The sequence below is a fragment of the Typopeltis vanoorti genome, chromosome 5, assembly GCF_054136105.1.
Source record: "Typopeltis vanoorti isolate ZY-2024b chromosome 5, IOZ_Tvanoo_1.0, whole genome shotgun sequence".
In the NCBI taxonomy this organism is placed as follows: domain Eukaryota; kingdom Metazoa; phylum Arthropoda; class Arachnida; order Uropygi; family Thelyphonidae; genus Typopeltis; species Typopeltis vanoorti.
In genome coordinates, this window is record NC_143553.1 from 117,311,277 (window position 1) to 117,455,455 (window position 144,179).

Below are 144,179 nucleotides of genomic sequence, written 5' to 3' on the forward strand. Positions count from 1 at the left end.
ATCCGTTTGTCTGTTTAGGAAAGGCAAATGAAAGTTTAAATTTATATAAACCAAATCTCTGTGCATCACTAAGTAACTCGTTCATTGGCAGAGCTGATACCCTATCCATTTATCAAATAACAAGCAGGGTGGTTACTATAAATATATATGGTATCTGTTTATTTCTAAATATGTTAGTTTTTCACTGGGTTTACGTCCTTAAAAGATAATGTGCCATTGCAGTTCCAAACCTACGCCATTTTTCAAATCAATCTATGCACCGCTGATGGATTTCTTCTTCTTCTTTTTTTTTTTTTTTACTGTTATCAAATTCAAATACGTTATTTCAATACGCTTTTCGACAAGACAGTTCTGTTGCGAAAGGTCAAGTACGGCGTGTTTTTTTTTTTTTTTTTTGAATTTTTTTTTTTCATTCGATGTCTTTCAACAAAATTAAAAGTCAATAGACCTTACCGACGCTTACAGAAGTTTTCTTCTAAATGAAAGAAATTTTTAATAAACACGTTCTCCCTTCTTGTACAATAGAAAACGAAATATCAGAATCATGAACGTGTATGAGAGTCTCGTTAACGCGGAATTACTTTAACTAGGAATGGGCTGCACTTGCACTGTTTTTTAGAACGATTGTAGGTAAACGTTTTTTTTTTACAAGAAAGCAACGTTTCTTTTCAGGTTTTTCATTTTATATTTTCACCGAAAAACTATTTCTCGTTTCGGAGAATTACAATCTCTATTTGATAACGGGGAAAAACGTTGCACCCTCTTTTATTGGACTCTAGATATTTGTATGGATTTTATTCTGTTGTAGCCACTGACAACAGTCCCACCCACTGGCATGCAGTGCGTGCTACACAGGTACTTCCTACAGGTGCGAAGGGGGTGTTCAAAGGTATGATTACGTACAACTATCAACTGGTTGAAAGTGCCAGCTTGGTCACTTAAAAGCAATCCCGTTTTTTTTTATCTCTTCCACCTACACAGACAGGAATTGATTGATCTGGGTGCCAAAATGATGCGACCGTTGGTGTTTGTTTCTAGCTCACAAGATACTCCTCCGTCACCGTGACTTCAACCCCCCCTTTCGCTTGTGGGCGTGGTTCCCGCCACCTACAGTTGTGTTATGTAGCAACAAAGAAGCCATCCCTAAAAGTCATGCAAACTACCAATTACCACGCAGAAGTCATTATCTATTAAACCTTTACTTGTGCTTCGTCGAGTTTTTCTCCCTCCCCCTGAAAACTCTGCAGTCAAGGAAAGGTTGTCCCCGACCACCCACCGATGACGTGATAAAAAAGCAGGTGTGTGTGTGTGCGTGTGTGTACTCCTAACTATTGCCAGTGACAGTGACTACATCCTTCTCTCCCCCTACAACGACAATACTGGACTCGTCCAACGCACAGAGTTGGGGCGAGAACTGCGCACAGTACCGCTAGGGCTGCTTCTCTCGTCGCCGTGCTAGTTGCTACTAGAGTAAGTTCGTCTGCTTGAAAATCAGACGGTTGGACCAGTCAGGAGCTGTGAGGCAGGTCCTCTTCACTGCCTGTGGTGTGGATAGCACGGTTAGTGAGCTCGTGGATGTGCTTTGTGGATAGCGGACACATGTAATTGTTCGCCGGGAAAAAAGAGATGACTGAGTGACTTCGGAGAATCGCACCTGTGTTGGAGTAACTCAGTGTAGAGATATGATGGATAGGTCGACCGCAATGCAGACTGCTGTGTTGGTAGTATTATTGTTCCTGCTCATGCTGCTGGAGATACAGGGTAAGTGGAAACTTTTCTGCACCAGGCCTTGGGGGCACTGACACACACGCACACACACACTTCCCTTTACCGACGCTGCGAAATTCGGGCAAAATGTTCGCTCGACTCTCCGATCAATTCACGACCGAGTAACTACGTCGCTTGCTGGTCTACTCTTGGCTTGACTTTTTAAGAAATCGCTCTAGATTAAACCTTACAGAGTGCAACTGTTTGTATTGGAATTTATCGTATTTCTCGCTCTCTCCCTTTTTTTTTATATTTGTCTATCTTTCTATGTTTCTTTACGTTCAATCATATCCCGATTTTATTTACGCACGAGTATTTCTCTTTGGTCGTTTTGCTAAAATAAGGGCCGCAAGAAGTGGCCAATGCTATCCGTATCTTTTTCGTTTGAGGCCTTACTGTATATTTTGCTTCTAAGAGAATCCCAAGAACCTATAAAACTCATATAGTATACGAGGGCATCTGTTTTCGTATAAATTCAGTTAACTTCACATGCATCATCCTTTCTTTATACAGATTTTTGTTCAGAGATTTTTTTAAACTTCATACGATCACTAAAAAATGATATGAATAATTCCATTACAAATGAGTATTACATTTTAAAGCCAATTAGTCAGGAAAAATTTACCCGCAGTGGGAGGAACTGCATTCCTAATTTCTAAGTAATATTTCTATGAGAAACTAAAGATCATTTCAGGATTTTCCTTAACAAAAATCTCTTACATAAAACATAGTTGCTCTTATTCAGTTATTTTGAGTGCTTTTTTTTAATCTTTTATGAGTATTTAATATTAAAATTAATACACCATTTTTAATTTCAAATAATGTAGTTCATAAGGTATCATAAAAAAGAAACGAAAATAGGATTGATTCGTTCAATCCAATACCCTTGGAGGGTAATGGATGGTGCTGTAACTAATGAAGTTCTAACTGAGGCTCCGCTATTGCTGTTACCCTCCTGCCATGATCAGAGCTTTAATAGCTCAATAGTACCTGAGGCTCCGCTATTGCTGTTACCCTCCTGCCATGATCAGAGCTTTAATAGCTCAATAGTACCTTATCCCTACACTTCGCTCTACAGATAACGGGGAAGATGAAAAGCATTCTTGCCTCTCCCCTTTAAGCCAGTCCTTATAAGGAAACGAAAATGGTGTTTCTTGAAATCATAGAAGACTGGTGGTTACTGAATCTCTATCATTTATATTCGTTTCCTTTACTCTTTATTTAAAGATATATTCGTTTCCTTTACTCTTTTACTTTCTTTAAAGATAGCCGACAGTTATTTGAATTTCAAACTACTTCATTCCTACATTTTAATATATAATTGCACTTCACAAAAATTGTACGTGACATGAAGTGCATTGTATTCTATTTCTTTCCACAAGGAGAAGAAAAAAAATACGAAATAAAAAGTTAACAGAAAAAAACACATTTTATATCGTACGAATATTCTACGAAAAGTTATTGTAATTTGGTATTAATTCCCTGCGTTCATCTATATATTATCATTTTTTTTTACCTTTAGTAGCATTCGTTTCTGTTTTGCTGTTCTAAATGCAGTAATGTGCTGGAAACAATTTCCAGGTTAGCTGATGTTGACTTTTCTGTTTGTTGTATACAGTAGGAATTTATTTCTGTTCATAGATGGCGCTGAGTGTCTGTACACTCTAAGCTAGCTAGCTAGCTGTATCTAGTAGATATGAAAGAGTAATAAAAATCATTCGTACATCTATTTCAAGAGTTTTTTTAAACAATATTTCACTGTTCTTCCGTATTTTATTGTTTTCTAGTGACAAATTTGTCATGAGTTAAGTACAGCAAGAGAAAGCTAACAATGTTAACATTTTAAATAATGTTTGCTCCTCTTTATGTATATTCCTTACACATATAGTACATGGTGCTCTTTGCACATTAAGCAAGTAATCTAGCTAATTAAATAATTGATCGCTTTATTACATTACAATATACAATGCATTATACCCTCATATGCTCACTAATAGACCCTGGCATATTAATATAAGAGCACTTTAACAAAAATCTCTAATCCAATTGGCGTTATTAAAAATACAGTTTTCTAAATAAAGTTTTAAATCATTCTAGACCGAAAAAAGATACGTTCTTGTTATAAATTAACCTAATCGGATTTTAAAAATGTATTGACCAAGAATGACGTTGCGTAGGAATAGTATAGAAACCTATTCAAATATATCGCTTAATGTTGACAATAAGGAACCTCGTTATATAATATGTAGAATTTATCATAAATGAATAGCCCAAGTAAAATTAGTTTATGATGGTTTTAATGTGGCGCCATCTACTGGTGTTTTAAATTAATTCTATATGTCTGTTTTACATGAGTATTATATAAAGATTTAAACATTAGGAAGCAACAATTGCAAATCAGTTTATCACTCAATTATAACACACGAACAAATCCTTATACTGTACTTATATTCGGAAATACAAATTTTAGATACGTTAAAAATACAGTTTCTTTAAACATTAAAGTTGAATGCCCAGTTCTTTAAAATTGATCTGACCTCAAAATCTAAAACAAAAACTTAGTAATTTAAATTTATTTCAGGATACTCTTGAGAATAAAAAAAATATTTTATTAATAAAGTTAATGGACTATATTAATAACGTGTCTAATCCAGCTGTGGGTATTCTTAAGAGAAACAAAACTGAGTCTGAAGTAGCGCAAACGCCATAGCAACTTGCATCACACTTCCTCGTTTAAAATTAATTCTGCTCTAGCGTACTCTTTGTATTTTAAAATTGAATACAAACAATTCTTCTCTTCAGTAAGTATATGAAATTTAGCAGTTATATCTTATTATTAATGTCATTCTTTAGCATCTATAGTGAATACAATATTCCTACAAAAAAATCCCACGTTTCCCCTTCCCCTTTGAATGTACCGTCACTGCATAGCTTCAGAGCTAAACGGGACATCTCGTCCGCATGTAAAGTTCCACCACAGAAGATCGGGTCTTTAAATTCGATCAGTGTATATACTTAATAGGAGATGGGGCGAGTTATCCAGCTAAAGCATGCATAAGATGCTAAAAAGATGTTATCGTGTATTCAGGAGTGGCATTTGTGCTAATTTATTATCGATAAAATCTCCAAGAATACAATAATTTCTGTTACGCATCTGGAATCTGTGTAGTTTGCGTTCCATGATCATTAGCAAGAACCATTACTGAGTCTCAACGGCTCTAATCTCCTTCATATTTTACTCTTTAAAACCGTATTATTCGCGCTATTAAAGAAGATAAAAACTCCACCAGTTTTGGAAAACGTTGGAATAAAGATTATAAAATATAATTTCTTCTTGTTATTGTTCTTTTTTTTTTCTTCACTTATTTATATGTGTTCTAAAACTGCTTGAGATTTTATATTGTTAACTTGGGTAACATAAGTTTAAAAATTCTAAACACTCGAAAACAATTTCATTTTAAAATTTTGTTTCTTAGTAATGTCAAATTAACAATAAAAATAACCAAGTTATATTCCTTAAGTGACGTAACAATTCTGCCTATATTCACGTCATCACAAATCTCGTGTTATGGAGATAACAATGTAATCTAGTAAGTTTACAAACGTGTTATGTTGATCACCATAACTGGATATTTCGTTTTGTTTGGGGTAATTCTAAGAGTCATTTCTTCTCCTTATTAAACATCTCGTGCAAAATTATCATCGCCAAACAAACTGCAATAGAAGATTCAAGTTAGTCACAGAGACGTCTTAAATCTTTATTGCTACTAATCAACAGCATGCTTCTCCGTTGTTAGGCAGACAAATAAGAACAGAACATTTTTCAGACATTCTACTCATTTATAGCTTGCTAGTTACAAGACTGGGTATTTAAATTCCACTCACTTGTTGCTAAGTGATAGATAATATGAAGCTTCATGAAGTTAATATATTTCATTATATGAAGCCCTTTCAATAAAACTACCTATAAGGACATGTTCTTACATGTTATTTATTTTACTAACATGTTTGATGATGGTCGAAGATATAAAGATATACGAGGATAGGTCAGAAAATATCTGCAAGTTATCTGTTAAAATTAGTTAATGCTAAGATTGTGTATTACACTGACGGTGCACAAGTTTTGGTAATTGTCTAAGGTAAAAACGTTTCGCTTGGGCTCTAAACAAAGCAAGCATTGTCATCACGTCTTGAATAATCGCAGATTTTAAATCAGAGCTTCCGTAGATCAGTCAGTATAGAAGAAGCCCTTGGGTCGGAAAGACCTGGGTTCGATTCCCGTTAGTGACGTATGGAACCTTTAGCTGGTCTATTTCGACTAAAGGTGAGTTAGCGGTCTCATACGGAGAGGGTTTTTTCACCCGGAACCTCCGGATTTTCGTCCCCCAGAGCAGGCAAACTGGCCCGTAAACACACGCGTCTACAGACATGACTCACCGAGAGGCATGGGGTAACCATCTTATCCTCGATACGGTAAGGTTAAATGTAGAAAATCCTCGACACGACACCGCAAGGTAAAAAGGAGGGAAGGAATAATATGCGTTGGATTTTAAAGCATTTTTGACGCATCTAAACAGTAAATGACCCGCTAGAACAACGATCTGGATTACATTGAGTTTGTTGTAAAATCTTCATCCGTAATGTTGAATAATACCCATCCTCACAGTGGATTTGATTCGCATTGAATAGATGGGTATTGTTATATAGAACAGCACTTTGTGATCATAGTCTTCGGCATTCACTCTGAATTGCTGGCTTCAGCTATTAAACAGAATGTCATAGTAGTCTGCTTATATCTCAAATGCAGTGTTCAAAGATCAGTTGTCATGAATCCTAGATCTCGATTTATTTGAGAAGGATATCATCTGTTTACTTTTCAAATACTTTCGCTTACACTGAGGACAAAATGGCTTTTCTATTTCCTACCTATGATGTGTAGATCACATCATGAGAATGACCATGAATCTGCCACTAATTTGCCACTTTCTGGATAGTCACATTTCTGTTGTCGAAAGTAACTGTGAGGTTTTACAGTCTTATCAATTATTGATATGGATGGAAGTCGTAGTGGTCTTATTTCGTCGATGACATTCGTTGGGCTAATTTTGACATCTGAATTCCAATCATACTTTATTTTTTGTTTTTTTAAAAGCCTTTCATGAATTTCTCTATCCACCCTCTGCTTCCCTAGACGTTCTTTTTTAGTGTGTAACTGTGTTCAATCGGCTAATTCAGGAAGACACTGAGAAATCCAGATGAAATACACACTTAAACTGAAAGTGCTCGTGTTTATAGGTTTGTACGATTTAAGAAGCGAGAACTAAAAAATAAATATAAATAAATCATCGCAGATACTGATTACGCCTTAAGCGTAAGATGCAACAATCAGTCAGACTTACATTTTTAAAAAAACGTTCGTTATAAAAAAATTGGTATTTGAGATTTTTCTTGATTCCAAGATTTTTGCATGAGCTCTCTCTCTCTCTCTCTCTCTCTCTCTCTCTCTCTCTCTCTCTCTCTCTCTCTCTCTCTCTCTCTCACTCACTCACTCACTCTCTCTCTTATTCAGGGAGTGCATTGAAACACGAAATCACTTTAGACCACTGTGCTTATTTTGGCAGAAAATTGTTCTTTTAAAAATATTGTCTAGACAGAAAGTCTGAGATGGGTTGATAAGTTATAGACCCTAATTTGAAATAGCCCACTTCGAAAGTAAGAATGCACATTTAAGAATCGCTGAGATAAAAACGTGTCTGAAGAAAACACTTTTTCATCCAGAAATCTACTTGATCAGCTATAACGTCTGCATTGTCCAGCTTGAGTTTAGCCACTTATGAGGTACACAACCTCCATATTCGTCATTTAAAAATTATGAAATCTGTTTCGTTTTTTTTTTTTTTTTGGAGAATTTAAATAAATTGTTCATATTTTTCGGCTATAAGTAGATTTTATTTTAAAATATTAATAAAGTAAAAATGCAGATACTTGGAAACCATAATACACTATTTGAAATTTTTCAAAAATATTCTTTCAACTTAATTAATTCTAAAATATATTTAGAATGTCTTATAACCCTTATATCTAGGTATATGTCTTATATGTAGGTATTCGCGTGTTTCATGCAGAAGTTCGACCGTGAGATGCTGTGATTAATACCCTTGGAGGGTAATGGATGGCAATGCTGTAGCCAATGAAGTTCTAACTGAGGCTCGGCTATTGCTGTTACCCTCCTGCCATGATCAGAGCTTTAATAGCTCAATAACACCTTATCCCTACACTCTCCACTATAGATAACGGGGAAGATAAAATGCATTCTTGCTTCGCCCCTTTAAGACAGTCCTTATAATGACTATAATGCATGTTTTAGGCCCCAGATCCACCGGGACATAAATATCCTGTACATCTCTCCACTACTACGCTTCCTAGCAGAAAAATTCTTTATCAAGACATCTACGCATCCAAACCAACTAATACAGCAAGCCGGAAACTATGACGGTAATGACCACTGGAAACATAAAAGACCGAAAGCCATCCTAACACTCAACGACGAATAACCACTTCTGCCCACTCAGGGTGAGCTAAAATAGCTCACAAATCTCTCCCATCACTGCTGCCGAAACAGACAACAAGGAATATGAAAAGCGTCAAGCTTCACCTTCTGTGCCAAATATGTCCTGCGTGTTTTAGGGGTGGATTGATGCAGTGATTAATATCCTTGGAGGGTAATGGATGGCAATGCTGTAGCCAATGAAGTTCTAACTGAGGCTCGGCTATTGCTGTTACCCTCCTGCCTTGATCAGAGCTTTAATAGCTCAATAACACCTTATCCCTACACTGTGCTCTACAGATAACGGCGAATATGAAAAGTATTCTTGCTTTGCCCCTTTAAGCCTGTAAATGGGAGTCGAGTAGCAGCAACTCTCTTTCTTATAATTTTGGAGGAATAATAGTGGCCAGTTCAGCAGAGGGCTATCCGAGAAAAAAACTGGGCATGTATGGAAGAGGGATTGAAGTATATCTGTTATTATTATTATTATTATCATATATTATTATTAATATTATATACTAAAGCAAAGTAAATGACGGAAATGATCTTTGTTTAGAAAGACGTGGTTTAGAATCCCGTCCAGAAAGTGAAGAAGGTTTATTTGGGTTTCTAATTGTAGGTGAATTAACCGGTAATAGAGACAGAAAGGTTCCTCTTCTTAAGTCGGCTTTTTATCAACAATTCAAAGCTACGGAATACGCAATTAATAGGCCCCAGATCGAAACAGTGACTACAGTTTAATTTATATTTATATATAAAAATCCCCAGTAACTAGTTTATAAGCAGAATCGTCTCACATGGTGCGATGAAATTCATCTGACGCTGTAAGTCTATCATACATTTGTACCTTTGAGCAGTCCACTGGGGAAGCCCTGTTCTAGAGATCAAACCTAAAACCTTTTCAAGTCAATTCAGGCCTTCTATAAGCATGGTGGTGGTCTCACACTGAGCGATAAAATTCATCTCCCATATAAAAACGCACAAATATTCATACTAAAGATAGGATTCGGACCCGCTTCCTATTTGCTTAGAGAGAGCGGATGTGCTATCCACTTAGGCATCTAAACCTAGAAATAAAGTTAGAAGCGTAAGTTAAGATGCATTTACAATTAGAATAACAATAATTTATTCATAATATATAAACAATTGATTTCATATATTTGGCATTAGAATCCTACAATGTAATACTTTTTTCATTCATCGAAGAGAAAAACGATAATATTTTATCCCTAACCGACTGGAAATAGGCTGGTAACTAGCGAGTGAGTCAAACAATGAATTCCCATGACTTTCTGGACATACTACACAAAATGATGGTCCTAATCCTAACTAGTATTTATCTGTAGGTATTAGCGTGTTTTACTCGACTATGCTGGATTGTGGAGCTTAAACCTCTATAGTTTCTTCAGAAAGAAACGAAAACATCGTACTTCTCTGTACCAAACTTTGACTAAATGTGAAATCAGCAGAAATAAGACAAGCAAAAGCCCCTGTTGTCATTCAGCGATTACAACTGACCCTCTGATGGTCTTTTTCTTTTGAAGACAGTGTAATGAAAATTATCAGTTGGAAATGCAAGCGACCATTTAATTTATATTCATAATGTGTAGAGCTATACGTCAGTAGTACTTTTTATTGACAATGCAGTTACGATGATTGGTAGAATAATTAGCAACAAAAAGAATAAAATTATAAAATGTTGTTTTCTGTTCAGATTTATGTTCATTTTGCTATAGTTATATGATTGAAGAGAGAGGGGGAGATAATAATTCAAATTACGGGAAATAAAATACAGGAAACACCATTCGAAATAATTAGAATGGTGTTTCCTGTAGATTAGAGAATTTCTGGTATCGAGATTACCATATGTGGCTCTACTTAATAACATGGTTTCCATGGAGATAATGACCTTGATTCTTGTACAACTTAGTTTTCGAAACGATTTCCATTTGACTATTTATCGAGTCTCTTTTTATTACCATCTGTTTAAAGACATGAAATTCATTTTTTAAAAAATTAATAACAACATGTTGAGTACAAATATAAGTGCTACATTCATAAAGTATCACTATATATCTCAGTGGTTTCGACGATGTCTTTTATTTGGAAAGACTACGTTCCAATCTCGCCAAGAACCTTTATCGGAGCTTTTCCGTGAAAATGAGGTAGCAGGGATTTCCCTCCCGGAAACAAGGGGCTTTCCATCCCGTAAAACAAGCAAACGGGTCAGAAGAACACACGCAATTGATAGACTTGTAAATTATGCAGATAGGAAGGCAGTCCTATCAGAGAAGTAATTAAGTTTCAAAGAAGACAAGTTACTTAGCAGTGACAGGCCATTGTGACTAACCTACAAGGGAAAATGAAAAAAAGGAGACATTGTTAATCATGCATGACGTATCGTATCGTGGAAGTTAAATAAAGACAGATTCAGTTTTTTAGATCGTTGGGATTCATTTTCCGTACTCACGGATATTTAGTTTCAAATTTTTTGCCCCTATGGGTTTTTTTCTTTTCATAAATATTAGCCACTGCGATTATCTTGGACATGCAAGAAGATCCCCTGAGGTCGGCTTAATCTAAATGAAATCAATTCTATCAATCATGATTGCTCTTATAACAAGTCATGTTGAAAACTTCTCATGCATGTTCTCTCTCTCTCTCTTGCTGTAATATAAAATAACAATTTATTGCCATACGAAATGGAACAAAATCAGTTAGCGTTGTGATTTAAAGTCCGAATGTGGCAAACTGTATCTGAAAGCCTTTTATCCACTTCGATCAATTCGGATTTACAATATTTACGTTACATTCATAAAACATACACATTATTCTTTCTCCGATTATATGAAGTATCACTCTTTTTTTGTGTTTTTTTCAGTATCGTTTGGAAGTACATGCAAATGTATACTTTGCTTGGTGTTATTTTAGTTGCATCCGCTCTTATTTTAAAATGCTTTCTTGTAATTCAAAAAAAAAAAAAAAAAAAAAACATTTGCTTAAAAACTAATGGAGAGAAAGTTTACTATTATTTTCTTAGCATCGTCTGTGTTTGCCTGTCTCTTCCATAAGTGCTCTTTAGAAATGTCAAAAAACACGCGAATCTTGAAAGAAATCCATCTTGATATTATAATCGCTATGGCCCACCTTCTTTAATTAAGAAGACATTTACTTCTTCTTCAATGTGAAGACTTTCCTTTTTGTCATGCACCTGACAATGTCATTACCAGCTTGCTGGTCCGATCACAGCCTCTTGCTTCCATTAGCAAAGTCGTTTTTGTAAGCCGATACACAAGGGACAACCATGCTCTTCTCGACTGATCAAATATCAACGCTCTCTCCTCAATACACAGTTTTTTTTTTACCTTCCACAATACAACGAGGTAAAGGAGTTCGCTCCAAATAAATGGACATTAATTAATGCATCTATTTTTTGCTTCCCTTTTGTTACCCAAAGACATCTCCGTACGGTTCTGATCGGTTAATTGAGTTCTTTTATTTTCTGCTAAGATTTACCAATACTTTACAGATTCGAGGAGATTTTTTTTTTAATTTAAGAGTTTCACATCAAATTAATGTTTATTATACCATACTTGGCATTTTCCGTGTTAACAAATAATTTGCTCTGTGGTGAAAGTTATTACAAGATATTTAGAAAAATCTTCGCTCTTTAGAGGACACTAGGGGGCGCTGTTGATGAGGTCGTTATTTAACAAGTGATACCCCGTTAGAAAAATAAAATGGTTTCTGTTCTTTGCGTGTTTACTCTTTAATAGCACCAACGATTTTAAAAATAGGGTGGCTAGCATCAGTTTTCTTAAACCAATTCCTTGAAAAATATCTTCTCATCTTGTATTAATTAATGCACTTAAGATTTTGTTGTTCGTTTGGCGTAGCTCAGTAAGATAATTGGATCCACACAAAGAAGCCTACGATGCATGCATAATTACAGAGGCATTTTAATGATAACATATCTGTAAAACTTGCTTCGTTTTCCGTTAGGTACAGGTACAACACTTTTTTTAATTATTCTTCTCGCCTGGTATCGATAAATGAAAGTTTACTTGCTATGATTTAATTGACGTTTCGATGCCATTGTCATAACTTTCATCATAGTCTTAAAGCAGGGTGCCATGTTGCCCGTTTTTGTTTTGTTTTTAGTAGAGAATTTAAGATTTTATGGATTATATTGGATTATATAATTTATATTTATAATGTTTTACATAAAGTTTACTTGATTTGTCCCTGCAACATAAGTTGGTGTGCAAAATAATTTAACCTACTTCTCGTTCTCAGAATATCATAAGTAATAAATGCTAAATGCGATAGATTATCATAAAGCCTTGTCGTAATATTTCTTCTTGGTCCCTAGGGGTTTTTCTCATTAGGTTCCAAACCAGAAAAATTCTGGTTGGTAGATTGCTTTTTATCACGATACGGTTTTGACACTTCTACCTTGCAAAGGAGATTATACGCTTAAGTTTCTGTCTCACGCATACGAAGAAATGGATGCTACTCAAGATATAAACATAACCTGAGAGATTATACCTTTTTTGTTTCTTTCTTAAGACATCACACGACATCCCTATTGAGCTTACTACCGTTTGTTTTATTCACGTTTCAATTATTTTAAATATCTTCAAAATCCACGTTTGAAATGCAGTATGTTTTGTTAATACGTGTATTTGACTGTAATCTTCACTGCAGCATCGTATTTTACTGGTTTAGAATTTGTCCTTTAGAATAAATCCCATATTTGGCGACATACACTTGAAATCTTCAAGAAACAAGTGCAAAGTGATATAACGTAATTTCGCTAATTTTTCTTGAATAAGAAATAACTATCGACTTGCATGATTGAATAAAGGTTTGAGATTACTGATCTGAAGATATTTTCTTGTGATATTCTGATACAAATATTCCTTTTCATTTCACTGTAAGGAAAGAAATAGATGGAGACAATTTGTAGAATAGTTTTTCCTTGTTTACCAGAAAAAAAAAAATTCATCTTTCTACATACGTCTACATATTTCTTCCCTTCATCTCAAAAACATTCCTATCTTTCTTTCTTGTTTTGTTTTTCTTTTGCACATTCAAATACGTAATAACTTTCTTGCATTCTTAGTTTAAGTTCATTTTTAGACATTTTTCGCCTCTGTCTGAATGCTTTCCTTGACGTTATACCTCTCCCTTTCATACGGACAATCCTTCTTTCCCCAAGTGTCATCTCCAAATGATACCTTAGAGGATTTTTGCTTTCGAGCATTCAGTGCAGCATATGCTTCTCGTTTAAAAAGACTTTGGAATCAAACTTTTTACTTTTTATTCCCTTATTTGTAAATTAGGTTCATCAGTCTTGGAGAACAATCGTCACACAAAAAACTCCACATTTTCTTTCTGCAAACAAAGAACATCTTCCTGGGAGCACTTGCAACTGGTTCTGGAAACTACCCTAAACTACACTTTCTGGTAGTTTCCAAGCGAATTGAACAACCTTCGTCGCTTGCAATCTAATCACCAATTAGATATAACGAGGAATAGTAGGGATTAAACCTAAACTATATCACCATTGCCATGTAAGAGATTTATCAATTATTTTTTGTTGTCAGTTTGTTTCCACGTTTAAACTATGACTTCTCTCTCCTTCTGGTCCTTTGCGTGCACCTTGAATATTATTTTCCCTGCAGATGAGTAATGGAAAATTTTAACTGTTACTGAGTTATTGGTAGTAGAGCCGATTAGGAATATCCAGTGCGGAGTAACTGTTACCGACCCTATGAACACCTGTCGCCGATAGACAATTATAACGACCGATTTTGTCCATAAAAGAGAGGGAGGGGGAGCTTAGAATATAATGAACCTTTCTAATTATTAATTACATTCGTTATATTATAATTTAGACCTAGATTACTCCCATTCTGTGTTACAGTACAATCTGATAACGGAAAAACACGCTCATAAGTAATGTGTGATGCTATATGAATAATCTCTGTATTTAGTTGGAGACAGTCAAGATCCGATAAAAAAATATCAGTTATAGCTTTCGTTATCCTCTGATATATCACAAAAAACACACTCCCTCGAAGTGAAATGTACGCCAAATTATTGGCTTTTTCCCGTTTACTTGAAAGATAATTTGTTTACTGATATCGAACATCTGAAGGTGTTTGACTTCGTTTTCGCAAGCGATTTCTCTATATTATTAACGAGTTTTGTTACTATCGTTATTCAAGTGTTAGTATGCTGTGTCTGGATTTTATTTCAACACTTTTAAGCATTAACTTTGATTTAAGCTATTACTTAGTGTTAGATCAGAGTAATAAACATTTTGAGATGTTGTTCAAACGACTCTTGGGCGATCGCTCAGCTTGTGTGATTCAACCTTACCACTGTATTGGATTAATGGATTTTCGATGAGCAAATGTGTTTGGCTAAACTCTGACAGCTAATTCACTCCGAAAAGATTACCATTTAATAAATCGTAAAATAAACTGACACTAATATTTTCGGATAACATTTTCCGACTTTGAAAATTGTCTGCATAAAAGCAATCATCCAGTACAAGAAATAAATCTTTTGCTAAGCGGTTAAATGCAGATTTTGATTAAAGTAATATTTCATGAGGAGACACTATAAAGGTATTTTTCATTATGCTAATAATATTACTGATTTAAGATAACATAAAAAAGTAAAATAAATAATTTTAATATATAAAATAAAAGTTTCTTAAAATATAAATTAGTTTTAATTAAAATTAGAAATAATTATTAATACACCATAAAAATAAAACGATGTAATTAATATATTCTTTTCACACCAGTTTAAATTTCAAGTTTGGAATCAAACACGACAGTGAGATGCGGTGATTAATACCCTTGGAGGGTAATGGATGGCAATGCTGTAGCCAATGAAGTTCTAACTGAGGCTCAGAATTGCTGTTACCCTCCTGCCATAATCAGAGCTCAATAACACCTTATCCATAGACAGTCTTCTACAGATAAAGGGGAAGATGAAAAGCATTCTTGCTTCGCCCCTTTAAGCCAGTCCTTATAAGGACTATAAGGAAATTTCAATTTTTCCCAGATACCAGCGCTGACCCACATAACCTATTGAATTATATGATATTATTAAAAAACTTAAGAACAATAAAGCTCCTGGACCAGACAGCATCTCAAACAGGGTGATCAAGCTGCTGCCTCTAAAAGCTGCAGTGCACCTGACCAGTATAATAAATGCAATCTTAAGATTTCACTATTTTCCTTCCACCTGGAAACTGGCTGATGTAATTCCTATACATAAGCCAGGCAAAGACCCACACCTACCGCAAAATTATCGTCCAATCAGTCTTATCTCCAATCTGGGTAAGGTTGCCGAGAAGGTCATCCTCTCACGACTCCAAATCTCAGTAAATGACCTAAACATCCTCCCTAAAGAACAGTTTGGTTTTCGGCAACACCATAGTACTACCCAGCAAATCCACAGAATTGTGGAATATATCACCACCAGCTATAACTGGCGCCAGTGCACAGGAGCTGTTTACCTAGACCTATCCAAAGCATTTGACAAAATCTGGCATTTTGGACTTCTACACAAACTTATCTCAGCCGGTAGTACCCCCACTAAAAATGGTTCATCTAATCCATTCATAATAGATCAATGCAAGTAAAAATCAACGGTTCTACATCGTCCCATCGCCATATCTTTGCTGGAGTGCCGCAGCGATCCCTCCTGGCTCCCCTGCTGCTTTCTGTATACACGTCGGACATCCCGCACAATCCGATGTCTTCCATTTTGGCCTTGTATGCGGACGATACAGCAATACTAACCAGATCTCCCCGACCCCATTTCATTACCAGAAAGCTTCAAGAAAACCTTCTAAAGCTTCGTCCTATAATCACCTATGCCTCTCTAGCCTGCCACACCTCTAATACTAACATTATCAAAATACGAGTACAGAACAAGAGTGCTTGAGAATTATTCTGAATGCCCCGTGGTATGTTAGAAATAATCAACTTCATAGAGATACAAATATTCCGTATATTTTCTCTTTTCTACAATCCTTAGCATCCAAGTTTTCCCTAAAGACGTCCATACACCCCCAACGATTTGGTTCATCAAGCTGCAGCATACGATCCAACGGACATATTCAAATATAGAAGACCAAAAGCTATATTATAGCCTCTTATAGCGATGCATAATCTCCATGTTCTTTCAGAGCGAGCAAACTGCTCATACATTTTACCCTCACTGTAATCACAACAGATAGCGTGGAGTATGAAAAGCATCTTGCTTCACCCCTAAAGACATAAATGTCAATTGTCAAATTTCAATTTTAGCGGTTAACACTTTAATTTAACGGTTAACGCTTGACAAGTTTTTTTGTCAACAATAACAAAAAAAATAATAAAGTATCAAATAAGCAAAATAATATTCACAACCTTAAAGATATGCACCCCAGAAATAAATCTAAAAATTAAAGGCGATCTAATCTTCAAAAGGGAACACCTTCACCTATTAAATAGTAGTCTATGATACAATAATGCAACCACAAGCACGTGTTGACCATAATAGTAAAGTAACACACACACATAAATCTTAACTAATAATCATGAAAATTTTCATTGATTACGCTATATCATTGATTACGCTATATCTACAAACTGATCTTATCGTTAATAATTTTACTACAGTTTTCTTCACTTTATTATTTCTCTTCTACTAAATTTCATATTTGTTAGTTATTATTATTCTATCCAATCATGTCCTTACTATTCCTTTCTCTTTCCTCTTCAATGTATCTACTTTTGTATTCTTCGTTATCACTGTGGTTCATCTTAACTAATTAGATTTAACTCCTTAATTGTCTCTTCTAACCATCCCCCCAGTATTTTGTGTGTATTGGTTTCTGGTTCCTATTTAACCTTGCACTTTGACAATATCCTCTCCAATAATCTATCTGAAAGCGCCTTAGTGTTTTATCTTGCAATTATCTTTAACATGTACGCTTGTCATATTGACAAATCAGGATAGTAGAAATAGTTTTCTTTCATTATATCAATTCTAATATTATTAATGCAAGACTTAAAAGGTTGAAGATCCCCACACTATAATCCATAAAATCAGTGCCATGTTGACTTAGCCCTAAAAAAAAATAAAAATAAAATACATTCTTCGGGATGTCTTCTTTCAGAAATTTCTAGTATCAAATTACAAATTGCTATGATTTGTAGCGGATCAAATCTATTATTAAGTTAATAACAGCAATCTGTTTCATAATGTCAATTATTAACAGAGCAAGCTTTGATGGCACAAAAAAAGCACCGGAAACTATTCTCTTATCCAATAGGATTCGATGATATCAGATTTCAGATCACTGGTGTTTGTCGTTCAAGACAATTTTCAAAGGACTGGTTTAGTGAAGGAAAACAACGAAAGTCATCAATAATCTGTGCATGTTTGAATGTTGCATTTTATGACAGTAAAAGGTGTGTGATCAATCACAAACAGTCCGAATTTCACACCTACTTCTTGTATGGCAATCACTGCATGTACTATTCCATTTCTATGTAGAGGGAGATGGGAAAGATGCTAAAGTAACAATAAGCATAATATATAATTTAATAACTTCTGAAAAATTAGAAGTTTACTTCCTTTAGGAAAGAAAATAGTTAGGGTTCTACCGTACTGTGACAATCCTATGGTAAAGTATACATTATTATAAAAATATTTTATTCAGATATTTCTGTTATTTTTTGTCCAGTAAATTATTTATGACCATTTCTATGGAAGAGGACCCATAACTTTCTCTGAAACTATAGGCACAGCAATTCAATCAAATAATTATATTTTAGTCACCAGTGAGGGGTCGGTTGTTTTCTCCATTTAATATAAAATATCTATATAGCTAGGGTTATTACAGTAGTGATTCCAAGCTAAATATTGTAGCATTGCTGATTGCTTACCTCACTGAAATAATGATTTAGACCCAGATTATATATTCCACTTGTTGAATGTAATTATTCATTGGTTTTTTTTTTATTTGAACGGATTGTCAAACCAAACTTTGAAGCGTCAAATCCAATGAATTAAAAGGAACTAGAACCTCCTCAGGAAATATACCACACTGCAACAGCAACAATCCAACTTCACACGAGTAGCAATAAAATATCAACTGAAAAAGGTGTCCGACAGGGAGACTCTCTATCACCCAAAATCTTTACAGCAGTCTTTCAAGAAATATTTAATAATATAAACTGGACAAACCTTGGTATAAAAATTAATAACAGAATCTTAACACACCTAAGATATGCAGATGATATCATAATTTTTGCAAACACTCCAGAAGACCTTAATAGAATGATAGAAGACTTATGCCATGAAAGCAGAAAAGTCGGGCTAAAAATAAACAGAGAAAAAACTAAAATCATGTTTAATAATTTTGTAACACCAAAAAATGTAATAATAGAAAACAATTTCTTGGAAAGAGTCTCTTGGTATACATACTTAGATTATCTCATTGATCTAAACTGTGGACTCCAAAAGGAAATAAATAGGAGAGTTTAACTTGCATGGAGTGCATCAGAAAATTGAAAAGAATTTTCAAAACAATGATGTCCCACTCTGTTTAAAAAGGAAGACATTTAACCAGTGTATACTTCCAGTCATTACATATAGTTGTGAAATTTGGCCTCGAACAAAAGCACTGGCAAATAAACAACCAACAGCAACTCGAAGAAAAATGAAGAGGTTGATGCTAGGCATCACTTTAAAAGATAAGAAGCCAGACTCGCATCACTGAATCATTCTTCACCATAAGCGACTAAAATGGAAATGGGCCGGACATTTATCCAGGAGAGAAGATGAGCGATGGACCACCATACTAACGAACTGAATTCCAAAAGAAGGGAAACGAAGCCGAGGACGTCCTTAAAAATAGGTGGAGTGATGAACTGACAAAATGTGTTGTTAAAAATTGGTCAACCATTACCAAGAGCAGAGAAAGGTGGGAAGAACTGGAGAAGGCCTTCGTCCAGCAGTGGACAGAAAATGGCTGAAAATAAGAAGAACACGTTGCAAATAACAATAACGATTTTAAAAAACACGTATTTTTTCTTTTATTTTCTTCTGTTTTTCATTGTACGAATCAAGAGGTGACGTTATCCAACAGATGTCTACAAATTCAGAATATCTCTGACGTAAGATCCTTTCATTAAACTTTCACAGAAGATGAGATTGTCAGGACGGAGTTGAAAGCAGAATTCCGCAGACACCTGTACAGGTCAGTTTTGATAGGTCATTCCACGTCCAGTTAACCTACATCGTCTATATACATTATGCCATCAAAATTATCCGAACACCTGCTCATCCAACCTCATGCTAAAATGAAAGGCACTAATATTGAGTTCCATCCATTCTTTGCTGCTAAACAGCCTTCAATCTCCTGGGAAGGCTTTCCACTAGATTTTGGTACATTGCTGCAGAAATTCATTCCCGTTGTTCCGAAGAGCATCAATGAGGTCAGTCAGTGATGTGCGATTGAGCCTGGACGGTAATCAGTGTTCTACTTCATCTCACAGGTATTCCTCGTAGTTGAGATCAAGACTCTGTGCATGCTACTCAAGTTGTTCAACACCCTGTTCATGAAATCTTTCCTATACATACGTCGTTTTGTGGACAGGGACATTTTTGTTGATACAGGAAAGGAGCTTCACAAAACGATTGCCGTAAAGCTGGAAGCACAGAATTGTTTATATTATTATAGGCCGAACGCTAACATATCTAAGGAACTCAGTGCCCAACCCAAACCATGAAACGCACCCTCAGACTATGATGCCCCCTCTGCCCAACTTTGCATTTGGCGCAAAACATTCTCATAAGTAGCGTTCTTCTGGCATCCGCCAAACCCAGACAAGTCTGTCGAACTACCAGGTGGTGAAGCGTTATTCATTAATCTAGAGAACGCGTTTCCACTGCTCCAGAGTCCAATGGCAGCGAGCATTATACCATTTCATCCAATAATTAGCGTTGCCTTTGCTGATATTAGGCTCGTGAGCGACTATGGAAACCTAAGTTATTCAGCTCCCCACGAACAGTTGTGGTGCGGCGTTACTTATTAATGCAGAATTATAGCGAGTATTTCATTTCAACCGAGAACAGGCGAAATTTTTCGTGCCACGAGTTTCAGAACTCGCAATCTCGCTCTGATTTTATGTTGCCTACACCTACCAGGTCGCATTTGTACTCTTGTTGATCCCAGGTGTTTCTATTTCAAAATAACATAATTTACAGTTGATAAGGAACTTCAGAAGAACAGTTACCCAATTACTGGAATTGAGGTTGCCGCAAAGGTGGCATCCTATGACACAGGACTATGACGAAAGTCACCGAACACTACAGTATGGCCCATTTTAGTATTTATGTTGTTCTTAATAGTTTTCTATGAATATTGCAACACTATGTGCTTCCTTTTATGCCTAGATGAGTCATGGTCGTGATGTATATAGCCATGTTCTTTACTACGAAGGGATTTGTACGGATATTTTTGATCAGATACGGATATTTTTGATCAGATATATATATATATATATATATATATATATATATATATATATATATATATATATATATATATATATATATATATATATATATATATTCCAGGAGTAAAAAATTAATTAATTTCTTTTATTCATCGGCATTATTGGTGTTTTTTTCTCTTCTTCTAAGAACAGAGTAAATTATTTCCCCGACTGTTTTTCTTGAAATTAACTGATGTCCGCTAGAGAAATCCCAAAGGGAGAAAATCTGTTGCTATTTTTCATTGACTGTGACTCTTCGAAGGTTAAATCAAAGGTACGTGGGACATGGTATTTTGGAATCGATAAAATTCTAAGAACATGAGAATGATTGATGATAGGCTGAAAGCGGTTAGATGTGAGAAGGTATCAACGGATTATGTTCTTAGAAGGTAATCCTTTTTTGGGGGTAAAAAAAAACAAGCTCGAAGCAACGCCCACTAGGAGTTTCGCGACATTTTTAAGTGAAATAATAATAAAAAAAAATACTCGAAAAATCTCATAAAAGTAAGAAAAATGGAATAGATATTCCATTTGGACAGTTTGAATCTAAGTTGTTGGATCGGAATGGCAATGCTAGCTTTAAAAATAAAAAATATATATAATAAAATGAATTAATTAAATGAGTCGTGCTAGAAGAAACTAGTAATTAAATTAAATCTATATTAAATTAGAAATATAAAAAATATAGCATATCGGAAACTTCGTACATTATATTATTTTATTTTATAATCTGTGACGTATTTATTCTAATAAAAAAATCAGAGTAATATAATGGAAACATTTAATGTCAAATATTAATTTCATTATTAAGAAAATAAATTACCTTAAAGATAAAGATATGTTTATAAATTTGAAATTCGAAACTTATTAATTATATCCTAAATTTCTTAGTTTATCCTGAAATAATTGAAAACATAAGCTTATTATAAATTTATTGTATTATTATGATATATAATATCTAAATCTATATAAATATACTCTTAGAAATTAAGAACTGTTTTCAAAATTTTAAAATATTATATAATTTGTTTTAATTATAATTTAAGTTAAAATGTTATTTCTAAAATAAATTTATTAAATCTTGTATAAAACTGTTTAAATAGTGTAAAAATGTAATACATGCATGTATGTATGACGTCATATTCATCATGAATCATCCAACACAGTGTTGTTAACAGCAATACGAAATAAATGATTGGTATTTGATATGTTATCACAAAGCGAAAAAAATAAATTCGATCCATTCAAGCCATAGATGTGCGTGGCCCTTTAGCGATTGTATTGTTTTTCATTTTCTGCTCGAAACATGTTAATTTTTGATCCGGCGTTCTCTTAATGTCACCCAAATCCAAGCTCATCTCAGTAGCTTTAGTTATTCAACACAAACTTTACTAAGGAAGATAAGGGTATCGATTTGTACACACATACAGGTCACTGTATGGAGATCGCTCTCGTGGGAAAGTAATCGATTTGGTTTCAGCGGAAGGGCAGATAAGAGCACCACTAAACACGAAGAAGTCATCATTACATACCAGAGATTCAGTTGGGATTTGAGATCTTCAAAACTAGCAAAACTGCTGAACTTCGCACACTCTACAACTGTACGAGACGTAAAAGTTTTATGGAATAAGTTCTAATGGTCATGGATACTTCAGATAGTAGCAAAGTTACTGGGCTTCTTTCTCAGTCGGAGATTACTTATATAACTTTGGGAAAACTTAGAGTTGTACGACATGGGACAGATGGCACAAGCTGCACAGATTCGGTATCGGAATCCTATTAGGAGTCGAAATAACGTCACTTCCTAGACTGCCCAAAACTTTTCCCTCTTGATTTTAAAAATAATTACAAAATACATTATCCGCAATATTTACAATATATATGACCATAGTTTTGCTTATTAAAGGCCCAAAGAGTGACAAAATTTCAGGTTTGATCTCTAGAGAAATGTTCCATTTTAACCATTCATAGTACTAATATGTAATAGCTTTACAGTCTTTCGTGGATAGTACTAAGATAAATATTAATAAATTAATTAATACCTTAATTCTTTCTTCATCAGTAGCTACGAAAGTCGACCACATTCAAAGTTCTCCCTGTCGATATATACAAACATCTTCAAAAACATATAATCACTGCCTTTCTTTTAAAGGACGGTAACAATAAATTTTAATTGTCAAACGAACTCTCGTGATGAGTTTCGTTTATGATTATTTTATTATTATTAGAAAAACTAGTCAGTGACTTAATTGTTGAACGAACTGTAGCAACTGACTTCTATTTAATTATTAGAAGTGTTACCACAATTGATTGCGAGCTGTAACAATTGACTTCGACTCCAGTTATGCTTGGGGACTATTATTGAAAACATGAGATCTAATTAATTGGCAAAAATGTTAGAACTGAAGGGGGTAAAAAACCGTGTTTTAATTAAAATGAAATACGAGATCGCTTCAATAAATTATTTAATCCGAAATGCTTCGATTGCTGTACATTTTCCCGCCTGCGTGTGATTTATGTATGCTATCAATAAATGCGTTTAGAAGAAACCTGAAAAATACCCATCTTGCCTAGCGTGAATTTTGATGGCCATATCCAGTGAAAAGTCTCTTATATCCTTAATTGTGTGTAACATTTCATATTTATAAAATATTTCAGTGGGCCCGCGCATTAAATCTGCTTTTTATCGTTTCGCTAACAAAATATTTAAATAAAAAATGACATAGTTATTAAACTTAACTGAGGGAATAGTGGAATATTCACTGGAAGAATGGGGTTGTCAGGAAAAGAATTACAGCCCCGTAACATTAGCTCCGCAAATAGATTAACGATGTGCTTCCATTAGTGAAGAAATTCTCCATGACGTTCAAGCAGCTCTTCTACGTCTCGTCCTTATTTATTGCAGTTCACATGGCTGGCAACGGTAAACACATCTACATGAAACTCCCCTCTGGGCCCTTATAACTCGGTTCGCTTCGTTTGTCAGACAGGGTGTTAATTTTGTTTTTTTCCTCCTCTCCTATTGACTCGGTGGTCATTGAGCCATAACTGTATCTCATGCCCGGTGCTCTTCTGTAATATTCCAACAGCAATAACTAGGTGGTTTAAAAGCATCCTGCACTACCGGATATAAACCACCACACAATGGTCTCTATGACAGCAAACGTATCGATTTCTTCCGGCCAAACCATTTCGTACTGTTTTAAAATTCATGATGGCACCTCTAAATGACTTTTTTTCCCCTCCGTTTCCCTTGCTTTTTCTCCCTCCCCTCCCTAAACAGTATTCCTCCCTTAGATGTCCGTTCCGGAAGGTCACTCACTTGCTCTTCGTACGACCGTAAATTCAATCATCCAAACACCCTATTCGTTTTCTTATCAAAAGAAGCAAGTTGGATTTTATAAGGAGAAAATTCGTTTTTGTAGCCTTCTTCCATAGCTCTGAATTTCGTGTTGCCTTTTAGTGCTATGATCTTTTGACCTCTCTCTCTCTCTCTGGTTCCCCTGTTTTCTTCCTTGACACTCTCCTCTGCAGTATCTAAAAGGAAAAAATAAGGAGAAAAAAAGAAACAGATGCCTAGTATAGAAGAATGTTTCCAACTAACGACTCCCATTTAACACCATATGGTGACTGCAGCCGAAGAGATAGAGAGAGATGTGAAGCAGGGGAGTGTGTGTGTGGGGGGGGGGATACAGAGAGAGATCATGACAGACGCGAATGTCAGAAAGACGGGAGGGGGTAAGAGGGGGGATACGAGAAAGAAAGACAACGAAAAGGGGTACTTGGCAATCGGTGAAGATGCATTCTGTTACTTGCTAAATGGATGTACTATCTGAAGGATGGTTATTTTTCTTCCATCTGTTGGCGCCTTCGTCCTAAAGAATATATAATGAGCCGAATGGGGCGACACAAAAGCACGTGCCTGTAATAATAAAAAGAAAGAAATGATGTCTCCCATCAGGCCTTCATTTTTTTTTTTTTTTTTTTTTTTTTGTCCTGACTGCTGACTGTTAATGGCACTTGCAGGGGGAATTGTTCTCACAAAAGAACAGATAATTCGAATCATACTTTCAGGCTATGTCTCCGAATGCAATATTTTAAAGAACTCATAGGAATTTCAAGACAGAATTCATTCTGAAGTTGATGGAGCTCTACTTGGGATGTCCGTATAAATACACTCACAAAAAATGGTGTTAATATAGAAAATGATGACTCTTATGCTTCCGTGTGTTGCGGAGGTTATACGAAAGTGGCCTGTCTAATTGTGATTGTCGGTCCGCTTCTGATCTCTGTATGTATCCGACAGTAACAATAATAAAGAGACGTACATTAAGATAGGTTTACTAATCTGCGGAGAATACGGAAATTCGGTTGAGAGTTAGACACAGTCATCATAGTCTACGTTGCCAAAAGAAAGAAAAAAAAGAAAAAAAAATAGACTTTTTTCTGATAACTATGTGGATACGTCCAAACAGGATTTAGAAAAAGTGTTTTCCCAAAAGAAAAATTTGCTTAGCAACCGTTGCTATGAGTTGTAGGTCTTCTTACAAGTAATTTTTATAATTTGTGTAACACACTGTATTTTCTACTACACATTATGTCTTTCCTGTGCAAACAAATAAATTCATACAATTTTTTTTCAATACTGTATACCTCATAGTCGTATAGCTGGGCAGTATAGCAATCACCTTAAGTAGGGCATTGTAACCAAATGCTATAGATTGAGTCTAATAACGTTTGCTGGTAATGGCACCGTTTCATGCAAAATCAAGGACTTTATGTTGTTCAGTCGAGTAACAACACTCAAGCTATCCATTTCTCTCACTCTGAGTAATGTTTCTCTACACATCACATCTCACTTTGAGTTATGTATTGATTTTGAAAATCCAATAAGTGTATCGAACACCCTTGTGGAGTCCACACTTATTTAATCAATAACAGACTATTTATAGTTGCCAATGCAACTTGTGAACTACAAAAGGGTTGTGCTAAACAAGACAGGAAGCCCTCTCTAAATAAGAGAATGTTATGCTTTACTTTTTTTAGATTACGGATAATCATTCTGTATATGCGGTTGATCGAAGGCAGCAAAGAATGAGAACTCATTTGTGGAGTGCATGAAGACATCGATAGGATACAATTCCACGAAGATGAAACTCCTGAAGAAATGTGGCAATCATATTAAACGTGCATGCATTACTGTTGGTACTGACACACACACACACACACATACACACACGCTACTCGGCAATTCTTCATATTGTTATATTATATTATAATATAGTGTATTTTATTCTATTATATTATCTCAATTTATCGTTAGTATGCTTTTCAATTTATTCTATCAATTTATTTCAGTACGCGTCTAATATTTAAGTTATATCAAAATAATTGAAAGAATTTAAATTTCCAAGAATTTAAATTCGTACACGACGTAACAATAGAAAGAAAGCCGTCCATAATTTGGAGTAACTGACCATAATGACGAACGTTATTTTAAATGGCGTACTCCTAAAGACAAAGGGAGCTGTCCTGAAATTCTGTTGTTGTACAAAAATAATTACTTATCTACTTGGATTCGATTCACGTTCAAGCTGGATTAAAACACAAATAAAATTTTATTAATATACAGCACGATAAGTGCTTCTCTATAGCTTTAGCCCAGACTATAAATACAAAGGCATGCTATCTTATGTTTCCTAAGATAAAAACAGAAAATAACTTCTCGTTTTTCGTCTGACTTCTATTCAAATAAATTCTTTTGTTTCAGCTTTCTAAACCTTTCTATATTTTTGATATTTCTCTTTCTCTCTCTCTGGAGTTTCTGGAGCCCTGGAGACTTCTAAGAGCTGGGAATATTGCTGGCATGGCTGATCATCTTGGGAAATTTTCTTTGAATTTTATTCACGCGAAGTTTATTCATACAGAAGCTATATTTTTTTTTTGGATAAGCCTTCATCTAAAGAACGTCACCTATTGCACATATATTAAAACTATCGACGATTGCAGGCAAAGAGAAAAAAGATGCTAAATCCTGCAAGTCCCCCATCGGTCTTGGAAGAGCCGTATTTTATAATGGGGGCATAAAGATAAGAGGAAAATTTATATTTTTTTGCACTTTCTCTTTCATCATTTCCAGCTCATAAATATGCTGAATATGTTGCAGAATTAGAAATGAATACCACTGATGTCAAAATGTACACAATACCAGAATTCGAATTAAGAAAAATATAATTTCACACAGACATGTTCGTTGAGAATTAATCTCTCTTAATATCTTAAGAACAATACAAGTATTGATGCTTTTAATAATTTTTTCTAAAGGTTTATTCTTTTACAAAACTACATAATTGGATTTTTACCTTATTGATGAAGCATATTTTTTCTTGATACCAATGTTTGAATTCGATCTCCGATTTTTAATTCTAGTATTTATTTTTATCTCATCAAAAATAATATATATTTTTGCATCTGCTGATATTTAAATTCGATCTGAATATCTTATTTCAATTAGTATTATTTGTTTCCTCATTTTTAAAGTAGTATTAAAATTTGTGTTGATATTATATTTTATTTATATTAAATTTATTCATATTATCATTTACATATATATTTTATATTACTATTAAGTTATTATTTTGTATATAATAAGTAAGTAATATATATTTTATATCATTATTACTTATAACATGAAAATTATATAGTAATATGATTTTTTTTATTTATTAATAATTTATTTTTTATATTTTCACGTATTTTTATTTAATTTTAATATAATATATTTTATATTAGTATTATTTATAACATAAAAATTATATAGTAATTTTTTATTTATTTATTGATAATTTATTTTTTTACATATTCACGTATTTTTATATTTATATTTATTAATAAAAAATAAGTTATTTATTAATAATTTATTTTTTATATTTTCACGTATTTTTATTTATTTTTAATATAATATATTTTATATTAGTATTATTTATAACATAAAAATTATATAGTAATTTTTATTTATTTATTGATAATTTATTTTTTTACATATTCACATATTTTTATATTTATATTTATTAATAATTTATTTTTTATATTTTCACGTATTTTTATTTATTTTTAATATAATATATTTTATATTAGTATTATTTATAACATAAAAATTAAATAGTAATTTTTATTTATTTATTGATAATTTATTTTTTTACATATTCACGTATTTTTATATTTATTTATAATATAATAATCCGATTAACAATTAACATTTCTGACTCCAAGGATGAAGCAAAATGCTTTTCATACTCCCGGCTACCTGATAAAGAAACAGTGAGGGGGAAAATTTATGAGCCAATTGCTCACCCTGAGCGGCCGTGGAGATTAAACATCAGAATTGGAGTTTAAGATGGATTTTGGTCTTTTGTGTTTAAAGAAGTTCGTTGCATCGTAATTTGCAACCAGTTCAACCAGTTTGTTGGGGTGTCCTGATGCTTTTGAAAAGAACTTTGTTTCTATAGTTTGCAAAAAAGTGTAAATATAGGAGACATCTGTGTCCCGATGGAGTTGCACATTTCTGATGGACCATGGAAGGTTCAGGATCATACGTAGACATTGATTTTGCACTCGTTGTAATTTGAGAATATTAGTATCTGCGATATGGTTCCAGACCGGAGAAGCGTAAGTAAGTATAGGACGAACCATCAGTTTGTAGATAAGTAGTTTGAGTCTGGTTTTTGGTTTACTGTTCCTGTTGATTAGAGGACAGAATTGAGCAATGGCTTTTGATGCCTTTGTACAGAGAGCCTTGATATGACAGCTGCAAATTCGCCTTCTGTCCAGTAGCACATCAAGGTATTTGACTTCTGTTTTCCACGAATTTTTGTGTTAAACAGGAAGATCTCTCCTTTAGGAAGCGTCTTCTGGTAAATAGCATAACTATGCTCTTCCGGGAATTTATTTGCAATCTCCATTTGGAGAACCATTTCTCAATCTGTAGTAGGTTTTCTTGCAGTTTTTGATGACAAGAGACATGTATATGGAAAAGAGAATCAGAACTTGTAAGGATCCTTGTGGGACTCCAGTCGAGATACGTTTCTGGGGCTGATACTGTACCGTTGATGTTGATCTTGATCTGCATACGCCTGTCAAAAAGGTTTCATTTAATTTGGTGAACCATTTCCAATCATATCTTTTTGGCAGGCATATGCAAATCAAGATCAACGGTACAGTATCAGTCCCAGAAACGTATCTCGGCTGGAGTCCTACGAGGATCCTTACTAGCTCCGATAGATTTATAATATAATATAATAATCTTAAACCTTAAAAGACTGGCTTAAAGGGGCGAAGCAAGAATGCTTTTCATATTCCCCATTATCTGTAGAGGACAGTGTAGGGATAAGGTGTTATTGAGTTATTAAAGCTCTGATCATGGCAGGAGGGTAACACCAATAGCCAACCCTCAGTTAGAACTTCATTGGCTACAGCATTGCCATCCATTACCCTCTAATATAATATAATAATCTTAAAGTTCTTAAAAGAACTGGGCGATGGACTGAGTCCTCGACTCTTTATCCCGTCATCTGAATGAAGAAAATCTGTGTGGATGGAGTGTGTTATTGGGCTAAAAACCTCTAGTCATGGCTGGGTAACGACAATAGCCTAACCTCAGTTAAAACTTCAATGGCTACAGCATTGCCATTTGTTACCCTCGAAATCGTAAAAAGGACTTTTGGCTTGTCTAAAGTCATATATAATATATATGATATATAATAATTTAGTCCTTATAAGGACTGGCTTAAAGGGGCGAAGCAAGAATGCTTTTCATTTTCCCCGTTATCTGTAGAGGACGGTGTATGGATAAGGTGTTATTGAGCAATTAAAGCTCTGATAATGGCAGGAGGTTAACTGCAATAGACGAGCCTCAGTTAGAACTTCATTGGCTACAGCATTGCCATCCATTACCCTCCAAGGGTATTGGATTGAATGAATCAATTACCGAATGTTTAAGTAAAGGTGATATCTCAAAAATACGGACGATCTCTAGGCCACTCCATAGTGGGCGAAAGACCGTCCTAATCTCCGCGTTGGTTCCACTCAGTAACGGGCTCCCCGACCGCCGAACAGAACCGCTCAAATTCCGAAGAAAATAATTCACCGACAAAGCCCCTCACCGGGCCGGGCCGGAGGACACTTCTCCCGGAGACTCAAATTGCTCCCTTAAGAGAGCGAACTCAAAAACTCTCGAATCTCATCTGCAATAGACGAGGGGGTAAGAGCAACAGCCGAACCTCAGTTAAACTTCATTGGTACAGCATTGCCATTCATTACCCTCCAAGGGTATTAATGACTCAATCACCGCATCTCACGGTCGATTGATCCAATATTTTCATTCGTCATATATAATATATAATATATAATAATTTCTCGTTATTAAAGTATTAATATTGTACTTTATATATAAAATAAAAAGGTGTATTAATGTATTTTAAGTAAATTCTCAAATTTCAAATTTTGTATTGTATTATTTATAAAAAGCATTACTATTAATATTCTAGAATATTTTTTCTACTTATGGTAAAGTATATGAAAATATGAAAGTAATATCTTTCATCTAAAATGTGAATGAAGGCTTGGATTCACATTAAATAACGGATTTGAGCTACTACACTTGTTACATTGCTTGTAATTTCGTGTAGCGATTCCTTATTAAAACATATATTCAAGGTATAATTTTATTGTAGATTAGGTAGTCTGATCTATAATTTGATATAAAATTCCATATATCATAATCATTCCGTTCACACTGTATTCTTTGTTAAATAAACATTTATTTCACAATATACGTTTACAGGCCTTCAATATAATGCTCCATTTTGTAAGGCTTATGCCAGAAATAAGGGTGAGGGAAGCATTTATATACATATATGTTTAAGTATGAGTAGATAATGTAAAACCAGGGACCTTGCAGTGTCATCCAGAATTCCATGTATCCAGTCTGAGACAGATTCTTCCTCTAATTTGAAGTTTCAGTTTGCAAAATAAGAACACCAGAAAACGAGTAAAAGTTTCTAATTACGGTCTTGCTTAAACTGATAAGAAGCTGAAAACTATTACATCATCCCACTGGCCACGGAGAAGATATGTGCAAAATTTTTGAAATAACTTCTTCAGTCCTTTATAATATATACATTGATTAGAAAGAAGTCAACGGACAAAATAGTGTGAGGAAACAACAACCATGCAGCCCTCCTCAATAAGATGTGTTCGCTGCGATGACTGCAGCAATCCTTCGGAGCTTACTTTCCACAAGCGCACGATAGCGATCAATGAGAATTTTTGATCATTCTTCCTGTACGCAAGTAATAAGGTCCTGAACTATTTTGGGCCGGACGTCCCTTAACCACACCCAACGCTTGAGTTCATCCTACAGATGTTCAATAGGGTTGAGATCAGAACTCTGTGGAGTCGAGTGTGGTAACATTGCATGTCCACAAACCACACAGTTAGAGCAGCAGCCTTATAACAAGATGCATTGTCTTGCTGAAAGAGGCAATGGTCAGTTCTGTTGAACTGCCACAAAGTAGAAGAATTTCATTGTCCAGAATGCTCAGATACTGCTTGGAGTTCAGTGTTCTTGGCAGCACAAAGAGAGAGAGAGAGAGATCTGAGGCCAAACCAGGAAAAATAAGACCATGCCATCACATTGCGACTTCCGAATTTCATAGTTAGGATTACGCACTAAAATGGTAAGAAACGTTCACCGAGCACACACACCGTACATCTGCTCGGTAGCGGATGTAGCGTGATTCATCCCTCCATAACACAGCTTTCCAAGCTTCCACCCTCTTCCCACTATACTCGCTCTTTGCATCACTGAAGACGATGTTGCTTGTTGGTTCGAGTAATGTGGGGCTTGCATTTGCGGTGTTATCATGTTGTTATACTCGGTTCTGAATTTTTTGTGCAGATTCGTGTTCTAGTCTATGCCCGGAACTCTGCATTCAACGTGTCGGCCGACGAATGGTGGTTTTTGAAACCAAGGATATTTTACAAAATATCCTTCGTTGCACTATCTCAGTATCTATCTCAGTATGATATCACTGAATGTTGACCTGGGATGGCCCAATTTGTTAACAATTTGCCGAACAGACAGACCTGCAACATGGCATCCGGGACACAGATGCACCGACTTGGGGGGCATCATATTCCTCCATTTACACCTGTTACAAACACGTGATTCGTACATGGTACGATGCACCTTGCCCGCCCACGGAGGTGTCCGTTGACTTCTTCCAAGCAGTGTGTGTGTGTATGTGTGTGTGTGTGTGTGTGAGTGGAGCAGTCACGTTTGTGTGTTGGCCTGCATACCTGAATACCTGATATGGATTTGTTTTGGGTTTGGCTAGGATAGAGTCGAAGTAACTAAAGTTATGAGCTCAGCGTATTATATCTTCTAAATGCGTATATTTGCTAGTAGATGTGCGTGATTTGGCAAGAAGAAACTCCCGTATTACCTCCTTGTATGAGATCGGCTTGACTTGAAAACGCATCTAAAAATTCGCATCCTAGAAGAGAATAGACGCTATGTCCTTACAAACACTATCGTCGTTGCCAACTGTGATGTGAAAGGCAGAGACGCCTCTGTAACTGACGCACGTGCCAAACGTTGCATTAGCAGCTATAGCTAAAACGTTTTTCTCTATTTAAATGTGAATTTATTATTATTTTGTTTTAATTTTTGTTTATGTAATTACATTCCAATGTTACATAAAGTTCGCTGTTTCTGACAGTAGTAATTCACAGTGAATAAATATTTAGTGCGGTTCTCTGAATTAATACTAAGTAAACTTTTAAACATAATATCATGGAATATATTTCTACCTCGGGATTAAAATGAATTTAAAAATCCTTAAGTTAATACTTTTCTTACTGTTCTAGTTTCTGAATAATATTAGGTTAGCGTTAAAATTCTTTAAATAAAAGTATTGTGACTTTTAGATATATATATATAACAAACACTTTTGTTAGAGCTTCAAACGCATTTGAATTACTATTTGTTATTTCAAAATTATTTTAAATTATATTTAGCAATCGATTTATGCGTATATGGAATTCTTCGATTTCCTAAATAAATTTATTCTAATTATTATCTATCAATGAGAGGTTATTGCTGAATTAGTAAATTAGTTTTTTTATTAATCATGATCACACATTGACTGAATTGATTTACACAGTTTCTATGCAATTATTAAAATATTTGATATTAGGCTAGCAAAGGAAGTCTTTTTTTTATAACCCTTTCATTGTCTTTTAGATGTTTCAACCATATTTTAAGCGTTTCGCTTTATTGTTTTGTATTCCGCTAAAGCAAAGAAAAGCTGATTATGTGGACAAAAACATTTTCATAAAGTCAGGAAAAAATGTCGATTTTTATCACAAGTTTCACAAAGAAACATTTGCTGAAAGCACAATAAAGAAACCGGTTGCTTTGGTAACAGAGTCCTGTCTCTAACAAAAAAAAATCTTTACATTAAATTTCAAAAACTTATCGAACTGCCTTTAGCGTTGTCCGTTTTGTAAAACCCATTGTAAAGATATTTCTCTTTCCAATAAAAAAAAGCCCAAGAAAAAGGTGGAACAATGAACAGCATGGCACAAGAAACAGAAAGCGTCTAACACTTGAATTTTCATCGCCTTGCGAATTAGAATTTGGTTGTCCTTTGTGAAATTTCATTAAAATAATATTTGGGGTATCTAAAACGTGGAAAATATTTTCGAGTCACAAGCCTTCGGGGTAAGAATATTTGCATCTTATAAAATCTCCTTTGTTATATATTCCAAATGGGAATTCTAAATGATAACATAAATATTATTATTATTATTATCATTATTACGTGACACCTCCAGGGAGTCCAAACTCATTTAGGGAGGGCACCTACTCTATCACTCTCTGTCTCCACCACTCAACTACCATCATCTACCACAACCATCTACCGTCCACTAAAACCACTAGTATTAAATATTAATATTAAATGTAAATCGGTTAAAAAAATAAACACATTACTTCAAAATACCTTTAACTATACGTGTTCAAGTGCGTAGTTCTGAATATTACTACAAAATACTTTTATCCGTACAACAAAGATTAGTTAAACTTAATTGCGAATTTTATGACTTCTAAAATCACTAATCAAAGCTCCAATTATTAGCCTATCATAATTGAATTATGTGGTATTTAATTTACAGTACTTAACGCTAGGTGGCAGCTATGTTTCGTTTTACTTGTACGATAATGATATACGCTGACAACAAATAACTGCTGTATTTAGTTTTTCGGAATGTCAGAATCAATGTAATAATGGAAGCGAACGAGAAATTTCAATATAATAGAAGATAACTTTTGATACCATTGTTGACACAATATCGATCGAGTATTCAATGCGGGTAGCAATTTTGCAATTATGAATGATTGATTGTTACAGAAAGTGGCTGTTCTATGTTTATGCAACAAACAAATTCGCAATAATGTTTCACCACTCAATCGACTGTATATTTTCAACTTAAAATATCATGCCGGTCCTTGTTAGATTTGGAAATCAAGTGACATACTCAAGTAGAACGAAATTAATTCGTCCCCACACACTGAACAATAAAAGAGCTTGGCTGGAGTATTGAGTGAAAAGAAAAGAAGACTTCGGATTTCACAGAAGGTAACACTATAAAAGTGTGTAGGGATCATTTTACATAAATATTGTGTGGAGAATTAGCATCGTTTCCACACACACCTGAGACCAAACATTGCTTCTTGCGATGCATATGTAATGACCCTGTGTGCGGGTAGAGTTAAACAGCTTTCCGAATCTATTTAAGTCGACGAATAATAAATGATGAGGCCAGTGTTGTGTGTGTGTGTGTGTGTGTGTGTGGAGGATACACGGTAAGGTTCACATGAGAGGAGAATCCACTACAACGTGAATTGTAATGAAGAACGTTACAAAAAGGGTCCAGGCAGTAATAAGCAAGCAACAATTTTACGGTGGAAAACATAATCTCTGTGTGTGTGTGTTTATTTGTTTCCATCACTTATTTGAGGTTCTTTATTTTTAATTTGCAGTCCAGCATATTTATTTTTTGCTTCCGTGCTATCATAGAGGCACTATATTTTAATATATTAAAATTAAGAGTCATCGTATTATAAAAAAATGTTATTATATCTTCTGGTTGGCCGGGTGGTTAGCGTACCCACTCTCAACCAACAGGTCGAGGGTTCGGATCCCGCCGGTGAGAGACTTTCTTCCTCTTCTGAGACCCCCTACCCTCTTATTGGAGGCGGGATGAGACTTGAAAAAGTGCTACGTTGGGTTTCTAGAGCAGTTTCCGAACAATGTAAAAATATACATAAAATAAATGTACAAATCCGTAGCGCACCTTCGGTACAAATGTACCGAAGGTTTGCAGAAACATTTTGTGGGTGGAAGTCATCATTAAAAAATACATTTGGGAATCCTATGAATTATTGGGACACGATTCGATCTCCAAGTCACAGGTGGCAGCCCAGCACAGATATCTTCACCTCATGGCTCAGCATGTCTTATGTCATCCTTTTTTTCTCCCTTTAACTTTCTGACCCTTAGAGTCCTGCTAAGATAATTTAATTAAAGAGAGGTATGGACCGTATTACACTTAGTGGTAGATGAATTTCAGCTCCGATCATGTGATCCCTATCAGAGAGCTGAAAAGGCTTCAAATAATTCCATGTTTATGGTCCCGAATTCTGGATCATCTAATCCTTAGTCCATAGTACTAATGTATAATAGGTACACAAACTTTAGGTGCATATCTTGGGTGGGGATTTACCCAACTAACAATAAAAAAACATGTAACTTATATGCATAACAACACTTTTGGCTCTATTGAGACTCTACAGAATCCAACACAATCTGGGAAGTAAAAGCGGAAGTAGTTCCCCCCACATTTGTAATCAACTTAAAGTTCTCTGCCAATTTCCTGATTCTCATTGCTGATCCCATAAAATCTGAGGAGGGAAATCTATTTTTCTTTTGCAATCCCTTAGGACTTGGGACGTTATTTTTTGTGAAGACTCTATCTTAGGTTTTGACTTGTTGCTTCCATCCTGAATTTTCCAAAACGACTTTCATAGAGATCCTTAAAGCTGCTGGCTTTTTCTGGGTGTCTGAAGGAAGATATAAATCTTTTCTAAGGGCATTTAGAAATAGATAATATTTTCTCTAGTTCGGACTTCACTAAATGAAGGGCTTTGAACTTTCTCCGTGATCTGCAGTTGCTTTTTGTACAGCAAAATCATATTCATTCATTATAAATAAAAACATATTTATTGGTATTACTTAGAGTCCCTTGTTTATCGACTGATATGAGTAACTTAAAGGAACTGAGTTTTTTTTAGGTTTCAAGCATTCCTCTGCAATGGCTGCTGGTTTATCGAGTTAGAATAGTTCTTCAGCAAATCACTGAGTGAGAGATACCTGGGAGGAGGTTTAGCCGCTTGGCTTTTTTTGCATTATTATTAATATATCATTAAGAAAACATTATTTTATTAATTAATTTAGGCTCAACCACGTTATATTAGTAAATTGTTTTTGTAGTTATTAGTATTATTATTAATATTATAAAGATATCCATATTATACTTTTCTTGTCAATCCAGTGATTGCAAATTAATTTCTTTTAAATAATTAAAAGTTTCATTCATAAAATAAATATAATATATTTTAGAAATAAATAGTATTAAGAAATTTGACATTTTTAATTTAAATTTTATAAAAAAGATATTGTTTTAAAAAAATTAAAACTGTTTTTATTTTTTTAAAATATATTCCGTACACCTTATAATTATTTACTTCTATAAATTGAAATTGAAATTTATTTGCTAATGAGACAGAGGAGTGAGTTTGAGGAAGGTGATTGAGGGGTCAATCGACCGTGATGATATGCGGTGATTGATTCATTAATGCCCTTGGGGGTGATGGATAGCAACGCAAAGCTGTACCAATGAAGTTTAACTGAGGTTCGGCTGTTGCTGTTACCCACTTGGGCGATGAGTTTTTGAGTTCGCTCTCTTAAGGTTTTTGCCTTAAGGGAGCACTTTGAGTCTCCGGGGAGGGTGTTCTCCGGCACGGCCCGCTGAGGGGCTTTGTCGGTGAATTATTTCCCTCGGAATTTGAGCGGTTCTGCTCAGTGGTCGGGGAGCCCGTTACTGAGTGGAACTAACGCTGAGATTAGGACGGTCTTTCGCCCACTATGGAGTGGCCTAGAGATCGTCCGTATTTTTGAGATTTCACCTTTACTTACATAGTCGGTGATTGATTCATTCAATCCAATACCCTTGGGGGGTAATGCGGTAGCCAATGAAGTTCTAACTGAGGCTCGGCTTTTGCTGTTACCCTCTTGCCATGATCAGAGCTTTAATAGCTCAATAACATCTTATCCCTACACTGTCCTCTACAGATAACGGGGAAGATGAAAAGCATTCTTGCTTCGCCCCTTTAAGCCAGTCCTTATAAGGACTAATGAGACAGAAGTATCGTGTAGGATTAAAATAAGTAGATTTGTAGTTACCACTGAAAGTATCTAATATCGAAGACAATGTCTCAACCAATTAAGCATTTCTATATGTGTGTGGACGTTAGTAAACTTGAATAAACAATTGTAACATATTTATGTTATTTAATTTTATTTTAGTTTTCGTCATTCATAGCTTGCCTCTTGATTTATGTGACTGTGCAATCATTTCAAAGCCTGTTAAAATTCAGTATTCTTTGAAAGGCATACAAATTTACAAAAAAATCGGAGTCGGTTGTAACTGTATATGTAATTTAAGGATAGTAAATTGCACTGTTAAAAGTACAGTTAACGATCCGTACATTACATATTCGAGTAAACTATCTCAGTTACAGTGGGGGATTAAAAATATGCATGACTCATTAATTATTAACGTTATTATTTTTTTTTATTTGAATTGCCACAACCAAATCGCAGTATTTATCAGTAAGCAATTAAACGTTGAGTGTCCATCCAACCAGCAAACCTTGGTCCGTTTGCTGTGTAACTTGCAAACAAAGCTGCAACAGAATTTCTAGCGTCAAACGTTTGCAATGCAACAATGCATCTTTTAGAAAACGACACTCACATTAAGAATAATTAAATCATTTCCCTCCACACACACACACATACATAGTACTTCATCATTTTCACAGAACTCCAATTCGAAGAACTATTCACACAGAAACAAGTAAGCATAACATCACATCATGCAACCATCAGCACTAACTCTCACAGGTAACTTCTGTCTAGGCGTGACATCTCACCGCGTTCAGTCACTCTTCGTGTTGTCGCGCTGAACGTGCTTTCACCGTTTCATTGTAGGCAAGCAATCGAGCATTTCCCTTTGCCGTACCACAGCGACAATGCCACGACAGCAGCAGCGCGCGCGCACACACGCATCTCTCAAAAGCCTTCCATAGGCGTTCCATAAACAGAAGGATCCTTTAAAAATCACTTGTCTCCATTATGACACGTGCACTTTCGTCACACTAATCCTTCGCTATAATGGACGGGGTTTCACTAAACAACAGATCCTTGAAAGGGGCGGATTTAAATGTTCAATCACATCACAAAGAAACGCCAAGCAGATATCGGCAAGCTGTGCACAACAAATAGGGTTAAAAAAAAATGACTTAGAACAAAATATTGACGTTGTGTTTGATGATGTTAAAAATGCAGCGAAAAAAAAAACTTTCGTTAATTGAATGCAATTTTTAATCGACTCCAAAAAATCACAGAAACTTCTTTTTTAGTTACGCGGTAATCCAATAATATCTGACAGCAAAACAAGTTTCTTTTTTTTTTCTATCAAACTTTCTGTCAAAATATCTACAGATATCACTTAGAATGAAATATTTCTATTTCTTATCGAGTCTTAACATCCATAATTTTCTTATTAGAACGTATTTATAGAAACGTTACAAAGGAAATGAAAACCAGATAAAGGCCACCCGTACGTTGCTATCTAATAAGAATTTATAGTAACTGATAGTAATTCTTGTACTTAAATCTGTTTCGAAATTAATCAGTATTATATTTGGATTCTGCAGGAAATTAATAAGATATCAAATTACGATAGAAAAATCTTAAAAGAACTACTTCGAAAGGAATAGCATGGAATAGCAGGTAAATGCGTTATCTTAGTCTTAGAAGAAGGCAAAATATTCTACGTAAGTTTCGTGATTACCTAAAGTATGCTCTCCCGTCTGTGCATTTAGTTGCAACTGCAAGACAATAAGTCATAAGCAAGACATTCTTGCTTATGACTTATGACGATGACTGCCTATCTAGAAAAGATAGGCAGGCATAAGTTTCAGGAATATCGGTGAAGAGGCAAGCTATCTAACTCTATAAATGGATTGAACAATTTGGATTGAAAAATGGATTGAACCGAATCCTAAATAAATACTAAAATATAAGCCAATTGTAAAGTTCATTAGGCAGTGCCTATACATGCCTAATTGTTGGGATTAGGCAGTACCATGACTTCGAATGTATGACTTCGTCTAATCTATTGAGTTCTTGCTGTGAAGGAAATCTAATAGTTAGCTTGCCGTTGCTTATAAGTAAACAGAAAGAGAAAAAAATGATAAAGCATAGAAAGAGGAGAGAGCAGAGGATAGGACAAGCATAGAAAATAGAGAATTGACACAGATGAGTAAAGAACAACCATAGAAGAAAAAAACGCACAGGAGATAAAGGACAAAGAATTGAAAACGAAAAAAGTACGAGATTAAAGGATGCACAGAAAATGTAGAAAAGCATCGCAGAGTGAAGGGTAAATCGTAAAAAAATGGGGAAGCACAGGAGAGAGAGTAAAGGACAAATCATGGAAAGAAAGAAAAAAAACTAACAGAGAGTGAGAAAGAGAAAATATGAATATCGTGGAGAGAAATTTGATAGAGAGGTATCTCAAAGAGAGACGCAAACAAACATCCAGCTGGATACAAAGAAATGCGACAGACAGAAGGAGAAAAAAATAGACATGCAGATAAGCTCTTGGATAAAGTTGACTATGTGTGTGTGTGTGTGTGTTGACAACGTCTTTACTTTGCGGATAAACCGTGCCTTGTTACCAGGGGTTAGTGATCTCTTTTCTTTTCTTTTCGCGTATTTGTGTTCCTTTCGAAAGCGAGCTGAAGATGTTTTCCACCCCCCACCACGACGAATCGTTTCGAAAAACTCTAAGAAAGACTAACATAACAGGAAAGGGAATAGATCAAGTTACCAGAACAGCTGCTTTTGTCAATCTTCTACATCTGTCTGTGTGCGACAGAAATCGTTCGTTGCTATTCAAATATTCCTAGCATACTTGCAACTGGTGACTTTGTCATGGGGATACAGTAAAGAATCAGCAAAACAAAGAATGGCTTTGTCCGGTATTTTTGAAAAACGGTGTACAGATATAGAGTCAGGCCCGAAGTTTCTTATTCACATAATTAATACAATACCGAGTCTTCAGGGTATGTGTTAAATTTAAATTTTGCCAAACAATAAAAAAATTATGAAAATGATCCGAGAGAATAATAGAAAAGATACGTAATTCTCTTTCTTGTTTTCCTGGGGCTTATCTCTTACAGCAGCCTCAAGATTTTGGTGTCGAATCCTTGACTTTGATGGCGTATTACTCGTAGTAGTGAATTTATTGTCAATAACAGTATCTCTCTTTTAATATGTATACAGAATGATGGCCATTGTTTTAGAAGCTCAGAAATGTCACGCTTTTATTTTCACCTTAACCAACTGCAATAATTTGAGTACATAACTTGCATAATTCTGAACATCAATTTTATGTTATAACTGACTTAACTCAGGTAACGTAGATGATATGAGGAGCCACAGTTTTTCTGTAGCAATGATTAAGGGTTAGATCTTGCATGTTGAATGTGACTGACATTGTAGCCATTGCAGGCATTGCCCACAAAGTATTCCTGGTGAGATTTTTACACGGTAGTCCACCATTGCTTTCCCCAACCCCCAATTTTATCCGGGCTCGGGACCTGTAATCCATTTGTGTTCATGGAGCCGGTTTTGTCTGTTCTGGGGACGAAATCCCTGAGTTTCCGGGCGAAAAAATCCCCTACCTCGCGTATGAGACCGGTTAACTCACCTTTCGTCGAAAGAGATCAGATAAAGGTCACTGACGGGAATCAAACCCAGGTCTTTTCGACCAAAAGACTTCGTCTATACTGCATATTGAATATTCGTAAGCTAAATAGCTTCCTTAAGTTTAAAATAAGTCTTTAAAAAAAAGAAAAGAAAAAGAAAGAAAGTAAATATCTAAATACAAAATTGCATAAAAATTTGTAAACTCAGAACTCCGAGACGTTTTTCATATTCATACAGACAGACTGGAAAAAAAAGCAATTATCTTTCTTGTAGATACGGCTACAATTCTTGTAGCTGTTACAACTCATCTAATAAACAACTCCTAAAATAATCTGTCATTCTATTTTCAAATGTTCGCTCATCCCGGAGAGATCACATTGTTGAATATGCCCAATATCATTACATTGATTTACGCTACACGATTCTGCCAGCTGTAATATGACATTAGAAAAAAAAAAAAAAATGGGGAGAAGAAAAGGAACAAGAAAAAAATGTATAAAGCAGTCAGGAACTTTCGAAGTTCCCATGAACATTTATCTCTTGGATCTTTGGTAGCTTTCCAACAACTGCATATCTCCTTTATGACATTAATTTCAACTATAGTCAAGCACTTCTCATCCCCTGCACATTTACAATCCGTGACTCACAGTGTTGGTGACATCTGCTGGGTAATATATACATGGTGAAAAGCAAGCTTCATGCCTCTCCTCTAGCATTCATTATTCAACTTCTATTAGCCTATTGTCTGCCTCTGAGAATCCCTTCTTTTCGCATTTTTTGTCTTGTTTCTGTTGAGACGTCTGAAATTTTGCGACGCGCTCACTTCTCTGTATTGCAACGAGAGAGAGAGAGAGACGCTATTCTGTTTGGAATTAAAGGTAATGTGCCCTCTTCGTGTGAGTTAATTAAAATACTGAATGGTGTACTTGAAGGCATATTAAGGTGAGACCTGTAGAGAGATCTCAAAGTGTTGTCCACATTCTTAATCTAATTAAAGTGTTTGTGATATTCGGTCCCGCTTTAATCCCCGAACATTTCAACATTGAATGGGTTAGAAGTGAGAGGGATTGATGTTGGGGAGGGAGAGCGGAAGCAAAAGATATGAGAACACGCCATAATTGCTTAAACCATTCATTGAGTATTGAATTGCTCAAATTTCAATAATGTTTGACATATCAAATTGAGGAGTCGTATATTCACGACAATTTCGATTACTTTGGAAATAAATTTCTTTTCTGTTAATAATAGGGATGCAATATCAATAAATATTTTTAAAACGAGTTAATTCCTTCAGCCTCTTCTGAACAAGCACTTATAAAAATTGTAATTTATAATTGATAAAAAAGGATAATGAGTAAAAGATAAAGAATATGAATGCATTGGTATATAGCAGAGCAAAGAGCATTTACATGGAGAACAGTTATAAGCACGATAATAATAATAATAATAATAATAATAAGCACGATAATAATAATAATAATAATAATAATAATAATAATAATAATAATAATAATAATAATAATAATAATAATAATAATAATGTACTTATTCTAAATTTTAAAAATGGTAAGCTAAAATGTTTAAACAAAAATAATATTAATTAAAACGTTACGCATATTTAGGATTACGGAGAATTACAAAAAGTGTCAAGAATATATATTTAACTGACATAATTAAACATAGTTTAATTAAATTATTTTTTTATTTCATATGATGAGATACAACAGCCGTGAGCTTTTTACGGGGAGGTACGGCACCATCTCAATCCCCCCCCCCCTAATTTTATTCGGGCTAGGCACCGGCATAGCTGACGAATCAGGCCTATGGTATTAATTTCTGACAGTAATCCGTGTGTGTGTTCACGGGGCCAGTTTGTCTGTTCTGGGCGACGAAAACACCCACGTTTCCGGGTAGAAAAACACCCCCTACCATCGTATGAGACTAGCTAACTCACCTTTAGTCGAAATAGACCAGAAAAAGCTTCCTCATGTCATAGACGCGAATCGAACCCAGGTCTTTCCTGACCAAAGGACTTCGTCTATACCAAATGAGCTAGAGGCTCTATTAAAGTATTCTTTTAATGTAATGTTATTTTAATATAATATTTGATTTATAATGTAATTTATTTTAATGTGTTTTATAGGTAATGTTATACATTGCATAGGTATGTAATTGTATAGCAATGCTTAAATCTTTGTAATCAGTTAATGACGAGAGATCGATTTTTATTTAACATAAATAATATTTAGGTTTGAAATAATGAAAACATAAATTATATTTAAAATGTAGAAATATTTTATATATTTTTATTTACGTTTGTAATGAATAAAAGATCTCAATTACAGTCAAGATTTTAGAGAATCAAAATACACCATAATTATTTTAATATAATAAAGATATATTAAAATGCATACAACGATTTGTAGCAACTTTACGATTTGTGGTTTCCATCTATTTTTGGATCAGGATATTATGTTTGTTTCAAAAGGTACTAATTAGAAACAGGTTAGCTCTACGCAGTTTTCGCTTTGTAACTATTAGTTCCGAATTAGTTTAACCAATGCCTTCTAAGTTGAAACCGAATTATTGGTATTCGTCTCCTGCTCTGTGACCTGTTGACATTCTTTTATTTAATCTCTTAAGTAGCTTGCATAACGTTTTGCTTCCAGCATACGTTATATACCGGCATGTACGGGTATATACCTATGCGGTCGACAGCGGCAAACTCATCTATAAAAGGCTTCCTAACTCAAACATGCAACTAAATCTTGAAGCTGTGACAGCAAAAGGTGTACTATCGTCATTGGCATATCGATTCTCTGTAACTGCTTTAGACGGTGGCGACATCTGCTGGTATTTGGGTTAATCGATATCAGTGAGAAACCACATTATTGTGCACCTTCTGCTACCGTAGGTAATCGACGTTGCATTCTATCAGAGCATCGGACGACGAAGTTGATCGAAGAAATTGTTATAATTATCTACTAATTTCACTGTAAGCATTTTCCAAACAAATGTGAGCAGCATCTAATTTTACGACTGGTTAATTTAAATGAGTATTATTTGTACAAGAGCCAGCCTTTTAGATAATCAAATGAGGTTTGGAAAATGGTGGGTGAGAGCATCTCTAGGATACTAAGAGTAATGTAAGGGCCTATTTTAGAAAGAGAAAGCTTAATGGTGATGTTAGGGGAGTTGAGAATGCTGAGTAAAATCGTTACATCCTTAACTTGAATGTTTGGTGGAAATTAGTTCTATAGAAAAATTAATGAAACTATGAGAACGATCAATGGATAATTAAGCAAGATTATTTTACAGGATAATATTTGATATTATGAAGGCCATGGAACGTTATCAGGATAATTCCTGAATATTAGAAAGCTTAGGGAAACATTTATATTTGACGATCATCCCTAATGATGTCATTAAAACTGTTAGAATGAAGAAAGAATGCAAACTTTTAAATTTAAATCAATTTTGATTCGTAGATAGGATGATGGATGTGGCATTGATCAATAAAAATGTCAATCCTTGTACGAAAAATAAATACGCGTTTCTTCAACAGGATAAGACATTATAAGTCATTATAAATTTCTATCATATTTCTCTTACACTGTTTTCTCTCTAACACTAATAACGAATTTAAAAAAAAAAAAAATCTGACACAATAAAAAAAACACGTTTAGATTGGAAGATGTGAAAGATAAACCATTTTTCATCGACAAGGAATCACCCAACAAAAAACTGTTTTTTATAGGAAGTAATTCTCATCGTAATGACTCGCTTATGCCCAAACAGCCGTCTTGGACTGATAGTCACTAGAAGTAGGGTGGATAAACTTGCACGTGCCATTAGAAGGCCACCAGGCGACTCCTGTCTCTCGTTGAGTATGCAGAAGTATGTCGAGGGGTTATAAAAGTTTTTTTTTCTTTCTTGTTTTTTTTATCCTATCCTCTACGGCAGTTCTGCTTTGCTGACAGACGAAAAAATATTAAATTACATTTTAGGCTAGAATTTTAAGTAGAGCATAGTTCAGCATATTTGCTTTTATGATTATTTATTTATCATTTGTATAAGGCTTTGAATTCGTTTTACTTTTAGCCTTATAAAATTAGAGGTATTTGTATATTCTAAAAATACCAAGGTTAAAGAATATCTTTAAGACTTTTACTAATATTGGTATAATCGTATCGTGGTCCTTTCATACCAGTTGAATACTTCCAAATATTTACTCGGAAGTTTATTTATAGCCAAGTAATGTAGGGAAGAAAACAAGGGGGAAAAATAACGTACAATATATTTCAAATGTAAGCTTCTGTTTGGTAGTATAAAGGGGAGAAAACGGTCAATAAATATTCAATTGCATCTTAAAAGGACCCACTGAATATTTACTGGGATGAAAAGATATTCTGCAGCATAGTGGAATTTATTTTTGGTTAACTACTTCTTGTTTCCCAAAAAGCTATTACTATTCCAGAATGATGCATACAGTAGAGGATGTATTTTTGCTTGTTTTTATCTTCCCGTTCTTTTTTTGTATATTTGCTCAAGGAACATCATGTATGCAAATGAAAGATACATTGAGGGGAAAATAGAATGCAAATAATTCTCCAAGAATAATGTCTCCACTCATAGTTTTTGTGCCTAGTTTTTTTTTTTTTTAAAAATACAAGTTTAGGATCAAAAACAAGTGGGAGAGAAATGCCTGCATTTTAGTATCATTTCCCGCTTCTAAACCGATTTATGTACACAAGAAGCACCTTTTGCATAAATGTTCTTTGAATATATGGACCTGCATATATCACATGACTGAAGAATAACCTGCAGGAACAAGAAAAAAGAAATGTTCCTGCATAGGAAGTGTGTTCAAGTACTTTCTCAAAATTTTACCGAATGCGAAACAAATTTTTGTGCTTCATTTCAAACTAAGTTAGTCGTCTATTGTTCTCATTTATAATCCATAAAGTTAAGGACAAAATAAGACAATAAAACTACTCGATAAAGTCAATTCAAAATAAACGAGTTAACAAAGGAACTGAAAGTTTAAGAGATAACAAAAGGGACCCAAGTGCATTGTTTTGAATAACGGAAGGAAGGAAGTTTGTATTTTAAGGAGAAATTCTTCTTTTTTTTTTTTTAAATAACATGAGTAATTAAAATCGCTGTTATTAGGATGGCTCGTTTGCTTTCAATAAAAATATTACTTGGAGATTTTAGTTTTTGGAAGAACACTCCGAAAATATGTGGAAATCATAAAAATTGTGTCTTTGTAAGAATCAACGGTCGGCTGCACCTCATTTGATAACGCACATTTCAGCAAGAGAGAAAGTAATAATCATATATTTTGTTGAAATAACGAGGGCATTAATCATCGTTGTTCTATTGTACCCTTGACAAGAAGCTCTTGGCCCCGAAAACGCGTGTCACTTCCACAAATGAACGATCTAAGAAAACTGTTTACTTTAGCACAAGACATGAAATTCGTCTTCATCATCACAGGCGAAGTTATTATAAGAATAGTTACCAGTGGTTGCAACTATCTCAGCGGGATCAACAAAATTCCCAGCATCTTTGCTTTTCTTTATTCCCCAGAGAGGGCATTTCATTCTATTAAAACACTTTGTGTTGCCTTATTTATCTGAAAGAAACTCCAATAAAAATCATACCGTACCTAATGGAATACATTTATCGCAATCTGAACATTGAACGAATCCTGCACGTTCACGGAGTAAATGTGAACGTTCTACGTGACTGGAGGTAACAACAGTGCGGCAAAAAAAAAATATATTATTTCTCTGGATAAACAAGGGAAGCACATTTATTTATCCAAAGCTTGGGGAAAACTACGTCAAATGTGATATTCCTTTGGCATTATAGAACTGCATATCATCAAACCACCAAGCATGAATTTATAAATGCAAAATATTATTTCCTCATCACAATTGATGGAGTTGCATCTCTTTTCATCACTCTAATTACAATAGAATTCGAAAGAGAATTTGAAACAATAAGAATAATAATAAAAAATAAGTCTTCACAGAAGAATTTCTTGTGGAAGATAAAAGAATACTTTCCTTGGCAAAAGGATGCACGATATGACAATTACATGTAGAAATGTAAGGGTGTTGGACCCTCGAGCTCCGACAACTAAAGAACTAACTTTAGGTATCCTAGGCCTACATAAGCTTCAACGAACTACATAGAAACCAGTTTGGACATCAATTCTCTTTCGAGATTATCTGGAAGAAATGTGGTTGGTTTTTGGATACCAATTTTTCAGTCTTTAAATTGGAATATCGCAGATGACTTGTGCCAATTTCTTAAAAAGTGTTCTCGAAAGATAAAAACATTCTCAAGATGCTACTCATTTCCTAGGTGGAGTTTTAAGTAAAGGCTTTTGATTTGCAGCCTACGAAGAAGTGTGGTTTGGTTCAGATGCCACCGTGGAGTTGATAGTTGGTCTGCACAAGGTAGTAAAATGAAGTCCACGTCAAAGCCCCTCTCGGTTGAAGGGAAGAAGGTGGAATCGCTACTATTTAAAAACAATTCAAATCTCTTGAAGCATTACTTTTTCTCGTCCATCCATAAAGCGTTCTGTTTCTAAGATTTTATAACTGGTACATGAGTTCATTAGTGAAAAGCGTAATTTTTCAGGTATTAGAAGAAAGGGAAACTCTGAGACCCCTTGGGCTGTGCAAAATTGTAACTCAACGGTGGTACCTCCGTCACTATGCATTATACAGCAAATATACTGCATTCCATAAAGAACAAACAGTTTGGACGTGAAATCGTTTCAAATTCTGGACAAGATTCAAAAACTATCGAAGAATTTATCCTACCTACTAATAAATCTTAAGACCTTAATTGAGAGAACGCCACTGAGATTCTGGTTACAAAGTCTGCTAAGTGGAACATCCATAATTCCTCGAGATGTTTACAAGGGAGATTTTGATTATCTCTCATTTAATTGTGGCAATCGGATGCGAAAGTCCAAAACCTCATCATAAATCCAACTTGTTCAAGAGCCATAACCTAGATAAGAACTAAAGTAAAACTTCCTGGCCTGATGGATATTAACGTACAGTTTGATTAAAACTATTTACAGTGAAGAACTGTTAAAGTTGGTAACACTGGTCATTATTTATCGATTGTTAATTCAAAAGTGAAATTGCATTTAGAATTCTGGTAACAAGGCTAACTGAAGATACAAATTCTTATAACGCAATCTGTCGTATACTGGTATAAGTCATAGATATCTCAAAAGGGCGAGTTTATCAAGGGAGTAGTAACCGATTCATGTTCTTTATCAACATTGCAATCAGCGAGTTCTCAGATGGACCTGACTTGCTGGAATATCTTATTCATTTTAAGAATGGCTTTAACGTAATGGGGAAGGGGTATGATCTTGGTAGCATGTTATAATAGCATTTGAAAAAATTTAATACTAAATATCATACAGGTTACAAAAAGTGATTTTAAGTTCTATTTATATCTGCTGAAGGACTTCAGCAGATATTGAAAAAGACTGCTTACACTGCAGTCTTTTTCAACGTTTTTGGATCATGCCCCACCTCAACGTCTCAAAGATCTTGATGCCCCCTCTAGCATAATAGTCAGCCAAGTTCTGAAAAAGTATAATATAAATATGTACATGTACATATTCAAATTGCCCCACTGTGGGGCGTACGGCCCACGTTGAGAAACACTGGCTTACAGGAATACATGAAACAAATTCAAAATAACATCTTATAATCCTTATAAGGACTGGCTTAAAAAGGACGAAGCAAGAATGCTTTTCATCTTCCCCATTATCTGTAGAGGACAGTGTAGGGATAAGGTGTTATTGAGCAATTAAAGCTCTGATCATGGCAGGAAGGTAACAGCAATAGCCGAACCTCAGTTAGAACTTCATTGGCTACAGCGTTGCCATCCATTACCCTCCAAGGGTATTAATCCTTCTAAACTCAGTCCCCTCCTTTCAAATATCCTCCAAGGGTATTAATCCTTCTAAGCACTGCCTCCCCTCCTTTCAAATAACATAATTCTTTTGGTATTATATATTTACAAATAAGATATATAAAAAAGGTTTCTAGCAATACTTTCTTTAAAACCCTTATTATTTTCAAATACTCTAAAGAATTTATAAAATTTAAAAAATATTTAACAGTTTAAATAGTATTTATAAGACAAAATTTCTATGATTAAGAAACTAAAAATTTTACTTAATAATAACATTACAACTTCTTTGGTAAAACTTTTATATATTACTGTATGACTCCTACACATGAAAAATGTTGTAAACCTTTACTACATTAGCTCCGTTGATGTGCTAAGTGATTTTATTAATTTATTTATTTTTGCATAATCTGGAAACACTGCTTTTGGTAACATCTCCGAGATATTTTAGTCTCTAATAAACGAGACAGTTATCTCGCACCTTGTGAATAGTATCTTCAACAACAATATGTATTAAAAAAATCATTGTACTTTCAGATATTTTTCTGTATAGCGTCACATTTTCTAGCTAACTTCGTGGCATTGTTGTGAGCACGCTCTAATCAATTTTAACAATTGATCTAAGTCTGTGTTGGTCTTATTTTATTATTTACGCTGATTTATCGAGTACAACGTGTAATGTTTTACTCGTTAAAAGTTATTCTGTTATTTTTCATTCATAATTAGTATTTTTTTTATTTTTTTTTGGTAAAATGTTTCAAATACCTTTCAATGTAATGAGCTCCCCCTTATTAAACGCCGATAATTCCATTACTTTCATTTGACAGTTTGTGACTGTAATTCATTTCCATATTATCGAAAATGTAGAAATTATTGTGCATATTTGCATATAGTATTTATAAATTGTGGAATAGAAACTCATGCTTTGTCTCTCAACCAAGTAACCTATGCAGAGAAACTTTATCTTTTGACATCGGAAAAACTTGGAAGACGTCCAGACAATTCCTTTAATATCAGAGAATAGAAGACAATAAAATAAGTGCACAGGAAAAATAATACATCTCGACCATCGTAAAGAGCATCAGTGTTGCTATTTTGGGAACACGTTCTGGTCTATTCTGTAGGTCATTGCGAAGAAAAGGAGCCAGTTAAGATGTAAATCTAATGGTTACAGGGGATGGCAGAAAGAAAAAAAAAATTTTTTTTTGTTATTGGTAGCTTGCATTGTTTCTTTAGCGTGACCCATCAGATTTTCTGACTGAGATGTTTCGTTTCTAAAATACGTTTGAGAAAGACGAGATAAATTCTTAAAAAAATAAATAATAAATATGACTTGAATCATAAAAATATTTCTATTATTGAAAAAGGTATTGTTTCATACTATTATATGTCATTCTCAGATTCATGATGAAGTTAAATGGAAGAGATCGATAAGTTATGATTTCAGGTAACCCTAAATAAAAATACGCTGGAATATAAAAAAGGGAAAAAAAATTATATTAATTATATTACCGAACAAAGCACCATACTACACCATACTATTATGTCATTCTAAATAGCAATATTATGAATGTATGTCGGTGGCGCATATATATATATATATCTTTCTACATCTTACTCTTATCCTGAGATTTTTATTTAATAGGGTCAAAGCACCTTGTGGCAAATTGTTTAGGTAAAATTTATAAGCTCTGCATTACTTCAACCTTGCCATTTTTTGGGTCTAGCTCCCACTGACGAGAACTCAATAAAGGTCGAAACCGATCTGGGTAGTGGCCCATGCCTTTAATGCATAGCACCATACATCTCCGCAAGGGGATGTGCTTTGCATTAGGGGAAAATACTAAGGAAAGTGATCGGAACTTACTCCACCTTTACCACGAGTTGCCTCAGACTTGAACTATGTTCAGGCGCAAACGTGACTTACTTGGCTGTTTGTTTACTTGGGAATAAGGATTAAAATCTAGCTTATAAAATTGCTTGGTATCTTTAACATAGTATATACCCGATTATATATATATATAATGATAATAATATAATAAAACAATATAAATAACAATATAATATAAATAATAAAGTAATTTAATATGAATATAATGATAAATATTATAAATAATAACTTAATATAAATAACACAGTATAAATAATAATATATATAAATAATACATTAACTTGTATGTAGTAATTTATAAGGATTGTAGAAAGATGTAATCAAACTTGTTATTTTAAATTTAAAATATCTTACGTTTATTTTGACTGTCGTAAATTGTTCGTGTACCTTTATTTCATGAAATAACATTAGTTTATAGGAGAGTCAACGTACCCGCGCGGATGTCATTCCCCCCCCCCCCTAGAGGACACCACACCAACACGCCACAAACAGTGTGATCAATGGGCCCTTAATTAAGTGTATACCGAACACCACGATGTACCCTATTCATTGACCAGGAACCTTGTCCTTCCAAAACACGTTAGTTTTATTACCTTCCCCCCATAGCAACGACCACACAATACATCATACGAGGGGATGGAGCGCTGACGCTGTTTCTGTCACGGTGGTGACAAAGTGGAAAGGCTATTCTTTCAGACTCGAGGTCGCAACATACCTTCAGTTCACGCAAACGACCCCGGCACTGTACGGACAATCGCCTGACTGTTAGCAAGGATGAAAGCCTGACTCGCAACATTAGGCAGATGCAATTGATGGGAGTGGCTGGCTCACTCCCCCTAATACAGCGAAGTTCCCCTAACATTTGGCAGACAAAATGGGATCATTTCCGCTTGTGTTTAGGGAGAAGACCTCCCCCCTAAAGAAGTATCATTCATTTTTACACAGAATTCTGGCACATTATTCCTAATAATTGAGTGAAATTGATGTTGCTTTATGAAAGCGATTTGAAAAATTGTTTATTTCACGCATTTATCTTGTTAACACTTCTGAATAATATCTAATGTATATTTTATAACTTTTTGAATTTCTGTTACATTTGCTTTTCATTATTGTTGTGTAACCGATAGCACATTCCCATTACAATGTGATAATTCGGATAATCCAATCCGTTTTCGAATTTCTACTTTACCTTTGCTGTGGAAAATCCTTTATGACTACAATAGCCTAGAATCACAATGAATGCATACGCTGTTTGCAATGTCCTTAATCCTCTTAGTTTCCAGTTAAGCGAAACTAAGAAGATAAAATGATGAAGATTATCATTCTGACTGAGAAGTCAGCGAAAATCTTTCAGAAATGTTATTGATTTAACAAATATCACTCTCATTCAAACGGAAGATAAGATCGAATTAATCCGAAAATTACAGTCTGATTACTATTTTGTTAACTATAACTAAAAATGGATATTAAAGATCCAGTATTATTTTATAGTTAAATATTAACACAATTCTTGCTTTACGAATTTCAAAACGTTTCAAAAGTAACCGATGAGCTTAGAATACAACTTTGGCATTGTATTAAACGACTTAAAAGATGCAGTCTGCCAGAGTCCGTCAGTTTGATCAGTTCTTTTAAGGCTTCGGGGATAACAGCTGTTTCGAAAATTGTTTATCGTTGGATACATGCTGAAACCTTATAAGAAAAGATTCTCTTAAGTACCGTTTAGAGTCCCATGACCACAAGTCATGAATCTCGTGTCGAAAGTTATATTCTCGTAAACGTTTGGTTGTATTTAAAACACTTTAGATTGTTAAAATAAACATTGATTTTCTGCTTTTCTATAAAATAACATTAAATATTTATAATAATTTCTTTTAATAGATTTTAAATCAAACATATATTTTCATTTTCTTCTTGTGACTATTTATATTTGGCAAAGTAATTTCACACCAGATTAAATATTAAAGCATATATGAATAAATTACAGTAATAGTTCCCAACAAATTTACCTCCCCGGAATAAGGATAGCTCCACTGCAGCCCATGCATGTCGTACGAGGCGACTAAAATGGGTACCCAGGGAGGGTAATGGATGGCAATTCTGTAGCTAATGAAGTTATAAATGAGACTCAGCCATTGCTGTACCCTCTTGCCATGATCAGAGCTTTAATAGCTCAATAACACCCTATCATACATTGTTCTCTACAGATAACGGGGAATATGAAAAGCATTCTTGCTTCGCTCATCTAACCAGAAAAAGTATTTAGGTTATAGTAAGTAGGATCTCTAGAGGATAACAGACGGCAATGCTGTAGCCAATGAAGTTTTTAATTTTTTACTGAGGCTCCTCTTTAGTTTTAATGTGAGATTTAGAAAATGAGAAAACGTTTCAATTTACATATGTTCTTTACATTAATTTTAATATGAGTCTCTCTTACACTTACAGCAGCTGTTCAAAGTTTCCTTCGTTCCATTGTGTACGCAGAATACAACGACACATCATACTTAGCAAACACTTACAGATCATCTGGTTTTGACGAACGCCACTTCATAACTTAAATATTGCGGGGTAGAAGATAAGTTTTCTTTTCATTTGTGGACTCTTATTCAAATCTGTGAAGATGCTCCACAGAACAAGACGTCAGAGAGATTAGAACTGGGGATTGCGATGCGGCTACAAGCAAAAATATCGACAGTTATCATTCCTTTCGTGCCAAAATATGTACAGATTCCCCATCGTGCATAAACCACAGTCACCTTCAGTTTTCCAGAGGGATGTCCTGCAATTCTGGCCAAGGAATTCTCGACAGAGTTGCTTCTATAAACATCCAGCAGGAAATGTGGATGGAGGCCCCTGAGTATATCTAACCAGATATCAATGAAAAATTGTGGGTGATAGGATCATGCCTCAAAAAATTCAAGAAAGCAGAAACGGCTAAAAAAAGGTTTTGGAAAAACTCTCTTTATTGCTGCTCGTAATTATAAAGAGCCATCATTCGTGTGCATATTACAGTGGAAGTTGGTCTTAAACACTATTACTTCCTTCCTCTATTGTTGAGCTCACTCTCCATCCAGAACTGGTAAAATGTAATTAGTTTATGCAAAGAAAAAAACTTTTTTGCTATAGCCGTTCATCTGTTGTCATTTTGCCATTCGTTACAGGATATGCCGTGTTCACATCGGTCATTTTGTTGAAAGTGTATCCGTCCATTTCACAAGGATAGCTTTATTAGACTAAAACCGTAAAAGCAAGTAATCATAATAAGTATGCTTGCGCACAAACAACTTGCTATTCGGCAAATAGAAAAGCATCAGATACGTCAGTTTACGTTAGTAAGCTCCCTCGTGCATCAATTATGTAAATATGGTGGGAAAACGACACAGACAGTTTCTTGTGTTTTAGTTTAAGCAATTTACACATTACATATAAAACGTTTCATCATATGAGGCGGATGTGACGTCATAATTTCTCAGAACAGTCGTAACTACAACAACAATGATATATGCGTCGACCAAAGTTTCTAATCAGGATTTGTGACTCAAGATATTAATATTCTGAGCCACAAATGAAATTTAAGCAAGGGATTATTTCAAAAAAAAAAAAAAACACTGAATTTGAATTTGTCAATTCTTCATATTCTCACCTTGCTGATCAGTCTTTTTCCCCCCTTACTACATTACTATGGTGTGTTCTAATATACTTTAAGCAGCGGTTCTCAAACTATATTGTGAATGATGAAATTAAAAGCAATTGCAGTAATAAAATCTGAAATTTTAAAACATGGCACTTTAATAAATTACGTTTTATGCAAAAGTAATCTTACACCTAAAATTTCGGCCTACTATTACTTTATATGCCATAGATTAATTTAAATTCATACAAATTATATAGGGATCAAGTAGCACACTGAAAGAATTTTTGCAATTTATATTATTCGGTTTCTTCACATGATGTAAAGACCGAGATTAATAATAATAATAATAATAATAATAATAATAATAAATCATATTGTTAAATTTATTTATCTAAATCTTATTTTAGCAAATAAATAAAAATAAATAATATAAAATATTAAAATTTGTTTTAAATGTAATTTTAAAAAATAAATGAAAAAATACTAATTCACCAAAAGTTAAAAAACATATTAAATGACCAAAGTAAGAAACATACAATGTAAGGTTATCGAGAGGTGAGAAAAGAAAAAACCAGGCTGGGTAAGACAATCCAATACCCTTGGAGGGTAATGGATGGCAATGCTGTGCCAATGAAGTTTTAACTAAGGTTCGGCTGTTGCTGTTACCCTCCTGTCATGATCAGAGCTTTAATAGCTCATTAACACCTTATCCCTACACTGTCCTCTACAGATAACGGGGAATATGAAAAGCATTCTTGCTTCGCCCCTTTAAGCCAGTCCTTATAAGGACTAAGGACTAAGGTTATCGACAAAAATGTAACAACATATTATTAGTATACATTACATTATTAATTACAATATTATATTACTATGCATAATATAATTTAATATGAATATAAGGATTTAAATTCAACCTTATCCAATTAAAGTTTGATAATTTTGAGTACTGAATAAAATATTTTTGTATGACAATTATCTTTGGAATTCCAAAGTTCAAAAGAATTCTGTTATATGCAGCGACTATGATTAGAAATAATTTTTAAAAAAATTAAAATATTAACTTTATTTGTGTAAGCTTTATTTTAGAAGATAAATAAAAAAATAAAAGAATAAGGTAAAAATTTGTTTTACTTGTATTTTATAAAAATTAAATTAAAAAAATGCTAACACACCAAAAGTTTAAAAACATATCAAATGACCGAAATAAGAAACACGCCCTATACGGTTATCCACAAATCTACAAAAAATCGACTGAAAAGGAACAACATAATAGTGATTGAAAGTGTCAAGTTTAGTCGGGATGCTTTTAAGCTCTGTAAAGTAGAGAAACCCAATTTCCAGCAATAACTGCGTCCCTCCCGGGGATAGGCCGAGGGGGGGGGGGTGGAATGTCACGCAATGAAGCACAGCTGCTTGCTTGGCAAACACGCAGACGCCTGAAATAATCGGAAGGGTCCCCTCCAGAACGATCTGCATAGAAGGCAATGAGATTCAGTAGCGGGGTCGTTATTGATCAAACGATTAAGTGTCTGACAGGGGCTTTCCCAAAGCAAGGAAACATTTCAGAAGTAGAGAAACGCCTCCTGCGTCTGTGTAGTGTAATGTAATGAAGTAGCACCCCCACCGTCTGTCCAAAAACACGGGGAACAATCAAAGGACGGTAAAAGTAAAGGAATTTTCCCGTGAGTATACACACACCATGTGGGGAACAACGGAAAACAATGAGTTCAATTCCCTCTTGGGAAAATTAGGGGCGATTACGCTCCAAATCGAAGCAATGTACTCGGTCTTGGATCACGAGCTTCTCAAAAAAAAAAAAAAAAAAAAAAAAAGAAATCAAAAGTTTGAACAGGTTGACGATTAATTATGTTTCACCCTGTTGGAGTATGTGGCAATTTAATTATGTTCCAGGCTACGTTCCATAGAAAAGCGGGAATTACACTCAAAATCCTGCTCCTAAGAGCAACTTGTATTTTATCACAGTTATTAAGTTGCTATAGCAACGATATAAAAATATATCCACGAATATTACCTTCTGTGGAATGCAACAAAGACGTTGACACAGTTTAGTCTGATGATGAACTCGAGCAGTTATTCGGTAACTAGGAGGAGATTGAATCATGAAAATTATTAGAACGTCTATTCGGTACTCTACTGAGCTTCGGTGGTTTCACATTGAGAACGTTTTAGTTATTATTGTAACAAATGCATGCATATATATATATATATATATATAATAGGGCTAAATAAAAGAAAAAATTCTCAGCACTCTGCTCACCTGAGTTAGCGGAGTGCTCAGAATTAGTGTGTGTGTGTGTGTGTGTGTGTGTGTGGAGGGGGGAGGTATGGCTGTGCGTAGCTTAGTCTGCTAGTCCTGATTTGCCGTAATGATGTTAGCGAAAGTAGTTTTTATGTTCATCGGAGATGTTACCAGATCTTCATCAAGAGTCAGCTACATGACAGGTATAGGGAACTTTATACATAATGGTAGAGGTAACTAGAAGTATATACTGTATTGTTTATCCGTAGAAGAACGGATAAAGTTAATCAGTAGGATGTGAAGTTTATACATTCATGAAAAGGTTTCTAAATTATTAGAAATTTACATTTTGGCTCACCAAATCATCAGTAAGTGAACTACATCATGTAAAACCACTTCGTGGCTCCAAATATTCATAAATCCGATATTCTCGTCCTTTGGTTGATTAATATATCCTTTTTAGAAATGTATATCATATTTTTTCGTATTGCATTGCAATGTCTTATATCAAGTTTAGGCTGTCTGACTACCGTCATGAGTCCCACTACCGTCATGAGTAGCAATACCAGAGACTTCCCACTTCGGTGCTAATATCACCTGGTGGACTTCCCGACATATAAATTGAAGAGAGGATGATAAAACTCCCAAGCTTGCTGCAGAATGCACACTTGGGAAACGCAGTACCTGTCTACTCTACATGATCACCCAAGGAAGTAGAGTGCTGCAATAGTCACTGATCAAAATTCCAATCATGAGATCATCTGTTAAGCTGTATTTGCATTTTGTTATTAAATATATTTATGTCAGTGAATAATCTTAATGGGTAATATTTTCCGAAAACTGGTTTAGTTGTCACTAAAAGCCAAGAATAATTATGTTTATATAGAGGAGAAGATAAACTTGTTATTGTTTCAAAAAGGGGAAAAAAAAGCAAATGTTGTTAATGAAAAGGGAAAAAATACTCTTTTTAAAGGCAAAATTAGGATCATCTACAAATTACTAGTAGGAATTTAAGTCATCATCTTCATCATGATTTTCAAGGATTTAGGCCTAGAGTGGACCATTCTGGCCTTAGAAGTCATCGTTGAATAGTTTAAGAGGACGTCCTGGTTTCCATTTTCCTGCTAGGGTGTAATTTAAGGCTTATTTTGGTAATCTTTCTGTTTTCATTCTTTGAACATGTTCCATCCATTTATGTTTATATTTTTTAATTTTTCTATTACTGAATCCTGGTTTAATTCTTTCGTAATTTCTTCATTTCTTTTGTGATCAAATAGGGTATACTTTGCAGTTTTTCTCATAAACTTCATTTCCGCTGTTATTAATCTTTGTTTGTCTTTTTGTTTTATTGTCCTGATTTCACTTCCATGCATTAAGACTGGTAGGGCTAATGTATCGTATACTTTTAGTCTGGTTTGTTTTGAACTAGGTTAGGTTAATTACACCTGTTATTTTAAAATATTTTGCAATTTTTAGGTTTATATCTTTTTCATTTTCATATGCAATCACACATCCTAGGTAGTTAAATGAATTCACCTGTTCTAAACTCTTGTTATCTATTAGTATTTTAGTTCTAAGTTGATCTTATCCTCATCTTTTTTTTTTTTAATTTTTCTGTTGATATTATCATTCCGTAATCTTTAGCTCCATTTAAATTTAAAATATCTTTCTGTAAGTTATCTTCAGAATTTGTAATTATTAAGTGGTCATCAGCAAAAAGGAGAATGTTTATTAGCAATATCCGTCAAGGTATTAAACTTGATTCCCATCAAGTTTAATACCTTAATGGAAATTTTTATTCCATTTTATTATTATTTCATTTAGATAAATATTAAAAATAGTTGCTGAAAGGGGACATTCCTGTCGGACTCCTTTTATGGCTCTCGGATATGAGAGTTTGATTATTTTCATATATATACTTATGATAGTTTTTAGAATAGGATTTAAGTGCCAGTGGATTTTTAAGTAACTGAAGTAAGAAAATTCTTAATACTGTAGAATATTGCTGCCACGTAGCATAACTAAAAATGCTTAAAAAATAATAAAATAAAAAATAAAGCTGAAATTTCATTGTCTTTGCACTTCTGCCATTTAAATTAAATCCCGTACTTTTTTCTTTTCCAATTTTTTGAAAGAAGAGGATAGGATATGGTTTTTCCATAAAGATGTTCATGCTTTTAGCAGATTTTGGAAAACAATCGATGGCCATCGCAAAAGGAAGCATTTATTGATCCTACACTAAGTGTTAATCCATATAACCCAAACCCGTCAGATCAGATGGTAGTTGTACAGATTAGAGACTACTTTCGATTCTTCTTTTTATACAGGGGGGGGGCATCTTTTTAAATGTTCTTAGGATTTCAAGTCTCCAAATCTTACTTCCAAATGCGAATATAGTCATTCTTTATTATTACAACAAATATATCGACGTATTATTCAGTACAGGATCCTTCTCACTGAAACCAGGCCCACAAACCTATCTCTTCTATTGAATTCCTTTAACAAACGTTTTCAGCGTCTGTTACTATCTTATAATCTTTAAACATGTCCTAATGTTTTTTTAAGTAAAAAAAAAAAAGCAGACACTTTTTTACGAAACTGAGATTTCAACTTGGCTGTCACTTTCCGTGTAATAAAGAAAATGAAACTAAATGTCAAATACAATTATTGGAGGAGTAAAAACAAATATTTAAAGTAGAATCTCTCTCTGGAGAAGACAATTTAATTTCAACCAAATAAGCGCAAACATATTCAGAATTAAGTAATGCAAATAACCTCTCACGGCTTGGAAATCTGTATTTACCAAACATAAAAAAGAAAGAAAAAAAGGATAAAAAAAATAAAGAATTATGTTACATTTCTTGTTTTTGCCCAACCTATTCATTAAGAGCCGTCGCTGAATATTAAACTAGGTTAGGACACTTTCTTACGATATGCAAACGAACTCGGACTGATCAATAGAAAGCCGACCGTTAAGATATTCACAAGCTGAATAACTTCATTAGGATAATGGCTTCAGCAATCGATATTTTGCTGTTTATGTCCGCTAGATGAGTCGCAAATAACATGAGTCAGAGAGGTTTTTTATATGACTTCTCTTCTTGTTTTGCTTCCATTTTATAATTACATATTTTCCCCTGAACTGACGCTACCGAGCAAATATAAACTTGTTTAATCTACTTCTGGTCGCATGCTTGTTTGGATCTACCGAGGATACTGCACGTTCCGTGCTGTCCTATGTATAGCTACCCGGACCTTTCGTTATACAAAAAACGGACATGTAGAAATACAGCAAGTCTAACTACTCGTCAAAGATATAATCAAAGTCACCTAATAATAGTTTATCTTTTTTTTTTTTTTTTTGAAGAATCACTGTTGGGTAGGAAGGTTTTAATGAATACGTATAAATATAATTAATTGCAGTGAATTGTCCCATTTAGTGTTGAAACATTATGTCACAACAATTCGCTGCAGGGAGGACTGTTCATACCGACGATGACATGATGGATTACGGCTGCAGTGATATGTCGGGGATTGGTGAAATGATTTGGGATTATTGTTTCATCTCTGGGAAAATTTTCGCGTATAGAATTTGCTACTTTATTTACGGCTGTAATGTTTTGTATTATTTTTTTTTTATTTAAAAGTTGATAATGAGTTTCATTTTATTGTGCGTCATTTGAGTCTTGTACTATCTATCATCAGCATTCGCCTTATTCCAACTCGTGAAACTTTTATTGTTTTTAATTTGATTTGAGATTTGATTACTGATAGAAAAAATAATTCAAGCAATCAGGTGCCTAGATAATTGTTGGCCTGGGGAACTGGCTGAGTAGCCAGTATCTCTACTTTACATGCAATTGACCGTATTTCGTATTTCCCTGTTGCATCCAGTGCTCATGAATGTTTTGATCTGGTAGATGATTTTCATTGTGGGGTGTAATACTGCTACTCTGTTCGGAATAGCTGACTTTTATCCTACACTGTCCAACGTCTTTTGTGCTAAAGATTTAGAACTTTGGTTTCCTTGGATGGACATCTCATTAAAAAATTATCACGGTGAGGAGCAGAATCTAAGGCCTACTTCAAGATCCACGTATAATATCCAACCATTCAACAACTGATACATGAAATCAGGAGTCGTTTTATTCATGTCTTTACAAGCACAACAGAAAACAGCAAAGATAAACCCTGAAATCCAAAAGCTTCATCATTAGTCCAACAGATCAGGCAATATATACATTCTCTCTCTCTCTCTCTCTCTCTCTACCTCTCTCTCTCTCTCACACACACACACACACACACACACACACACACACACACACACACACACACACACACACACACACACACACACACACACACACACACACACACACAATTTTGATAATTATGTTACTTAAAGGTTTTTTTCTTCAAGAATAGTTCAAGATTACGTCATTAATTTGGAAATATTGCGCCTCGGAAAAATAAAAAAGATGGAAGATCGGTAGCATCTACCCTATCGATGAGTCTAATGTACTGTATTTTAAATCTTTCACTTTTGAAGAATGTTTCAATTTCAAGAAAAATTACTTCAACATCATAACTATTTAAATTGCGATTATAATCAAAATTTCTCATCATCACAAAACAACAACAACAACAACAAAAAAAAAAAACATTAACTTAGCATAAAGACTTTTTTTGACTATTGATCTTCCAAGAATGATCCTCCTAAGCTCATCGCTGTCAGATTTTGCTTCCGTTTCTGCACGACTGTTTTGATAAAGCGTCAACCAAAACAAGACCCCAAAATATCTTCCTATGAAGACGAACTTATTCTCTTCCAAAAGAACATTAAGACGGAGTTGATATTTCATTTTTACTTAGTGGGCAAGTAAAACAACATTAAAAACTTAAGAAAACAAAACTATTGCCGTTATGTAAAACATGTCTTTTATTTTAATGTCCAAGAGATTATGAGAAAAAAGAATCCTTCAATATTGACGATTACTGCTTTTAAATGTCTTATCTTAATATGCGCCATATTGCAAACCATCCATTTGCGCCGTAAGAAACCCGCCCTTGTCTTGACGACCTCTCCGTCATCTGCGTTCACAAACGTTTACGCCTAGAAGTATAAATAAAATATTATAGTTTTTTTCGCATACAATGTCACGTAAAACATTTCTGTAACATCGGAACAAAATGGGCGAAGCATGTGTCGTATAAATAGGGCGTCTTATCAACCCTTCATGATTTAATAATAAGTAAACAATAAGTTTGCAAATAATTCCCATTACTTCATTGATGGAAGCAAAATTTAATTTCATGTATTTGTCTAAGGTTTAAACAAACGAAGGTTTTACATAGTTATGGATCATTGTTGATATCATAACAATTGAGTAAAATATTGTATGTAACTTTTCATTGTTATGAGGTTTGAGAATTGTTGAAACTATTAAAGCGAATACTATAATGTGCATACATTGGTATAACAATCCGTGTGACAATTACCTCGATAATTGTTCTGGCACCTGTTATGGAAAATACTTTGACTATTGCATTGGTGTAGCAGCAAACTTCACCATTATGCTATTAAGCTGATAACTGGTTTTCATTTACAATTGCTGAAACAGTTTGAGCTTATAATTCCATTTTCTCGTATTTTCCAGTTGCAATGACAAACTAGCAGAGATGTGGAAGACATTAAATTACGAATATAGTCAGATGGCTTTACTAATGACTGTACAATGGGTCCTTCTTTTTCATTTGAAAGAAGGACGCATTTTCATCACATACATTACTTAAAGCAATAAACCTTACAAGTACCTTCGTCTGATTCTTTCTTTCTTTTTAATTACCGATTCGTAGAATGTTTCAATAGAAAAGGGCAAATATTCAGTTAACCTGTACTAAAATTAATCCATAGAAGAGAATAGTTCAGGATAATTTAGCAGAAATTCAGAGATTTATCTTTTTCAAATACATAACCGGTATTTTTTTTATCGCCCAACAATAACAGCATCCTTCCAAATAACCACATCTTTCTGGAGTTCAAGTATTGTTTATAGGAGAAATAAAATTTGTAACAGTAACGAACAATATCTATATTTATTATTTTTTAATGGAAAAAGTATTAATAAACCTACGAAATAGTTCAGAAGTTAATTATCAAATTAAGAGTTATTTGTAAGATTTCACACTGTAATGATTTGTAGATGGCTGTTTAGATAAAGAGCATGTTACCGCATATACTTTCCCATTTAAACAATGCGGAAGTGACGTCAAACGTGAGTTCTTTCCACTGCCGGAAGTTGCGCAACTCTTTTAATAGATTTTCCTCTCCATAAAATCGAAAGAATTGCAACGTTAATTTCCAGGGCCCTTACAAATATGCACATTTATTTTTCATCCGATAATTTGGTTGTGCCAAATACTTGGCAAGAGGATAATTAACCGGCCAATTTTGTATGCACACGGCAGGTCGCATTTTTTTTTAAAATAATGCACCTAAGCTTGTGTGTCGTGCTTCTCAAATAATTAATATTAATTCATCTAATATAACTGAGCTGCCTGCCTTCTAATTAATCACTTAAGTGAGCCACTTTCTGTTCATTCCGTGTTATTTCAGTCCAAGAAACAAAAATCTTGGCCAATGATAAAGAACTCAGATAAAAGATTTCTCTTTTTATTTTATTTTTTTCTTCTAGGCGATAGCATGAGATTCCCATTAAACTTAAGAATTAATCATCACCTGGGAAACAGCCCTAACGCCTGGTTAAGTGTTGCGTGTGACACGCACCTAGCAAGTCTTTAGCACCGAGATCTGTGTATACGTTTTTCCAAGTTTTTATCGGACTATTATTTAAAACAGTATGAGAACAATGGATAGCCGAACTGCTACTTCCAATCCTTGGCGCGTGCGATGCATGCGTAAGAAACTGCAGCAAAAGCATACAGTAAATGGACCAGACGTTGTATCCCTTGGAGACTAATAAGTGAATTCTTCCCAAACAAACAGCTTGCCAAACCTTATTTGTGTTGTATGGTGGTTCCTTCTCGTGAACAATGACAGATGGCGCCACTAGTCATCGTAAAATACAATGTGTCAAAGTAAATTTTCTTTGGTTTATTGATTTCTGTAGAACAAATTCGGATATTTCATGTCCCATGTCTGCTAACTGTCTAACAAGGTCAGTCCTTAAGTCTAAAAAAATCAATGTTAATTTCCATAACGAATTTATGTTTATGAAAAAATATGACTCAATAAGCAATATTTTGAATTTAATTTTTTTTCTTCTTTATTTAATCAATTTTTTGCTTTAATATTTTTTTTATTAAAACACCATAAAATTTCTCGTATAGCTCTTTTTAATGATCTTTATTAGTCTGAATCTAATATATATAAATATATATATAAATATATATATATTATAGCGCAATATTATTCATATATATTATTCATATATATAGCGCAATATTATATATATATATTATATATATATATATAATATTGCGCTATTCTTAGTTAAATGTTATGATATGATGTGATATTCTATGTAAAGAAGTTTAAATTAGTTCCATTTTCTGTAACAGTGCCGTACCCAGAATCTTTGATACCCGGGGCGACATTTTTGGTCCCCCTCTCCAAAAAAACGCATCTGTTTTAACTTTAAACACACATTTTTTAAAAAACATTCTGCGGCACTTAATATTTGCATAATGTTAAAAACTTTGTCAGAGTTTATCTTTCTGCATAATTATTTTCTATATCAGGGATTCTCAACGTATGGTACGCGTACCACTGGTGGTACGTGAGCCACTGCCTTACTGCTACATCCAATATCTTGAATTAAATATAGCGGTACGCCACTGGAAAAGGTTGAGAACCCCTGTTCTATAGAAAGTATGGATAAATTACTAAGTCTCTCTTCTGTCATATTGGACTGTAGATAACTTTTTATTAATTTTAATTTAGAAAAATTTCTTTCACAAGAATTCACTGATACACAAATAGTTAAAAAAAAAAATCTTAAACACAGTGAAATATTTGGAAGAGATTCCACAAAATCCCACTATACAATGAACTGTAATAAGTGAAGAGTTGTCCATTTTTCTGCTTCTTGTTTGCTAATATTAACAGCTGTTAGATGTCGCTGAAATCTCTTTATTTCAGGAATTATATCTTCGCTTTGAAATTCATCATAGAGATTTGTTAAATTGCGGATGCAATTTTCGAAATCTTTTTCTGTGCCATGTATTAAAATATTGGGTTGTAGAATTGGGTCGTCATTATTTCATCCATTGCTTTGTTACGGCTACATAATTCTAGAAAAAAGCGATCGAGGCACAGAAACATTGATCTTCTCAACCTCCTCTTGAAGTGTAAAACCAACATCGTCCAACAATTCTTCGGGCATTTTTCTTTTTAGCCTTTTTTTGCCTCTTTTTTCTATAGGAATGTCCAATTTATCGCATTTTGTTGTTGCATATTCGATTGCTCTATTCACCATTCCTTCATTCTCGTTCATTTTCAAGAAACAGTTTTAGATTTTATTGTCGAGTCTCGCACTTCTTTTTTCTAAACTTATTCTGCTACTTTGCATGTATTTTTGAGTACCATTTACTTCTAAAACTTCGTTATACGCCCTCTAGCTTTGCAATAATACAAACGTAACTAAACAAAATTTGCGCATTTTTGATTTGAATTCGAATTCATATCAAAATACACGAATATATGTATGTCGTATTTAGCACCAAATTTAAAAAAAAAAATTATTTACGAATATCAATAATATTAAATAATTTTTAAGAACTTAAAATGATACAAAAAATTTTATACAAATATCTGGTGAATATAATGATATTCCATGCTTTTGGCCCCCCATTCAGGCTTAGTGTCCGGGGAGGACCGCCCCCCCCCCTCTAGGTACGCCACTGCTGTAACGGTTTAGATGTTATTCCTCTTTTACAGACGAGAAACATTTTAATGAAATTTTAATTTTCCGATCTTGTACTAGGGTAGAGGTTTTCTCTTTCCTCATTTTTTCAAAAAATATAAACTCGTAGGTTACATTGCATAATCCTAAATGACCATAATCCTTCCCTTAAATAAATGATGATGAGAATTACTTAGACATAATTCTAAGCTGCAACTATTCTGAATACTAAATTTTAATTTATTAATTTCATTTATTAATGTTTTATTTAAGATAGAAAAGACTGTGAAATATTTAAATTACTTTCAACGTAAATATTATTTAATAAATAATACATTTTAACTAAATCAGCAAACTATTTTAACCGAAGAAAATAATTTTATTTAATATTCCTGGAATTAATTTTTATAAAGAAATTATATAAAATAAATTTGGCCACCAAAACAGAGTTTCCAGTTTACATTGATTCTGGTTAATGGATTCACATAAAATAAAATAAAACAGTAACAATAATGTAATGTTCAGAAAGCCAGGAAGAGTAGCAGATGTTCTTTCCTGAGCAATTCAATGAAATTTCTTTGGCTTTTCTTCGAAGCATGCGTAATTTGGGTGCTTTCTTACATTGATTATTATCCATTACTGGAGCAAAGCATGTGTTATTAATTTGAGAATACAGAGTTATTTTAATTTGATGTGAAGTACAGGTTCGTGCTGTTGTGGTTAACATTCACTAGTTTAAAAAAAAAATTTAAACCATAACAATAATAATAAGTGACCTAAAGTTGATATACAACCTAAGAAATAAAATCAAGAAAATCCTTAAAAGCAATAATGAAGTAATGTTGAATGTATAGCGTTTTATTTTGATTAAAATAAATTAAAATAAACTACTTAACCCTATTCTGCAGTTACTTGATCAGTTACATCAAGTTGTACCTAAAGTTGTAATGAGGGTAATGGATGGCAATGCTGTAGCCAATGAAGTTCCAACTGAGGCTCGGATATTGCTGTTACCCTCCTGCCATGATCAGAGCTTTAATAGCTCAATAACACCTTATCCCTACACTGTCCTCTACAGATAACGGGGAAGATGAAAAGCATTCTTGCTTCGCTCCTTTAAGCCAGTCCTTATGACTATAAGGAGAAATTAAACTATTTAGTAAGAATCATTATAAACCTTGCTGTCTCCGAGAAAGCTATTATCGCTGGAAGTCGGCACGAAAGTTGAAAGGATCTACAAGCAGTTGATTCATTTATTCAAGCTATTTAGGAAAATAAAATTCCTCATTTTTAACTAATATACGGAACAGTAATCATTTTTTCTATAAGCTGCTTTTCAAGCTACGGAAAAATTTAATTTCACAGTCGTTCGTTCAGACTTAAGTTAGTGAACTTAAGTTCAGACTTAAGTCAGACGAAAGTTAGTGAATGTTCAATTGACTAACATTCGTTTGATTTTACAAAATAAATAAGTTTTATCGATTGTATCTGAAAAAAAAAAGAAAAGAAAAGAAAAGAAATACAACCCTATAAGACATTTCTGTGACTGAGCGGGTTACATAATATGAGAGGATTAGCCATCAGATCATAGCAAACATTCGGTTTATTGTGTCCAATTACTTTGGGCGAAGTCATTGACCCTATTAAGTGAACAAAAGAAGACGAAAAAGATGTGGTGACGACGACGACGATGATGATGATAAGATCATTTTATTCGCTCTAAAAGTCAACAGTATATTCATGTGCAGTACGAGTGATGCTGTTTGCAGCATTTTATATATATGAAATAAAAATGCATATTAGACAGGAAGCTGTGTAGTGTTATAAAAAACAAAACCCTAAAACATTAAAAAAAAAAAAAAACTCGAAAAATTTTGTCCTACTATACAGACTATTCTAGGGCGTTCATTAATATATAAAAGACGTGTTACAATGGAAAACAACAGATCGATGAAGTTTTGACTTTTCCCGTATGAAGGTCTCTATTACTACTTGTAAAAAATAAGTACATTTTTTGTCGATTGAATACCGGACTAAATGGCACTGACGCTAAGTGACAATATTTATAATTACGAAAAAAAATTAAGAGATCTTGTTATGGCATACAAACATTACGAATGCTGATAATCTTGAATTGTGCTATCGATCTTGAAAGTGTACTTAAAGCCGGCAGTGATTATTACCATACGTTTTCAGCGAATGGCTGAACACATCAGTTGATTTATTTCACTCGGAGTTCGTAAACCTCTGGTGCATAATCAGAGGTTCATTATCATCAGCAGAGATAAAATTTACATGTGAAAGGATGAGAGGGGGAAGTGCTTTGTTAAGTACTCGGATGAAGGGGGGAACACAACCGATATCTACCCCCCCCCGTTTTACCGTTCTTCAAAACTGAGTAACCCCTTATTGCAGCGAAAATCAAATAAATCTCCGACGTTTGACGCTAGGCAGCTACTGAAATACTATGGGAGCAGAAAAGAGATCGATATTGTACACAACGTGAGAGGGTCACTGAGAAATTCTCTGTCCACTCCTCCTCCTCTTGCGTAAATAATGCTATCATTGTGGGGGATTTTGTGAATGTTTACGTGCTCGTGACATTCACTTTACTGCGCTCTATCAAATACCCGAAATGTGTTGCTGCATTGGAATTATGCTCATTTCAAGTAACCTCGAACCCAATGCATTACCAGGATTGCTCAGATCAGCATAATTCTGATGTTCATAAACAATGAATCAATTTAACTGGCTTTTTGATTATTGTTACTTAAATGTTATGTATTCTGATTTCTTGGTTGTAAGATATTTCTGTTATATATGTAATTTGATCAATATCCTTACGATTTACTGCTAATAGAAATATATATTTAATTTAGAAAAATTAGTTTATAAGGATTTTTAAATAGTAAGATATGACGTAAAAATACTTACTGTAACCAAACATATTATGAAAAACCTTTCTTGCATCGAAAAAAACAAACAAAAAAGAATGATAAAAAGATGCAATCAACATCTGTTTATGTGCGTTTTGGAAACGCCTTACGCAGTGACAATGATAATGTCGTATATTTTTAATATTATTCTCGCAAACGCACATTATCATATGAATTTGAATTTCAAAATTTTAGCATTATTTACTACTACTGTTACAAACTACGAAAATCAAAACACAGATACTTCTAAAACGTGAATAAATCTACAATATTATTAAGAAATAAAAACATAGAATGCAGTATCAGATAAGAAGTGCTCTGCATTAACTCCATGTTCAAGATGGATATAATTTTTACGACAATAACAAAGAAATACCCATTTTGTGAAAAATAAATAAAAAATAAGTTACGATTTATGTATCTATTTATCTTAACGGCTGTTTGGCCGAATCTGGAAGAAGAATGGTGTTTTTAAAAACTTGCACTGACCTCTTTGAATTTATAAGACTTATTTCATCAAAAACGTCATCATCATCATCATCATTATCAAATTCCAGACATATGACCTCACATCATTACTCATTTTCTATCGATAATTGTTCTCTGTTATCTGTCAGGATTCCAATATTGTTGATCTTGTAATTTGGCCTACTAAGGTACTTTTACCTGCTTAAGTCTACGTAGACCTAGGTCTCCCTCTGAGTCTTTTCCCTGCCATCAAACACCTGTTTTGCTAACCTTTCCTTGACCATTCCTGTTTAAGTGAATATGCGAGCAGATTAACTGTGCTCGCATATTTCGATCAGAGAGGAGAGAGTTGACCAGAGAGCTCACGGGAATACAGTTCCCGGCATTCACGAGTTGCCTTAGCGTGGACTACTTAAATGACACAAGCGTCTATATATTCACCTTTTATAAGTCTATTTCGATAAGGTTTCACTAGCCTATACTTTCTCACTAAACTTTGCATCGCCGAACTGAAGCCTTTTGACTCTATCTTCTGTATTCTTATCAAAGTCTTCCTATGACTTCTGTTTAGCTGGTTTTCCACATTACTTCGCTTTCTAACATTTTTCTCTGTACTACATTAGAGCACATGCTGATTTAATTCAAACGAACGTATGACAGAAAACTTATCCGCTCTCGTAAAATAGTCCTTATAAGGACTGGCTTAAAGGGGCGAAGCAAGAATGCTTTTCATATTCCCCGTTATCTGTAGAGGACAGTGTAGGGATAAGGTGTTATTGAGCAATTAAAGCTCTGATCATGGCAGGAGGGTAACAGCAATAGCCGAGCCTCAGTTAGAACTTCATTGGCTACAGCATTGCCATCCATTACCCTCCAAGGGTATTGGATTGAATGAATCAATCACTGCATCTCACGGTCGATTGTTCAACCTCTCGTAAAATACTGCCTCACATAATTCAGTGATATAAGATTTCTATTAATAAATAAAAGGTATATTTCAAAAACTCAATATATAATTCAAATTGTGAAATATATTATATATATAACTTTATTATTATATATCGAATATATTTTACAATGAAATTAAATACAAATTATGTTGTAATAAGCTATATAGATACGAAACTTTGATACAATTCGCTGTGACCAATGTATATCACCAAAGAATAAATACCATGCAAATCTCTCTCTCTCTCTCTCTCTCATTTCTGTGCATATTCTATGTAATATGAAGATTTTTTTTTCACACATCTCTGGGTCTATTTTATTTTCTAAGTCATGAAAGTATGCTGAGTTCCATACATTCTTACAAAGAGAAATATCTAGTAGAATAAAATAAAATAGAAATTAGGATAAAGTCAGTCATTATCTCTACTGAATAATGTTTTCTTCTGTACTGTTTTTGCTGTATTTTCATCTCCTGCATGAGAAAATTGGAACAAATGAATTAACTTGAAGATGTCCTTACATACGGCATCAAAGACTACATTATCATAAGTTTCACTTTTATCAATATCCAACTTAACATGGAGTTGCTTACATTTCTCCTTTCTCTTGCACATATTCATTAAGATGTTTATGCAAATCATGAAAATGCAACATAAGTCAAATATTTTTCGCTTTGCTGCACCGCTACTAGATTTCTTCTCCATTATTGTACTGTTTAAACATTCAGGTGCAGTTTATGTATTCATTGCAAGTCTTCGTGATTCTAATGGAACGTCATAGAGAGTTCGGGAAAACCAAAAAAGAAAAGAAGAAAGGAAAAAAAAAAAAAGAATCTTTGCGCAACCCTTAACGAGCATCTGGTTAACATCAGCTTCAGCACCGTTACAAAACAACCATCCAGACATGCTACGCATATGGAAAGACGAGAATGGAGTTAGCGTGGGGAGAAACTGGCTCGCTTTTGTAATGTGAGAATTTCTCCATGTGACGTTAGCTTGTAAGTGTCTAACTTCGGGGAATATGTCCGTTTAAAACAGATCCTTTTAAAACGAAAAACAATTCAAAGCACGAACCTAATTCTTTCTATCTAGAATGACAGTTTTCAAATAAATGGACAACGCTTTCAAAAAATAAGATGACATAGCCTCGAGCTGTACAACACTTAGTAGCATTCAAATGATTATGACCGTAATAAAAATCCAAAAGATTATGCGACTTCATCGGGACGATTTTAAACAAACGATTCATCAACACCTCTTTGATAAACGGAAAAGCGCAACTCCAGCGCCCTCTGTCGTCAAAACCCGAAACTAAAAGACCTTTAGCGGCTGCTTAAACAAATGTGTTTTATGCTCGTCTGCTGCCTACGTAAGGTTCATTTGCGTAAATTAGCTGATCGATTTCCAATATTTATTATCGTTTATTTCTCTGTTAAACCTCCCTAGTGGCTAATGACTGGAAGGACATACCAGGCTAATCATGTTTGTGCAGAGCATCATTGATCAAACTGTCTTCTTTGTAGAACACCAAATGCCGATGGCAGAATGGGTCAAGAGAAGACTTGAACGGATAGTCTGCTTGTTCATTGGGATGTGTAATCGGAGCCACAGCGTGCTCATATCTCCATTGATAACACGGATTGGAAATCATGAGTACCACATACTTAATGTAAACTAATTGTTTATAGGCATAACGCGTTTCACTTCAAACATGCTTCAAATAACGATGATGTATTACTGTAATCCATTGGTTTACGATTCCTCTTCTGTAGAGCACATCAAAACGGTTAAGAATTCTCACTGAAGGCAAACGCCATGTAAAATCTACCAGTGTTGAATTAATCCCAATAGTGGATTAATATGATTGATTTCTTTGTTGAGGTCCACGAAGAGAGAAACGGTTGCTAGGAATATAGGAAATCTGGAGTCCTGCTGAATACAAAATGTTGTCTAATTATTTAAAAAAATCTACTCGAGTACAATTCAGTTGGACTATCAATGACAATGACTTTTACTAGCTTGAAAATATATTAATATTAAACTATTTGGAGTTTGCTTCCAATTTAATTTTGGGGTCTTCATTCCTTTCTATCCAATATCCGATCTTATCTTCACTCAGTTTGAATCTCTTTCTATTTTCTCTTTCTCTTATAGAAAGAGAGAGTCGTCTCTATGTTTATAGCGTGCCTTTTTATGCGCATAGGATATATATAGGTAAAGTTTCTAACTTACTTCATTAAACAAATACTGTTTTCCTGTGCATTTGCAACAAGCTGGCGGGTGTCCAACTTTTTCCTTTGTTTAGAATTTATACATGAGAAGATGGAGAACTCGTAAAAAATGTACGTAACTGACCTTTAACATATGAATACTAAAAATCCAGTACTTGATTCACATCCGGTTGAAACATTAAAAATAATTCATATTCATTTGGAGGAGATTTGAAGGTAGATTTCCATCTCTTATTTCCATCAACATTGTTAAAATGCAATGCATGGAATATATCCAGTACTGTGCCTTGAAAAAATCCAAGTTTTTCATATATAAATTGCATTTGTTTGCCTTTATCTTTTATATTATATTATAAATAGAAAACATAATTAACACGAAGAGTATATAGCAATACATAAGTATATTATGTTATTCATCATCATCATCATCATGCCTGTTAGGGATTTAGGCCTAGAGTGGGCTGTTCCGGCCTTAGAAGTCATCGTTGAATCTCATAAGAGGACTACCTGGTTTTCTTTTTCCTAATGGTTTGTAATTTAAGGCTTGTTTTGGTAATCTTTCTGTCTTCATTATTTCAACGTGTTCCATCCTTTTATGTTTATATTTTTTGATTTATTTTAATTTTAATATATTACGTTATTATTATTATTGTATACGAGAGATCCATACTAGCATGTATCTCGTATTGATTACTTGCGCTTCCGTTTCTGCTGTAAAAAATATCCTATAGAAGTAATTTTCAGAGTTGGCCCTGGGCAATCTGAACTCTAAATTGAACGTCTTACACTTATGGGTTCAAAATGAAGTACTTCGTGGTACTAGAACCCCACTGTACAGTGCGTATCCCTGCAGTATATTAGCACTATCTAGTTTTTTTTTTATTTGCTTAGAAAGGTGGAAGCAGCAGAATTCCTGCTGTGTCTCCACCATTATTTCAAGCGAAAAGGCAAAACTGAAACTGGCTTTGCAAAAAAAAAAAAAAAAAAAAGTACGAGGAGAAAAAAAAAAACGTTTTCCACTTCGCTTGCTAGGAACAGGCTAATTCAAGCAGAAGGAACCGAATCGATCCAAAAACTGACCACCAGCACTCCGAGATGTGGCAAATAAAAACTTCATGTGTGACGATCACGCTCTGAGAAGTTGATTATAGTGGCATAAAACTGACAAGAATTGTTAATTCTATTTTTCAGTTTCTGCTTCTCATCTATAATACACTAGTGGATTACTGAATACTAGAGCTATGCCATTGGCAAATTAACCTCATGAATAGAAAATATCTAACGAAAAAAATGACCACGTGTTTGTTATAAAGGTATTTGAATAGTAGACTGACAACAACGAAAAAAGTTCATTGTTAGCTAAACAAGCAAAATAATTGAACATCGATTGTTAATACAACATTACGTTGCCTCTATTTTGTGCAATCCTTAGGAATTCTTTGTCTCAAATTCCATTTGAAGTACTCGTTTATTATCAGACTACTCTTGTTATCATGTATGGAGTGGGTATTTATTTTTTCCTTACAAAGTTTCTTTCAGTTTTCAAGTAACGTTTGAATTTTGCGAATGCAAGATCGTGATTTTTGTTACTTCAGCTTTTCATTTTTTTCTCGTAGTATTAGATAGTTGGTTTATTTTCGTCTACAATACCTCGTCCATTGTGCAGCGTCAAGTATTAGTGCACACCGTGTGTTGGAATTCCACCATGTGTGTGTGTGCGTGTATGGTCTGTTACTTCGAAGTAACTAAGCATCATAAAAATCGAATTATACTATGATATGGTTATTAATCCTATCTAGTATGTAGTTAGGATTAATAGCCTGCCATGGTATACGATCGACTAACTCACCTTCAATTGAAAAGTCGTCCCCTGTAATTGGTCTTTGAGTTTTAGACGAAATTCGAACTCCAGGTCGTTTTATCAAATTCATCATTGCCGACCGACTTCTTTATGGAGGTTCCGGAAATAAGATGTTAATGGTGAATACAAATTATTCTCTCCCCCCACACACACACCTTATGAATGATTTCTGATTTCCAAGTATGTTACACAATTTTTAGTCCAGCCCAAAAATTTAAAACATTCCTTTGATTCGTTTGGTTATAAATAAAGTAAACAAAGCAAAAAAAAAAAAAAGCGTTTCGCCGAAAAATAGAAAAAATAAAAGCTTTGAGCTGAAATATTCAGAGCAGAATTGCAGCCCATCTTATGCATGATGAAATGTAAAATTTTAGTTGAAGGATCAAAGTTTCTTCGTGATTACGGTAATAGTCTGAGCTAGGTGCTTTCTGCTGAAGCCTCTCGTTTCATGCAGTGTGTGTGCGTGAATTCATTTGTTGGCGTTTCTTTAGACCACGTGACTACAATTACGAAGCACTTTATTGGTCATTTCTATGTAAGTAACAGCTTCCTTTAATGAAAGCACCCTCGACTCTTCTCCTTCTTCTTTCTCTCTTTCATTTAAAATTAGCATTCACATTCACCCTAATAGCTGCCAAAAAATAAGAGGCTGCGATTGATTTGAATTGCAAACTTCCTTCATTATACAGTGCTCAGTTCTGTACACTTAGTTTTAATTAAGCGGAACTTTGAATTTTATTTTAAGATTCCACTTTTTTTTATTTAACTAAGTGAGTTTTTTTGCTGTATTTCGCCTTGGTAGTTTTTAGGAAAAACATTAATGAGGTTTCATATAAAAGAAAGAATTCATATAAGAAAAATAAAGTAGACTATTCTAATATTTTATTCATGGATGACTTATTTACGCATATACTTTTTAAAATAAAAAGTATATGCGTAAATAAATTACAATAAACTTTTTATTTTATATTATAATATATTTTTATATTAACCAAAAATTGTGAATTCTAACTCGCAGAACATTACTGTCTATTAAGTGAAGCAAAATTTTATAATCGCTGGTACCTGAATAAGTGTAGGGAAAGGTTTATGGGCTATGTGCTTTGCTGAACTGGAAACAATTTTTCAGATCCTCGTCAGGAAGAATTCTAACTTATCCTTATAAGGACTGGCTTAAAGGGGCGAAGCAAGAATACTTTTCATCTTCCCCGTTATCTGTAGAGGACAGTGTAGGGATAAGGTGTTATTGAGCTATTAAAGCTCTGATCAGGGCAGGAGGGTAACAGCAATAGCCGAGCCTCATTTATTCTTTTCTATGGTGTATTAATTATATTTTATTTATTTCAATTTTTCTTTAATATTTTATTTATTTTAACTTTTTAAAAAAAATATTTTTAATATTAAATATTTTTATATAAAGATATTTTAGCTTATTATCTATTAATAATTATTCAAACATAACTTGTGCTAAATTGCTGAGGAGTGAGATTGTCAAATGACATCAGAGAAGAAGCTTATTATTACAGCTATTATAATGAAGTTAAGCTATTCTTACATAGTACAACAGTAGTTTTTATCGTTTAGATTAACAGTGCGGTTTTATTTTAATTTTTAGTGCTTGTTTATGATTTATGTTTATGGAAAAATATCGGAGCTTCTTTTATTAATACAAATTTCAATTTTTATAATTCTTCTGGGTTTTTGATTTTAGTGGGTGTGATTTCTTTCTAAAATTATCGCCTAGAGAAGAGTGTTTTGTATTTCTTCCTATTCCTCGTCAGTTTTTAGCAATATCTACTTTGATTGAGCGTTGTTTGCAATATCTAAAAGTATGTAAGTAGGATACTCTTCTTAGCACCACAGTCACTGTATGTATATTTTTACAACACTTTAATTGTAAACAAATATTCCAAGTTTCAAATCTTCCCCTAAGTACGTAGAAATTTCTTTTAAGTCTTTGAACTGAAGCGTATAAGGAAACAAATAATTAAAAAATTACTAAAACTGCCCTCTAATTAAAAATCACGCTTAGTCTATAATCAGAGATCGTTTGTTGTATGAAACAGGTTCTAGATAAAAATAAAACGTTAATTTGCATAAAGGCATGTTAATTGCAAACAACAAATGCTGTCCCTCTTGTTTTGTTTATACTATTTAACTTCGTGTCGACCGTACGACCGTACCGTTTGATAACATTAAACTTAATGTCTAAATTCTGAAGGAAACGTTACTTTTTTTCCCTTTTATTTCGTAACACACACACACATTCGCATTTAATATTTGTAAATGTCTCATTTCAAATTCTCTCTTATCATCTTGTTGTACTCACGCTGTCCTATCTACAAACAACGTTGCCAAGGTAACGACTTAGCATGATGTCCATTTCAGTTCTTTTCACTCTTCGAATGATGTCACTTTTGAAACAGTTTCATGGTTGTTATTACAGTCACAAAAAATGTAACGCAGTTCTATCCAACACGCAAAAGCCTTCAACTATTTCATCAAAAAGAATGACAATTAAAATGCACAAAAAAGTATGATAGCAATGGAGAAGAGAATTTCGTCTGTTTACTCAAAATGACGCCATCCTATGATTAAACGAAAACGTGCAAAGTGAAGCGAACGTAACAATCGATCACTAATCATATTAATGGAGTGGCGTATGTTGAATTGTGATTATTACTCGCAAAGTAGCCACACTTCGCACAATTACAGATACATGAAAATAGAGGTTCCCTCAGCTTTTATCGTCTCATACGCTGTAATACAAAGATATTGGCGCTTTTAGTAATAATCACCAGTAGAGTGCTTAGAAGTGATTCATGGCTACTTTTAAAGCGCATTTGCCCATCCATCTCTCGTCCATAAGAGTGGGGATGATATGCACCTAAATCAGCTCGTCCCCTCATCTCATTTCCAGCCTGCTTAATTTGACAACGAAGTTCAATCATTCGAGTAATGACACTACAATTTAGAATTCAGACTGCGTTTTTAATATAAATAAATGCTCGTAATGGATATAGCAACTGCTGAAAATTCGAAGTGGCTTGCAGATATAAAAATATAAGAAATATTTATCCATTTAAAATATTAATAGATTTATTAAATTAAAAAAGATGCTTTATATAATTTATTATAACACAGTCAATAAAAATATTTAAATATTTTTATTTAAAGACAAAAATTGCAAAATGAAAATATACACCATTCTTTTTTGAATATAAATATTTATAAAATTTTAAATACAGTCACGTATGTATATATATACATATATATGTATATATGATGGAAGTTAAAGCTAAGTCCTTTTTAGAACTTCCAGGTTAACGAATTGCAATGCTGTAGCCAATGAATGAAGTTTTAACTGAGGCTTGGCTATATATATATATATATATTTAGAACTTCCAGGTTAACGAATTGCAATGCTGTAGCCAATGAATGAAGTTTTAACTGAGGCTTGGCTATATATATATATATATATTTAGAACTTCCAGGTTAACGAATTGCAATGCTGTAGCCAATGAATGAAGTTTTAACTGAGGCTTGGCTATATATATATATATGATGGAAGTTAAAGCTAAGTCCTTTTTAGAACTTCCAGGTTAACGAATGGCAATGCTGTAGCCAATGAATGAAGTTTTAACTGAGGCTTGGCTATTTATTGCCCGTTACCCAGCCATGACTGGAGCATTTAGCTCGATAACACTCCATCCACACAGATTCTCTTCATTCAGATGACGAGATAAAGAGTCAAGGACTAAGTCCATCGACCAGTTCTTTTAAGAACTTTAAGTATGTATATAAGGTCCAGGTATGAAAATAAGTCCTTTTTAGGACTTCCAGGGTAACAAATGGCAATGCTGTAGCCAATGAAGTTTTAACTGAGGATCGGCTATTGCCGTTCCCAGCCATGACTAGAGCTTTTTAGCTCAATAACATCCCATCCACACAGATTTATTTCATTCAGATGACGGGATAAAGAGTCAAGGACTCAGTCCATCGCCCACTTCTTTTAAGAACGCATATAAGAATGCGAAATTCCGCAATACCCTTGGAGGGTGATGGATGGCAATGCTGTAGCCAATGAAGTCCTAACTGAGGCTCGGCTATTGCTGTTACCCTCCTGCCATGATCAGAGCTTTAATAGCTCAATAACACCTTATCCCTGCACTGTCCTCTACAGATAACGGGGAAGATGAAAAGCATTCTTGCTTCGCCCCTTTAAGCCAGTCCTTATAAGGATAAGGTATGTATATAGATATACAGAGAGGAAGTAGCCGGATGTGGTTACTTTACTCTTTCGCCGAATATTTTTTTCCAGCTATGTATGTATATATTGAGTTTGTATCTCTGGATTTGAATAAGTAATTCATTTGTGCTGTATAGGCTTAGTAATGATACGATCGAACAAAGTTTGCTTGTGATTAGTCAGTAGTCCCAAGTCACGTATAAAAATAGTTCACCAGATGAATTTTTCCAAGGTCGTTTTACGTGTTGTTTGCATTGATTGAGTCAAGAGAGAGCACTGTTCATTTTGCAGAAAACCTTCTCTCAATTGAAAGAACTATTTGCTTACCTATTTCCATTATAATAGATGATGGGTGGAGCTTCTACATGTTCAAATCTTGTGTGCAGTTACACGTCAGAAAATTGTGATGAAATGGTGATAAGATTTCACAGAAATACAAACATATTAAATAATTTCGTTTTGAAAATAGAAAAAAACACTAAGCTCAAAATAAAATATATGTATTTAGTTTAACGACTGGAATTCTATTTAATTTTTATTTTTCAGCTTCCATATTTAAGATAAACATTTTATATAAGTAAGTTCAATTTATTTTTAAAGTATTACAATTGATATAATAATTATACTTTTTATTACATACATAGACAATGTATACATCTAGATGAATATAGCTATTAACGAAAGAGGCAATTTGGCTGGTGGAAACAGCGCCATCTGTCGACATGCAGGATTGACTTTCTCACATTATATGAAAGGGGAAAGGTTCATCTACCCGCTCAGTCATCAAACCATACTACCAAGCTAACGACGTCTATAATGTATAACCTTAATTACATAGGAGCGGAAGTCCTTTTGGAAAACTGGCATGTTGCTCAGATAAAGCAAACGGACAATGTATCTCATTTCCGCTGTATCCTTGTCAGCCAATGAAATGTATCGCACCAGCCGTGGCGAACTGTCGGAAACATGACAGTTTCAGGTGTCCTTTGACGCATCCTGCATCATATCTGTAGCTGCTGGTTGAGTCATTGCATGGTGTACGTTAGATGAGTGATTGATAGCATGCGTGTACTATAGGACACGAAGCTCGCCAGCAGTTTATATGTATGTGTGTGCGCGCCTGCGTGCTTGCTCTGTAATAACACAGTGTCAGTAAGTGATGTGGATAGCCACCTCACAACAAACGCTATCTTCCCTTTGTGTCACGGACCAGCTTAGCATGGTCCAGCAGATCACAGACTACCCAAGCATTATCAACTATTTGTGTGTTCTGTAGACCCGTAAGCCGTATATATTATGCAATAAATTTTGTCCATATATATATATATATATGTATATAATAAATACTCAGTAGTTTCCACGTCCTGTTTACATTCGAATACGCTACATGCTAACTGGGGTTTAGTTAATGGGCAGAAATTAGACTGCCCCATTATTCGCAAATGGGAGGATGCTTGACAATTGTTCTCCGGTGTCCACTGTTAAATATTTCTAATAATGACCTAATACTTGGTCGTTATCTATGCATAGCTTGTGCAAACTCTATTCTTAGGAAATGACATGCGTTCATACCACCTATGAATTTCGGTACATAGTTGGCAGTTTATTTACACAATTGTTGCTATCTTTATCTCTCTGTCTATCGGAACTTTATATCTGGTTATTTGATTTATTCCCAACATATGTTTTAAATCTATGATACAGTGGGTAGGCTAAGGATTGTTTTATTATTATTTTTCAATTTTATTTATATTTTAAACACTAATATTTTTACATAACCCAGAAATCTTGATTTAGAGACTAAATATGGAATTTTTAAACCACTTTACGTCTACAATGAGCAAGGTGGTGGTGGTCACACACAAGTTGATGAAATTGATTTTTGATTTGAAAGAAATCAGAAACATTAATGCTCGTGGAGGATCAGAAACAGACAGATGGAGAGAGAGAGAGAGAGAGAGAGAGAGAATATATTAACTATTCGGTCAACAAGGGGAATATTCCAACTTCATAATTTGTATGTGCCAAGTATGTTATCGAATGCATTTGAAAAGAGAATTTTAGCCTTTTTTTTTTCTTTTATTGAAACTTTTAAGCTCTTTCGAATTTGAAAATAGTTTTAATTTTATAAAAGTAACTGCAAACTAAATCACTCTTGAAATACAGTAAAAAAAAGAAAAAAAGAAAATGCTGATATAACTTCAGAGAGAACACGACATGCTGTATTAAGAAAGTAGCTTGCAGGTGTTTTACTGAATGCGTAAATATAAAAAAAATGTGTGTTCTCGGTTAGAGCAGGCCCGATTTTAATTAAAATATTTCGATTTTGGTTTAAAGTCTGTTTTGTCTGTAAGCATATACGAAAAGTCTCCATTCTTATAAACGAGAAAAATTCCAACTACTAAGGTTTTGAAAACGTTCGCGATGTTCTGCTGAAATCCAATCAGCTATTCTAGTTTTGGTTTCAATAGAATAACTTCACAGGAGTTAAACCTACGTTTTGTGTGATAGGCAGATCATTTTATTTGCTGTTAACGTTGATAGCATTGAACACAGAAGCATTTTCCAAGTCCAGAGATCGTTACTTGGAACGCTTTGCATTTTTCTATCTATTAAATTAGAAGATATGAAGAAAAACGGAGCTTATTTCAAAGTGATAAAGGTCACTTCATTGTGCAGAATGATTGTTATTATTACGTGACACCTGCAGGGCGTCCAAAATCTCATCGAGGGAGGGCACCTGCTCTACAACTCTTCGTCTCAATCAACCAACTACAGCGAACCTAACTATCTACACCTACGCCATCTATTGCCCACTACTACCAGTAGTATTTTCACAGACACTCATAAACATTCATGCCCACGGCGGGATTCGAACTCACAGTCTTTTGGCGGATAATACAAACCACTTGGCTAATCAGGCCGGCAATTATGAATCAACTAAGTTTTATTTAGATCCATAGTCCTTTTGCAGAGGGGGGGGGGGGGAATCATCCTTTTTTGTTCCTTTTTTTATTTATCTCATAAAAGCATAGATCTCTTCAAGTATGCAAATTCAGCATCTCTTCTTCGCTTATTTCAATGGTTTAACACCAGCAGAACCTCTTTTTAGTCTGATATTCCTTGGTTTAGTATATCGGTCATGACTGAAACACAAAAGTTCTTACTGGCAGATGCTAGTAATTCTATAAGAAAAAGTCAAGCGCCTGACATTTTTCAATGCCTAGAAATGCCGACTCTCTTCAAAGATAATAGATTACACTAGTCTAGTGAGTCCTTGAACAACCTAGTCTGGTGAATAGGTTGTTCATGGAATGTGAACCTCCTAAAGAAGGGCGTATACTTCTGATAAAAGGTCATTTCATCCAAATCATGATGATTATAATCGGCAATTTCGGCCGATTTCATCGCTGCCAATTTGTTGCCAATTGATAACATCTTGTTAGAAAATCAATAGTCCAATATTGTAATTTTAGAACTTAGGAGAACCACACTCCCCATGGATCTGAAGATCAAGCAGAACACGAATCTGCAAAATGACATATTTAGAATCACCAATGTTCCTTTATTTTCTAAAGATAATGAATTCTGCTGTAGCATGGTTCGAGGAAGCAACAATATTTGGCTTTCTGTTGAAAAAGACTTGAGTTTGAATATAGTTTATAATGTTCGAAGCTGTTTATAATGTTTTGTTGTTATATTTTTACTGAAAGTGACAGAATTTTCCATCCCGAAAAGCAGGAAAACACCTCAATTTAGAGACAAAATATACTGCCTTACTGATTTCCCCACGTATTTGCGGCCACTCAACTCAATACCCCCAACAGTAAGGATGAAAAAAATATTCCTGGAAATGTCGCCAAAGAGTAATTCAGGTTAGTCGATTAGAAAGGCTACGACGGAGTAGTTTGTTTTTTCTTCGAGGAGTTCAGTATTGAGTTTGATTGAATTAACAATCAGATAATGTAGTCGTTGCACTTATAAACAGATTTCTTCATTCCAATATGAAGTCATTAATCGTATCACATAAAAGAAGGGCAGCTGTTGCGGAAGAAAACTGGGATAAACCATACTGGATCGGTTATCGGAAGATTGTCCTGAACATGCAACTGTATCATTACGAACATCGTTATCCATCTTGCAGGTGTTGTGCATTAAAAATGTTAAATAGGAAATATATAGAACATTAAAAGATATTTTAGAGGCTTTTCAATATGCATCGTGTATTAGAACATTGCTTGTATGCATATAAATCTGGCTCTGATCAGATAGAAGGTTGTTGAAATTCTGTATTTGGAAGTTTTATTAAATGCATGAATATTTCAAAACCGAATTGTTAAAACCGAACATTTCAAATAGATTTAAATTTCACAATTTAAAAACTAACTGAACTACATATGCCTATTACGAACAGTATAATCTGTGCATTTTGAAGAAATTTGGATTGAATTTATGAGTGCAGCTGGATTTGGATTGATTGGAGTTAGGATCGAAGCAACTTTTGTCGTGACTCCACTTGATGGAGTTTTCAAGAAAAATTATTTCTGTTTTTTAAAATTTTAAACGCACTCTTGGCGAACGACTAAAACTCTTCCCGCGATTGGCGTTATGGGTACCATTGGTATAATTGTTCGGTTATTAGTAACATCTTAATTTATCATACACACACAGATCATAATAAACAACATAAACTGTAAGAATTTTTCTCTAAACATAATATATTCGCAAGAAATAATAATAAAAAAATTAGCCCATTCACTGTACTAACGTTCTATGAGTTTGTTATTTTTTGTTTAGGAATCACATAAAAATATAAAAATAATAAACTTAGCGCACCTTATTTTTTTTATATAAAATGCTGTATGATTAAAGACAGTGACAAACATAACATGTTGACAGGAAGGTGATGGAAAAGAAGTTGTAGATTAATACCCTTGGAGGGTAATGGATGGCATTGCTGTAACCAATAAAGTTCTAACAGAGGCTCGGCTATTGCTGTTACCCACCTGCCATGATCAGAGCTTTAATGCTCAATAACACCTTATCCCTACACTGTCCTCTACAGATAACGGGGAAGATGAAAAGCATTCTTGCTTCGCCCCTTTAAGCCAGTCCTTATAAGGATAAGGACATAACATGTTCACTGCACTAAGTGGAATCGCTTTTGTTTCAAGGTTTATCCATATTCCCAAATAGTCGACTGTTGAACCATTTCCTTAATGCTCTGACTCCTGTAGTCTCGAAAATAATGAACATCAACAGTTGACCTAATTCACTAGTTGGAGACTTAGTGAGCAACAGTATGGATTCCGCCATTCTCGTTCTACATCTGATGGAATCATCTAGCTCACCTTACTCGCCTTTGGACATAAGTCATGGAAAAATCTGAAGAGAAACTCTATTGATATTTCTAAAGGCATTTGATCGTGCGTGGGATTGCAGTCATCTTACCAAGATATCAACTTATGGTATTCCTCCTACCCTTTGGGAATAGACTCCAGTTTCGTCTCCGTTCATTCATTTTGCGTCATTGTAAATGGGTTCCTGTCATCAGATTTTTCAATCAATGGTGTGATTACTTCACAGCTCTATGCTTTCACCTACATTCTTCCTACTATACATCAATAATCTTCTCTCTCTCTCTCTCTCTCTCTCTCTCTATGACATCTAGTCCTGCTCAGCACTGCGGATGACAGTAGACTCTATTCTTTCTTTTTATTGACAAACGTTTCAGAGCTCAAATGGCTCATACTTCAAGACCTGCCATAAAGGATTCCTTAAACAGTGATGTTCTTGCCATTATCAAGTGGCACGTTTAATGCGACCAAAACGTGGCATTAATCCTGTCTATTTTTAGAAGAAAAACCACCCTTCACTCTTGACACCTGGTGACGTACATAGGAGTGAATAATTTCCTCTGGTATATTATTTTCAAATTAGTTATTAGCACACTGTTCTATATTTCGTGCTACAATAAAAGTTGATTTGGCTTGAAACTATAAAATCGGATGTGATGGGGAAAAGAGGTTCGTTTCAGGGTATACGATCATTTTCATTCCAGTTGTCTTTAAATATTCAAATGACTCTACTTTTCACCAAATACAGTATATTTTCTGTGTATTGGGAGATCTTTTTCACTACACAAGGCCATTTTCATTTCACTACTATACTTCCAGCATATACCTAATACGCAACAAGATACAGGGGGACAATTTAGAAGTAATCTCACAAATAATATCAAATATTATTGAACTGTAAAGTAAAAAAAAGAGAAAAGAATTAAGTTTCTTTTCTCCATGCACAGTTTTGAAATTCAAATCTAGTAATAAATGAGTAAAGAATTTTTGTTTTCAATCTGATTTTGTTCTTGGGGTATCCAAGTCCAACAACAACAAGAAATAATTGGCCAAATTGCTGGACTGTTCATCGAAATCACTAGACGAAGTATAACTATCTAAACTAGCAAATTGAGAGACGTAGATGTGCATTATGTAAACAAATGGGAGTTATTTCCGAAACCCACGAATTGAGATTTCGAAAATAACTCATTGAAAATATTTCAGAAAAAATGAAGGATTTGATGAACGTTCCGAATAAGATTCCAATCTCAATGAATGAATGTGAAATAGGATTTTTACGAATGAATGTGATCGTCAACACAACATCAACAACAACAATAAATAAATAAATAATTTTGTTAAAGTCGTCCACAGCTGACACGATTAAATCTATAAAAATATATGGATTTGTTCCTATAGCGAATACAAAGGAATAATTTAAATAAATATCGCGTTAAGATTTTTGTTTCTAAACAAATTATGGACTTTGAATTAAAAAATATTTTTTTTGAATAAGAGAAGAATATTTAAATATGAATTATAACACCCATTTACAATATATACGACTTATCAAAAACAAATACTGTAGAACATCTTGGAACAGTATTAACTCTACAAACTACCCGCATATAAAATCGACCTTGAGGTTTTTTTAACCGTTACGCACATGAGATTACCGGGGTCATTTTTTCCGTTTTTTTTTTTTTTTGTAACGGGCTTACTGGCAACAATACACTGTAATGATGAAGGACCCCGAAAAGTTCGTTGTATAGGGAATTTGATAACCCATTGTTGTCTCTCACACACAAGCAACCTTAGTCACATGATCGATTTCTTGTTCCGCCGTGGCTGGTGGCTACTCTGGGTGTGTGTTGATGCTTACCCTTCATCGATCGCTATCCTGACTCCACATGTCGGGAGACTATATAGGTGTGGGGGATGACGTAAAAGCGACCAAGCATCTCCGTCTCTCTCTCTCTCTTCCCTGAAAATGTCTAGATTAATGGTTTGTTTGGTTATCCAATCCATTAAAACGTTGCTGGATTCGGTTGCTCATATGACACTATCAGGTTTCAATAACTGGATCTCAGAGCACAACAGGGAGGCACGGTATTGTGAAATTCTTCTCTCCACTGACAGCCCTACAAACATCCCGTGCTGGCCTATTGTAAGGCTCTCTCTCCATCACTTTTCTTCTCATCCTTTGTAGCATGTAGAAATGCAGTCAGTATGACACCCAAGTTCCGAAAAATACGAGAAAAAAAGTCGATATATCGCTTCAGCTTTCTCTTTTCCCTTACTCTATCTATTTAGACCTCAGGTTTTGTTTACATGTTCATTTTATTTTTGTTTCGCCTTTTTATAGCTTGTTTTCCATAACTTTTTCATACTTTCATTTCTTCTGTGTTCTTCCTTTAATTATTTTATCTATTGATTTGTAGATCTGTAATAATAATGATGTTTTGAGTTGTGAAGAGTGTAATCAATCTGCTATTCCTATATGGTATTTTATTACATTTTAGGGATTTTGATATAAACAGTTAACAGCTATGATCATTTACTAAATTTAATGTTAAAATCTTTATAATTCATTTCTGATACGCTCCTTTTATATCTGCCATTGAGATCTTGGAATTTGTTTTTGCACCACATGAAATGTCAAACTGATAATCAATCATTCTGCAGAAAGTCAAGAACTCAACGAAGCACTATTCGGTGAAGCTATTGCGTGGACATTACAAGTCAAAACGATTAGATCAGAATTAAATGAAACAATAATAGCTAAAATTAATGTAATTTGATTATATTAAAATTTCTATATATTTAAAATTGAATTATTTTCAAAATTTCAGCAGTCTTCTGCGCTAATGTTATATACTTTTCCAGATACACCTTTTCTTTTATCTTATCTGAATATTTGAAAGTTGTTTGGTTTATCAACAGTTCTGATTTGTCATGCATAGTAATGAGTGTGAGATCAAACATAACAACGAAGTAGCTGTAATAATTCTATTACTTCTTAATGTTGTGATAGTTAGAAATAGATGTTACAAATATGGCATCCACAAATAATTAAACATGAGTAGATAATTTGGTCATAAGTAAGTAGTAAAATTCGTAGCTCAAAGTGCCTTTCTCATTGTTTGAGTTGTAATTTCATTTGCCTGAATTGAAATGCTAAAATGAGTAATTTGAGATAATTAGAAATTAGAATAAATAGTCAATAGACAATAAATATTATATTTAAACAGTATTTATGTACTTTAGTTATAATTTAATTAATTAATTATTATTTATTAAAACATGATATGGTATTATATTATTTTTTATAAAAAATATTGGATATCTATCTGAGCAAAATTCCGAAAGTGACTAGGGTGTCCATTGCGTGGGCAGCATATGTCCTTGAGTTACAAAGACTTGGATTCCAAATGGACCAAGTTATAGGTTTCTAGCAGCTTAGACAGCATATGGAAGGTTTTTTTCACTACTGGAGAGGTGCTTTTCTTTTAAATATTTATTATTATAGGTGTAATGTACTGGTCTGGCTTTCATTGAAATCCCAACAAAACCATACAACTAAATGTTCTTATCTAAAGCTATCAACAAAAATCAAGAATCTAAACTTGTTTGGCATATTTTGTGGGATATGCAATAAAAGTAATCCCAAGCTTTAGAGTAATTTTTTATCTATCGATATTCCTTTCTTGATCAATTTTAAACAAAATTTTATTTTTAGAAACCAAACTTCTCTAAAATTGATTATTCTCTCATATAACAGAATATATCTCCTATAGAACAATAAAATTAGTAGCAAAAAAAAGATATCTCAAAAATTGAACGAAAGCTTTTAAAGGCTTTTTGACTGTTGTTGGTACTACGGTTCTGATTTTTTATGTGGGTAGGGTTTCCCCCTACCCACCACTATTAGTAAGCCTATAATACATTTGTATCTTGGGTAGTATACGGATTTTTTTTCATTTTTATTAATTCTACATAATTTTGTAATATTTTATGTATTATTTTACTATAGTTCGAAAATTCTGTTCTAGATACGAAACGTGTAACTTTTTCAAGCAACATCACGCCTCTAATAAACAGGGAAGGTGGTCTCACACCGGGCGATGAAAATCATCGCCATTTGTGTTCTCCACCTAAAGACAATCGCAAACATCCATGCTCACGCCGGGATTCAAACCCGCGACATGTTGGATGAAGAGGGGTACGCTAACTACTCGAGAACCAGGTCGGAGATTTTCTTAACTTTAACTTAAAATGATTAATTAATAGTATTAAAACAAAGTTATTTGAAGTATTGAAATATATCACCTAATTATATTGAAAATTGAACCGAAACTAATTCCTTTTTAAGTACTGAAATAATTGGAACTTCTTTGGGAGATGGACCGAGTCCTTGACTCTTCATCCCTTCATCTGATTTTAGCTTGTGTGTGAAGGGATTATTGTAGGTAATTTACCGCTCATTGTGAGCATTGTAAGCTATATTAGCTTTCTCTTGCGATGGCGGATTTCGTTTTTTTATATTCGAAACGTTCTGAGAGTTTGTAGTCCGCTGCCTGTTGAATTAGTTGATGATCTGTGATTGTGAAGAATTTTTCTGCAATGCCTGTCATGTAGGTCTTGATATCTGGAAGGTTGGCTTCTTGGTGTAACTGCAGGTTTCTGATGAACCAAGGGGCATTAAATGCCATTCTTAGGCATGTGTTCTGGATCGTTTGCAATCTGTGGATGTTCTGTTTAGACGTGTGTCCCCAAGTTGGTGAGGAGTAAATTATTTGAGGTGTTATCACTGATTTGTAAAGGAGAATTTTGTTGTTTATGTTTAGGAAGCTGTTCCTACTCAAAAGTGGATATAGCTGTGTAGTAGTCTGACTTGCTTTGGGGAGACGCAATTTATCCGTGTCTTGAAATTTGGGGAGACGCTTTGTATGCGTGTCTTGAAATTTAAAGCGCTTATCCAGATGAATTCTTAGATACTTGCAGAGTTATGCGAAGGGATGACTTTTCCTACTGAAATAAGTTTACCGAATTAAAATCTTTAGTATAAAATATGATTAATTTTTTTCCCCAAAAATGTGAAATATTTTATGTATTTTTAAACATAAAAGTATATACTTTTATATATCCAATAAAAGAGTATTACAAAGTTGATATTAGAAACATCAAGAATTTACTTACACAGAGGTTTACACTACTATTGACTGTACTTCAAATGTTTATGTTGACCCCTCAATATTTTTGTCTTGTTCTCATATTAATGTTGGTCAAATATTTTCCTCTTTTTTTTGCTATTGTTATTCCATTACTTTTTCTCTGAATGTTGTTCTTGTATTTTGTTCGTGTTTGTACTATTCTTGTCTTATTTCAAGTGTTAATAATGTCTCAAAGGCAAAAGACTAAAACGTGTGCTTGCTGTACGTTTTTGTGTCAACAGTCAAACCTCTAGTAGCCACTGAAAGATAAAGAAGTTTACTCAATCTAGCGAAGAGTATTTCCGTGTCTTTTTACCTCCAGTATGTCGGAAAGTGTGTAACACGAGGGTAATGTGTTAAGGAGTAGATGCTTGAAGAAAGTCCATTCTTCAGTACGATGTCAGGCACTATTCCAGTTTTCCCTAGTGACACACGGCGACAGCGATAACGAGCCAAACTCTTTCGACAATAAAAGGATGCTCTTCTTCATAAACACCCCACAACTAGCGGTCCTTTAGACTGTACGTGCCGCGATCTGTCACTCGGTTATTGGCAGATGTTAAACTCCCAGTATGGTGATGTATTGGAAACGGAAGGAACTAGCAGACGATTTTTGAAGAAAAAAAAAAAAAAAAACGTAACGGCTTTATGCTTCAAAGTGTAATAGTAACCATCACATTACAGTCTGAACTTACAATGCACCTCAGTTTGGGTGAATTAGTCAGCCTCAGAATATATTAAGTCGACGCACAAGTGAATTTAATCAACGATATACCGAAAGAGAAAATACAAAAATGGTCCCTCCTTTGAGGGTTGCTTTCCGACATTAGCTCGGTGCACCGCGGGTAGAAATCCAAATGAATGAATTAATAATTGGATAGAAATCGATACGCAGGACGGGAACAAGAAATAGATTCAGGAACACATACTAGCGATGCATCTGAGAGATAAAGCTCAGAAGTAGGGATTTGGAAATGAATGTGAGGTTCCTTCAACTTTAGGAAGTAAAGGAAAAGGTTGTGTAAGAAAAAAAAAAACATTTTATTTATATACAAAAGAGATGGAAAAAATTAAGTATGACAGTTCTATGTGTGTAACAACAAATGTTAGCAAGCTAAATCACTCACGTTTTCATTATTTAAAGTGAATATTAATTTAAGTTATTCATTAAATATAATGGTATAAGAAATGTATACAAAATTATTTTAAAAATCAAGGAAGAAAAAGAACTCTAAAAATTTATTTTATAAAAAAAAATAATAATAGAAAATCTTTTATATTACTTTCACACAAATAGCCCACGCCCGATTGTAAAAACGTATATGTAAAACGTGTTTCGTCCTTCTAAGTTACATCTGTTATCAACTATCAACCAGTTAGCCCATCAAAAAGACAATTTATTAATTTTTAGCTTATCAATTCAGTCATCAGTGTCTCATAGGAAAATAATATTATCAGTCAGTCAGTTTTGTAACATCTTAATATTATTTCTTACTAAATACTCCAATTAACTTGCATTAATACTATTATTAAAAAAAAAAACATTTTGTATAACGCTTCTGCAGATCTACCTGAATGGGACCTCGTGATTAACCAGCAAATCCTGATTGGCCAAGCAGCTAATTTATAAACACTGCATTTAGAAAAATAAATTATCTACGACATTTATCAAGGTGAGCAAACATTCAAGATAAGAAGAATTTAAAACATTACTAGTTGTCTTTTATATGATTTATCTTCATAGTAAACTGAATATAACAGTAATGGTGTTTGCTCACCATGTACGAATTCCGTGAGGCAAAATATTAGCTGAAATATATTGTGGTCCTAAGACATCAATCTTTGAAATTGTTCCTCAGGGCAACTGGAAACGTCGAATAAACATTTTGCTAAAGGGGAAGCTCTAAATCACTGGTTAGTACGGAAGCAAAGGACAAATTTCATAATCTTTCCTAAAGCATAGCTTTAGCATAATAACCCTCTTGAGTTTCACATGATTTTAGTTTGTTTATTGTGTCAACAGAGGTGAAGTGCTTTGTGTCATTGAACAGTAGCGTCAATGTTAAGTATTTATTGGCTTTTGGGAAGGGAAATTAATAAGCTTTTACAGCGGAAAGTTCCTAACCTGTTAATGCATTATTTCTGTTTCTAATCTAAAGAACAAACGTCTGCTTATCTTTACACATCTCCAAACAGAACAATTCGGTAAGAAGATAAAAGCATAACTTGGTAAATATTATTGATACTAGATGGCACTGTTTATATCTCATATAAAATACAATAGAAGAAAACATGAAAGTAACTTGTAGGAATATCAAATCTCTAGAGAATTATAATTTTAATTTTATAGTCAGATTTATCTATTTTTTTAGGAACCAATGGAGTTGAAATCACACGTCTGTCTATGCCGAGATGGGTACAAAATGGTACCGAAGATTCCGTAGTGTTAGACTGTGAGTACGATTTCTCCGAGAAGGATTTACGGTTAGTGGTCAAGTGGTTTTTAAACGATGATCCAGAACCCATATACCAATGGATACCAGAGCTTAATTCCCGGCATGCGTCCAGCCGCCTTCAAGGGCGTCTTAATATGGACTATTCTGTTTCACCGTCCAATGCATACACTAGGTACCGGGCACTGAACATTCTGCGGCCTACAACAGACCTTAGTGGGAGGTATTCATGTCATGTAGTTTCTCTAGCAAGCCAAGACTCAGAAGACCAGGTGATGGTGGTGTACGGTAAGTAGATACTTTATCTTAAATTATATTCAAACTTCATTATTTTGCAATATTAAATTAATATTTCTATTTATTTTTAATAAATAATAATATAAAATGAAATTAACTATATTATTATTATTATATGACACCTCCAGGGAGTCCAAAGACTCATCGAAGGAGGGCTTACTCACAACTGTCCGTCTCCACCACTCAATCCACCAACTACAACGAACCACAATTACACCAACACCATCTACCGCCCACCACCACTAGTATTTTCACAGACAATCACAAACATCTATGCACACGGCGGGATTCCAATCCGCGGCCTTTTAGCTGGAGAGCGGATACGCTAACCATTCGGCCAACCATTTTTTTCCCGCTTCAAATATTCTTTGTATGCGATCTTGAATGAATGTTCTTTAGTTGTCAGTTGTGTTCGCCAGGTAGCAGCACTGAAACTGACAGCTTGTAACCTTTTATGATTGTACACTTGACAGTGAAATGGTTTAACAACTAATTGTTACTTTTGAAAGGAACCTTAACCTAGGACAACACGGACGCCCAGCCACTTCGGATCATTACCACGCCAAGCTAATTTAAACAATGGGCACAATAGCTAGTATCATCTTTATCAGAAACAGAATTCGATCTTGTTTTCCTTGGAAAAATCCACCGAGTTTATTAGTAGGTATTTGAAATGCCTGAATTCTCTCTCTATATTTGAAAGAACGCTTTTGTATTTTTCTGCCCATAAAAACGATCTTTTGTCGAACGTAGCCAGCATAGTGGATGATATGTGAACTATTATTGTAATGTCTTTGGTTTATGCAGTGCGTTAGATGAATTGTTTGGAAATAATTACCAAGAAAACTAAGGCCATAAAGAAATCTCTGCTGATGTCTATTAACTGCATGTCCTCTGAAACCAGTTTGCCTGTTTCGTGGGGAAAAATCTATTTTCTGGGAAAAAAAAACACCTTTCTATCGCCCCCTTTAAAAAGATAAGTTCTACAGAGAATTTCATTCATCCTTAAATAAGATTCAAATACAGGTCATTTCAGCTAACGTGTACTTGCGTTGTTCTTCCAACTCTACCACAAAGACAAATGTTTTATGAGTGTTAACTGCTCTATAATAACGAAGATATAGTTAACCTCTTGATTATGAAAAATATCACACTAATTCCGTCCTGCTCAACCTGCATGGATAAGTTTAGAATATGTAATTAATTTGGAGTATTATTAAATATTAATATATTTTAGTTAATACCATTAATTTTAAGATTTTATTAAATTTTCTATTGTAATTTTAATAATATTAAAAAAACTAGAAAATAACTAAAGTAATATTAAAATTTTATAAATATTTAGGAAAATTAAATTTCATTGTAATTAAAAGAAAGGATAATGTATATTTATTTCATTTTGCACAGAATTATTTTGTTTTAGGTGTTAAAGGCAAAATCAGCATTACTAGACAATCCTAGTAATTCTGATTTTGCCTTTAACACCTAAAATAAAATTTGTCGATTTTTAATTAAGGATTTGATGAGAATTGGCATTTATAAACAGTGAAACCAACAAAATATCTTAATAACACATACACACATAAATAAAAGGCCAATGTAGAACCCCCATTGAAGAGTTCATTGTCCTATTAAGTAGTGCAATAGCAAAGCAACTCACGCTGCAGTATGTATTTTCATAACCTTCCATCTACTTGGATATAAATATAATGCTTATTTATTTTCCTTTCTTTGAATACAGCAACTTTGGATTCCAAGATCATAAACGAATGACGTATTATTCTCGTGAAGAAATAATTCCGTTACTAAATGGTTGCTTAGGGTTCAGACAGAAATGAAGATTGATAGAATGAAAATTTATAAACCAGTATTTAACAAGCGTCATTGGCTATGTTATTAATCGATTCTTATTAAAAGCTACGACACAAAAATCCTCACAAAAGATATCTTTGATAATAGTCAGCGGTGCAGATTGCTTCCCATAATATAATGATAATAAACAGCGTAGTCAAATATATATTCCTTCTATTTGATTTTCATTGCAAATTTTCAAACATGCCTAAAACATTCAAGTTAAAACTATGCGAACCTGGTGCCATCTAGTGGAAAAGCAAGATTTTCCTCAGTTCTGCGTTTGTTCAAAAAAAAATAGCATTAGGGAAGCATAGAATAACAATGTTTTATTACCTACTTACTGTTGATCTCAACAAAACCAGTGTTCAAAAGATACTGTGAGAGACTCCCCAAGCAGCAGCCCTAATTTAAGCACTCATTTTATTATTTCTTCGAACGTAAAGTAAACACGACTTATACAAGTAAAATTGTTTGAAATTTGAAAGTACAAAACATTACACTTTTTTTTAAGATTCAAGTTATTTCGACTGTATAATGTTGCAAAACTGGTTAAGTCGGGTGCAATCTTTGATGTCAACACATTTTAGAGGCAACAAGGATCCTTATATTACACTTGTTAGCATTCCATGCGTGGGGAAAAAGCTATTTGTACGTTTGTAATTTAAACTGGTCTGGTTAGGGCAGAATTATGATGCAAAAGTTCAGATCTCCTCTCTCACTCTCAACTTTCAATAGCAAAGATGCAATTTAACGTGTGCATGTGGAAAGGAAGAGAAATAGCTACTACAAGATACACGCCTTGTTAACTTAGCGTTACCTTTGTTCGCCACTTTCAATCTACTTAACTCTGTTGAGCAGATTAGGGCAAAGCCCCGTGACGCGTTTGTTCCCATTGGATCGCTATTGAGCGAACGCTTTTCGTGATGGAAACAAGAGAAGCGAAGGAAAAAGTTTGGAGATCTCCGATGTATCCACAATATATGAAAAACGTAAACTTTGCGAGAGATGCGTACTTTCTACGCGTTTATTTCACTGAGTTGAGATAAGAAATTATATTCTAGCATTTCAACCTTTGGGCTTAAAAAGAAATTGTAGATCTAATGTCAGCTAACTCTGGAAAACATAATTTAAATAATTAAGGCATATTTCATTAAACACACACACACACACACACACACACACACACACACACACACACACACACACACACACACACACACACACACACACACACACACACACAATGTATATAGAAAATACAGAGGTTCGAATCTTTCACATTCTTTCGTATATAAAAACCAGGATCAGATCGCACACTAACTTGTATAAACTAAGATTAAAATATTAAATAATTGATATATTAGATAATCAGAAAATTTTCGATGCTATTAAACGAAATGAAATAATATACGTGATTAAAATATGCTTACTTACATATTAACATTAAAACACTTACATAATTTAAGGTTGTTTAATATTGAAATTCTTCTAAAATAAATTCATATTTATATTACATTACACAGCTTTCTATTAACGTTAAAATCAGTTAATATTAACGTTAAGAAATTGTATAAAATTAGTTAATATTAATAACGTTAAGAAATTGTATTTTAATGAAGTTTTCCCAACAATATCACCGATGTTTAAGTTAAGGAGAACTTAATATCACTCAAACATTAAAATTAGTTAATATTAACGTTAAAAAATTGCATTTTATTAAAGTTTTCTCATATTAAAATCATTCTAACAATAAATAGGTTTACTTAGTTATTCATAATTTTTTAAATAATAATGAAAAATTATTAAACTTTTTTTAGAAATAATTTTAATCCTTAAAATTACACTTTTATTATTAAAAACAAATGCAGTTTTATTTGAAATATCATAAGATATTTTAAGTTAAGTGATTCTAATATTATAAATACTTTTAATTTATTTATAATTATATTTCAGTTTCATAAAGAGTATTTATTTTACATTTGTTTAACATTTCAAGTAGAATATTTGAATTTATTTATTTAATTTTGCTATTATATTATATCATTTTTGGTACTTTATGTGTGTAGTTAAATGAAGTGTATTAGTTTCGGTTTGATTAGATTACTTTGAGGAACAAAGACGATAAACAAATCTGTTGATTATTGTGGCTATTTAATATTGTGTTGTTTTCCCCTGACAGCACAGCTATATAAAGCTAAGCTGAAAAACTACATGAATTTCCAAAGTATTACTCAACGAACACTAGATGGCGCTGCAACTAATATGTATTATAATTATTCAATATGGCGATAAGTTGAAATCTCAATGGTATGTTTCAGAGTTATAGCACGATTTACTCAAACATTTGCGTCATATTTATAAAAATGTTTTGATATACAAAGTAATATCAAAGCCTGGAATTTTACTCGAGTGTACAGTTGATCTGTTTTTTTTTTTAAATTAAAGAATGATACAGTATTGTAATTATAAAAACGCTATAATATTTGGCCGTATGCTAAATTGATAACTTGTTTCGAAGACTTAGTGGGATATTGCCATTACAAAATAGCATAAAAGAAACACAGATAACTTCTGTTGCATGAGTGTAATAGATTTAAACACGTTTCTCGCCCTTCCATTAGATCTGAATGCTGTTGCTTCTAGAACAGACATGTTCTAGTTTATTGGTAAAATCCAGACACTAGATGGCGCAGTATGATGTAATGATAACTTTATTGCAATTCGATATCGTAATCTTTAATTACTAGTTGCGAATATCAAACTACTATCTGTTTTCAATATTGTGGAAAATACGCCTTTCGTGGAGAATCTGTAATTTAAAATTTTTAGTTTCTGTAACGGCGATTAAAATTGCAACAGTAAATCTGAAATGTTCAATGAATAGTTGGACGCATCATCCATTATGGCAAATTATGGAACTTGTTTGTGGAATCATTTAATGTAAAGGTCAGGTTTAACTCGCACATATTAATCACCAATCTATATTTACATATGTCCCCATCTCTTTATCCTGCAGAGCGCGAATTTCACCTGACTTATTCCACAAGCTGGATTATGTATTCCATAATTTGTTAAAACGAGTTTCCATTGTAATATATTAACTGATAGATGAGATATGATGTTGCTTCTTGACTCACTTTATATACCCTTTTGCAATGGAAAGCGATTTCTGAAGCAGAGATAAAAATTGGAACCCAGGTGATCACTGCCAATAATAAGCCACGCCATCATCAGTGCTAGTTTGAGAAAATTTTTCTCGTAGCTCGGTGTCTGAACAATCAAATAATCTTCAGGTGATTTACAGAATTACTTTCGTCTCTCTCCACTAGTTCCATGCACTCATCGATTTTTACTGAAACTCATGTTTAGCTAATAATACTGCAGATTTGCATTTTCGAATGTATGTATTATTCAATTCTTGCCTTATCTACATTTCTGTTGAAGTAAAGTACTATGGAATTCTGTACGTATTTTACTTTCTCATTCCTGTGATATATTATTATTGTACAAAAAAAGTATTCCACTATTATGTAGAAAAGTTTTAAGGTAGGGACTGTATCATATATATATATATATATATATATATATATATATATATATATATTTTTTTTTTTTTTTTTTATGTAGAAAAGTTTTAAGGTAGGGACTGTATCATATCCTGTTTCCTCTACTCTTGTCCTGTTTCCTTTACTCTTGATCATGAAAATTCGTAAAAAAAAAAAAAATAAATAAATAAAAAAATATATATATATATATATTGTTTTTTTTTAAAAAATATATATATATATTTTTTTTTGTATATAAGCATATTACTATAAAAATAAAAGGTGTGTTTAAAAACTTGTACAGTTAACCACTACAATTTAATTACTATTCAATTTAATATTTTCTTTAATATAAATGATTTTATTACTTTTCAATTCTTTAATCAATATTTAACTTAATTTAATACTTAATTTGGGTATCACATCACTAAAATTATGAATGCCGAAATTAAAAATGAATAAAATAATAACTAACACTCGTAGTGAAATGTTGAATATAAAATTAAAACAAATAAAAACCATTTATAAAGAAAACAATTATTAAATTGAATAGCAATTAAATTATACTGTTAATCATACACATTTTAGAATACACCTGTTATTTTTATTAATATTATTTTTATAGTTTTATGCTTATACGGATTTAGGTACCAATGTATTATTTCCCGAACAAGCTGTAATTAAAAGCTTTGCACACGGGAAATACTTTTGAATTTACCTACCTTGTTTTATCCCTTTCTCTTGTAAATATGGAAAATTCGTGATTTTATGTAAACCTGAATGATTTTCTGTTGTTTTGCGCGATGATGTAACATAGTTCCAGTCTTTTCAAGTAAGTATATATTTTTTCTTTTTCCATAACATTATGAAAATTCGATTAATATAGAAAAGGTGCAGCTCAACATTGAATATTTGATTAATGTTTTATTAGTCAATAAACTATTGTGAAATATTGATATCCAATATATAATGTATAATATTTCTTCGTGTTCTATATGGAAGAAATTCGAGTTTATAAATGAAATGCTATTCTCTCTTTCATATCTTAATAGATATTCAAGATCATTATTACAAAAAAGATATAACTGTTCTATTACGGCGATTATAATTATATGTAATTAAGACACGAACTGAGCGATTAGGAAACTGAGTAACGACAAAGCCACACGAACAGACTCCTCCCTAGAATAGCACATTCTGTTATTGTTGTCGTGAGGGTTCCCCAATTTTCCTCATCCGTCCCTTTAGGATCGGTTGAGGTTGTGCACTCCAATGAGGGACTTCTAAATGTGTATTTTTTTTTACTGTAAATCCGTGTGTTCACGTGGCCGGTTTACCTGTTTTGAGAGACGAAAAACCCGAATTTCTGGATGAAACAACTTCCTACCTCCGTATGAGACCGGCTAACTCACCTTTAGTCGAAAGAGACCAAATAAAGGTTCCTCACGTTATAGACGGGAATCGAACCCAGGTCTTTCCGACCCAGGGGCTTCGTCTATACCGAGTGAGTTACGGAGGCTGTAATAGCACCGTATAAAATTGAATCTCTTTGTATATAAGCAATGTTATTTCGACCTCATCCTGTGCCGATCGCTATACCTATAAAAAAAAGTTGGAGTTTAGTATAAAATTTGTCAAATGAAGAAAACCAATGGAGTTCCTTGACGAACGTAACTATGGATAGGATCTGAAGTTAGTGAAGATTATATGAGTCGGAGGGAAAAATGGATAATGACGGAAGATTAGCTTTTTCTTTTTGGATATACGATGTGCAGTACGGGATATAAGATTATCGGAAACATGAATGGACAGAGAATTCACCAAATGACCTTGACGTGGGATAACCAGAAGGCGCCACTACCGTTGGAGTAGGAAGAAAGCTTTCCGTACATTACTTTTCAAAATCGAATTTGGATTTGCTAATGGATTTCTCTGCAGCTGCTAAGAACTGAAGTATAGACTGATTCTGGCGTGCTGAGTTTTATTGATTGGACTCACTTGCTGAAAAGATGAAATTTGGACAGCAGTCGGAGCTTCGAGTGAACTGAAGGTGGAAGACCTTCATTCCAGTAGGAATTATTTTACTTATTCAGTTAGATAATGTGTTTGTATTAGCAACTGAATACACAGTATTGGACGTATGAAAGAATGAGTTGAAATCACAGGTGTTTTCTCATTTGACACCACTGGTGCTATAAGTTGCAGATCGTGAGTGCTGGGAGAACCTTTGAGGAAAAGTAAACGTGTACAGGTTATACGTTTCATTTCCTCAGTTTCAGATAGGATACATGATATCTGCTAGATATCTTGAAGGAATACTGGTTCGAAAAATAGGGGGCAAGGATGATTGAGTGGTATTTGGGTTTCTATATGGACGATCTGTTTATTACCATTGTCAAAAGTAATACGTTAGCTTTTTTTTTTTTTTTTCCCCTAAGCTTTATTAATAGAATAAGAAAATAATATTAGAATTAAATCGACAAATAAATATTGAAAATGTCCTCAAATATTGGTGCATGTGAACCTGAAGAACGTATGTTTTAGTAAATATATTTCATGTACTAATTTTCTCTCTGTGTAACACTCGAAGAGTTCGGAGTGTAGAGTGAAACAGGATGGGTCATCTGCATTTCTATGTATTCATATTTATTTTTTTTTAAAAAGTAATCGAAGGAACTCCGTTGTATGTTTGGGAACAAATGAGTCCTGTCAACAATTTACATATTCCATACTTACCCGTATTAAATGGTGTTCAGTATATCCACGACTGCTTTTTTAATTGTACATATCCATTCCAAAATGAAATGTTAGCTTAGACGAATTATGATATATAAATTCTTCAGTATATTTCACGTTTCCCTTGTCTGTATGCATCATACGTAGTCCGTTCTTCATTTCTCCCCAACTAGTCTAATTTTGTAGCCGTTCGTGATTTTCGCAATTGTCTTTCTATTCATTTCATACTTTAGCTACTTTAGTCAACGAAATAAAAAGTGCAGCGAATGCAGTCCTACCGCATTAATATGTATTAGGATTACCAATAGAACATGGCTTATTCTCTGTACAAGCTAATTGCCGAATGTCACGCTACAGAGTTAATTAACTTACATAAAGGTTTTCGAAGGATAAACGATTCTGTTTGCATCTCATTTGTAATTAAAATATCGTAATGGTACGTGGATAATTCCATGCCATTTTCTCTTCGTAATGTCCAGGGCTGTTTTCTAATGCTAATGTTCCTTTTGCAGCTCCTCCGAAAAATTTTGATTTCAACTACACAAAAGTTACTCAAGATGTTGCCAATTTCACGTGCGAGGCTGAAGGAGTGTTTCCGCTTCCTAAGGTGACCTTATTTGAGCTCAGCTCTGAAGAAGCTGAGCCCCAGCTGGTGACCGGAGTCAGAACAACCTCCCATAGACGCGGAGGTGCCTATTCAATTCAAATTTCCCGTGAGATAAGAGACAGGGAATTGACACCAGGTGAAGCCACTTTGTTTGAATGCGTTCTGTCAATCCCAGGAACAGATTATGAAAATCAAAAAAGAATAATGTATTTTCCAGGTAGGCAAAAATATTCGTTTTATACTTTTAGACAGTAAACACTGTTACATTGTATTTATGTAATGTACTACTGTCAACTTTATAAAGTAAAAATATATAATTAAAATGATTAAATAACGAATTTTTATAAAAAAAAGAGAAACATAAATTTACCCCTAAAAATTAATTTATTTTTTGAATAAAACTCAGACACCTTTCTGTAAAATAATTGAAGTAATTATATATAAAATTTCCCCTTGGATATTAATTGATAAAAGGCGAACAACGATTCTGCTTAAGAACTTGAATCCAATACCCTTGGAGGGTAATGGATGGCAATGCTGTAGCCAATGAAGTTTTAACTGAGGCTCGGCTATTGCTGTTACCCTCCTGCCATGATCAGAGCTCTAATTGCTCAATAACACCTTATCCCTACACTGTCCTCTACAGATAACGGGGAAGATGAAAAGCATTCTTTCTTCACCCCTTTAAGCCAGTCCTTATAAGGACTATTAATTGATATATACCCATCCACACATTTTCTTTATTCAGATGACAGGATAATCAGTCAAGGACTCTATCCATCTCCCAAAAAAAATATTAATTGATATCTTAATACTACTCCATTTCTTTACATTTTTTGTATTGTGTAAGACTTGGTTGCATTATTTAAAAGTGAATTATAAATTATATATATATATATATATATATATATATATATATATATATATCAAATCTGATTGATATATATAATTCAAATATGATTTCATTTTATGATTTATTTTATGTATTCTTTTATTTGGCAGATCTACTTTCTTTTCTGTTGATTATTGGACCTTCAATAGTCTTTTTAAACAATTAGCATTCGCAAAGTGTGCAAAATTCTGCAACCCCACACATGTAAGCAATATGCATTATGCAACTAATAGCCATTTACACGACACACTGGTCGACCATTTTGCGTTATCTTCCATTTTGCTCAAAAAGAAGGAGAAATTCCCATGCTTTTCAACTTAATGATAACAAGTTTAGCTCCATCCCATTCATTTTCTTAATCACATTACAGATGTAAATAAGGAAAGAGAAGCTAAACTTCTACTAACTTAACAGACTAACCTCGATGCACTCACTTTAATTAAGAAAAGGATAGAAAAGTAAAAACTGCATTTCTAGTACATCAGTTAAATAAAACAGACAGACACAAGTTATTTCTCCCTGTTCTACCCGCTTACAGGAAATTAAGAACGTTTTCTCTATTAATAAGAAAACTTTATTTTTCTAGACTTCTTTAATTCTTTCTTGCATACAGATGCATTTCTTTATAGCTATGCAAATTTATTAGTTTTCATATCTGTCTATTATGTTATAGAAATGTTTCGTTTGATGTTGTATTCTGATCAAAGGTCTGACAAAACAAGAATGATTTATATATTTCTCAAGGAATTCTTATTCGTATTTCAAATTCACTTATATTTAAGTATTTTAAGGTTTTTTATTGAAATAAAGATAAATCTAGAACTCTACCATAACTTTTATATAATATAATAACTACAATAATTTGTATTGAAGACGGCAATGCTGTACGGTTTAAGAGTTGGATGGTGAGTGATGAATCAATCGACCGGTGATTGATTCATTCAATCCAATACCCTTGAAGGATAATGGATGGCAATACTGTAGCCAACGAAGTTCCAACTGAGGCTTGGCTATTGCTGTTACCACCTGCCATGATTAGAGCTTTAATAGCTCAATAACACCTTATTCCTACACTGTTATCTATAGATAACGGGGAGGATAAAAAGCATTTTTGCTTCGCCCCTTTAAGCCAGTCCTTTTAAGGGCAATGCTGTAGCCAATGAAGTTTTAACTGAGGCTCGGCTATTGCCGTTACCCAGCCATGACCAGACCTTTTAACTCAATATCACCCCATCCACACAGATATTCTTTATTCAGATGACGGGATAAAGAGTCAAGGACTCAGTTCTTTTAAGAACTTTAAGTATTGCTGGTGGATTGTGAATATACGATGGAATCGACCGTGAGATGCGGTGATTAATACCCTTGGAGGGTAATAGCTGACAATGCTGTAGCCAATGATGTTTTAACTGAGGCTCGGCTATTACTGTTACCCTCCTGCCATGATCAGAGCTTTAATAGCATAATAACACTTTATCCTTACACTGTCCTCTACAGATAACGGGGAATATGAAAAGCATTCTTGCTTCGCCCTTTTAAGGACTTTAAGGTATTACTGGTTACAGTTATGGAAGGCAGAGGACCTGAAGAAAATTGTGTTCATCTCCACTTTAAGTACTGACTTGATTTTTGCAATGGGAGTTTGTATTTATTTATATAAAGGCAACCCAACTTATTTACAAATAATCTTGTGATAAATGAGGGTTAAAATCTATATGATAACAAAGATAATGTGTTCATTAGGCAACTATTTTTGTTCTTATCTTATATACTATTACTACTATGGTTCCACAAAACCTATGTATAACCCCTCAGTGAGTGTTGGGGATAAAATAATGAAAATAATTGTACCCACTGAAACATAATTTTTATATCTTTCCATGCTACAGCGATACATTTTGTGACTTGCAAGACAAAAGGTAGCTTTCTTACACGAGTGAGAAGACAAGTTATAATATAGATTTTTTTTAATATTTTATGTCTTCCCAGAGGCAAGACAAAAATAGAATCAAGTCAGCGAAGAGAAATCAATTCCATTTATTTGCATAGTAGCGATGTTTGGAGGAAGGACGAAAACTATACAGATAGAGAGGAATGTTTCCGAAATATGTCAAGTGTGCATCGGGAAGCAATGAGCAAAAGTAACTGCAATTGAAAACTGTAGATCCATGGGAGTAGCGAAATTCGAAATAGAAGATGAAGCATACGTTATAAGTGACTGAGAAATAAAATAATAAATATTTAAAATCATGAGCTTTTATAATGTAATAAAATATAAAATAATAAAATCTGTAAATTTTATTAAATTTAAAATATTTACACATCTCATACCATAGTTTCATACTCTTATCCCGCTAAGGAATTCAAAAGAACTGATGTACATATAATGTACATCAGTACTTTTTCAAATCACTTCATGCCTCCAACAACGCGAAGTGGTGATTGAACACTAGAGGAAGAGATTCATGTCCCACCTAGAGACAGTCATAAAAATCCATGTACACGGCAAGATATACTATACGCTAATACACTAAACACTCGACTAACCATGCTGACAAACATCTACTTTATATATATATATATATATATATATATATATATATATATATATATTTTTTTTTTTTTTTTTTTTTTTTTTTTTTTTTTTGCTTGAAGCTCAGAAGATATATTAGCAGTTGACAAATTTTCTTTTATGTGGAGTGGCTAATGATAAATGACAATGACAATTTCAACCCGTATACTTGCGAATCATAAGTATATTTAACACCGGAGATATTAATTCGGATATCATATTATCTCCAGCTCTGTTTTTTTTTCTCTGTTCTGTTTAGGTTTCATATCCAACTGGTTTACGAGCTCGAGTGACAAATTAAAAACTTTAACATTGAATTCTAACAGAGTTAGTGTACTATGATTCTGTTACATTGTCTGATATTTTATGAAGCGTTTTTTTATCTTGCTACAGGAAGCGGCCTCGCAGACAGTGGTTCGAACACAGAGAGCAAAGTATTATTACCAGCTACAACGATATTGTTAGTAAATGTGCTCATGTCATAACACAAGAAACAGGTAATAGCAACTGCTTACTTCTTTGCTTTCCAACTAATAGCTTTAATCCCTGATGATTTTTTATAAAATAATTGATGCTTATGTTTAAGACTATTTTCTGCGCAACCGGAAATTAGTCGACGGTTTTCTGCTTTGACTGCACTTGCTATCTTGCTCTTTTTATTCACAATAATCTTTTGTTCTTTTATTTTAGCTATTTCTTTCGTGATTTCGATCCTTCTTATCGACTACTACAGCCACTAGCTGTTGCTTTTCATTTTCTCGTTTTCACATGTCCTGTGCATCACGTGCGATCATACAAATGAATAATTTTTTTCTGCTGCTGTTGTATTACCCATGCAGCTCTTTTAATTGCTGTACTGTTTTGCTGAAGAGATTTATCTCTTTCCGAGGTAATATTTTATGTTGCTACATAAAAACTGTGACCTACCTCTTCATCTTGGAAGCATGTAATATATTTGGATCTTATTATTTTCTTTTTTTTTTACATTATTACATATTGACTTAGTTCTATTACCTTATTTCTCATCCTTCATATTCCTGCAGTTTTATTCCTTCATTTCTCTTATTCTTAATCCTTCATTCAATTCATTTCTTCGAAGACAGAGACGTCATTAAAATGTTCTTATATAAAAGTTCCATTTCTTTCATGTGCTTTTATCCTTAGTTTGATCAATTCTCAGAATTTTTTGTAATATCTACAAATACGAATAAAAATAACTATGACTACTCATCTTCCTGCAATGCTTTCATATACAACTACTTTCAATTTCTCTTTGCTCTTTCTCCTTCCTTCCATATTTTCGCATGTAAGCAAGAATCCTGTATGGCAATCGTTTCCAGTATCTGCTTATTCCCTTCTGCTTTTGACCTTGTAGCAATCCGACATCCAGATATGAATTATAAGTTTCCTGTATGCCTTATTCGCTGCATCTCTCCGTTTCTCTCTCTCTCTCTCTCTCTCTCTCTAGCTTGACACGGATGGGTTGCACTTGGTCCATTTGTCCCAGGAGATCTGGAAAATATGTTGCTTGTGTTCCTTAGGGTGCTTCCCGCTCCAACATCTTTTCTACGAGTGACTCACGATCAGTGATATAGAATGTAAAAGATTTTAAAATTATATATATCCACCTTCGCTCTGTAACAGATAACAGTGCGTGTGTGTGTGCATGTGGGTGTTCACGTTCTGAACTGATTTCGAAAGAATCGGTTTAGCCATATTTCCGAGTATGCTTTTATCGATAATATATTATTAATTTCTTTATATAGGAGTTATATGATTTTTAACCTCAAGGTACGTCATGTGTAATATTTGAAATGACTACATGATTATAGGATTGATTATAAATGTTAGATTGAAATCACCACACAGAAACATGAATATCTAATAAAAGGAATACACTGCTTGGAAAGAAGTCAATGGACACAATAGTGTGAGGAATACACAGTTATGTTGCCCACCTTAATAAGGTGTAGGACCTCGTTTCGCTGAGTTGATCGCAGAAATCTTACGGGGAATACTTCCCACAAGTGTACGTAGTGATCAGTGGGAATTTTGGACCATTCTTCCTGTAGGCATATAATGAAACCCTGGATCATCGGGACGCTGACGTCCCTTGACCTCAATCGACGCTCTAGTTTATCTTACAGATGTTGAATAGGTTGCGATCAGGCTCTGTGGATGCCATTCAACAGTAGTGACGTTCATGTCCTCAAACCACACAGTTACAGAAGCCTTATGACACGGTGCATTGTCTTGTTGAATGAGACAATGGTCAGTTTCGTAGAAACGCCACAAAGTAGGAAGCACTGGATTGTCCAGAATGTTCAGATACCTCTCGGAGTACAATGTTCGTGGCACCACCAATAGAGGTCCGAGTCCAAACCAGAAAAAACAAGATCATACCAGAATACCGCCACCTCTGAATTTCATAGTGGGGTTACGCACTTTGGTAAGAGTTGTTCACAGGACATCCCCCACACCCCCACCCATCTACCTGCACGGTAAAAGATGTAGCGTGACTTGTCTCTATAACACAGATTTTCAAGCTTCAACGCTCTGCTGTACAATGTCTTTCAAACTCTTTACACCACTGCATATTAGTTCGAATAATGTAAGGCTTGCATATTGCGGTAATGGAAATTTTGTGCAGAATCGTGTTCCAGTAGACGCTGGGAACTCGAACTCCGCATTTAGTGTGTCGTCAGAAGAATGACAGTTTTTACTATTATCCTACTTAGCATCGTACGGTCACATTAGGTCGTCCGCTGCGGGTAACAGTTGCAGTTCATTCCCTGTGCTTCCTCCTCTGTATGTTATCACTGATTGTTGACCTGGGATGGTCCAATTTGTCAACAATTGCCGAACAGATAGGCTTGCAACATAGCATCCTATCGCAACGCCTCTTTCAAACTCCGTTTGCACTGACTGAAGAGCAAACGGAGTCCTCCATTTATACCTGCTACAAACAGGTGACTCGACATGGTTCGATGCACCTTGCCCACGGAGGTGTCCGTTGACTTCTTTACAAGCAGTATATGTGACTGATTTTCCCTTTCAGTTTTCCGACCATAGGTGACTTCATAGGCATTTCCCACAAAGTATTCCTGGTGACATTTTTACCGGGTAGTTCCACATTGCTTTCCTCAACCTCCCAATTTTATCCGGGTTCGGGACCGGCATATGGCTGGGACGTATTCATGAGTGTAATCCATGTGGGTTCACGAGACCGGTTTGCCTGTTCTGGGGGTCGTAAAAAACCCACTTTTCCGGATGAAAAAACCCTATCTCTCTGTATCAGACCGGCTAAAACCACCTTTAGTCGAAAGAGATCAGATAAAGGTTCTTCACGTCACTGACAGCAATCGAACATAGGTCTTTCCGACCAAAGCGCTTCGTCTATACCGAGTGAGCTACAAAGGCTCTAGTAGTATATATGAAAACCTGATGACGCTTAACAACTGTTATGACGACTAATTTTTTTACCTACTAGACTAATCATCGTAGTAGTAAGTAAGATAAACCATATCTACTAAGATAAACTAGCGTAGTAAGATAAACCCTATCTGCTTCAAAGAGAGAGAGAGAGAGAGAGAGAGAGAGAGAGAGAGAGAGAGAGAGAGAGAGAGAGAGAGAGAGAGAGAGAGATTTAACCCCATATAAAACCCTTGGTCGAACTATGGGGTAGGAAAATTAAAATCAAAATGATAGCGCAGCTTATATGAAATGAACTTGTCTAATTGGCTTACATTTTAATTGCTTGTGTAATTTTGGTGAATAAGAGACTTTGGGATAGGGAGACACTGGCGTGTCATATGTCTGTAAGAAATGCTCACACACACACACACACACACACACACACACACACACACACACACACACACACACACACACACACACACACACACACACAACATAAGATACTCTGAATGAACTAAAGAACTACAGATAGATAGATAGTAGTTAGTTAGAGAAAAATTTCTTATGAATATTTATTGTGCTTATATTTTATACTTTGAAATTTGAAATGTTGATATGCTTATTTTTATATGAACAACATTTATTGTTTATCAACGATTGTGTTATTTCTATAGTTTCACAGATTAATATTTTGATTACTTAAATTATCATTTTACGGGTGTTTTATATTGGCATTTTCAATTTTAACTGAGAATATGGATTTTTCATTTCTTCAAATGTACTAGTGCTATTTAAGTATATAAATGGAGATATTTGGAAATTAAATCTGTTACAAAGTGAAATGTACGAAGGAATGAATGGAATAACGCTGAGTCTTAATTGGAAATTGGAATTCTTATGTTCCTTCAGCTGTCAGGTCAAGGAGAAACAGAAGAATGAGGAAACACCACAGTTTTAAAATTGTTGAAAATTCTTTGGAAATTTCAAGGAAAATAATTAGATTTATTGGCGTGAAAATTATCTAGCAAATGAATATTTTTAATGTTTACAATTTAAATATTCACTTGGATAAACATTCTTGGTGTCTTATTTTAGTGGTTATCTCTACAATATTAGTTACTACTATTTTAGTGGTAATTACTGATGTTAAACAAGGTCAGTAGTTACCACTAATATAGCGGCGGCCTCGATACCCCAGGAGAAAAGCAGTTATAATAAAATCCTCTTGAAAAAAATATTTAAAAAAATAAATAAAAACATAAAATTTATTTATGAAGAATAACAACTTTGAGCTTAAAGAAGTATTAAAATAATTTGCGCCACAACAATCATACTTAATGAAACAATCTGTTAATAGACGAATATTTTTTTTGCGAGAAGTTTATAATTCTTTATTCAGCAATGAAACTTATGTATAGATTGTACTTTTGTTACACACATAATGATCTTTTTTTCCTGTTCATTATGCATCATACACATAATTTATTTATTAAAGTTTAGTTATGTATGTAATTGTAGTATTTCTCCCACCTACAATTATAATTTTGTGTCCAAACATTAAAAAATATATATTTACGATTTTTATATGATTTTGCATCAAATACTAACACTAATGCCAAATACTAATATTAATAATATTAGTATTTGGTAATCGGTAAATAACAATAATATTTGTTGTTAAATAATACTAAATTGCAATCATATTTAACTTAATAATATCTAATACTCTTACTAATCAGAAAACTTTTTAATAAAATTACAATTATATACTACTTTGCATCAATTACTAAACTTTCTTAATTTGCTTGCAGACGGTCCTCCTGACACGAAGTGAGAAAATGCTTCAACCAAACCAAACCTTTTTCATACCATATAAAGATGGAAAATATGGATCCTGCATACTTTACACTAAGATGTGGTTTGTCTCACGAGTATTCCCATCATGACAAATAAAGTATTCACAGAGGAATGCCAGTCTTTCAAAGCGAACAAAATACGTTTTTAAGACGAGATACAGAAAATTAAAGAAGGTTAAAAAAAAAGAGGGAGGGGGGAATCATCTTTTTACAGTAAATTGGGCACATTCCTATTTCATCTACAAGCCAATTTGGTGCTTTTTGTAGGACTGTGTATTTTGAGGCTGATAAATGAATGGAAAAGAGAGAGAGAGAGAGAGAAAGCACACCTCCCCATCTTACTCCCTGAACTCCCGTTGCTAGGAGATGGTGGACACATTCGTGCCGTGTAAACCCGTTTATGCAATCAGTCTTAAAAGAGATCGTACCACATTTGTTAAAGATACTTTTTTTTGTTTCAACTACCAATTCGCGTCCTGTTGTTGATTCGGGTCTTTTCTGTGTGAACTGTACCAGAAGAGGGGGAAAAAAGGAAGCTGTTTCAGAATTTGCTTCTAAATTTGCTTCTCTGTCTGCAAAGTATATGTCTACCTGCACAAGTTAACACCAGTGGTTAACGTGAACTATTTGAGAGAAGTTAAATTAGTGAAAAAAAAAAAAAGGAAAGCGAGTTATCTTATTTTTCTTACTAAAATCATGTGTAAAAATTTTATTTCCGTTTTTGTATATTATCATACAAATTATCGATATTACTGATTATTCAGACAAAGTTTCTAGGAATGTTAGACGAAAGATCAAATAATAATCTTAAAAGGTTTTCTTCATCCAATGTTTAATCATTTCGTGATATGAAAACTCAAAATTCTTAATATATGTCATATATATGTCATAAATATTTCAGTTTAATATTACAGTAAAACACGCACATGTGACACGATTTATACATAGACACAAAAGATTGATTATCTTGTATATATATAATATATATAAAAATATGTAAAAAGTAGAATAAATAATCATAAAAATTAAATATATAATTTATATCTGTAATACTAAACCAATCAGCTTATAAAAATTTAAAATTTTGAAGCAGATATTAAGCACACCATTTTTTTTTTTCGAAGTGATAAATATTATTATGAACTAGATTATATTATTTCAGTGTTAATTCGTTATTGGCTATTTCTTTGCACACACGTGAGACAGAACTTAAATTATAAATTATCTAGAAGTGAAAACTAAATTCTGATTAAGTAGGATTTGGATATAATTAGATATAATTAGATATTGCGTGAATGATATGTGGCGCAGTAAGCCTATTGGTCAAAGAATGTTTTATAAATTTTTTGTTCATCATGTCACTTGACTGAATAGTGAATTTTCTTCTTATACATGAGAAGAAAATTTCACAGTGAATCCCATGTTTTATCAGTGTTTATATGTAACATATAAAAGAGGAAAATTCCACAAATAATGTAATATACACATACTGGCCACTGAATTAGAAACTTCGCAGAAACCAGTATTCATGTTTACGAATTTAGGGACACAAAACACATGTGTTGAAATGATTATTTTACTTATGATTAATAAACTAACACTTGTTGTTTCGACCCCTGTATCGAGGTGATCATCAGGGAGATACATATGCATAGGAAACCAAGCTATTTTACATGCTCTTGCACTCTATAAAGGTAAATTAAATCTACGCTGTTAATTTTTGACCTCTAGTGATAAAAAATAATAATAAAATAAAATTAAAATTAAAGTAGTTTCCGTATAGGCATGCGACTACCAATACCAATCCTCTTTAATTCCATGCGCATATTTTGGTGAAATATAGGTCGGTCAATTGATAAATCGGTAAATGTTTCGGTGAATTGCTGCACACAGGAAGGTTTCTGTTTGTACGTACAAACTTTCTCAGACGAGGCGATTACGTACAATCTTTCTCAGAGTTAACTGTGGTCTTTGGACCACAGTTAAGCCTCTTAGACAAGAAAAATGGATTATTTTTCCCCGATTAAACACCAGGTATATTTCACCTTCGAAGAAACGAGTCAGCTCTGCTGTTTTCAAAACCGTGGCTCCAGCCAGACGGGGTACCCACAATAAACCCTTTATCGAACTCGGAAAGATCCTTTGTTTTTCACATTGTGATTAACACCATTGATGATTACTGATCAATAATATTCTTAAATAGTTTCCTAGAACACGTGATGACGAAGGTGGCCAAGTATTTTGTGCATATACGATTCATAAGTGACGTTTATACTTAAATCAGTGGCCGGTATGTGTATATTTAATATACATAAATTTAATAGACAAATTCGACATTTCCACAAGAGTCACATATTCTACTACTTAAAGAATTGTTTATTTAATCTAATATTTATTTATATTAAATTAAGTTTCACGGCTTACACATGTAAAAAATTATATAGAATTTATTCAAAATTCATTTCGTCTAACGTTACGTGGACATCGTCAGTGAGATAGACCGTTAACTACATTGAAGAGACGAATCAAAATCCTCATTCATAAATCATGCACATATTAGCTCGTGTCTCGGATGCGGCTGAAGGATATAATATTATACTACTAGAGTTCAAAGGAACAATTATAGTAAGTTGAATAGATTAATTTTTTAAATAATTAATAATTAAAAAACTTAAACAATTAATAGTGATCACTTCTCAAAACTTGAATATTGGCATGCAGTCTGATCAGTAGAGGTTTGGACGATTTCGTAACGTTTCGCATGACTCAAGGAGAAGATGATCGAATTTGAACTTGCTGAAGTGAAGACGTTTTGTCTGGTTCCAAAGAATTCTGTGCCTAGTGACAATAGCGTGAAAAAAAAAGACCAAACTTGTCAAATTCAAAAAATGATATAGCATTGATGTTCTTCAATTCGAATCAAGACATTATTGCCAGTCTGTCCAAAATAGGAACGATGACTTGAGTAGGGTACTTGATAGACACCTGGTAAGAAAAGAGATGGTGATGTATCCTTTGTTGATGATAGGAAGGAAGACAGTTTCCGAGATGTTTGAAGGAAGCATATAGATTGAATTTAAGAAGAATCTTTTCTGTTTGTTTCGAGGTTCCTTTAAAATAGGATATCGAAATTCTTTTCACATCAGATTGTAGTCAATTAATAGACAAATGATAATTATCAATAATTTTTGAATTGTAGTCTTGGTGTATCCATGACATTTAAGATTGCGACCGAGACACAATCTAAGATACGCATGATTTATGATTCATTAATTTGATTCATCTTTTTAATGTCGTTAACGGTTTATCTCCCTGACGATGTCCACGTAACGGTGGATGAAATATATTGGAGTTTTTGAATAGATTCTGTATAACTAACTTTTGTTACATGTTTAAGCCGTGAAACTTACTTTAGTATGTCTAGTATATATTTATTTATGTATTTTGTTAAATTTAATATGATAAATGAAAATTCAATAAAGATGTCACGTTGTATCATTTTTTTGTATTTAAAGGTGTCTTTTACTTTGATAAAAAAGTAATAAATAACGAACTAAACTTTAATTTATGTAATTAAAAATTATTGATACAAAACTCATATATACTAACAACTTATTCCTTAATTTTATTTTATAGAAAATGTATTTGATAATATTCTGAAAACAAAATTAACTGAATTCTAATATCCTATTCAAACATATTTTATTACTGGTACATAATGCAATACATATTTACGAATTACTACTAATAATAATAATGTTATTTTTTTACCACTGAATAGAGCATATGTAGTTAAAGCAGCTTATAAAAAGGCATAGCATTTGTTTTCATAGTAACGTGACTCCATTTAAAACAAAAGTAGATTTTTTATTTATAATTATTTTATTTCTTTTTTTTTTGGATTAAAAGTTTTAATCGTATCGTATTGATTAGTGCGCTGTTGAAATAAGAACTTGCATCTGAAAATCCGTTAGCTTATTGAAAATCTTGGTTTTGTAATTGTGGCATATATCTCGTAAAATTGGTTTTTCATCCCGCATACAGGCAAATCGTCTAAGAACATGCGTTTAGAGACAAAAATATTATTGGTTGGTTGGTGCTACATGGTGTTGTGTGTAGATGATGGAAAGTGCGATTGTATGTAGATAGAGGATCAAGTGGTAGAGAAGGTGAACTGTGTGGAGGGGAGAGCCCTCTTATGATGAGCCATTGCAACCTCTTAGAGGTGTCACATATAATAATAATAATAATAATAATAATAGACAGCTTGACTACTACATGATTTTATCACTATTTAAGTGATTACGGAGAAATACTGGTTAGATAACTAAAGCACTATGGTGGCTGTCTGTTAATATGTTCTCCTGCGGTTTGTCTGTTTTGCGTTAATAAAATCTCAACTTTCTATTATTTAAAACAGAGAGCATTTATGTAGAAAAATTTAAGACTGTCTCACATGTGAGTTTATAATGACATCATAATGGTCATTATCCATTAATTTTGAATTAAGGGAAGATTTCACACACACACACACACACACACACACACACACACACACACACACACACACACACACACACACACACACACACACACACACACACACACGCATTCTAAGTATTGTATATATATTATGATGATGCTGTCTCATGGACCATAGGCAAACATTTTTATTAAATATATTTGTTCAATAATATTTCTTTTCAAAATGGGGAAAAAAAGAACTTTATTGTAATCGATATACCAAAGAAAGGTTTTCCAAGAACATAACGAACAAAGACAGAAGAAAATGTTGGATATAATGTTTATTATTATTTAGATTGCTTGTTATCTAGTCATTATTGCTACAAGGATGTTATGAAGAATAAATTAATCTTTAATATATGATTTGCTATGCTAATTAAATAGTTACTTTTTTTCCATTTAGTAATATTATATATGTTAGTGTATTCAGTTATTTCTTATATTATTAATACATCAACGGTATATTATAAAAACCCCTATAAAAGAAGATAATCTAATATGAAGAATATTTTGATTCTAAAGTTCTAAATGTATTGTTGTCCATACATATGTATGTATAAATACATATATAGCGATTCGATACTGTTTTCAAGCAGATTTTGCTTTTGTATGCAAGGCTTTTATGAACATGTCTAGCTCAACTTAATCGTTTTAACATATTGGGAAAATATGTAAATATTGTACACAAACAATTAATTCTATGTACATGAAAGGCACGCAGTTATTAAAATAATTATCTATATCTTACTCTTCAACAATCTTAATGGAAAGATCACATGCTTGTGAACTGTTTTTTAATTATTATGTTTTACCTATGCTTGATTTTTATTTAGTTTTTTATATAAAAATTCTTTGTTTTTTTGTGTTTCTTTTTTTTTTTAACAAACTGAGAGATATATTGATAATGTCTTTTACATTTATTGTACAAAACCGTTTTTGGATCGGCTGTAAAGTATTGAGATACCAAACTGTATTTGGAATGCAAATCTGTTTCTATGTATTTCTCAGGTCCGATTTCAAAAAATCAGAATAAATTTGGTTGGTAGCCATAAAGGCGTGTAAGGTGTGATCATTCACGTGCTAAACTGTATGTGTTGTTTTGTCCTGAGTTTAATATCTGCATTTATTCTACACTCAAGTTGATTGAAAAGTAGCAAAAATTGTTACAGCTTTATGATTGAATTCCTGGTCCTTTATTCATAAAATAACCAAGAATTATTTGAGTATCTTCTCCATTGAACTATTTTTGTACATATTCCTCACTCGGCTATAGAAATAGCTGATTACTCTCCTTAGAATGAGTAATGATTAGAACTAGAATATAAGATGATAAAAAAGCGTTCTTGATTTTAAAATTTGCAACCTACGAATAATGCTCTACATAGGTGAGTATAATGACACTGAAGCTTAGTTCATGGATATACTGATATTAATAAATCCAATATCATTCATTTTTACGCATAAGAAATATATCACACCACATCCAGACTCGGCTATAGGGCGTGAAACTTTTGAAGAGTTTTCGAATTTTGTTTTCTGTAACATCTGAGAACAATATAATTTTTCTTAGAATTTTTCAAGAAAAACCACTTGGTATTAGAAATTAAAAAATCTATGTCTTCATTATAATTAGTTTAATAATGAAATAATTAATTTCATTACTAATGAATTAAATTTATTTCATTAGTAATGAAATAAATAATTATTTATTTCATTACTAATGTCATGTAGCCGTTCTTCCATGAAAATTCAATGAGTGTCTTACTAACAACCACGGAAATATGAATATGAAAATAAAGATAGCACAACGGTTAAAATGAAGTAACCTTAAAACAGAAATTGGAAAATCCAAAAGGCTGTCTTAGTCTTTTGGATTAAACTACTTAAAATAACCAGCTATAGATGATTTTCTGATTTAATGTAGTTTTTTAAAGAACTGTTACTCATTAAAGAAATCAACAAACGCATACAAAAGAAATGTGTGCTCTACTACATCCTTAAGTCCTTAAAAGGACTGGCTTAAAGATCATCTTCCCCGTTATCTGTAGAGGACAGTGTATGGATAAGGTGCTATTGAGCTATTACAGCTCTGATCATGGCAGGAGGGTAACAGCAATAGCCGAGCCTCAATTAGGACTTCATTGGCTACAGCATTGCCATCCATTACCCTCCAAGGGTATTAATCACTGCATCTCAAGGTCGATCACTCAAGTCACGATCATGCCGTGCTACTAAATCTTAAGTTCTTAAAAGAACTGGGAGAATGGACTGAGTCCTTGACTCTTTTTCCCGTCATCTGAATGAAGAAAATCTGTGTGGATGGGGTATTATTGAGCAAAAAGCTCTAATCATGGCTGGGTAACGGTAATAGCCGAGCCTCAGTTAAAACTTCATTGGCTATAGCATTGCCATTTGTTACCCTGGGAGTCCTAAAAAGGACTTATTTCTCCGGCTATCTCTAGTAGTAATCGCGCTAATAAATCTTAATGTTCTTTAAAGAACTGGGAGATTTGCAACAGTTCTTTAAATTTTTTAAAGAACTATTGCAATTGACAATTGACTGACAATTGACATTTATGTCTTTAGGGGTGAAGCAAGATGCTTTTCATATTCCCCGCTATCTGTTGTGGTTGCAGTGAAGGTAAAATTTATGAGCAGAATGCTCGCCCTGATTGGGCATGGAGATTATGCATCACTAAAGGAGGCCAATATAGCTTTTGGTCTTCTGTATTTGAATATGTCCGTTGGATCGTATGCTGTAGCTTGTTGAACCAAATCGTTGGGATGTGTGGACGTCTTTAGGAAAAACTTGGTGGCTAAGGATCGTAGAAAAGAGAAGATATAGGGAATATTTGTGTCTCTGTGGAGTTGAGTGTTTCTAACATACCACGTGGCATTCAAAATCATTCTCAGGCACTTGTTCTGCACTCGCTGTATTTTGATGATGTTAGCATTAGAGGTGTGGCTCCAGGCCGGAGAGGCATAGGTGATTATAGGACGAATCGTCAACTGGTATAGCTGCAATTTGATTCTGTTGCTGAGCTTGCTATTTCTATTAATTAGCGGATAGATCTGTGCTAAGGCTTTAGATGCCTTTGTGCATGCAGACTTGGTGTGTTGATTGAAAGATAGCTTTTTGTCGAGAATTACACCCAGGTAATTTGTTTCTGACTGCCAGGGAATTTTAATATTGAATAGTAACAAATCTCCTACAGGAGACATTGGCCTTTTTGAGAAAAGAACGGCTGAGCTTTTCTGGGGGTTGACTTCCAATCTCCATTTAGAGAACCAACCCTCCAGCTTTAGAATGTTTTCTTGAAGCTTTCTGGTAATGAAATGGGGTCTGAGAGATCTGGTTAGTATTGCCGTATCGTCTGCATATAGGGCCAAAATGGAAGTCATCGGATTGTGTGGGATGTCTGACATGTATACAGAGAACAGCAATGGAGCCAGCAGAGATCCCTGCGGCACTCCAGCAAAGATGTGGCGCTGGGAGGATGTAGAACCGTTGATTTTTACTTGCATTGATCTATTTTGAAGATATGAGTGGATTAAATGAACCATTTTAGGTGAGATGCCGGCTGAGATAAGCTTGTGCAGGAGTCCAAAATGCCAGATTTTATCAAATGCTTTGGATAAGTCTAGGAAAACAGCGCCTGTGCACTGGCGCCAGTTGTAGCTGGTTGTGATGTATTCAACAATTCTGTGGATTTGCTGGGTAGTACTATGGTGTTGCCTAAAACCAAACTGTTCTTTTGGAAGGATGTTTAGGTCATTTATTGAGGTTTGAAGTCGTGAGAGGATGACCTTCTCTGCAACCTTACCCAGATTTGAGATGAGACTGATTGGACGATAATTTTGGGGTAGGTGTGAGTCTTTGCCTGGCTTATGTATGGGAATTACGTCAGCCAGTTTCCAGGTGGAAGGAAAATAGTGAAATCTTAAAATTGCATTTATTATACTGGTCAGGTACACTACTGCCCTCCGGGGCAGAAGTTTAATCACACGATTAGTAATGCCGTCTGGTCCAGGAGCTTTTTTGTTCTTTAAATTTTTAATAATGTCATATATCTCAGCAGGTGATGTTGATGCAATATGGTCAGTGCTGGTGATAGGAAGTTTGAGTGAGTGTCTGACCTTGCTGTGAATCTTATGTATGTGGTCAAAGTCAAGGTTTCCATACGAAGGCCTGCATTGCTCTTCCAAGCTGTGCGCTATAACCTCTGCTTTGTCCACATCTGTGTGAGCAAGGCCCTGATCAGTTAATATTGGGGGAAGGGATCTGCCTTTGTTTTTGGTATTTTTCAGTAGTCCCCAGATGGAGGGATCACTAGGTGAAATGGAGGATAACTTTTCATCCCATACATAGTCTCTGTGAACTTTCAGTGCATCTCTTACTGCCCCATTTAGTCTGTTTAGATTTGTTTTGTCTTGTGGTGCACACGTGTTACGGAATCTCTTTCGAGCTCTGTTTTTATCTCTGATTAAGTTCATGATGTCTTCAGGCAGAACTATTGCAAATTGGCAACAACTTACTTATTTTTCAAAGATATATATATATAATATAGGTGTATGTTATATATTCCAAAAAGATTAGAAGAGTTTGCAGATAAGAAGAATATTTTCTGAATTTAATTAGATCATTACAGTATATAATATTTAGTTATCAATTTAATAAAATAAATAAGGCTAAATCCATGTAACAGTCGAACTATCATTTCTTTTAGCAGTGGGACATTTCAGCGGTGGATAGTCTAAAGTTGTTAAATAGATAATGATAATTAACACACTCAAAAAGCAGTACAAATTATAAAGAATTCATTTCAGCAAATAAATCTTGAATTTACAGTGTCTCCTGTTTGTTTTTCGAATTTTAGAAAACCTCAGTGTGTGTACCAGAAATTGTTGTGAATATTAACTTATCCAAACGATGCGAAGCATGCAAATGAGACCTCATTTTCTGTAATATAAATAAATCTCTGGTTCTTAATGCAACGATGCGTTGTGAATATCTGCAATAATTAAATCTTTATTAATGCCCTCATAACATACGATGCTGAGAGTTATTAAAATATTAGGCAGTGAAACATTCTGTTCACAGCAAGGTCATGTTGGTTTAATTCATAAGCAGCCCGTCATGTATAAATTGCATTGCGAAATGAGCCGAAACTGGTAACAATCTGTGGTATACAGTTGTTGCTACACATACTTTAGACCAGAGTACATCGGACGAATGAAAGCTTGTTCTAACTACACTTGCAACATTAGGAATAATACATCGTAGTTCGAAGTGACTACCCCAGTGGGAATTACCTAATCATGAACACTTTCTAAGACGAAGCTATGTCGTAAATCAGAGCTCCAAATATTGCTAGAGACACCAGAGAACAGTGTGTCGTCGCATTTGATGCTGGCTCTTTTTGATATTTCCGGACTCTAATATGAGTGACCCTACCTAAATGGAGTCCATTCCCGTAACTTTCATACAGTACCTTGGAGCAAAGGAGAACGTGATGCGCCAGCAATTTTACCCCTTTTCTCTTCCCCTCTTCTATTTCTAACTTCCGTTTAGTGCTCCGAAGATATCAGTGAGAGAAAGAGAGGAGTAGAGAGATTACCCTGAAGTCGTACCTACGATATCTTTAAGCCTATTACAGTGCAGATGGCGCTCGTTTGTCCTCTGCTAATGAAAGGTGTTCGGTCCCCGCAACATGCCTAATGGTGATGGCAGACGTCCTCATTACTTGGTCAATAGCTCACATTCATTCACCGAAACAAAGCGATCATCAAGGGAAGACATTAGAGGTTACTGGAATATTAGCCTCGTGTTCCATCTTGGGACCGAAAACATATGAAAAGATTATTTTCTTTTTCTTGTACTCAACTTTTTCTTTTATAGATTCCATATTTTCTGTAGAGTAACTCATTCGATTATTTAAATCATTAAGCTAAGTTACTGCTTTTGGTCGAACCAATGTTTCTTTTTCCTTTATTTAAAACGAATTATATCGTGTAAGATTATAGCTCTCTTAGATGGATCGGTTATAATGGGGGAAAAAATTCTATAACCCTTCGGTGGTGATAGACAACTGCCATGAAACAAGTTTCTAATTCTATGGATCAAGCTTCTAGTGTTCATCGTTTTTGAATACATTGAACATCGCATAGTCTGAAGTTTGGGAAGTATCTCTTCTTTCCATTTTATTAAAATATATATATAAAATTAAAATATATGCATATTAACAGGTACTGACTGAAATAAGATAAGATATAGCCGTATTGCAATAAGGGAGAGGCATGTGATATAATCTTTTGGAGTCTTTTAAGAAATCATGGACAAGAAAAAGTGCTTTTTGGGGGACATTAAGCAACGGTAAGACGTACCAGCACCCTTATTAATAGTGACACCGTGACATACCAATGCGGTATCGTTTTATTCAAATTTTTCTGCTAGCAAAGGATGTGTACCGATATCTTCTGTTTTCCAAAAAAAAAAAAAAAAGCTCTGATAACAAAAGGACTATCATTAAAAAGGTGTATTCAGAAACTAAATGTGTAATACGTGTGAGATGGTTAACGAATCTTCTATTCCTTAGAATAGAAGATTCGTTAACCATCTGTGAGTAAATTAAGAATCAACAAAATATTCCATATTAAATATTTCTCACTATACAAAGCCTTTGGTTGGATAGACCTAGGTTCGATTCCCGTTCATGACGTGAAGAACCTTTATCTGATCTCTTTCAACTAAAGATGAGTTAGCCGGTCTCATATGTAGGTGGGGAGGGGGGGATTTCCACCAGGAAACTCGGGTTTTTCGTTCCTCAGAACAGGCAAACCGGCACCGTGAACACCGGCCACGTGAACACACACACACACACACACACGGATCTACAGTCAGAAAATACATACTTAATCCTTCACTAGGAGGTCTCAATCAGTCCTAAGGAGCGGTCGAGGAACGGGGGGACCCCCACACGAATAAATAAACATTTCTCACTAATTCCCCCGTCAGGAAAGCGCACTGACCAGGACCAGATCAATCAAAACAGTTGCTCTTTACGAGCTGAATGAATTACGCTCTAGGATGAATCTCGAAATTTAGACTTCTGCACATACAATAGAAATAGAAGTAGGTAAGAAATTCACTGTTACCGCTGTGATGTATAATCGTGAAAAAATGAAATAATACTCAGATATTTCGACAACTGTCAGGGCGCTCGTATTAACGCTGAAAAATAAGTCAAAGAAACGCATTATCCATGAAACTATATCTGCTTATGATTCGGGCATGACAGTGAAATATATCATCACCCCCTGACAACATCACATAACCCAATCAAAAATTTGTGAGATGTGTTACAATGTGATATGGGAGGGATTCATTTATGCTAACTCAATATTGTCGGTGCATCGGTCTATTTCTGTATTAAAAATTCACACGACAGTGTGAAATAATATTTCTAAATCAGAAACAGTAAATCAAGAAGTATAATTCGATTAATTTTCAAAAGTATAACTGAATAAGTAAACAACTGATTATTCATAAATGACTACACCGTATTCTGAGTCATCTAATTTCTCGATTCAATCCAATTCTTCTCCATCTTTAGACTGGTTGAATCCCCAAATTAAGCGTTTTAGGCAATTGAATGCAGCCGGTTTGCCATTCTTCTACTGCATCACTATTTCCAGCCCTCAAAATAAGCTATTAAATAATGAATTACTAACGCCTTTAGATACTTAGTCCATTTAATTTTTCAAAATGTAGTGTTGAATGCTTTCGGAGAAAACAAGCTGACTGTAATCATTTAAAAATGCAAAAATGAATCCAAGAAACAGATTTCGGTAAAAGCAACCAATATTTCTTCAGGCTATGTGTACACGTATTCTATCTTGGTTTAATTTCCAGAAGAATATTATTAAAAGAAATAAAAAAGTGCAAACCTTTCTACTACAAAACTAAATGTGGCTATCAATATTATATAACGACCATCACGATGTGTCACTTCGCACGTTACGATTTAAATATCTTCCTTGATTTTCGATTGAACGCATTGCAGATATCATTTCAATCACTGTTGTCAATGTCTCCTTTAAATATTCATGGGCCATGAACATAAAGAAATAAAAAGTGAAAAAAGCGAACTTTTCCTAAAGAAATAATGTAGCAAATCTATTTTCTCCCGGTCTCTGCATTCTCATTCAAAGCTCGATGGCTTTAATGTTTGGCAAGAATGTCCATATGGCTTCATTTATTGGCTCTAGTGCCTTTACATCATAAACATTTAATCTTACAAACACTGCCGCAGACACTAGTGAGGGTTGTTTCTCACCTTCCTAATAGCCTCCCTAGCAAACATTTTACCCACGGGAAATGGAAGAAAATGTAATTCTTTAGACACCCAATTTCCTGTGCACTTGGTCGTATCTTTCTATGTAATAGTCAGCTGACATTTTTGCCGACATATGTGTGAATGAAGACCACGTTATAGCGGAAGTAGTGCGACTCTGTTTATACAGGGACGCTGAAACACAAAAGGCCTTTTAAATTATATAAACTCGACACAAATTGTCTGTTAACGAGTCTGCTTTAGAAAATGTCTTCCTCCAAGCTATGCGATATTTTACTAAGCTAGATGATTGTTACAAAAAAAAAGGGGGGGGGGGGAATGTTGTTAAACCTCAAATAACTCGTTGCATATTATTTCAAGTCCTTTTTATATGAACCTACGTAGATAGAACCCGGAGAATTACAGACATAGAAACAGGTCATTACGACTAGCGGTTAACATCGAATTATTATCAAGCCTAGTAAATGTCTCGGGTTGGAGTTATTATTTAAACTAGTAAAGGTATTAGATTGATGGTATTATTAATACTAGTACAAGTCTCAGTTTGGAAAACATTTGTAACAACGCATATGAATTTTTTTTTGGCTAGATGGGTAAAGTAAGAATGCTTTTCATATTCCCCGTTATCTGTAGAAGAAAGTGTATGAAAGGGGTGTTATTGAGCTATAAGCTCTGGTCATGGCGGAGTAACGGCAATATTCGAGCCTCAGTTAAAACTTTATTGTCTACAGGATTGCCCTCTGTAACTCTCTGGAATTCCCTTATGGAATTCCCTTAACGTTCTGAGCAGAACTCAGAACGTTACTCTCTATAAGAGTGAAGCAAAATGCTTTTATAATCCCTGCTATCTGATAAGGTTACTCTGTAGGGGAAAGTTTATGAGCTAAGTGCTCTGTCCGAGTGGGTGCGAGTTATAGATCCTTGTCATCATAGTTTGCTGCTTGTTGAACTAGTTCTTTTGGATGTGACAACGATTTTGAGAAGAACTTTGCTGCTGACGATTGCAGGAAAGAGTAGATATAAGGGATATTTGTGTCCCGATGAAGTTGAACATCTCTGATATATCATGGCGCATTTAAAATCATGCGTAGGCATTTGTTTTGTACTCTCTGCAGTTTGAGGATATTTGTGCTTGAAGTGTGGCTCCAGGCTGGGTACGCATAAGTAGTAATGGGACGAATCATCAACTGATAGAGGAGCAATTTGATTTTGGTATCTAGTTTACTATTCCTGTTGATAAGAGGGTAGAACTGTGCTATGACTTTTGATGCCTTTGTACATGAGGATTTTGTGTGTAGCCTGAAGGTTAGTTTTCTGTCCATCAGTACACCGAGATATTTGGTTTCTGATTTCCAGGGAATTTTGATATTAAATAGGAAAATGTTGAATTTTTAATAGGAGATATTGAATTTTTAGTGAAAAGCATGGCAGGGCTCTTTTGAGGGTTTACTTGCAATCGCCATTTGTAAAACCAGCACTTCAATTTCAGCAGGCCATCCTGCAGCTTCTTGGTGACAAGATGCGGTTTAAGAGATCTGGCTAGTATTACTGTGTCGTCAGCGTAGAGGGCAATGATAGATGACGTTGGATTGTGCGGGATGTCCGCCATGTAAATCGAGAAAAGTATCGGTGTCAGGAGGAACCGATACACTCCTGGAGGCACTCCTTCCAAGATCCATCGCTGGGTAGATAATGCGCTATTTAATTTGACTTGCATTCGTCTGCCAATAAGAAATGACTTTATAAGGAGGACTAGATCCAATGGAATGGAGGCTAAAATCAGCTTGTACAATAATCCAAAGTGCCATAGTTTGTCGAATGCCTTTTCTAAGTCAAGAAAAACTGCTCCGGTGTATTGATGCCAATTGTAACTTGTGGTAATGAACTCAATCGGTCTATGGATTTGTTGAGTAATGCTCTGAAACTGGCGAAAGCCAAACTATTCTGTAGGAAGGATATTTAACTTGTTTACAGAGACTTGAATTCGGGAAAGGATAACTTTTTCTGCAATTTTGCACAAATTAGAAATCAGACTGATGGGACGATACCTTTGAGGCAGCTGTGAATCCTTTTCAGGCTTATAAACAGGGACCACGTCTCCTAACTTCCATGCAGAGGGAAAGTATTTCAATCTGAACATGGCATTTATTATTGTTGTTGTAAGATGTAAAATGGCCTTTCGGGGCGGCAGTTTAATAACTTTATTAGGAATACCATCATGCCCAGGAGCTTTTTTATTCTTTAAATTCTTATAATATCATAAATTTCAGCTGGAGAAGTAGGTGTGAGTTGGCTGGTACAGGTATCAGACCATTTTAGCACGTATCTGACGTGGCGGTGAATTTTATAAATATAATTGAAGTTCAGGTTGTTATATGAAGGGATGCACTGTTTTTCTAAATTTTTAACTATAGTTTCGGCTTTTTCAGCATCTGAGTGAACAATGCCTACATCAGATATCAGGTTTAAGAGGGGAAGAGATTTATTTTTGTTTCGATTTTATTATGATTCAGCTTTATCAATGAAATCAAATTCTAATTAAACTAGTTTAAGAAATTTTGAGTTATGATTTTCAGACCAATAAATCACATATTTTTATATATGGCAACTCATTCATAAACGCTCACGTGTATAGTAGATTTCGATTGGTTGAAAAATAGAAACGCCATCTATTTAGTCAACAAGGCTAGTGACATTCCTTCAACATAGGCTTCTTTAACAAGTGAAGTTGTTATAAAATCAAAATCATAACACTGTTGTTCTTGTAAGAACTAAACGTTGAGTGTCCTTTCATGACCCTTGTAATTATTAAATAAAAATGTTTTGAAAAATAGCACTCTTTTCCAACTTTGCTCAATCCGAAGCAGTAGTAATCGAAATATAATCGATATATTACATATCTATCATGACAGTAAGGAATTTCGATTACTACAGTAATCGAAAACCGACCACTTCGTTAGTAATTTCAAGGCTTCTGCGTGTAATTAATTTTATACAGTAGGCCCCTCCGTATCCGCGTGGTGGTTTGGTTCCATCGTCTTCCGTGGATACCTTAAACCCCGGATAGTAGCGAACCCTATATATACTATGTTTTTCCTATACATAAATACCTCTGACAAAGTTTAATTTATAAATTACGCACAGTAAGAGATTAACAACAATAACTAATAATAAAACAGAACAATTATAATAACATACTGCAACAAAGTTATCTGAACGTGAATGGAATCTTAGCAACCTCAGATGTTTGTGGCTTTTCTACCTTTGCAACGAGTTGCCCTGGTATTGGACAATCTCTGCGATCAGCCGAACTGCCTGTTACTAAAAGAAAGAGCCATACGGCTTCATTTCGGCGATGTAAAATTATATAAGCAAAGTGGATATTAGATCGAACATTATTTCAAAGACGAATGTTTGTAGAGACTATGAAGGTTTCGTACGTTGACCTTTCGTATGTTAATATTAATATTTTTGGACAGTAGTTCACCGCGGATAAGTGAAACCTCGGATACTGAGGTCCTACTGTATTTTCATTCCACCAAAAAGTTGTACGAATCGAAAAACCGACTGATTTTTCTTAATTTCACCCTACATTCTCAATCCTACAATCTCAATAGACTATTCACACCAGTTACAATTGTCATAAGAGAGAAAGAAAAAGAGAACCTTAATTTAGGAGGTTAGATAATAGACCATTTAAGAGCTTAGATAATCGACCTTTGCCTCAAACTCCATGGACTGGCTTATAAATATCAGGATCAACTTAAGTTTCTCCAAAGAAACTTAATTTGATATTTTTGAAAATGCGATGACATAAGCGAGAGTTTGTTTCTAGAAATTAACCCGAAGAAAGTAGATTAGTTATGCGGCTGATGTATTATGTCTGTTAGTTTCATGTGTTCTTCAGGTTAATTTACCTATTCTTCGGGAAACAAACTACACCGTCAACCCCACCGTACAAAGTAGGATAATCTACCTGAGTTTAAAAACCCTTATCGTAGTTTTTTACATTTCAGAGATTGAAATACATGTTTGTAGAAGAAAAGAGAAACACAGTCTATTGATACAGACCGAGCTATAATGGTTCATATTTTTATTACCGTCCATCACAAAATTGTAAACCTGTAGTATGCAGTGCCCTCGGTGGGCTAAGGGCTTCTTTGGTTAATTACTTTTATATTTATTTTTATTTTTTATTTTATTTTTTACATTATCCTAAAACCCTGCTGTATAACACATTAAACCTTTTCAAGCCACTTGTGGAAACCATATTCCATTACTTTAAAATATGAATACAGTGAGGATGATTGAACAGCAATATGATGGTAAAGAGTTTTTTACTCTTTTTGAATACTCCAAGCAGTAGGCTAGACATCAGTGGAAAAGGAAAATGTTCAAATACGACCACATGGAACAGAAGATGGAATAATTTTTATGAAGATTCAGGAAGATATATTTAATTTCTGCGTGACGAAAATCCAAATTAGGCATTGAATGTTCTGATTCTGGAGCAACAAGATATGTGATTTATTGAGGAGATTTACTGAATATTGGAATAAATGTAAGTTTTTCAGTTGGTATCAAGGAAATAGATTCATTCGGATGCAAAATAAAAAAACAGAAAGCAGGGTTGAGCAAGGGAAAAGGAAACATGGCTGCCATTTGGACAAGATGCAAGTTTCTTTTCATTCACAGTTTGTTTTTAGTGTGTTGATCATTCTTTCAGCCAATGCGAATTTAGACAATAAAGAAAAGTGGAGATTACGATAAAGCCACTCAGTTGCAATATTCTTCATTCTTCTCCTAAACTGCCTTTGTATACGTTTTTGAAATAAGAATCAAGGCTTAGATAAGGGATGAGATTAGATTAGAATTTAAAAATAGAATGGAAATAGCAGTTTTCATGCTTACAATGTGTAATGTGTGTGTGTGTGTGTGTGTGTGTGTGTGTGTGTGTGTGTGTGTGTGTGTGTGTGTGTGTGTGTGTGTCATCGAGCGCATTGCTCCATCTGTGAAGAAATCAATACAAAATAATAATAATAATCCGTGGTACTTGCAAGCTCGCCCTTAACCCCCAGGACCTATGCAGATTGACTTTTATACCATAATTTTATGATAAGGTGATAATAATAATATTAATAATAATAATAATTAGTCTTGTGCTTGAATTTATATTTTTATGTGTAAATTGAGTGTGTTCGTCTGGGCTAGTTGAGGGATTAAAAACTCAAAACATCCTGAAGGAAAAACCCTGTCGTCTCCGTTTGAGACGTACTAACTTACTTCAGACGAAAAGCCCTGATAAAAGTTTGTGTCTTACGGGGGCGGGATCGGAATCAAATCCTGGCCTTTCAGATGAAAGGCTTCATCGAAATGGGCTGAGCTAAGTTAGCTCTAGAAGAAATCAATACCAGGTTGTAACTTCAACATTCTCAAACATCATCATTGGTTTGATTTGCATTGGAATTATGAGATGAATAAAGTTCTGAGGGCAGTAAATTTTAGTTTGTTATGGGAGTGTCAAAGGTTCCTATTATATTCGTATGGGACCTACTAAATCATCATTACATGATAATTTAGGTCCCATACAAAGTTTATTTACTATAAATGGGATTCAACTTCATGTGTATCCAACCGAAAACGCTGTCATAACTCCATTAGTCGAGTCGCTCGCCCATCTCATTCGCAACAAAAGGTTAAATAAGTGCTTTTGCTTGATTGTAATGTTTTGGTGTTCTGGTAAGTATGTTTGTGTGAAAGTTTGTATGAAATCATTATTAACAAATTTACCTCGACCCACTAATTCAGTGCAAATAGACTGAAAAATATAATTGCTGCTTGTAACATTGGAGCTATGACCAGTGGAATGACACGAAGTGTGACTGAAAGATTGAAAGATTTGGAGAGGTCTAACGTTTTAGGCATATACTTTGATGTTTCTCCTGACTTAACTTTTCACGATTTATTTGAGGTGATTTAAAATTAGGCATGACATGAAATCCGCAGAAATGGATTGTTAATAAGCTATGCCTATTCAAAATTTCACGCAGCTGCTCTGCAAACTGTGGCCTAGGCAATGATCCTAATATAATGCCACTCGAGTTTCACCCACCAGCGAAATAATTCTAGCTACCTGGAAGCCTCTTGAAGCCATTGTTATTAGGTTGGTCCAGTACACGATCCGGACACTGAATGCAGAACAATCTTCGTTTTAAGATGGTATCTCCGAAGAGAAGATATTAATTACTTCCATAATGCCCAATGTAATTTCGTAATATATATTTGCTTCACCTATATTTGCATTCTGATAAAAATGAGGAAAAGTAAGTCGGACTTCTGTTGTGAGGATCATTGTTTTAAACATCCTCAAAACTCTAGCAAGAAAACTTGTTTTTTCTACAGATTTAGTTTGGTTCACTTCATGATAATTCTCTCTATTCTGGTGTTATAATGCCTATTGGCAGCAGGATATATTCTGGTCCCACAGCCTGACGAGATCCGATAGAAGTTTTGCTAACATTATGGTAGTTTAGACTTTGGTTTAAGACACATGACCTAATTGAGACACTGCAGATCATGTGTTCTATTTGCCATCTGAAAACAATATCTATCATCTGGTTGACTGAGTGGTTAGTATACGCGCCCTCTAACCCAAGGCTGCGTGTTCGAATCCCGCCATGGGCACGGATGTTTTTGATTGTCTGCAAGTGGGCGATGAATTTCATCGTTCGATGTGAGACTAACTACCACCTGCATATTGGAGGCCTGATGTGGCTTGAAAAAGTTTAATGTTTGGTCTCTAGAGCAGTTTCCAGATGATGTAAAAAAAAAAAAAAATTTAAATACGAAAAATATATAAAATTGATAAAAAATATAAAAAATATCCTTAGCTCACCCACGGTACAAAGTGTACTGTAGGTTTGCAAATTTATTTTTCAACATAAAAAAATAAGTGATAATAACATGAAGCCAGAAATAATTTCTCACTAATTTCGATAACGCCTAAATCCTGGCACATTTGCTAAATACAAGTGTTGTAAGATTCACTCCGGAATATAATCCACCTTCATAGGTCGTTAGCCAGGAGCGTCTTCTGGTCCTTTAAAATAGGGAACACACTGATTTGTGTTGTCGAGTTTGTCCTATAACGTCCCCAGTAAAAGTCTGGTTTATCGTCTTGGCATGAAGACAATATATGGCCTTCACCGCACACTTTACTATCACAGATGATCATTTACACATCAAGCCGTCAACACAATGGAAACGTCAAAATAAATTTTTGGACGTTGAAAACCGCCATACTACTAAATCTACCATTTCGTGAGTTTATAAGACTTGTTTTATAAGATTTCATATATATATATATAAACTAGGCTTAACGAAGATAACAACAAATACAGTAAAACCCCTTTTTTATACTTTCCAGGGAACTGATGGAAAAAGGTGCAAATAGCAGGAAATGTAAAAAAAAACATTTAAAAAAGGCTAAAAGATGACTTACTGCTAGTATGTGAGTCTACATACTCGATTACAAAATTTAATAACTGAAAATAAATGAATTTTAATTATTCACATTTATCTATTTAAAAAATTCTTTAATTGTTGAATGTTTTTGCTTTTTTTTTTTTTTTGACATAGCGCCAGATTGCTTTGCATTGAGTTTTTCACTATCGTGTTCAAAGGGAACACGCAGAGTCCAAGATCTTTTGCTAAATGCACACGTGTTCCGCCATGCCAATCTACACGTCTCAGAATTGTCATCTTTTCTTTTACCGAAATACGTTTTCTGTCTTTTTTCTCCATGTTACTTACCACCGCAACTTGAAAACAACTTTCACACGCTAAATTACGTAGCAGAAATTCTGCAATATCAATCGTACTGTGATTGAAAAATCACGGTATCGCTCATCACTACATTACTGCTGCAAGCGTGCTGGTCACCGTGATGGTGGAAGCGAAACTACAGCCGAAAGCAACGCCATCTGGGAACAGAAATGCGCAGATTTCATCAGAAATCGATTCGAAAATCAATATTGCCACGTAAGAAAAAAAAAACGCAAATCACGGGAAATAACGTCCACATCAAGTTGTTAATGGCGGGAAAACAATACATCGTAAGAATAGGCCTTAAGACGGGACCAACGGAACATGACGTAAATGGCAGGAAAACGTAAATTGCGGGAACGTAAAAACGGGGTTTTACTGTATTCTTTTTTGTGATAAATAATTTTATCTGACTCCCACCAACGAAGATTAGAAACTTACAGTACATTAATGCAGTTTGTAGGTTAAGAGATTTTTCTACATATATATTTTTATTTATTATCAAGTCAATTCACGTCTCCAGTAAGTGGAATTGTAATCTCACACCAGTCGATGAAATTCACCTCCTAACTAAAAACATTCATAAACACCAACACTTATCGGAGTGTGAGGTGGGGACTCAGCCTAGTGGTTAGAAAGCAGTAACGTTATCCATTCGGTCAAGCATTCTACAGAACATTTCTTGCATTTTGTTTGCATTAACTAGTACGACTACTATTATTTCGCTGACTGATATATTTGAAGGGAAAAAAGTCACTTTTAAAGAACCCCATTGAAAGATCAGACTGATGGTTTACTTTGTGTAGTGATGAGTCACATGCCAAAGGAAAAACACACAGTATTTGTGTGTGTGTGTGTGTGTGTGTGTGTGTGTGTGTGTGTGTGTGTGTGTGTGTGTGTGTGTGTGTGTGTGTGTGTGTGTGTGTGTGTATTTGTTTGAAACTTTTTAAAACTATTTGAAAGTGATCTGTAACTTTAGGACATTTAATATTTAACTGACTGTTATGTGATTTGTAGTCAACGTTAAAAATGTTGATGAAATTGTAACGCATAGCGTGCTGAAACAAAAGTCCCAAGAAACTAAACTCTCTCGTGGGCAAAAAACACTTTTTTCTTTCGTTTCCAAAAATACTCCCCTAAAAATATTTCATGCTCACGGAGTTCCAAAAAAATGCATTGATTACAATAGAACAATGCATTAAAATAAATAATGTATTATGTATTATTTTACAACTCCTGATTCCCCTGTCGAAGGCGGAATAAGTTCTGAATTTTAAGATGTTTACTTTGTATATACAATCTAAAAGTTCCGGATAATCCTTTCGAAAACTTATTGAGATACGAAACTTTCAAAGCAGCAGAATTTGCCCTGTAGCGATGTGAAACTAATGTGTTGCTCTGAAGAATTGATCTGTGACGCTACTGAAGATGGTTTCAGAAAATTGAATATAATGCACAAATTAACAAACGAGTTTATTTAAAATTTTTGCTTTTGTTTTATGCAGGAAAATATACGATAAACAATCCATAGATTAAAAGATAAAAATTATTATACTAATATAATCTAAATAAAATATTATTAAAGGTTTCATTAAAGAATAAAAATATTTTATAAATGAACTTTTGAGTTTTTTCATATTTTTCCAACACCTTAAAAATTTTTAAATAATTTTTGACTTAAACATTTCATTAAAATTTTAAGAACCAAGGTGGTAAGGTATGAGTCGAGTGATTAATACCTTTGGAGAGTAATGGATGGCAATGCTGTAGCCAATGAAGTTATAGCTGAGGTTAGGCTATTGCTGTTACCCGCCGGCCATGATCAGAGCTTTAATAGCTAAATAGCACCTTATCCGTACACTGTCATCTACAGATAACGGGGAATATGAAAAGCATTCTTGTTTCTCCCCTTTAAGCCAGTCCTTATAAGGACTATTCGAAATGTTAAATGATTTTGGATCGGTGGTTCAATGTAAAAACCCTGGGAGGGTAATGGATGGCAATGCTGTAGCCAATGTTCTAACTGAGGCTCGGCTATTGCTGTTACCCTCTTGCCATTATCAGAGCTTTAATAGCTCAATAACATCTTATCCTCTAAATGTAAAATATATGTTACAACTTACATATCTATTTTAATGTTTTTTCAGTTATAAATAATGAATGAAAACCGCCACATAGTTAACTGCTGAAATATATTGCATTTCTTTCCGATTTTTGAGATTTCTCTAGTGATTGATGAACTTCAAACTTAAACGTGTAATATCTATCATTTTGTTTGGATTTTTCTTCAACTCTAACATGTCCTTATGTTTAGAAATATAAGTTTCTTTATGTACATATACTTTGCAGATTGCAATATCAAAATATTTCAATACTTGATACCAAATGTATACAAGTTATGATCACTGCTTGCGGCAAAGGCACATTCGACTCGCTTCGCTTCTTGCCGCCGTTTGTTTCCTTTTTGGTCTCACATTGGATTTCTCGCTAGTGACAGCACATTTTTATGGACCACAAGAGATCGGTAGGTTAATGTAGAGGGAGGGACCGTTAAGAGAACGCCTTCCCACTTTCTTCTTTCGAAAAAAAGTATGTTCCCGCTGGTATTTCTAAAGGGCACAAACTAAATCATGTCTTACAGTGCGCTAGAGGGCCGTAAATGTCTTATCCTACTTAGGTAAGAGATCACTTCCAGAGCCCTGATTTCCAGTGACTTTCTCAGATATGAAACAACTCTGATCCGTCTCTGAATAATTTTGTTTCTTTAGTGCTAACTTTTAATAGCATGTGTTATAAACGCTGTCTAGATTGGCTTGTAGATTATGGGCAAATTAAACAAAATGTCAAATGTCCTCTTGTAGACAATATGAAAATATGACGAAACACGTTCAGCTTATTGATTTTCTAAAACAGGAAACACAATAAAACCGGATTTGACGTCTTATTTGATTTTGCTCTGATACTGGTATTAACTAAGGATAAGAGAAAATATTCATAAAGTAAATGGGTGTATTTATAAAATTATATATATATTTATATAAAATTTAGTAAATTAAATATATCAATAAACAAGAATGGATGTTTATATATAAATAATTTTTATATATATAATATAAAAATAAATCTATATATAAAGTTCTTACAAGTAAAACGTCATCTTTACATAAATTTGTCGTTTCATTCTGTTTTTCTTCCTTTTAATTCTGATTTTTGTGATGTCACAAAGACGGAAATCTGGTTTTCTCTGTCGCCACTGGGTTTTGAGAAAGAAGATCAAAAAAAAAAAAAAGTCCTGAAAATATATGGCATTATTTAAGAATAATTTTTTACTGTTTTTTTTCCCTTCAGCTAAACCTTACTCCGCATGCCGTCGATAAATCAATATATAAGGAATGCGGAAGATTCTCAAGCTTACTTAAAGCAGCGAACTCCTTAATATTTCCTCATTATTTGAACTCGATGACATTTTATTATGCTTTTTGAATTTCTGCTTCAGAGGACTTCATTCATTACACGTGTTCCGTATTGATATTTTTTTTCGATTTTAATTCTAAATAAATACGAAATCCAACAAACGTGCTTAATTTGAAAAATTGATCTAATAAAAAAACAATATCAGACTTATTCTGAACTTGTTTGTTGGCTATTGAATCAACTATGGAGTTAACAAAGTCGAATGGTGAACCAAACACTTCAGGCCACACACACACACAGAGAGAGAGAGAGAGAGAGAGAGAGAGAGAACGAACCATAAATCGAAAAAAGCTATGATGCGATTCAGAACGAGAAGCATAACACCGGACGAAAAATAACTCAGGAGGACTCTCCATATCTAAGAGGAGTATCTAACAATAGGGAATTCGCCCCAAAGACTTTTCAGGATCATATCGGAGTTATGCTACAAATAAGGACGAAATAAATTACATATGAAAGAGGAGTTATTGGAAAAGAAGCGAGAAGGATAAGGATAAACTCTGTGTATGTAGTATGAAAATTCGGTTTATTTAATGTTGAATTTGATTTCTGTTTTAAGTGCAAATTTAATTACTAGAAAAAGGGTGCTTGACATCGATTTTTTGGTTGTTAATATTGTTTAACTACGTACTTACAATGTATAAATAATAATAACTAAATTGGGAACTATTGCGATCATTTCATTTCTTCTCTCTCTCCTATTTCATTCTCCAATGTGATGCCGAGCATTTCTAGACGGTGTGCTGAAACTAAAGGAATCTTTTTTCGATTCCCATGCAAGCACATTAAATACTGTTTATCAGAAATGCTGCAATAACTGACTGTTATTTTAATATCCCGACAAATTTTGATTAATAAGTCGTTTAGAAGAGTCCTCTACATACTATTTTATGATCAGTTCTATATAAAAGCAATAGAAGTCCGCGCGGTTAGCCGAGAAATTGTGCGCTTCGCAACCATATGCCTGGGAAAGGAGTGTTCTGAGTTCGATTCTCGTCGCTGACGTGAGGATCTTAGGATCTTTCTCAGACATCGCCAAGTTATCCGGTCTTGGGCGTGGACTGCACTTTTCTCCCCAGTTTATCTGGGGTTTTTCATCCCTCAAATAGGCAAATCGGCCTTGAGAATTCAACGCTTGTACAGACATAGAATACACCAGGAGGCATAGGGCTGACCACCTTATCCTTGTGTACGGTTCCGGTTAAACAGAAAACCCTCGACACCGCAAGGTAAAAAAGGGAAGAAGGAAGAAGAAGAAGAAGAAAAAGCAGTAGCAGGAAATTCAAGCTATGAAATACAACATTCATAAAATATTCAATATTATAAATTTGTGTAATTTTTTGCTCCAACGATGACAATTTCAATTGCGTTATTAATTAATTTATTTAGTTTTTTCTAAATTAAACATGCGCTAATAAAAACACAGTCCTCCGGAATCTTATCTTTTAATCTGCAAATAATTATGTACTAAGATTTTTATGCTGTTATAATTATTGCTTTCACAATCTTTTGCTTCTTAATTGAAACTTTAGTTTTTCCTGCTTAGTGAAAAGATATTTTATAATTATTTTCAATTCTTTAGTCACCTTTCAAGTAGTTGTTTTCGAAATGACGATTTGCACAACCACCACCATAGCGAAATATAAACGAACTTCCCAACATCGAACACAAAGCTATCGAAATAATTGTCAGATTTTAAAATCATCAAGAAATAATAATGAAAGATAAATTCACAGCATTTTTTTATTTTTTACCAAGTAGTAAATTACAAACGAATTCGTGGCCAAGGTGGACTAAGCGTAATATTCAATCATTGTCCAAAACTTTGATTTCTTGACATGAGCGACAAATTTCCTACTTTTCAATATTAATCCCAATTACTACCAAAGATTTAATCTATTATTCGTTTTAGTTCTTGTATTTGGCTAAGCCCATCTAATGAGCGGATCATGGTTTCAAGCGGTTAAAGATAGTACAAACATCCATGCTTCAATGGAATTTAAATCCTGTTGGCTGAAAGCGGACAAGCTATCCTGATATTCAACTGGTTCCACTTTGGTGGGAAATGTTATGATATTTTATCCTTATTCTAAATAGTTCTTATTTTTGTAATGAAATGATAGTTTTTATAAACCTTATGTATAGCTTTCGTTTATCCGAAATTTTTCATTAACCTGAACATCTCAATGTCATGCACAGCCAGAAAAACGAAAGTTACCTTGTTTTAATTGATTTATTTAATGTTTTCTATTGAATCAAAAGTAAATTATTCAACCTATTATGTTTTGCTTACTTATTTAAAATTATATTCCAATAATATTAATTATTATAATTAAAAAAAAACTGTTGTTTAAGTTCGTTTTTTATTTTAATAAATTAGAAATATAAAGAAACGAGGTTCACTTTTCTAGTTAAATTTAAAAAAAAAACGGTTATTATTATCCTTTTTGGGGAGGGAGGGGGATTCGTGCAGGTCAGGAACAAAAACTCTACGAATCATTCATCTTATTCAATAGAGAAATAGAATCCTCTCACTAAAGTTAAACTGAAGATTTGGGACCTCTCTCTCTCTCTCTCTCTCTCTCTCTCTCTCTCTCTCTCTCTCTCTCTCTCTCTCTCTCTCTCTCTCTCTCTCTCTCTCTCTCTATCATTGCCACTGTTATGAAATAAGCAATCGAAACAAATTTATTTTCTCCTTCTCTATTTGGAGCAGATAAATGTTTCAAGGAAAAGAAAGTTAATTTTGGTTTTGTGGATATTTTTATACAAAAACAAAATGAATTGCCAAACTCACATGCTAAATCCTGAGAAAAAACTTGGAAAAAATAATTTTTACTTCGCTGAATGTAATGAATAGAAAAATTGGAAATATAAAGAAACGAAGTTCACTTTAAAAAAAAAAATAGAAAGAAATAAAGAAAATCGTGATATGCTACGAAATGCAAGTATGGGTGAATGCCTCCAGCAGGAAATAACTCTTAAATTTTAAAGGTGATAACGTTTCAGATAATAGTAGGATACGTTTCAGATACAGGATGACAGTACCTAGCCGGTACGATTTTCTTGCTCCCACCGCTTCAAAAAAAAAAAAAAAAGACAAACCAAAGTATGGAAAACTACAAGCAACTGAAATACATCATTTGGATAATATTAACACTTGGTTTCTCATCATTTAATATAGTACAATTCAGTTTTTGCTGGGTAGTTTTCGAATCCGGGTAACTATCATTAATATATGAACCATTATTATACTGTACTTGGTCCTTTACGACATTTAACTTTTTTATACTTTTTTAAGAATAAGGTCAAATTCGATAAATATAAATGCCTCTCAAATACATCAATGGAGAATAAACGGGGGAAAGAATTATCTTGTCAGTTATTGAAAACTTGAATAGACATTTATATCCATTTTGCAATGCTTGCTATTCATTTCTGCATGGAATATCAGCTGCATAAGTCGTTTATCATAAAAATGCAGCTAAAAGGGAACCAAAAAAAAAAAAAAAAATTGAAAAAGAAATCGAAGAATTTCCTTTTTCCTAGCTGATGATCTTCTGAACGATGTGTGATTTATCATTTGACACCCTTCGGCGAAATTCATTTCATTTTTCATAGATTTACTTTCGTAGAGCTACGACCAGTTTGTAGACAACCGCGATATGTTTTGATTTTAGATCTTTATCCTTATAGTTTTCCAAACTACGTTTCTGAGGATTGGCTGATTCTGGTGGAACGAATGGCCCTCCGTGTCTCTCATGATCCGACTGTGTGCTATCATGGAGAATACGCCAAGAAAATATTGCCGACTGATCCCTGGATAAACAGTTTGGGCCACAGGCAGAGGATATCAGATAAGCCTTAACGAGCACCTGAAATGAGGGCTGTGCGCTCTGCCTCCGGAGAGAGAGAAACGAAAAGGCGATAAAGAACTTCTGATGACCTTTCGTTCACCCTAGATTCACCCATCAACGAACTTTATTAATAGCGCCACAGCAGCAGAGGCATCAAATAGAAATCTGCTTATTACCAACCAAATGACGATGTTGTGTATTACTGTTAATGGTAAATATGCTTTGAGAAAAGAAAAAAAAAAGTTCTAAGCCTCGCTAAAGAATGGGTTTCGAAGTTGGAAGTGGCACTTTCATTATGAGAAATGTTTGAAAGAAAAAGAGTCTAAAAGCCACTCATTAAAGTATATTGTGTTGCGGCAGACTCATTTAACAGCTGCAATGATGTTGGAGGCGGCTTTTCACTATGATTTGTTTGCAGAAATATCTCTTTCATACATAAATGTTGATGTTTCCTAAACTCTCTCTCTCTGATAGACAGAGATTAAAGAATAACAGTATACGTATACTGAAATTAAAGTAATTTTGGTGCCCCATAAACATAAAACTACTATTGAAATGTATATATAAAATGTTCCAGACTAGCTTTGTTTTTATGATAAACTGTCCAGAGGCATGACCCTAGCAGCTGGTCAAGTTAGTTTGAGTAAGACGAGGATGCGTGTCACTGTTTGGTGTTTAAACTACGGGGGAAGTAATTAAAGCTGTAATTGCATGTTTGTTCACAAAAAAGTAGCAGTTTTTTTGGAAATGAAGTTTTCCTTCAATGCATTAATACTATCTTTGATATTATCTTAACATTAGTTAAAATATGAAACATTATAAGTTGTCTTTTTCCTTTATATGAAGCACATACATATCAAATATGCTTATAAATACACTTCTGTCGAAATTTCTTATATGTAAATACTGTGATTTGGAAAATCCTATAGCAGTGCAGAGATAGAAAAAGCTAGCGCTTTTACATGCAGGAAACAACTACCATACAGTGGAAGCAATATATATAAATAAACTATTTAATGGTGTCAAAGAATAAAACGTTATTTAAATATAAATTTTGAGAAAATTCATTAATTTTCTTATTGGCTATGTTTGAAATGTAGCACATACGTATCAAAAATGCTTATAAATATAAATACAACTTTGAACTTAATTGGTTGATGGACTGAGTCCTTGACTCTTTATCCCTTCATCTGGATTTTAGATTGTGGGTGATGAGATTATTGTGGTTAATTTACCCGCTCATTGTGAGCATTGAGGCTGTATCAGCTTTCTCTTGCGATGGAGGATTTCGGTTTTTTTATGTTTGAAACGATCTGAGGGCTTGTAGTCCGCTGCCTGTCGAACTAGCTGATTTGGGTGATTATCCGTGATTGTGAAGAATTTCTCCGCAATGCTTGTCATGTAGGTCTTAATATCTGGAAGATTGGCTTCTTGATGTAACTGGATGTTTCTGATGAACCATGGGGCATTAAATGCCATTCTTAGGCATTTATTCTGTATTATCTGAAGTCTGTTCATGTTGCTTTTAGTCGTGTGACCCCAGGTTGGAGAGGCGTAAGTTAGTTGCGGTCTGATTACCGATTTGAAAAGGAGGATTTTGTTACTTATGCTTAGAAAGCTGTTCCTATTCAAAAGTGGATATAGCTGTGCTATGGTCTGACTTGCGACACTATCCATATATGACTTGAAGTTTAGACGTCTATCAAGATGAACTCCCAGATATTTGGTAGAATTGCGCCAAGGGATGATTTTACCAAACACATGTATGCTTGTATTCGGTTCTGCTTTACGTCTGGTGAAAAGTACTGCAGAGCTTTTGTTTGGATTAATTGCGATACGCCACTTGGTGTACCAATCCTCCAATTCATTGACTGCTCTCTGCAGCTTGATTGTGGCCAGAGGGATCTGGCTATAATGATTTTGTCATCGGCATAAAGAGCGGTGACAGCTGGAGACAGTTTGGGGAGATCTACCATGCATATGGAGAAGATTAGGGGAGATAGCAGAGAGCCTTGAGGGACTCTGGCCGTGATTCTCCTCTCTGTGGATCTGATACGGTTGAGTATTATTTTACATTTTCTGTTATTTAGATATGACTTGATAAGTAGTACTAGTAGTAATGGAATACCAACCTTGTGTAGTTTAAAAATTAATCCGTAATGCCACACTCTATCAAATGCCTGAGTGATGTCCAGGAAAACTGCGCCAGAGTGTTGGTGCCATTCATACCCTTGGGTTATATGTTCGATAACTCTGTAAATTTGTAGCGTTGTGGAGTGATATTTCCTAAAGCCGAATTGTTCATCTAGAATGATATGGTTGATATCTGTTGCCTCTTGAACCCGTGTGAGAATAGCACATTCGGCTATCTTACCTACGCATGAAAGAAGGCTGGATTGGTCTGTAATTTTCAGGAAACTGTGTATTTTTTCCAGGTTTGGGAATTAGGAAAATGTCGGCAGTTTTCCATCGCTGTGGGAAAATATAAATACACTTCTGTCGAAATTTCTTATATATTTATATATATAAACTATTTAATGGTGTCAAAGAATAAAACATTATTTAAATATAAATTTAAATAATGTTTTATTCTTCGACACCATTAAATAGTTAAATATTCATGATTTTTATGAACTGCGTCAAAATTACTGGGAAGAAAAAGCCAAAACATACAAATTAAGACAAATATAATTTGTATAATTAAACGAGTTTCAAACATCAGTCACACGTATCGAATAACTTTTTTGCTATTACAAAATGTTTATATCTTTATTCGCCATGCTAAACCATTAAGCAACTTGTGATTTGGAAAATTCCTTCAGTGCAGTCAATCCAGAGAAATTTTCAATATAATATTACTTCTGCACACTCAGCGCAAATAATGCAGCAATTTCGTATGAAAAATGCGACAACGAAAGTTTCATTAATTGTGAAAGAAAACAGAAAGAAATTAACCGAATTTAATCACACATTGCCATACAGTGGAAGCAATTGTCTGAGTAACAGCAATCTCACAAGCTATTTCACGTCAATGTGAAGAATGCGATAGTAAAGAAGAACACTAAAGGATAAACCAAGTCATCAATCTGCTAAGGACTGAAAAAACATTACTGGAAAGATTCAAAACATATAATAAATATTAATTATATTTTATATAATACAAATTTAATATAAATATATTAAATTTGTATTATATAAAATATAATTAATATTTTTGATTAATACTTAAATATAATTAAATATATTTAAATTGTTATTTTTCAAATGCTAAGGGAATTGAGAAATGGCCAATACATATAAATTTAGCTTACGTGAAGGATATATACATTAGCTATAAGCTCTGGGTCATGGCTGGGTAACGGCAATAGCCGAGCCTCAGTTAAAACTTCATTGACTACAGCATTACCATCCGTTACCCTGAGTCTTATTCATAACCGGATATATACTTTTTTTTTTGGCTAGATGGGCGAAGCAAGAATGCTTTTCATATTATCCCTTATCTGTAGAAGAAAATGTATGGATGGGGTGTTATTGAGCTATGATCATGGCAGGAGGGTAACAGCAATAGCCGAGCCTCAGTTAGAACTTCATTGGCTACAGCATTGCCATCCATTACCCTACCTGGGTACCCATTTTAGTCGCCTCATACAACATGCATGGTCTACAGTGGCGATTTTTAAATAAAGCCCTGTTTAAAAATTAGAACGATCCCCAGACCACTCCATAGTGGCCGAAAGATCGTCCAACTCAGCGTTGGCCCACCTCTGTGACAGGCTCACCCTACTACCGAGCAGAGCCTCTCATATTCCAGGGAAGGGCGTCCACCGACAAGGCCACGCCGGAAAACACCCTCCCCGGAGAGTCAAATTGCTCTCTCAGGGCAAAACCCCCGAAATCTAAGCCCTCCCCCCTCAAAATTCAGGAAGAAATCTAAGATAGCGAAACTCTACGTTCATTTTACTCTCCTCTTACAACATGCATGGGTTACACCACCGCTATTCTTATCCCGGCCACCACACGGGGAACGGATATACATATACATTCGTCTTTAAATATTATACATATTTAACTTAAACATTAATAAATAATAGGTGTATGAAAATTCCTTTTTTTTCTCATAAATAACATAAAAATTGATATAACTTAATAAAAATTGTGTTACTCTTTAAGCTTTTTTTTTATATTTTATATTAAAATAATATTTTAAAACGTTTTCCTTAATTCTTTACTTTTAATTTCAGAATTTCTCGTCCATTTTGGCTATAACATTTACGTGGATGCTGTTATAGGCCTCCGAAGATATCGTAGTGTGAAATATTTAGCACATTAACTCGCTGATTGTAAATCGGTGCTTCTTAAGGGAGATTTCAATTATGCGAACATTGACTGGAAGCAAGAGGCAACCCATGGTAAGGAGTAAGGAGAGAAAACTTTGGAATCCCTCAAGGATAATTATCTTAGGCAGAATGTATCAGAGGAGACACGAGGATTAACAGTATTGGGTTTAGCGATAGCATCGGAGGATGTGACTGTAAACTGAAGTAGCCATTTGGTCTCCAGCTAGGGGGATAGTGATCGTTCAGTCTTGACCTGAAAATTCATCGTACAAGTGGCAAATCCTGCGTCGAGTGGATATATGTACAACTACTCAGCCGTAAAAAAAATCGTGATACAGCTCGGATAAATTTCGTTCTGTAGTAAGAGAGGCCACCATAGTGGGGATTTAACATTTGGTGTGCATTTAATAATATGGATATACTACGATACAAAGGAGATACATGAGCAATTCTATTTTGGGACTTTAAAAATAATTCGATAGATTATCATGAGAACACAAAGATGTTTAAATTTATTAATATGGGATGGATAATAAAAGTAAATTGCTTCTCAGATTATTATCAGTCAAGTATCATTAGAAATGGAAGGTGATAAGTACTGTTCCAAAATACTCTGATCTTTATCTGCTAATATTTAACTTAATAGTGTGAATACGCTCAAGAATGATATTTATGAGTTTTTGGACAAAAGCAAAGTAGGGATGAATAATAAACAGTAAAATTAATGTAGTGATATGCTTTTAATTTTAAAACACAACAGTAATTTTATGTAGTTTCATTAACAGATCTAAATAGTTGAAATACAAGTAACTGATTCCAGTATATATATAAAAAAAACTCAACTGGAGACGTAGTTGAAAAAAAAAGTGCTGAAAAAAAGCACTGGAAATGATCAGAGTGGCGCCCTCTAGAATTTAAAAAGGAAAATATTGTGGGTATTTCTTAAAGTTCTGTGCATTGGCAGCATAGTTTATATCAGTAAATGCTATAAAAAGGAAATTGGGTAAAAACTCGAATACTTTAATTGCGGGACTGTAATTTATGAATTTGTTTACTTTTTTCTTTTTTTTTTCGCGTAATTCTGCATTAACTATTTTGCATTGTGAGTTACCAAAAAGAATGATACTGCTTATTTTTTTCCCTGTTAATTTTACATTGTTCTTCCGAAGAAATCGGGGTAGCAAATCGTGATCATATTGCTATCAGGGGACTTGAAGACAGATGCGACATCACACGTGCCTCCCCGATCGCCAACCTCATTGCATGGATTGTTCCCTCTAGCATAAATCGGCCGTCACAGATAATGACCAAGTGTTCTCGTTATAAGAGACAATTCCTCACTACCAGACCAACAGAGGGTAATTTGGTGTTGTACACCCTCCAGGGTATCATTGGCGTGCGAAAGTCCTAAAGCAGGTAGACGAGTACAGTGTCTTCGTTGTTTCCCCAACAGGAATATGAATCATTGGTAAGTACAAGGAACTGATCTCAAGAGGAATCTGCTTAAATATCTGCACTCTTGACGAAAGAATTCGACTTTGCTTGAATACAAGTTATTATACACTGGAGTCTACAACTCACACGAAAATTTGTCGAACATATGAAGTGTCAAACAGCAGCTTTCATTGAGATCATTGGCAAGATAGTAGCCGTAGATGGCAATTATTTCTGAATTGGTCATAGTTTGAAATTGTGGCTAATATCTTGTCAACTCAACTAAAGTATTCGTCGTTGTCAATTTTCATTTTAATATCTTCATTTAATAAAAGTCTAATTTTAAGAATTATTTTCTTCAGATCAATCTACGTTGTTTTTGTACTTAATGAATCGAATAATACTAAATAAAATAAGGAGAAATGATTAGGGTATTTGTTTCAATAAAATACGATATATCCGTAATAGATTACCCTTTAAATTAGTAGTGAAGCGAAAATCAGGATAAAAGAGACAGTCTGTGGATATATGACACTTTATTATTCATTACAAGAAGAACAAGGGTCACTAACATGTCTCTTAATGCATTTACTTACGAGCAGAATCTATTGATAACAAGGGACAGTTTTATTATTGGTTTATATGAATTTGGTTAACTCACAGTCAAAGCAATAAAAGATATGTGGCCGCTGCTATATTATAATTATGTCTGTATTTTAATTTGCGTGTGTGTGTGTGTGTGTGTGTGTGTGTGTGTGTGTGTGTGTGTGCGCGCGCGCGTGTGTGTGTGTGTGTGTGTGCGTGATTGCGTACCAGGTGAAAAACTCAAGTTCACAGAAGACAAAACCCTGTTACCTCCATATGAGACTGGCCAATATCTTCCTAGACGGATTGGATTCAAATCCTGGTTCAAATTCAAATTCTTCATTCACACGATTACAGTACATTCGAAATTCTTCGCTGTAAGGTATGATAACTCCTTCAAGTTATCATACCAACTCCACAATCTATCAAAAGTTATATTCCAACTCCTGTCGAAATATAACTTGATCTTTGTCAGTATCCACACACAATCAAAGTTTCATTTTATTGGTCTTACAGAAAGTATACATGAAATTCCTTCATAAATTTAAAAGTTGACAAATGATTTGAAATTAACATAATATAC

The 144,179-nt window shown here is 34.1% G+C and overlaps 1 protein-coding gene across 1 annotated transcript; it reads left to right on the forward strand.

The window, feature by feature from the left end:
• The first annotated feature begins 1,503 nt into the window (after positions 1-1,503).
• Positions 1,504-114,787, forward strand: LOC150106745 (uncharacterized). The gene is made up of 5 exons (XM_090393312.1): positions 1,504-1,761; positions 91,354-91,722; positions 100,379-100,690; positions 104,331-104,434; positions 109,166-114,787. The coding sequence occupies exons 1-4, from the start codon at positions 1,683-1,685 to the stop codon at positions 104,420-104,422; spliced, it is 852 nt and encodes a 283-aa protein (XP_090249438.1). The 5' UTR covers positions 1,504-1,682; the 3' UTR covers positions 104,423-104,434; positions 109,166-114,787.
• Positions 114,788-144,179: the final 29,392 nt, after the last annotated feature.

Coding starts and splice junctions, on each gene's coding strand:
- LOC150106745 (XM_090393312.1), top strand. CDS start 1,683: ATGATGGATAGGTCGACCGCAATGCAGACTGCTGTGTTGGTAGTATTA. Junction 1,762..91,353: donor CATGCTGCTGGAGATACAGG/GTAAGTGGAAAC, acceptor CTATTTTTTTAG/GAACCAATGGAGTTGAAATC. Junction 100,691..104,330: donor AAGAATAATGTATTTTCCAG/GTAGGCAAAAAT, acceptor ATCTTGCTACAG/GAAGCGGCCTCGCAGACAGT.